This window comes from Dendrobates tinctorius, unplaced genomic scaffold (genome assembly GCF_039654945.1).
Source record: "Dendrobates tinctorius isolate UK_male_01 unplaced genomic scaffold, ASM3965494v1 ptg000086l, whole genome shotgun sequence".
NCBI classification, from domain to species: Eukaryota; Metazoa; Chordata; class Amphibia; order Anura; family Dendrobatidae; genus Dendrobates; species Dendrobates tinctorius.
Genome location: NW_027361754.1, coordinates 66,179,077 through 66,323,255, shown reverse-complemented (window position 1 = coordinate 66,323,255; position 144,179 = coordinate 66,179,077). Strand labels below are relative to the sequence as shown.

The following is a 144,179-nucleotide window of genomic DNA, read 5'->3' as shown; positions in this document are numbered from 1 at the left end:
GGGAGTTAATGTCGCCCTAGTTTTATGCAATCCGCTCTCCAGGTTACCAGCGTATGAAGACGGGTGCAACCAGTACTGGCAGGGATGGAAGCAGAAATCTGGTTGCAATGGTAAGTATTCTTGCATACGGCCATCACAGATGGTGCTGACCCCTGCCTGCGAAAAGACGTCTCCCAAATAAAACGCAAAATCTGGAAAGCACCACTCCAGCGTGTTTTTCTTCTTTTGCAGCACTGGAGTGGTGCTACTAATGTAAAGTCCTGTCCCCTAGTCTCAGACCTACCAACCGCCGTCTTCCCCTTCTATCGCCGCCTCTGCGGTCGTCTTCTACAGGTTGTGACCTGCCGGATCAGTCCGTTGTTTTCTAGATGAGACGGTGGTTACTTTTCAATGCAGGTCTATGAGAATCCCGTTCTAGCTCCTATAGGCTTGCACTGAGAGCTTGAGACCGTTACGGCCTACTTCCAATTAAAACCAGGAAAAACCCTGTGTAAAATGCGAATGTCTTTGTGTGCATTTCCCACTTGCGTTTCTTACTACATTCATTTGAATGGATGAAAAATGCTGCAAAAACCTTGAAAGATCGAACATGCTGTAGACTTGGGGGGGGGGGAAACAATTCTTGGTTCAAATCCACAAGGGAATAAACAATTTTCAGAAATCTCATTCACTTACCTGGTACTGTAAAGCTATGTGCACACGCTGCGGATTTTTCTGCGAGGATTTTGCAAAATCCGCAGGTCAAAAGACCTGCGGTTTATCTGTGGATTAGGCAGCGGTTTTGCCCTGCGGTTTATCACCTCTACAATGGAGGAGATGGTAAACCGCAGCGGAATCCGCAGAAAAGAAGTGACCTGTCAATTCTTTCTGCGGATTGGAAATCGCAGCAAAAAACGAGCGGAAAATTCCGCACCGTCTGCACTGCGGTTTCCATTTTCCATAGGATATAATGGTACTGTACAACGTAGCTAATTCTGCTACGGATCCGCAGGGCCAAAACCGCTGCGGATCCGCAGTGTGTGCACTAGGGTGACCGGATCTCATATGGGGGGGAAAAAATGTCAGAATCTTGTTCGTCTGGACCCCACAAAACGATTCCCCTTTCCAGATATTGAGAGAGCCAAAATTTGAGCTCGATCAAATGACGTTAACCCGTGCCGCTCGTCGCTCAAAGTTTGAAAAAATCCAAATTGAGGTATTTTAAGATTTAGGTATTTTGCATAGTCTGTTAGACTATAAAGAATGTGACAACAACATTGCAGAAATAGCCCTGACCAAATTTTCGAACCATTTGTGGTATTTGAATGCAGAGTTGGTGGGATTATCGTTTTTTGATCCCACCATTACAGACAATGAAAAGTTGTTAATGGCTAATAAATTGCTCAGTAGCACAGATGAACCATCAGAGCACGCTAGGGTTGTAAATCCAAAAGTTAGGAAAGAAAAATTAAGAGGTAGGAAGTAACCGACTTTAACGACCTTCTGACAAAAGATGAAGAACAAAAGCAATATGTCCTGCAAGTTGTAAGCAAATGCCGAGCATTATATTCTGACGTTTCAAAAACTACTTTAACAAAAGCTCTAGAATAGATTAGATAACTATGTAAAATTATCAACTCATGTAGATTAGCGTGCTCTGATGGTTCATCTGTGCTACTGAGCAATTTATTAGCCATTAACAACTTTTCATTGTAATGGTGGGATCAAAAAACGATAATCCCACCAACTCTGCATTCAAATACCACAAATGGTTCGAAAATTTGGTCAGGGCTATTTCTGCAATGTTGTTGTCACATTCTTTATAGTCTAACAGACTATGCAAAATACCTAAATCTTAAAATACCTCAGTTTGGATTTTTTCAAATTTTGAGCGACGAGCGGCACGGGTTAACGTCGTTTGATCGAGCTCAAATTTTGGCTCTCTCAATATCTGGAAAGGGGAATCGTTTTGTGGGGTCCAGACGAACAAGATTCTGACATTTTTTTCCCCCCCATATGAGATCCGGTCACCCTAGTGCACATACCCTAAAGCACTCTTTATGTCGCTAAAAAAAAAGTGTGGGCCGGGGGAAGCACTGCATGTGAATGTACCATGAATGTTACTTTCTAAGCACCTTGCTGCTAATAGTAAAATTCCAGTCTTCTCCCTCCCTTATTATACAGACTGCCTGCACAGATTGCTTACCTCCTTTTATACCTGGTGGTTTCGGATAGGGCAACGGGTAGGAGAATGTATCTATATTGTCAATCTATTCTATATAGATCCACAATTCTGAGGTCATGATTCTCTTTTCCTGATAGTCCCCTGCTTTCCCATCATGCAGAATGTTATAATTAAACTCTACATCGTGGCTGGGGGTTTGTGCCGTACCCTCGGCGGTGCCACTTTATAGGGATTTATACAGCTCTTCTTGACCTCATACGGAGCGAGCACCCCCTACTGGTGGAATAGAATCTGATAACCTTGTAGAACCCTGCGGAATTTGATGTTTTTTGTTTGCTTCTCTTATTTCCTAATTGTTACAGCTGCTGTTCCTTTTTATAACATCCCAATATAAATATTGTTTCAGCTTGTATAAATTTATATAACCGCTGTTGCTTTTATTGCAGAGGAAAAGCGCTTTGTCCAGTGGACGTAAGGACCGGGTCTAGTTATTGGAAAACACTAATGAGTTGCGAAAAGGTTTGGTTTGACAATGCTTGGTTCAGTATAACTCCTTACTTTTGCATATAGGACAACAGTTTTTGTTTTTTTCCTCTATGTATCTTGTATTTTACTTTTTGGAACTCCCTCCACTGAACATCCATATTTTAAAGGGTTACACTGTATTAAGATATATAGTGTATAGTGCCCTCTGCTGTCCAAAAGGGAGAAATACACGTCACTGGCTGCTTTTTTTTCTACAGGAGTCCGCCAATAGGTACTGTCACACCTAACAATGTACCAGCAATCCCGACCAGCGATATGACGCGGTCAGAATCGCTGGTATATCGCTAAGTGGTCGCTAGTGAGCTGCCACACAGGCAGATCTCACTAGCGACATCGCTGTGGACGGGGGTCGCTACTTACCTGTCACACCAGGCGATTCTGCGTCCTCCCGCCCGCGTCCACGCGTCGCTCGTCGTCACAGCAGGAAGCTGACGACGAGAAACAGTCCAGCCTGTTCTCGCGCGATCAGCGATAACCAGCGGGGGAGCGGGTTGTATGTAAGTATCAGACATAGCGATATTGCTAGCGATATCTCTTAGGGTACCGTTACACCTAGCGATGCACCAGCGATCCCGACCAGTGATATGACGCGGTCAGGATCGCTGGTGCATCGCTAAGTGGTCGCTAGTGAGCTGCCACACAGGCAGATCTCACCAGTGACATCGCTGGGTTCGGGGGTCGCTACTTACATGTCAGACGAGGCGATCCTGACATCCGCCCGCGTCCACGTGCCACAGGAAGCGCCACAGGAATTGGCCGACAAGGAATGGTCCAGGAGCTTCTAGCGCGATCAGCGATAACCAGCGGGGGAGCCGGTCGGAGGTAAGTATCACATGCAGCGATATCGCTAGCAATATCGCTGCAACGTCACAAAATCGGTGACTTTACAGCGATATTGCTAGCGATATCGCAGTGTGTAACGGGGGCTTTAGTGTGACATGCCCTTTAGACTACAGCATTGCCACAACCTCCAAGTTTCCAGATGTTGTGTAACCCAAGAAATTAATATGGCTGGAATTAATATAATAAAATGGTCAATATCGGCAAACTCTTGATTTGTAAGTTTGTAGTAATGTGCAGTTTTATTCCAGTGTAGATCAGCTGGCCACACTCATTAGATATAGATCTAACAAACTTACCAATTTTTGTCTGGACAATCAAAAGCCCCCGTCTCGCATAGCGAGATCGCTGAAGCATCACCGATTTTGTGACGCAACAGCGATCTCGCTATATGTGACACGCAGCAGCGACCGGCCCCCCCGCTGTATATCGCTGATTGTGCTCGAATGTCCTGGGCCATTTTTTCGACGTCTGCATCCTGCTGGCCAGCATGCATCGTTGTTTGACCCGACAAGCGACCTCGTTGGCGATGCAGAACTCAGAGACGCAGGCTAGAATCGTTCAGAAAAGCTGCTGTGTGACAAGGTCCCAACGACCGCCGAGGATCGCTTATCGCTGCTGCATCGCTGGTGAGATCTGCCTGTTTGGCAGTTTACTAGTGACCATTTAGCAATGCACCACCGATCCCTACCAGGTCGTATCGTTGACGGGATCGCTGGTGCATTGCTAAATGTAACGGGACCCTAAGGTCTATGGGGCCTCGTGTACCTCCCCTGCCTGTGATGGGGGAGGTAATGATCGGGCTGTTGGATTTCATCTGCTCAATCTTCTTGTCAGCAGAGGTGTCTGGGTGCTACTTGTGCCTCTCGTCCTACTGAAAAGGCATGTACACTCAACTGCTCTGAGCATGCATGTGTATAGGGTGAGATGAGGAGAGAACGGTCAGCAGATCACTTCTGCAAAAACCAGAGTATTGTCAGGAAAAACCCTGCATTTTTCCCACCATTCATTTAAATGGATGAAAAACGCTGAAAGAATGGTCATGCTGCATATTTTTTATTTAAAAAAAAAAATAAGTCCAATATGCAAGAAAAAAAAGCAGTGTGTGCATGAGATCTCAGAAATCTCATGCACTTTGCTGGTACTGTAAAACGCTGCAGTTTTTCTGTGGCAAAAATGCAAAGTTTGAACAAGCCGTTATACAAGCCGTAATCTGTCCAAGATGAGTTTATCCAATTATTCAATGCACTGACGAAGGCTGACCCCGAAACGCGCGTCAGGGTGGGCACATCTGCACAATTTCAGGTAATCATGGAGCATTTATTTGTATGGCGATCTGTATATACTCGATTATGATTTGAGTACACAGTGATCATCAGGACTATCAACTTACTGCACTAGCACTTTATATATTCATACCCTGATTTCTCACTTTACTTTTATATTGCCATTTTTTGCATTGCTCCATTTCAGCAGCATCATTAACTTTTACGATTTATAATCCCTGCACTGTATATATTGTTGCACATAGTCACTTTTTGATTCCATAGCACAAAATACATGAAGGAAGAGTCTCCAGCGTAGTAATAGTATTTTTTTTAAAAACCAAAAATTTGATTTATTTTATTAAAATTTTCTTTTATCAGCCATGAGTAAGACCACCTAGGTCAAAACGCGTTGGTTTCAGACCACTAGAGACCCCATCTGCCTGCTTTTTTCATTTTGTCCATTTTTTTCATTGTTTTTAACTATGCATAATAAAATTTTTGTTTTTTTACTACGCTGGAGACTCTTCTTGCATGTATTGCTTCAGTCAACGCCTTGATCCAGGCGGGTCTGTGCGTGACGGAACTGTGGATTACTACTGAGACTGGAGAGCTGGCTTCCTCCCCCCCCCCCCTTCCTACATGTATAGCACAAAATAATTTCCTTGCATGGCCAATTTTCTGCATGGGTCACTTTTTTTTATTTAAATTTTACCTGTTATAATCAATTTTATTATATTGGTGTAATAGTGAGGGGGGCAGTATGATAGGGTTATGTCGGTGTAATAGTGAGGGGGCAGTATGATATGGTTATATCGGTGTAATAGTGAGGGGGGCAGTATGATAGGGTTATATCGGTGTAATAGTGAGGGGGGCAGTATGATAGGGTTATATCGGTGTAATAGTGAGGGGGGCAGTATGATAGGGTTATATCGGTGTAATAGTGAGGGGGGAAGTATGATAGGGTTATATCGGTGTAATAGTGAGGGGGGCAGTATGATAGGGTTATATCGGTGTAATAGTGAGGGGGGCAGTATGATAGGGTTATATCGGTGTAATAGTGAGGGGGGCAGTATGATAGGGTTATATCGGTGTAATAGTGAGGGGGGCAGTATGATAGGGTTATATCGGTGTAATAGTGAGGGGCAGTATTTCAGGATATGTGCTTATTATATGGCACAGTGCTTTTTATGTTTAGAGCTGGCACAGTGGTGAGGTGGCGCAGTAGATATTGGCGCAGTGTAGAAGTGGCGCAGTGATTATTTGGCACAGTGTAGAGGTGGCGCAGTGGTTATCTGGCGCAGTGGTTAGTATCTGGCGCAGTGTAGAGGTGGCGCAGTGGTTAGTATCTGGCGCAGTCTAGAGGTGGCGCATTGGTTATTATCTGGTGCAGTGGTTATTTGACACAGTGTTGAGGTGGCGCAGTGGTTATCTGGCACAGTGTAGAGGTGGCACAGTGATTATCTAGCAGTGTAGAGGTGGCGCATTGGTTATTATCTGGTGCAGTGGTTATTTGACACAGTGTAGAGGTGGCACAGTGGTTATCTGGCGCAGTGTAGAGGTGGCGCAGTGGTTAGTATCCGGCGCAGTGTAGAGGTGGCAGAGTGGTTATTATCTGGTGCAGTGGTTATTTGTCACAGTGTAGAGGTGGCGCAGTGGTTATTATCCGGCACAGTGTAGAGGTGGCGCAGTGATTATCAGGCAGTGTAGAGGTGGCGCAGTGTAGAGGTGGCAGAGTGGTTATGTGGTGCAGTGATTATTATCCGGCACAGTGTAGAGGTGGCGCAGCGGTTATTATCTGGTGCAGTGGTTATCTGGTGCAGTGTAGAGGTGGCGCAGTGGTTATTATCTGGCACAGTGTAGAGGTGGCGCAGTGTAGAGGTGGCAAAGTGGTTAATATCTGGTGCAGTGGTTATTTGACACAGTGCAGAGGTGGCACAGTGGTTATTATCCGGCAGTGTAGAGGTGGCGCAGTGGTTAGCCGGCAGAGTGTAGAGGTGACGCAGTGATTATCTGGCAGTGTAGAGGTGGCGCAGTGGTTATCTAGCGCAGTGTAGTGGTGGCGCAGTGGTTATCTAGCGCAGTGTAGAGGTGGCTCAGTGGTTATCTGGCGCAGTGTAGTGGTGGCGCAGTGGTTATCTGGCGCAGTGTAGTGGTGACGCAGTGTAGAGGTGGCGCAGTGGTGGTTATCTGGCGCAGTGTAGAGGTGGCGCAGTGGTGGTTATCTGGCGCAGTGTAGAGGTGGCGCAGTGGTGGTTATCTGGCGCAGTGTAGAGGTGGCGCAGTGGTGGTTATCTGGCACAGTGTAGAGGTGGCGCAGTGGTGGTTATCTGGCGCAGTGTAGAGGTGGCGCAGTGATGGTTATCTGGCGCAGTGTAGAGGTGGCGCAGTGGTGGTTATCTGGTGCAGTGTAGAGGTGGCACAGTGGTTGATATCTGGCGCAGTGTAGAGATGGCGCAGTGGTTATCATCTGGCGCAGGGTAGAGGTGGCGCAGAGGTTATCTGGCGCAGTGGTGGTTATCTGGCGCAGTGTAGAGGTGGCGCAGTGGTGGTTATCTGGCGCAGTGTAGAGGTGGCGCAGTGGTTATCTGGCGCAGTGGTGGTTATCTGGCGCAGTGTAGAGGTGGCGCAGTGGTGGTTATCTGGCGCAGTGTAGAGGTGGCGCAGTGGTTATCTGGCGCAGTGGTGGTTATCTGGCGCAGTGTAGAGGTGGCGCAGTAGTTATCTGGCGCAGTGTAGAGGTGGCGCAGTGGTTATCTGGCGCAGTATAGAGGTGGCGCAGTGGTTATCTGGCGCAGTGGTTATCTGGCGCAGTGGTTATCTGGCGCAGTGGTTATCTGGCGCAGTGGTTATCTGGCGCAGTGTAGAGGTGGCGCAGTGGTTATCTGGCGCAGTGTAGAGGTGGCGCAGTGGTTATCTGGTGCAGTGATTATTATCTGGTGCAGTGTAGAGGTGGCGCAGTGGTTATCTGGCGCAGTGGTTATTTGGCGCAGTGGTTATTTGACGCAGTGGTTATTTGGCGCAGTGTAGAGGTGGCGCAGTGTAGAGGTGGCGCAGTGGTTATTATCTGGCGCAGTGCAGAGGTGGCGCAGTGGTTATCTGGCGCAGTGTAGAGGTGGCGCAGTGGTTGTCTGGCGCAGTGGTTGTCTGGCGCAGTGGTTGTCTGGCACAGTGCAGAGGTGGCGCAGTGGTTATCTGGCGCAGTGTAGAGGTGGCGCAGTGGTTATCTGGTGCAGTGGTTATCTGGCGCAGTGTAGAGGTGGCGCAGTGGTTATCTGGCGCAGTGTAGAGGTGGCGCAGTGGTTATCTGGCGAAGTGTAGAGGTGGCGCAGTGGTTATTTGGCGCAGTGTAGAGGTGGCGCACTGGTTATTTGGCGCAGTGTAGAGGTAGCGCAGTGGTTATCTGGCGCAGTGTAGAGGTGGCGCAGTGGTTATCTGGCGCAGTGTAGAGGTGACGCAGTCGTTATCTGGCGCAGTGTAGAGGTGGCGCAGTGGTTATTTGGCGCAGTGGTTATTTGGAGCAGTGGTTATTTGGCGCAGTGGTTATTTGGCGCAGTGTAGAGGTGGCGCAGTGGTTATTTGGCGCAGTGTAGAGGTGGTGCAGTGGTTATCTGGCGCAGTGTAGAGGTGGCGCAGTGGTTATCTGGCGCAGTGTAGAGGTGGCGCAGTGTAGAGGTGGCGCAGTGGTTATCTGGCGCAGTGTAGAGGTGGCGCAGTGGTTATCTGGCGCAGTGTAGAGGTGGCGCAGTGTAGAGGTGGCGCAGTGGTTATCTGGCGCAGTGTAGAGGTGGCGCAGTGGATATGTGGCGCAGTGTAGAGGTCTCGCAGTGGTTATCTGGCGCAGTGTAGAGGTGGCGCAGTGGTTATTTGGCGCAGTGGTTATCATCTGGCGCAGTGTAGAGGTGGTGCACTGATTATCTGGCGCAGTGTAGAGGTGGTGCACTGATTATCTGGCGCAGTGTAGAGGTGGCGCAGTGGTTATCTGGCGCAGTGTAGAGGTGGCGCAGTGGTTATCTGGCGCAGTGTAGAGGTGACGCAGTAGTTATTATCTGGCGCAGTGGTTATTTGGCGCAGTGGTTATTTGGCGCAGTGGTTATTTGGCGCAGTGTAGGTGGCGCAGTGGTTATTATCTGGCGCAGTGTAGAGGTGGCGCAGTATAGAGGTGGCACAGTGGTTATCTGGCGCAGTGTAGAGGTGGTGCACTGGTTATCTGGCGCAGTGTAGAGGTGGCGCACTGGTTGTTATCTGGCGCAGTGTAGAGGTGGCGCAGTGGTTATTTGGTGCAGTGGTTATCTGGCGCAGTGTAGAGGTGGCGCAATGGTTATTTGGCGCAGTGTAGAGGTGGCGCACTGGTTATTATCTGGCGCAGTGTAGAGGCGGCGCAGTGGTTATATGGCACAGTGTAGAGGCGGCGCACTGGTTATCTGGCGCAGTGTAAAAGTGGCGCAGTGGTTATCTGGCGCAGTGTAGAGGTGGCACAGTGGTTATCTGGCGCAGTGTAGAGGTGGCGCAGCGGTTATCTGGTGCAGTGTAGAGGTGTCGCAGTGGTTATTATCTGGCGCAGTGTAGAGGTGGCGCAGTGTAGTGGTGGCAGAGTGGTTATCTGGCGCAGTGTAGAGGTGGCGCAGTGGTTATGTGGTGCAGTGTAGAGGTGGCGCAGTGGTTATGTGGTGCAGTGTAGAGGTGGCGCAGTGGTTATCTGGCACAGTGTAGAGGTGGTGCAGTGGTTATTATCTGGCGCAGTGTAGAGGTGGCGCAGTGGTTATTATCTGGCGCAGTGGTTATTATCTGGCGCAGTGTAGAGGTGGTGCAGTGGTTATCTGGCGCAGTGTAGAGGTGGCACAGTGGTTATTTGGAGCAGTGGTTATCTGGCGCAGTGGTTACTTGGCGCAGTGTAGAGGTGGCTCGGTGGTTATTTGGCGCAGTGTAGAGGTGGCGCAGTGGTTATTATCTGGCGCAGTGTAGAGGTGGTGCAGTGGTTATTATCTGGCGCAGTGGTTATTATCTGGCGCAGTGGTTATTATCTGGCGCAGTGGTTATTATCTGGTGCAGTGGTCATTATCTGGCGCAGTGGTTATTATCTGGCGCAGTGTAGAGGTGGCGCAGTGGTTATCTGGCGCAGTGTAGAGGTGGCGCAGTGGTTATTATCTGGCGCAGTGTAGAGGTGGCGCAGTGGTTATTATCTGGCGCAGTGTAGAGGTGGCGCAGTGGTTATTTGGCGCAGTGTAGAGGTGGTGCAGTGGTTATTATCTGGCGCAGTGTAGAGGTGGCGCAGTGGTTATTTGGTGCAGTGGTTATTTGGCGCAGTGTAGAGGTGGCGCAGTGGTTATATGGCGCAGTGTAGAGGTGGCGCAGTGGTTATTTGGTGCAGTGTAGAGGTGGCGCAGTGGTTATCTGGCGCAGTGGTTATCTGGCGCAGTGTAGAGGTGGCGCAGTGTAGAGGTGGCGCAGTGGTTATTAGGTGGCTCAGTGGTTATTTGGCGCAGTGTAGAGGTGGCGCAGTGGTTATGAGGTGGCGCAGTGTAGAGGTGGCGCAGTGGTTATTATCTGGCGCAGTGTAGAGGTGGTGCAGTGGTTATTATCTGGCGCAGTGTAAAGGTGGCGCAGTGGTTATCTGGCGCAGTGTAGAGGTGGCGCAGTGGTTATCTGGCGCAGTGTAGAGGTGGCGCAGTGGTTATCTGGCGCAGTGTAGAGGTGGCGCAGTGGTTATCTGGCGCAGTGTAGAGGTGGCGCAGTGGTTATCTGGCGCAGTGTAGAGGTGGCGCAGTGGTTATCTGGCGCAGTGTAGAGGTGGCGCAGTGGTTATCTGGCGCAGTGTAGAGGTGGCGCAGTGGTTATCTGGTGCAGTGTAGAGGTGGCGCAGTGGTTATTATCTGGCGCAGTGTAGAGGTGGCGCAGTGGTTATCTGGCGCAGTGTAGAGGTGGCGCAGTGGTTATTTGGCGCAGTGTAGAGGTGGCGCAGTGGTTATCTGGCGCAGTGTAGAGGTGGCGCAGTGGTTATCTGGCGCAGTGTAGAGGTGGCGCAGTGGTTATTATCTGGCGCAGTGTAGAGGTGGCACAGTGGTTATCTGGCGCAGTGTAGAGGTGGCGCAGTGGTTATCTGGCGCAGTGTAGAGGTGGCGCAGTGGTTATTATCTGGCGCAGTGTAGAGATGGTGCAGTGGTTATCTGGTGCAGTGTAGAGGTGGCGCAGTGGTTATTATCGGTATGATAGGGTTATTTCGGTGTAATAGTGAGGGGGCAGTATGATAGGGTTATATCGGTGTAATAGTGAGGGGGCAGTATGATAGGGTTATATCGGTGTAATAGTGAGGGGCAGTATTTCAGGATATGTGCTTATTATATGGCACAGTGCTTTTTATGTTTAGAGCTGGCACAGTGGTGAGGTGGCGCAGTAGATATTGGCGCAGTGTAGAAGTGGCGCAGTGATTATTTGGCACAGTGTAGAGGTGGCGCAGTGGTTATTATCCGGCGCAGTGGTTAGTATCTGGCGCAGTGTAGAGGTGGCGCAGTGGTTAGTATCTGGCGCAGTCTAGAGGTGGCGCATTGGTTATTATCTGGTGCAGTGGTTATTTGACACAGTGTAGAGGTGGCGCAGTGGTTATCTGGCACAGTGTAGAGGTGGCACAGTGATTATCTAGCAGTGTAGAGGTGGTGCATTGGTTATCTGGTGCAGTGGTTATTTGACACAGTGTAGAGGTGGCACAGTGGTTATCTGGCGCAGTGTAGAGGTGGCGCAGTGGTTAGTATCCGGCGCAGTGTAGAGGTGGCAGAGTGGTTATTATCTGGTGAAGTGGTTATTTGTCACAGTGTAGAGGTGGCGCAGTGGTTATTATCTGGCACAGTGTAGAGGTGGCGCAGTGATTATCAGGCAGTGTAGAGGTGGCGCAGTGTAGAGGTGGCAGAGTGGTTATGTGGTGCAGTGATTATTATCCGGAACAGTGTAGAGGTGGCGCAGCGGTTATTATCTGGCACAGTGTAGAGGTGGCGCAGTGTAGAGGTGGCAAAGTGGTTAATATCTGGTGCAGTGGTTATTTGACACAGTGCAGAGGTGGCACAGTGGTTATTATCCGGCAGTGTAGAGGTGGCGCAGTGGTTAGCCGGCAGAGTGTAGAGGTGACGCAGTGATTATCTGGCAGTGTAGAGGTGGCGCAGTGGTTATCTAGCGCAGTGTAGTGGTGGCGCAGTGGTTATCTGGCGCAGTGTAGTGGTGGCTCAGTGGTTACCTGGCGCAGTGTAGTGGTGGCGCAGTGGTTATCTGGCGCAGTGTAGAGGTGACGCAGTGGTGGTTATCTGGTGCAGTGTAGAGGTGGCGCAGTGGTGGTTATCTGGCGCAGTGTAGAAGTGGCGCAGTGGTGGTTATCTGGCGCAGTGTAGAGGTGGTGCAGTGGTGGTTATCTGGCGCAGTGTAGAGGTGGCGCAGTGGTGGTTATCTGGCGCAGTGTAGAGGTGGAGCAGTGGTGGTTATCTGGCGCAGTGTAGAGGTGGCGCAGTGGTGGTTATCTGGCGCAGTGTAGAGGTGGCGCAGTGGTGGTTATCTGGCGCAGTGTAGAGGTGGCGCAGTGGTGGTTATCTGGCGCAGTGTAGAGGTGGCGCAGTGGTGGTTATCTGGCGCAGTGTAGAGGTGGCGCAGTGGTGGTTATCTGGCGCAGTGTAGAGGTGGCGCAGTGGTGGTTATCTGGCGCAGTGTAGAGGTGGCGCAGTGGTTGATATCTGGCGCAGTGTAGAGGTGGCGCAGTAGTTATCATCTGGCGCAGTGGTTATCTGGCGCAGTAGTTATCTGGCGCAGTGTAGAGGTGGCGCAGTGGTTATATGGCGCAGTGGTTATTTGGCGCAGTGTAGAGGTGGCGCAGTGGTTATTATCTGGCGCAGTGGTTATCTGGCGCAGTATAGAGGTGGCGCAGTGGCTATGATCTGGCGCAGTATAGAGGTGGCGCAGTGGCTATTATCTGGCGCAGTGTAGAGGTGGCGCAGTGGTTATTATCTGGCGCAGTGGTTATTAGGTGGCTCAGTGGTTATTATCTGGCGCAGTGTAGAGGTGGCACAGTGGTTATCTGGCGCAGTGTAGAGGTGGCGCAGTGTAGAGGTGGCGCAGTGGTTATCTGGCGCAGTGTAGAGGTGGCGCAGTGGTTATTATCTGGCGCAGTGTAGAGGTGGCGCAGTGTACAGGTGGCGCAGTGGTTATCTGGCGCAGTGGTTATTTGGCGCAGTGTAGAGGTGGCGCAGTGGTTATTATCTGGCGCAGTGTAGAGGTGGCGCAGTGGTTATCTGGCGCAGTGTAGAGGTGGCGCAGTGGTTATCTGGCGCAGTGTAGAGGTGGCACAGTGGTTATCTGGCGCAGTGGGTATCTGGCGCAGTGTAGACGTGGCGCAGTGGTTATTTGGCGCAGTGTAGAGGTGGCGCAGTGGTTATCTGGCGCAGTGTAGAGGTGGCACAGTGGTTATTATCTGGCGCAGTGTAGAGGTGGCGCAGTGATTATCTGGCGCAGTGTAGAGGTGGCGCAGTGGTTATTTGGCGCAGTGTAGAGGTGGCGCAGTGGTTATCTGGCGCAGTGGTTATCTGGCGCAGTGGTTATCTGGCGCAGTGGTTATCTGGCGCAGTGGTTATTAGGTGGCGCAGTGGTTATTAGGTGGCGCAGTGGTTATTAGGTGGCGCAGTGGTTATTAGGTGGCGCAGTGGTTATTAGGTGGCGCAGTGGTTATTAGGTGGCGCAGTGGTTATTAGGTGGCGCAGTGGTTATTAGGTGGCGCAGTGGTTATTATCTGGTGCAGTGGTTATTATCTGGCGCAGAGTAGAGGTGGTGCAGTGGTAATTATCTGGCGCAGTATAGAGGTGGCGCAGTGTAGAGGTGGCGCAGTGGTTATTATCTGGCGCAGTGTAGAGGTGGCGCAGTGATTATTATCTGGCGCAGTGTAGAGGTGGTGCAGTGGTTATCTGGCGCAGTGTAGAGGTGGCGCAGTGGTTATCTGGCGCAGTGTAGAGGTGGCGTAGTGGTTATTATCTGGCGCAGTGTAGAGGTGGCGCAGTGGTTATCTGGCGCAGTGTAGAGGTGGCGCAGTGGTTATGTGGCGCAGTGGTTATGTGGCGCAGTGGGTATCTGGCGCAGTGGGTATCTGGCGCAGTGGGTATCTGGCGCAGTGTAGAGGTGGCGCAGTGTAGAGGTGGCGCAGTGGTTATCTGGCGCAGTGTAGAGGTGGCGCAGTGGTTATCTGGCGCAGTGTAGAGGTGACGCAGTCGTTATTATCTGGCGCAGTGGTTATTTGGCGCTGTGGTTATTTGGCGCAGTGGTTATTTGGCGCAGTGTAGGTGGCGCAGTGGTTATTTGGCGCAGTGTAGAGGTGGCGCAGTGTAGAGGTGGCGCACTGGTTATCTGGCGCAGTGTAGAGGTGGCGCAGTGGTTATTTGGCGCAGTGTAGAGGTGGCGCAGTGGTTATTTGGCGCAGTGTAGAGGTGGCGCAGTGTAGAGGTGGCGCACTGGTTATCTGGCGCAGTGTAGAGGTGGTGCACTGGTTATCTGGCACAGTGTAGAGGTGGCGCAGTGGTTATTTGGCGCAGTGGTTATCTGGCGCAGTGGTTATTTGGTGCAGTGGTTATTATCTGGTGCAGTGTAGAAGTGGCGCACTGGTTATTATCTGGTGCAGTGTAGAGGTGGCGCAGTGGTTATTTGGCGCAGTGTAGTGGTGGCGCAGTGGTTATCTGGCGCAGTGGAGAGGTGGCGCACTGGTTATTATCTGGCGCAGTGTAGAGGCAGCGCAGTGGTTATCTGGCACAGTGTAGAGGTGGCGCACTGGTTATCTGGCGCAGTGTAGAGGTGGCGCAGTGGTTATCTGGCGCAGTGTAGAGGTGGCACAGTGGTTATCTGGTGCAGTGTAGAGGTGGCACAGTGGTTACTTGGTGCAGTGTAGAGGTGGCGCAGTGGTTATCTGGCGCAGTGTAGAGGTGGCGCAGTGGTTATTTGGCGCAGTGTAGTGGTGGCACAGTGGTTATGTGGCGCAGTGTAGAGGTGGCGCAGTGGTTATGTGGTGCAGTGTAGAGGTGGCGCAGTGGTTATGTGGTGCAGTGTAGAGGTGGCGCAGTGGTTATCTGGCACAGTGTAGAGGTGGTGCAGTGGTTATTATCTGGTGCAGTGTAGAGGTGGCGCAGTGGTTATTATCTGGCGCAGTGGTTATTATCTGGTGCAGTGTAGAGGTGGCGCAGTGGTTATTATCTGGCGCAGTGGTTATCTGGCGCAGTGGTTATCTGGCGCAGTGGTTATCTGGCGCAGTGGTTATCTGGCGCAGTGGTTATCTGGCGCAGTGGTTATCTGGCGCAGTGGTTATCTGGCGCAGTGGTTATCTGGCGCAGTGGTTATCTGGCGCAGTGGTTATCTGGCGGCGCAGTGGTTATCTGGCGGCGCAGTGGTTATCTGGCGGCGCAGTGGTTATCTGGCGGCGCAGTGGTTATCTGGCGGCGCAGTGGTTATCTGGCGGCGCAGTGGTTAGTATCTGGCGCAGTGGTTAGTATCTGGCGCAGTGGTTAGTATCTGGCGCAGTGTAGAGGTGGCGCAGTGGTTATTATCTGGCGCAGTGTAGAGGTGGCGCAGTGGTTATTATCTGGCGCAGTGTAGAGGTGGCGCACTGGTTATTATCTGGCGCAGTGTAGAGGTGGCGCAGTGGTTATTATCTGGCGCAGTGTAGAGGTGGCGCAGTGGTTATTTGGCGCAGTGTAGAGGTGGCGCAGTGGTTATCTGGCGCAGTGTAGAGGTGGCGCAGTGGTTATCTGGCGCAGTGTAGAGGTGGCGCAGTGGTTATCTGGCGCAGTGGTTATCTGGCGCAGTGTAGAGGTGGCGCAGTGGTTATTATCTGGCGCAGTGTAGAGGTGGTGCAGTGGTTATCTGGCGCAGTGGTTATTTGGCGCAGTGTAGAGGTGGCGCAGTGGTTATTTGGCGCAGTGGTTATTTGGTGCAGTGTAGAGGTGGCGCAGTGTAGAGGTGGCGCAGTGGTTATTTTCTGGCGCAGTGGTTATCTGGCGCAGTGTAGATGTGGCGCAGTGGTTATTTGGTGCAGTGTAGAGGTGGCGCAGTGGTTATTATCTGGCGCAGTGGTTATTAGGTGGCTCAGTGGTTATTATCTGGCACAGTGTAGAGGTGGCGCAGTGGTTATTATCTGGCGCAGTGTAGAGGTGGCGCAGTGTACAGGTGGCGCAGTGGTTATCTGGCGCAGTGTAGAGGTGGCGCAGTGGTTATTATCTGGCGCAGTGTAGAGGTGGCGCAGTGGTTATTATCTGGCGCAGTGTAGAGGTGGCGCAGTGGTTATCTGGCGCAGTGTAGAGGTGGCGCAGTGGTTATCTGGCGCAGTGTAGAGGTGGTGCAGTGGTTATTATCTGGCGCAGTGTAGAGGTGGCGCAGTGGGTATCTGGCGCAGTGGGTATCTGGCGCAGTGTAGAGGTGGCGCAGTGTAGAGGTGGCGCAGTGGTTATTATCTGGCGCAGTGTAGAGGTGGCGCAGTGGTTATTATCTGGTGCAGTGTAGAGGTGGCGCAGTGGTTATTATGTGGCGCAGTGTAGAGGTGGCGCAGTGGTTATGTGGCGCAGTGTAGAGGTGGCGCAGTGGTTATTATCTGGCGCAGTGTAGAGGTGGCGCAGTGGGTATCTGGCGCAGTGTAGAGGTGGCGCAGTGTAGAGGTGGCGCAGTGGTTATGTGGCGCAGTGTAGAGGTGGCGCAGTGGTTATTATCTGGCGCAGTGTAGAGGTGGCGCAGTGGTTATTAGGTGGCGCAGTGGTTATTAGGTGGCGCAGTGGTTATTAGGTGGCGCAGTGGTTATTATCTGGCGCAGTGGTTATTTGGCACAGTGTAGAGGTGGCGCAGTGTAGAGGTGGCGCAGTGGTTATCTGGCGCAGTGTAGAGGTGGCGCAGTGGTTATTATCTGGCGCAGTGTAGAGGTGGCGCAGTGGTTATCTGGTGCAGTGGTTATTAGGTGGCGCAGTGGTTATCTGGCGCAGTGGTTATTTGGCGCAGTGTAGAGGTGGCGCAGTGGTTATTTGGCGCAGTGTAGAGGTGGCGCAGTTGTTATTATCTGGCGCAGTGTAGAGGTGGCGCAGTGTAGAGGTGGCGCAGTGGTTATAATCTGGCGCAGTGTAGAGGTGGTGCAGTGGTTGTCATCTGGCGCAGTGTAGAGGTGGCGCAGTGTAGAGGTGGCGCAGTGGTTATTTGGCGCAGTGTAGAGGTGGCGCAGTGGTTATTATCTAGCGCAGTGTAGAGGTGGCGCAGTGGTTATTATCTGGCGCAGTGTAGAGGTTGGGCAGTGGTTATCTGGCGCAGTGTAGAGGTGGCGCAGTGGTTATTATCTGGCGCAGTGTAGAGGTGGCGCAGTGGTTATTGTCTGGCGCAGTGTAGAGGTGGCGCAGTGGTTATTATCTGGCGCAGTGTAGAGGTGGCGCAGTGGTTATCTGGCGCAGTGTAGAGGTGGCGCAGTGTAGAGGTGGCGCAGTGGTTATTATCTGGCGCAGTGTAGAGGTGGCGCAGTGGTTATTTGGCGCAGTGTAGAGGTGGCGCAGTGGTTATTATCTGGCGCAGTGTAGAGGTGGCGCAGTGGTTATCTGGCGCAGTGTAGAGGTGGCGCAGTGGTTATTATGTGGCGCAGTGTAGAGGTGGTGCAGTGGTTATCTGGCGCAGTGTAGAGGTGGCGCAGTGGTTATTATCTGGCGCAGTGTAGAGGTGGCGCAGTGGTTATCTGGCGCAGTGGTTATGTGGCGCAGTGTAGAGGTGGCGCAGTGGTTATTATCTGGCGCAGTGTAGAGGTGGCGCAGTGGTTATTATCTGGCGCAGTGGTTATCTGGCGCAGTGTAGAGGTGGCGCAGTGGTTATTATCTGGCGCAGTGTAGAGGTGGCGCAGTGGTTATTAGGTGGCGCAGTGGTTATTATCTGGTGCAGTGGTTATCTGGCGCAGTGTAGATGTGGCGCAGTGGTTATTTTGCGCATTGTAGAGGTGGCGCAGTGTAGAGGTGGCGCAGTGGTTATCTGGCGCAGTGGTTATTATCTGGCGCAGTGTAGAGGTGGCGCAGTGGTTATCTGGTGCAGTGGTTATTATTGGGTGCAGTGGTTATTAGGTGGCGCAGTGGTTATTATCTGGCGCAGTGTAGAGGGGGCGCAGTGGTTATTATCTGGCGCAGTGTAGAGGTGGCGCAGTGGTTATGTGGTGCAGTGTAGAGGTGGCGCAGTGGTTATGTGGTGCAGTGTAGAGGTGGCGCAGTGGTTATGTGGTGCAGTGTAGAGGTGGCGCAGTGGTTATCTGGCACAGTGTAGAGGTGGTGCAGTGGTTATTATCTGGCGCAGTGTAGAGGTGGCGCAGTGGTTATTATCTGGCGCAGTGGTTATCTGGCGCAGTGTAGAGGTGGCGCAGTGGTTATCTGGCGCAGTGTAGAGGTGGCGCAGTGGTTATCTGGCGCAGTGGTTATCTGGCGCAGTGGTTATCTGGCGCAGTGTAGAGGTGGCGCAGTGGTTATTAGGTGGCGCAGTGGTTATTAGGTGGCGCAGTGGTTAGTATCTGGCGCAGTGGTCATTATCTGGCGCAGTGGTCATTATCTGGCGCAGTGGTTATTATCTGGCGCAGTGTAGAGGTGGCGCAGTGGTTATTATCTGGCGCAGTGTAGAGGTGGCGCAGTGGTTATTATCTGGCGCAGTGTAGAGGTGGCGCAGTGGTTATCTGGCGCAGTGTAGAGGTGGCGCAGTGGTTATCTGGCGCAGTGTAGAGGTAGCGCAGTGGTTATCTGGCGCAGTGTAGAGGTGGCGCAGTGTAGAGGTGGCGCAGTGGTTATCTGGCGCAGTGTAGAGGTGGCGCAGTGGTTATTATCTGGCACAGTGTAGAGGTGGCACAGTGGTTATTATCTGGCGCAGTGTAGAGGTGGCGCAGTGGTTATTATCTGGCGCAGTGTAGAGGTGGCGCAGTGGTTATTATCTGGCGCAGTGTAGAGGTTGCGCAGTGGTTATTTGGCGCAGTGTAGAGGTGGCGCAGTGGTTATCTGGCGCAGTGTAGAGGTGGCGCAGTGGTTATTATCTGGCGCAGTGTAGAGGTTGCGCAGTGGTTATTTGGCGCAGTGTAGAGGTGGCGCAGTGGTTATCTGGCGCAGTGTAGAGGTGGCGCAGTGGTTATTATCTGTCGCAGTGTAGAGGTGGCGCAGTGGTTATTATCTGGCGCAGTGTAGAGGTGGCGCAGTGGTTATTAGGTGGCGCAGTGGTTATTTGGCGCAGTGTAGAAGGTGGCGCAGTGGTTATTTGGCGCAGTGTAGAGGTGGCGCAGTGGTTATTATCTGGCGCAGTGTAGAGGTGGCGCAGTGTAGAGGTGGCGCAGTGGTTATAATCTGGCGCAGTGTAGAGGTGGCGCAGTGGTTGTCATCTGGCGCAGTGTAGAGGTGGCGCAGTGTAAAGGTGGCGCAGTGGTTATTATCTGGCGCAGTGTAGAGGTGGCGCAGTGGTTATTATCTAGCGCAGTGTAGAGGTGGCGCAGTGGTCATTATCTGGCGCAGTGTAGAGGTGGCGCAGTGTAAAGGTGGCGCAGTGGTTATTATCTGGCGCAGTGTAGAGGTTGGGCAGTGGTTATTATCTGGCGCAGTGTAGAGGTGGCGCAGTGGTCATTATCTGGCGCAGTGTAGAGGTGGCGCAGTGGTTATTGTCTGGCGCAGTGTAGAGGTGGCGCAGTGGTTATTGTCTGGCGCAGTGTAGAGGTGGCGCAGTGGTTATTTGGCGCAGTGTAGAGGTGGCGCAGTGTAGAGGTGGCGCAGTGGTTATTATCTGGCGCAGTGTAGAGGTGGCGCAGTGGTTATTTGGCGCAGTGTAGAGGTGGCGCAGTGGTTATTATCTGGCGCAGTGTAGAGGTGGCGCAGTGGTTATCTGGCGCAGTGGTTATCTGGCGCAGTGGTTATCTGGCGCAGTGGTTATCTGGCGCAGTGTAGAGGTGGCGCAGTGGTTATCTGGCGCAGTGGTTATGTGGCGCAGTGTAGAGGTGGCGCAGTGGTTATTTGGCGCAGTGTAGAGGTGGCGCAGTGGTTATTATCTGGCGCAGTGTAGAGGTGGCGCAGTGGTTATCTGGCGCAGTGTAGAGGTGGCACAGTGGTTATTATCTGGCGAAGTGTAGAGGTGGCGCAGTGTAGAGGTGGCGCAGTGGTTATTTGGCGCAGTGTAGAGGTGGTGCAGTGGTTATTAGGTGGCGCAGTGGTTATTATCTGGCGCAGTGGTTATCTGGCGCAGTGTAGAGGTGGCGCAGTGGTTATTTTGCGCATTGTAGAGGTGGCGCAGTGGTTATCTGGCGCAGTGTAGAGGTGGCGCAGTGGTTATCTGGCGCAGTGGTTATTATCTGGCGCAGTGTAGAGGTGGCGCAGTGGTTATCTGGTGCAGTGGTTATTATTGGGTGCAGTGGTTATTAGGTGGCGCAGTGGTTATTATCTGGCGCAGTGTAGAGGTGGCGCAGTGGTTATCTGGCGCAGTGTAGAGGTGGTGCAGTGGTTATTATCTGGCGCAGTGTAGAGGTGGCGCAGTGGTTATTATCTGGCGCAGTGTAGAGGTGGCGCAGTGGTTATTATCTGGCGCAGTGTAGAGGTGGCGCAGTGTAGAGGTGGCGCAGTGGTTATTATCTGGCGTAGTGTAGAGGTGGTGCAGTGGTTGTCATCTGGCGCAGTGTAGAGGTGGCGCAGTGTAGAGGTGGCGCAGTGGTTATCTGGCGCAGTGTAGAGGTGGCGCAGTGGTTATTATCTAGCGCAGTGTAGAGGTGGCGCAGTGGTTATTATCTGGCGCAGTGTAGAGGTTGCGCAGTGGTTATTATCTGGCGCAGTGTAGAGGTGGCGCAGTGGTTATTATCTGGCGCAGTGTAGAGGTGGCGCAGTGGTTATCTGGCGCAGTGTAGAGGTGGCGCAGTGGTTATTATCTGGCGCAGTGTAGAGGTGGCGCAGTGGTTATTATCTGGCGCAGTGTAGAGGTGGCGCAGTGGTTATCTGGCGCAGTGGTTATTATCTGGCGCAGTGTAGAGGTGGCGCAGTTGTTATTATCTGGCGCAGTGTAGAGGTGGCGCAGTATAGAGGTGGCGCAGTGGTTATTATCTGGCGCAGTGTAGAGGTGGCGCAGTGGTTATTATCTGGCGCAGTGTAGAGGTGGCGCAGTCGTTATTATCTGGCGCAGTGTAGAGGTGGCGCAGTGGTTATCTGGCGCAGTGTAGAGGTGGCGCAGTGGTTATGTGGCGCAGTGTAGAGGTGGCGCAGTGGTTATGTGGCGCAGTGTAGAGGTGGCGCAGTGGTTATTATCTGGCACAGTGTAGAGGTGGCGCAGTGGTTATTATCTGGCGCAGTGTAGAGGTGGCGCAGTGGTTATCTGGCGCAGTGTAGAGGTGGCGCAGTGGTTATTATGTGGCGCAGTGTAGAGGTGGCGCAGTGGTTATTTGGCGCAGTGTAGAGGTGGCGCAGTGGTTATTATCTGGCGCAGTGTAGAGGTGGCGCAGTGGTTATCTGGCGCAGTGTAGAGGTGGCGCAGTGGTTATTATCTGGCGCAGTGTAGAGGTGGCGCAGTGGTTATTATCTGGCGCAGTGTAGAGGTGGCGCAGTGGTTATGTGGCGCAGTGTAGAGGTGGCGCAGTGGTTATTTGGCGCAGTGTAGAGGTGGCGCAGTGATTATTATCTGGCGCAGTGTAGAGGTGGCGCAGTGGTTATTATCTGGCGCAGTGTAGAGGTGGCGCAGTGGTTATGTGGCGCAGTGTAGAGGTGGCGCAGTGGTTATCTGGCGCAGTGTAGAGGTGGCGCAGTGGTTATTATCTGGCGCAGTGGTTATGTGGCGCAGTGTAGAGGTGGCGCAGTGTAGAGGTGGTGCAGTGGTTATTATGTGGCGCAGTGTAGAGGTGGCGCAGTGGTTATCTGGCGCAGTGTAGAGGTGGCGCAGTGGTTATCTGGCGCAGTGTAGAGGTGGCGCAGTGGTTATTATCTGGTGCAGTGTAGAGGTGGCGCAGTGGTTATTATGTGGCGCAGTGTAGAGGTGGCGCAGTGGTTATTATCTGGCGCAGTGTAGAGGTGGCGCAGTGGTTATTATCTGGCGCAGTGTAGAGGTGGCGCAGTGGTTATTATCTGGCGCAGTGTAGAGGTGGCGCAGTGGTTATTTGGCGCAGTGTAGAGGTGGCGCAGTGGTTATCTGGCGCAGTGTAGAGGTGGCGCAGTGTAGAGGTGGCGCAGTGGTTATTATGTGGCGCAGTGTAGATGTGGCGCAGTGGTTATTATGTGGCGCAGTGTAGAGGTGGCGCAGTGGTTATTATCTGGCGCAGTGTAGAGGTGGCGCAGTGTAGAGGTGGCGGAGTGGTTATCTGGCGCAGTGTAGAGGTGGCGCAGTGGTTATTATGTGGCGCAGTGTAGAGGTGGCGCAGTGGTTATTATCTGGCGCAGTGTAGAGGTGGCGCAGTGTAGAGGTGGCGGAGTGGTTATTATCTGGCGCAGTGTAGAGGTGGCGCAGTGGTTATTATGTGGCGCAGTGTAGAGGTGGCACAGTGGTTATTATCTGGCGCAGTGTAGAGGTGGCGCAGTGTAGAGGTGGCGCAGTGGTTATTATGTGGCGCAGTGTAGAGGTGGCGCAGTGGTTATTATGTGGCGCAGTGTAGAGGTGGCGCAGTGGTTATTATCTGGCGCAGTGTAGAGGTGGCGCAGAGTAGAGGTGGCGCAGTGGTTATTATGTGGCGCAGTGTAGAGGTGGCGCAGTGGTTATTATGTGGCGCAGTGTAGAGGTGGCGCAGTGGTTATTATCTGGCGCAGTGTAGAGGTGGCGCAGTGTAGAGGTGGCGGAGTGGTTATTATCTGGCGCAGTGTAGAGGTGGCGCAGTGGTTATTATGTGGCGCAGTGTAGAGGTGGCGCAGTGGTTATTATCTGGCGCAGTGTAGAGGTGGCACAGTGGTTATTATGTGGTGCAGTGTAGAGGTGGCGCAGTGGTTATTATCTGGCGCAGTGTAGAGGTGGCGCAGTGTAGAGGTGGCGCAGTGGTTATTATCTGGCGCAGTGTAGAGGTGGCACAGTGGTTATCTGGCGCAGTGGGTATCTGGCGCAGTGTAGACGTGGCGCAGTGGTTATTATCTGGCGCAGTGTAGAGGTGGCGCAGTGGTTATCTGGCGCAGTGTAGAGGTGGCACAGTGGTTATTATCTGGCACAGTGTAGAGGTGGCGCAGTGATTATCTGGCGCAGTGTAGAGGTGGCGCAGTGGTTATTTGGCGCAGTGGTTATCTGGCGCAGTGGTTATTAGGTGGCGCAGTGGTTATTAGGTGGCGCAGTGGTTATTAGGTGGCGCAGTGGTTATTATCTGGCGCAGTGGTTATTATCTGGCGCAGTGTAGAGGTGGCGCAGTGGTAATTATCTGGCGCAGTATAGAGGTGGCGCAGTGTAGAGGTGGCGCAGTGGTTATTATCTGGCGCAGTGTTGAGGTGGCGCAGTGATTATTATCTGGCGCAGTGTAGAGGTGGTGCAGTGGTTATCTGGCGCAGTGTAGAGGTGGCGCAGTGGTTATCTGGCGCAGTGTAGAGGTGGCGTAGTGGTTATTATCTGGCGCAGTGTAGAGGTGGCGCAGTGGTTATCTGGCGCAGTGTAGAGGTGGCGCAGTGGTTATGTGGCGCAGTGGGTATCTGGCGCAGTGTAGAGGTGGCGCAGTGTAGAGGTGGCGCAGTGGTTATCTGGCGCAGTGTAGAGGTGGCGCAGTGGTTATCTGGCGCAGTGTAGAGGTGACACAGTCGTTATTATCTGGCGCAGTGGTTATTTGGCGCAGTGGTTATTTGGCGCAGTGGTTATTTGGCGCAGTGTAGGTGGCGCAGTGGTTATTTGGCGCAGTGTAGAGGTGGCGCAGTATAGAGGTGGCGCACTGGTTGTTATCTGGCGCAGTGTAGAGGTGGCGCACTGGTTATCTGGCGCAGTGTAGAGGTGGCGCAGTGGTTATTTGGCGCAGTGTAGAGGTGGTGCACTGGTTATCTGGCACAGTGTAGAGGTGGCGCAGTGGTTATTTGGCGCAGTGGTTATCTGGCGCAGTGTAGAGGTGGCGCAGTGGTGGTTATCTGGCGCAGTGTAGAGGTGGCGAAATGGTTATTATCCGGCGCAGTGTAGAGGTGGCGCAGTGGTTATCTGCGCAGTGTAGAGGTGGCGCAGTGGTTATTATCTGGCGCAGTGGTTATTTGGTGCAGTGGTTATTATCTGGTGCAGTGTAGAAGTGGCGCAGTGGTTATTTGGCGCAGTGGTTATCTGGCGCAGTGTAGAGGTGGCGCACTGGTTATTATCTGGCGCAGTGTAGAGGTGGTGCAGTGTAGTGGTGGCACAGTGGTTATCTGGCGCAGTGTAGAGGTGGCGCAGTGGTTATTTGGCGCAGTGTAGAGGTGGTGCACTGGTTATCTGGCGCAGTGTAGAGGAGGCGCAGTGGTTATTTGGCGCAGTGGTTATCTGGCGCAGTGTAGAGGTGGCGCAATGGTTATTATCTGGCGCAGTGTAGAGGTGGCGCAGTGGTTATCTGCGCAGTGTAGAGGTGGCGCAGTGGTTATCTGGCGCAGTGGTTATTTGGTGCAGTGGTTATTATCTGGTGCAGTGTAGAAGTGGCGCACTGGTTATTATCTGGTGCAGTGTAGAGGTGGCGCAGTGGTTATTTGGCGCAGTGTAGTGGTGGCGCAGTGGTTATCTGGCGCAGTGGAGAGGTGGCGCACTGGTTATTATCTGGCGCAGTGTAGAGGCGGCGCAGTGGTTATCTGGCACAGTGTAGAGGTGGCGCACTGGTTATCTGGCGCAGTGTAGAGGTGGCGCAGTGGTTATCTGGCGCAGTGTAGAGGTGGCACAGTGGTTATCTGGTGCAGTGTAGAGGTGGCACAGTGGTTACTTGGTGCAGTGTAGAGGTGGCGCAGTGGTTATCTGGCGCAGTGTAGAGGTGGCGCAGTGGTTATTTGGCGCAGTGTAGTGGTGGCACAGTGGTTATGTGGCGCAGTGTAGAGGTGGCGCAGTGGTTATGTGGTGCAGTGTAGAGGTGGCGCAGTGGTTATGTGGTGCAGTGTAGAGGTGGCGCAGTGGTTATCTGGCACAGTGTAGAGGTGGTGCAGTGGTTATTATCTGGCGCAGTGTAGAGGTGGCGCAGTGGTTATTATCTGGCGCAGTGGTTATTATCTGGCGCAGTGGTTATTATCTGGCGCAGTGGTTATTATCTGGCGCAGTGGTTATCTGGCGCAGTGGTTATCTGGCGCAGTGGTTATCTGGCGCAGTGGTTATCTGGCGCAGTGGTTATCTGGCGCAGTGGTTATCTGGCGCAGTGGTTATCTGGCGCAGTGGTTAGTATCTGGCGGCGCAGTGGTTAGTATCTGGCGGCGCAGTGGTTAGTATCTGGCGGCGCAGTGGTTAGTATCTGGCGGCGCAGTGGTTAGTATCTGGCGGCGCAGTGGTTAGTATCTGGCGGCGCAGTGGTTAGTATCTGGCGGCGCAGTGGTTAGTATCTGGCGGCGCAGTGGTTAGTATCTGGCGGCGCAGTGGTTAGTATCTGGCGGCGCAGTGGTTAGTATCTGGCGGCGCAGTGGTTAGTATCTGGCGCAGTGGTTAGTATCTGGCGCAGTGGTTAGTATCTGGCGCAGTGTAGAGGTGGCGCAGTGGTTATTATCTGCGCAGTGTAGAGGTGGCGCAGTGGTTATTATCTGGCGCAGTGTAGAGGTGGCGCAGTGGTTATTATCTGGCGCAGTGTAGAGGTGGCGCAGTGGTTATTTGGCGCAGTGTAGAGGTAGCGCAGTGGTTATCTGGCGCAGTGTAGAGGTGGCGCAGTGGTTATCTGGCGCAGTGTAGAGGTTGCGCAGTGGTTATTTGGCGCAGTGTAGAGGTGGCGCAGTGGTTATTATCTGGCGCAGTGTAGAGGTGGCGCAGTGGTTATCTGGCGCAGTGTAGAGGTGGCGCAGTGGTTATCTGGCGCAGTGTAGAGGTGGCGCAGTGGTTATTATCTGGCGCAGTGTAGAGGTGGTGCAGTGGTTATCTGGCGCAGTGGTTATTTGGCGCAGTGTAGAGGTGGCGCAGTGGTTATGTGGCGCAGTGTAGAGGTGGCGCAGTGGTTATTTGGCGCAGTGGTTATTTGGCGCAGTGTAGAGGTGGCGCAGTGTAGAGGTGGCGCAGTGGTTATTTTCTGGTGCAGTGGTTATCTGGCGCAGTGGTTATTTGGCGCAGTGTAGAGGTGGCGCAGTGGTTATTATCTGGCGCAGTGGTTATTAGGTGGCTCAGTGGTTATTATCTGGCACAGTGTAGAGGTGGCGCAGTGGTTATTATCTGGCGCAGTGTAGAGGTGGCGCAGTGTAGAGGTGGCGCAGTGGTTATTATCTGGCGCAGTGTAGAGGTGGCGCAGTGTACAGGTGGCGCAGTGGTTATCTGGCGCAGTGTAGAGGTGGCGCAGTGGTTATTATCTGGCGCAGTGTAGAGGTGGCGCAGTGGTTATTATCTGGCGCAGTGTAGAGGTGGCGCAGTGGTTATTATCTGGCGCAGTGTAGAGGTGGCGCAGTGGTTATCTGGCGCAGTGTAGAGGTGGCGCAGTGGTTATTATCTGGCGCAGTGTAGAGGTGGCGCAGTGGGTATCTGGCGCAGTGTAGAGGTGGCGCAGTGTAGAGGTGGCGCAGTGGTTATTATCTGGCGCAGTGTAGAGGTGGCGCAGTGGTTATTATCTGGCGCAGTGTAGAGGTGGCGCAGTGGTTATGTGGCGCAGTGTAGAGGTGGCGCAGTGGTTATGTGGCGCAGTGTAGAGGTGGCGCAGTGGTTATTATCTGGCGCAGTGTAGAGGTGGCGCAGTGGTTATTAGGTGGCGCAGTGGTTATTAGGTGGCGCAGTGGTTATTTGGCACAGTGTAGAAGTGGCGCAGTGTAGAGGTGGCGCAGTGGTTATCTGGCGCAGTGTAGAGGTGGCGCAGTGGATATTATCTGGCGCAGTGTAGAGGTGGCGCAGTGGTTATCTGGTGCAGTGGTTATTAGGTGGCGCAGTGGTTATCTGGCGCAGTGGTTATTTGGCGCAGTGTAGAGGTGGCGCAGTGGTTATTTGGCGCAGTGTAGAGGTGGCGCAGTTGTTATTATCTGGCGCAGTGTAGAGGTGGCGCAGTGTAGAGGTGGCGCAGTGGTTATAATCTGGCGCAGTGTAGAGGTGGCGCAGTGGTTGTCATCTGGCGCAGTGTAGAGGTGGCGCAGTGTAGAGGTGGCGCAGTGGTTATTTGGCGCAGGGTAGAGGTGGCGCAGTGGTAATTATCTAGCGCAGTGTAGAGGTGGCGCAGTGGTTATTATCTGGCGCAGTGTAGAGGTTGGGCAGTGGTTATCTGGCGCAGTGTAGAGGTGGCGCAGTGGTTATTATCTGGCGCAGTGTAGAGGTGGCGCAGTGTAGAGGTGGCGCAGTGGTTATTATCTGGCGCAGTGTAGAGGTGGCGCAGTGGTTATCTGGCGCAGTGTAGAGGTGGCGCAGTGTAGAGGTGGCGCAGTGGTTATTATCTGGCGCAGTGTAGAGGTGGCGCAGTGGTTATTTGGCGCAGTGTAGAGGTGGCGCAGTGGTTATTATCTGGCGCAGTGTAGAGGTGGCGCAGTGGTTATCTGGCGCAGTGTAGAGGTGGCGCAGTGGTTATTATGTGGCGCAGTGTAGAGGTGGCGCAGTGGTTATCTGGCGCAGTGTAGAGGTGGCGCAGTGGTTATTATCTGGCGCAGTGTAGAGGTGGCGCAGTGGTTATCTGGCGCAGTGGTTATGTGGAGCAGTGTAGAGGTGGCGCAGTGGTTATTATCTGGCGCAGTGTAGAGGTGGCGCAGTGGTTATTATCTGGCGCAGTGTAGAGGTGGCGCAGTGGTTATCTGGCGCAGTGTAGAGGTGGCGCAGTGGTTATTATCTGGCGCAGTGGTTATTAGGTGGCGCAGTGGTTATTAGGTGGCGCAGTGGTTATTATCTGGCGCAGTGGTTATCTGGCGCAGTGTAGAGGTGGCGCAGTGGTTATCTGGCGCAGTGTAGAGGTGGCGCAGTGGTTATTTTGCGCATTGTAGAGGTGGCGCAGTGGTTATCTGGCGCAGTGTAGAGGTGGCGCAGTGGTTATCTGGCGCAGTGGTTATTATCTGGCGCAGTGTAGAGGTGGCGCAGTGGTTATCTGGTGCAGTGGTTATTATTGGGTGCAGTGGTTATTAGGTGGCGCAGTGGTTATTATCTGGTGCAGTGTAGAGGTGGCGCAGTGGTTATTATCTGGCGCAGTGTAGAGGTGGCGCAGTGGTTATGTGGTGCAGTGTAGAGGTGGCGCAGTGGTTATGTGGTGCAGTGTAGAGGTGGCGCAGTGGTTATGTGGTGCAGTGTAGAGGTGGCGCAGTGGTTATCTGGCACAGTGTAGAGGTGGTGCAGTGGTTATTATCTGGCGCAGTGTAGAGGTGGCGCAGTGGTTATTATCTGGCGCAGTGGTTATCTGGCGCAGTGTAGAGGTGGCGCAGTGGTTATCTGGCGCAGTGTAGAGGTGGCGCAGTGGTTATCTGGCGCAGTGGTTATTTGGCGCAGTGGTTATTTGGCGCAGTGGTTATTTGGCGCAGTGGTTATTTGGCGCAGTGGTTATCTGGCGCAGTGTTTATCTGGCGCAGTGGTTATCTGGCGCAGTGTAGAGGTGGCGCAGTGGTTATTAGGTGGCGCAGTGGTTATTAGGTGGCGCAGTGGTTATTAGGTGGCGCAGTGGTCATTATCTGGCGCAGTGGTCATTATCTGGCGCAGTGGTCATTATCTGGCGCAGTGGTCATTATCTGGCGCAGTGGTTATTATCTGGCGCAGTGTAGAGGTGGCGCAGTGGTTATTATCTGGCGCAGTGTAGAGGTGGCGCAGTGGTTATTATCTGGCGCAGTGTAGAGGTGGCGCAGTGGTTATTATCTGGCGCAGTGTAGAGGTGGCGCAGTGGTTATTTGGCGCAGTGTAGAGGTAGCGCAGTGGTGAGGTGGCGCAGTGTAGAGGTGGCGCAGTGGTTATCTGGCGCAGTGTAGAGGTGGCGCAGTGGTTATTATCTGGCACAGTGTAGAGGTGGCACAGTGGTTATTATCTGGCGCAGTGTAGAGGTGGCGCAGTGGTTATTATCTGGCGCAGTGTAGAGGTGGCGCAGTGGTTATTATCTGGCGCAGTGTAGAGGTTGCGCAGTGGTTATTTGGCGCAGTGTAGAGGTGGCGCAGTGGTTATCTGGCGCAGTGTAGAGGTGGCGCAGTGGTTATTATCTGGCGCAGTGTAGAGGTTGCGCAGTGGTTATTTGGCGCAGTGTAGAGGTGGCGCAGTGGTTATCTGGCGCAGTGTAGAGGTGGCGCAGTGTAGAGGTGGCGCAGTGGTTATTATCTGGCGCAGTGTAGAGGTGGCGCAGGGGTTATTAGGTGGCGCAGTGGTTATTTGGCGCAGTGTAGAAGGTGGCGCAGTGGTTATTTGGCGCAGTGTAGAGGTGGCGCAGTGGTTATTATCTGGCGCAGTGTAGAGGTGGCGCAGTGTAGAGGTGGCGCAGTGGTTATAATCTGGCGCAGTGTAGAGGTGGCGCAGTGGTTGTCATCTGGCGCAGTGTAGAGGTGGCGCAGTGTAAAGGTGGCGCAGTGGTTATTATCTGGCGCAGTGTAGAGGTGGCGCAGTGGTTATTATCTAGCGCAGTGTAGAGGTGGCGCAGTGGTCATTATCTGGCGCAGTGTAGAGGTGGCGCAGTGTAAAGGTGGCGCAGTGGTTATTATCTGGCGCAGTGTAGAGGTTGGGCAGTGGTTATTATCTGGCGCAGTGTAGAGGTGGCGCAGTGGTCATTATCTGGCGCAGTGTAGAGGTGGCGCAGTGGTTATTGTCTGGCGCAGTGTAGAGGTGGCGCAGTGGTTATTGTCTGGCGCAGTGTAGAGGTGGCGCAGTGGTTATTGTCTGGCGCAGTGTAGAGGTGGCGCAGTGGTTATTTGGCGCAGTGTAGAGGTGGCGCAGTGGTTATTATCTGGCGCAGTGTAGAGGTGGCGCAGTGGTTATTTGGCGCAGTGTAGAGGTGGTGCAGTGGTTATTATCTGGCGCAGTGTAGAGGTGGCGCAGTGGTTATCTGGCGCAGTGTAGATGTGGCGCAGTGGTTATCTGGCGCAGTGTAGAGGTGGCGCAGTGGTTATTATCTGGCGCAGTGTAGAGGTGGCGCAGTGGTTATCTGGCGCAGTGGTTATGTGGCGCAGTGTAGAGGTGGCGCAGTGGTTATTATCTGGCGCAGTGTAGAGGTGGCGCAGTGGTTATTATCTGGCGCAGTGTAGAGGTGGCGCAGTGGTTATCTGGCGCAGTGTAGAGGTGGCGCAGTGGTTATTATCTGGCGCAGTGTAGAGGTGGCGCAGTGTAGAGGTGGCGCAGTGTAGAGGTGGCGCAGTGGTTATTTGGCGCAGTGTAGAGGTGGCGCAGTGGTTATTAGGTGGCGCAGTGGTTATTATCTGGCGCAGTGGTTATCTGGCGCAGTGTAGAGGTGGCGCAGTGGTTATTTTGCGCATTGTAGAGGTGGCGCAGTGGTTATCTGGCGCAGTGTAGAGGTGGCGCAGTGGTTATCTGGCGCAGTGGTTATTATCTGGCGCAGTGTAGAGGTGGCGCAGTGGTTATCTGGTGCAGTGGTTATTATTGGGTGCAGTGGTTATTAGGTGGCGCAGTGGTTATTATCTGGCGCAGTGTAGAGGTGGCGCAGTGGTTATCTGGCGCAGTGTAGAGGTGGTGCAGTGGTTATTATCTGGCGCAGTGTAGAGGTGGCGCAGTGGTTATTATCTGGCGCAGTGTAGAGGTGGCGCAGTGGTTATTATCTGGCGCAGTGTAGAGGTGGCGCAGTGTAGAGGTGGCGCAGTGGTTATTATCTGGCGCAGTGTAGAGGTGGCGCAGTGGTTGTCATCTGGCGCAGTGTAGAGGTGGCGCAGTGTAGAGGTGGCGCAGTGGTTATCTGGCGCAGTGTAGAGGTGGCGCAGTGGTTATTATCTAGCGCAGTGTAGAGGTGGCGCAGTGGTTATTATCTGGCGCAGTGTAGAGGTTGGGCAGTGGTTATTTGGCGCAGTGTAGAGGTGGCGCAGTGGTTATTATCTGCCGCAGTGTAGAGGTGGCGCAGTGGTTATTATCTGGCGCAGTGTAGAGGTGGCGCAGTGGTTATTATCTGGCGCAGTGTAGAGGTGGCGCAGTGGTTATTATCTGGCGCAGTGTAGAGGTGGCGCAGTGGTTATCTGGCGCAGTGGTTATTATCTGGCGCAGTGTAGAGGTGGCGCAGTTGTTATTATCTGGCGCAGTGTAGAGGTGGCGCAGTGGTTATCTGGCGCAGTGTAGAGGTTGGGCAGTGGTTATTTGGCGCAGTGTAGAGGTGGCGCAGTGGTTATTATCTGGCGCAGTGTAGAGGTGGCGCAGTGGTTATCTGGCGCAGTGTAGAGGTGGCGCAGTGGTTATCTGGCGCAGTGGTTATCTGGCGCGGTGTAGAGGTGGCGCAGTGGTTATTATCTGGCGCAGTGTAGAGGTGGTGCAGTGGTTATTATCTGGCGCAGTGTAGAGGTGGCGCAGTATAGAGGTGGCGCAGTGGTTATTTGGCGCAGTGTAGAGGTGGCGCAGTGATTATTATCTGGCGCAGTGTAGAGGTGGCGCAGTGGTTATTATCTGGCGCAGTGTAGAGGTGGCGCAGTGGTTATGTGGCGCAGTGGTTATCTGGCGCAGTGTAGAGGTGGCGCAGTGGTTATTATCTGGCGCAGTGGTTATGTGGCGCAGTGGTTATGTGGCGCAGTGTAGAGGTGGCGCAGTGGTTATTATGTGGCGCAGTGTAGAGGTGGCGCAGTGGTTATCTGGCGCAGTGTAGAGGTGGCGCAGTGGTTATCTGGCGCAGTGTAGAGGTGGCGCAGTGGTTATTATGTGCAGTGTAGAGGTGGCGCAGTGGTTATTATGTGGCGCAGTGTAGAGGTGGCGCAGTGGTTATTATCTGGCGCAGTGTAGAGGTGGCGCAGTGGTTATTATCTGGCGCAGTGTAGAGGTGGCGCAGTGGTTATTATCTGGCGCAGTGTAGAGGTGGCGCAGTGGTTATTTGGCGCAGTGTAGAGGTGGCGCAGTGGTTATTATCTGGCGCAGTGTAGAGGTGGCGCAGTGTAGAGGTGGCGCAGTGGTTATTATGTGGCGCAGTGTAGATGTGGCGCAGTGGTTATTATGTGGCGCAGTGTAGAGGTGGCGCAGTGGTTATTATCTGGCGCAGTGTAGAGGTGGCGCAGTGTAGAGGTGGCGGAGTGGTTATCTGGCGCAGTGTAGAGGTGGCGCAGTGGTTATTATGTGGCGCAGTGTAGAGGTGGCGCAGTGGTTATTATCTGGCGCAGTGTAGAGGTGGCGCAGTGTAGAGGTGGCGGAGTGGTTATTATCTGGCGCAGTGTAGAGGTGGCGCAGTGGTTATTATGTGGCGCAGTGTAGAGGTGGCGCAGTGGTTATTATCTGGCGCAGTGTAGAGGTGGCGCAGTGTAGAGGTGGCGCAGTGGTTATTATGTGGCGCAGTGTAGAGGTGGCGCAGTGGTTATTATCTGGCGCAGTGTAGAGGTGGCGCAGTGTAGAGGTGGCGGAGTGGTTATCTGGCGCAGTGTAGAGGTGGCGCAGTGGTTATTATGTGGCGCAGTGTAGAGGTGGCGCAGTGGTTATTATCTGGCGCAGTGTAGAGGTGGCGCAGTGTAGAGGTGGCGGAGTGGTTATTATCTGGCGCAGTGTAGAGGTGGCGCAGTGGTTATTATGTGGCGCAGTGTAGAGGTGGCGCAGTGGTTATTATCTGGCGCAGTGTAGAGGTGGCGCAGTGTAGAGGTGGCGCAGTGGTTATTATGTGGCGCTGTGTAGAGGTGGCGCAGTGGTTATTAGGTGGCGCAGTGGTTATCTGGCGCAGTGTAGAGGTGGCGCAGTGTAGAGGTGGCGCAGTGGTTATGTGGCGCAGTGTAGAGGTGGCGCAGTGGTTATTATGTGGCGCAGTGTAGAGGTGGCGCAGTGGTTATTATCTGGCGCAGTGTAGAGGTGGCGCAGTGTAGAGGTGGCGGAGTGGTTATTATCTGGCGCAGTGTAGAGGTGGCGCAGTGGTTATTATGTGGCGCAGTGTAGAGGTGGCGCAGTGGTTATTATCTGGCGCAGTGTAGAGGTGGCGCAGTGTAGAGGTGGCGCAGTGGTTATTATGTGGCGCAGTGTAGAGGTGGCGCAGTGGTTATTATGTGGCGCAGTGTAGAGGTGGCGCAGTGGTTATTATGTGGCGCAGTGTAGAGGTGGCGCAGTGTAGAGGTGGCGCAGTGGTTATTATGTGGCGCAGTGTAGAGGTGGCGCAGTGGTTATTATCTGGCGCAGTGTAGAGGTGGCGCAGTGTAGAGGTGGCGCAGTGGTTATTATGTGGCGCAGTGTAGAGGTGGCGCAGTGTAGAGGTGGCGCAGTGGTTATTATGTGGCGCAGTGTAGAGGTGGCGCAGTGTAGAGGTGGCGCAGTGGTTATTATCTGGCGCAGTGTAGAGGTGGCGCAGTGGTTATTATGTGGCGCAGTGTAGAGGTGGCGCAGTGTAGAGGTGGCGCAGTGGTTATTATGTGGCGCAGTGTAGAGGTGGCGCAGTGTAGAGGTGGCGCAGTGGTTATTATCTGGCGCAGTGTAGAGGTGGCGCAGTGTAGAGGTGGCGGAGTGGTTATTATCTGGCGCAGTGTACGCACATCCCGCGCTCCTTCTCCTCTCTCTGGACCAGTCCCCGCCCCCTTTCTTCTCGCCCAATCAGTGTCCGCGTTACAGTGGGGAGCGGTCACATGACCCGTGCCGGCTGCATTTTCTCATGTGAGGCTCCGGTGGTGGCGGCGGCGGCCGGTGACGGGACACGATGGCTGCGGACGAGCTGGCCTCCAGGCTGAACCGGCGCCTGAGGATGGAGGACCCGGCGGAGGCGGAGCAGCCGCACATGAGGGTCTTCAACCCCTACACCGAGTTCAAGGAGTTCAGCAGAAAGCAGATCAAGGACATGGAGGGGATGTTCCGGCGGTGAGTGCCCGGGGTCCTGTGCTCCTCTCCCCGGGGACCCCTGTGCTGCGCACCCCACCACCTGCCCGGCGCACATGTAGCAGAGCGGAACCTGTGGCTGCAGCACTTCTGCATCGTGATCGCTAGATGCCCCAACACGCAGACCAGTGCAAAAGATAACGTGCAGCCCCATGCAAAAGAACATACAGTCTCATGTAAAATAATTCATAGAAAATAACATACGCAAAATAGCCTGTAGTCCAATGGGAAATTGCACAGTGCACATCAGGAGTTGCAGCGCTCGCTGACACGCTCGGCTCTGCTACATCGGTCTGTGCAATGATCAAAATGTGACATTGGTAAAAAAAAAAAAAAACAGCAGCCAATCACGGAGCAGCTCTCACCTTCTAAATGGGGCTGGAAAAATGAATCTGATCTCTTTATTGGTTGCTACGGGTAACGGTGACATTTTCTCCCAGGCTGCTCCGTGACGTGTCCGACCATAAGTGCCCCCCCCTTACACACCCCCCTCCCAATCTGGCAGCCATGTTTATATCTCTATGATTTGAACAATTGCACAACAGTAGGATTGGTCCCTGCAATTACAAGACTACAACTCCCAGCATCCCTGGTGTTAGTTATTGAGCAGCTGGAGATCTACAGGTCTCAGACTTACTGATATCTGTATTGCTGTGTATTAAGATAGAAAACTCCTGTGAGCAGGACGCCATGTCCACCCCTAATAGGATATTACTCCCGCGCAGCTTTACTCCTCTCAGCTAATGGGTTAATGGCATTATAGCCTCTGGGAGGGGGCCGGGAAGGGCTTTCATTCAGTAGATGTGCAGGGGGCACTGGTCACAATGTAGAAGAGGAAAGGGTTACCCAGAATGTGGCTTACAGAGGGGGAGAGGGGGGTAGTGGTCCCTCTATAATGTCATCTGCCATTATGGTGCAGCACTTCTCCCTCCAGCAATGTGCTGGGAGCAGAGGGGGCTCCTGGCAGCAACAGGTAGTGAGGCTGCCGCACATCACCGCTGTGTGCTGGGGGTCTTATGTATAGGAGGGCAGGGGTCTGCAGCATGGCAGTACAGTCATCTGTCCATCTCTCTATATATCCATCTACCTCTTTCTATCCTTCCCTCTGTTTATACAGTATAGCACCATTAATTCCCCAGCGCTTTACACACATTATCATCACTGTCCCCTTTGGGGTTCACAATCTAAATTCAGAATCGGTATATCTCTCGAGTGTGGGAGGAAACCCACACAAACACGGAAAGAACATACAAACTCCTTCCAAATGCTGGCCTTGAAACCAGAACCCCGGCGCTGCAAAGCAACAGTGCTAACCACTGAGCCACCATGCTGCTCTCTCCCTCCCTCCCTCTCTCTATCCCTCCCTCTCTCTATCCCTCCCTCCCTCTCTCTATCCCTCCCTCCCTCCCTCTATCCATCCCTCCCTCTCTCTATCCCTCCCTCCCTCTCTCTATCCCTCCCTCCCTCTCTCTATCCCTCCCTCCCTCTCTCTATCCCTCCCTCTCTCTATCCCTCCCTCCCTCTCTCTATCCCTCCCTCTCTCTATCCCTCCCTCCCTCTCTCTATCCCTCCCTCCCTCTATCCATCCCTCCCTCTCTCTATCCATCCCTCCCTCTTTCTATCCATCCCTCTCTATCCATCCCTCCCTCTCTCTATCCATCCCTCCCTCTCTCTATCCATCCCTCTCTCTATCCATCCCTCCCTCTCTCTATCCCTCCCTCCCTCTCTCTATCCCTCCCTCCCTCTATCCATCCCTCCCTCTATCCATCCATCCCTCCCTCCCTCTATCCATCCCTCCCTCTATCCATCCCTCCCTCCCTCTATCCCTCCCTCCCTCTATCCATCCCTCCCTCTCTCTATCCCTCCCTCTCTCTATCCCTCCCTCTCTCTATCCCTCCCTCCCTCTCTCTATCCCTCCCTCCCTCTCTCTATCCATCCCTCCCTCTCTCTATCCATCCCTCCCTCTTTCTATCCATCCCTCTCTCTATCCATCCCTCCCTCTCTCTATCCCTCCCTCCCTCTATCCCTCCCTCTCTCTATCCCTCCCTCTCTCTATCCCTCCCTCTCTCTATCCCTCCCTCTCTCCATCCCTCCCCCTCTATCCCTCCCTCCCTCTATCCCTCCCTCCCTCTATCCATCCCTCCCTCCCTCTATCCATCCCTCCCTCCCTCTATCCATCCCTCCCTCCCTCTATCCATCCCTCCCTCCCTCTATCCATCCCTCCCTCCCTCTATCCATCCCTCCCTCCCTCTATCCATCCCTCCCTCTATCCCTCCCTCTCTCTATCCCTCCCTCTCTCTATCCCTCCCTCTCTCTATCCCTCCCTCTCTATCCCTCCCTCTCTCTATCCCTCCCTCTCTCTATCCCTCCCTCTCTCTATCCCTCCCTCTCTCTATCCCTCCCTCTCTCTATCCCTCCCTCTCTCTATCCCTCCCTCTCTCTATCCCTCCCTCTCTCTATCCCTCCCTCTCTCTATCCCTCCCTCTCTCTATCCCTCCCTCCCTCTATCCCTCCCTCCCTCTATCCCTCCCTCCCTCTATCCATCCCTCCCTCCCTCTATCCATCCCTCCCTCCCTCTATCCATCCCTCCCTCCCTCTATCCATCCCTCCATCCCTCCCTCTATCCATCCCTCTCTCTATCCCTCCCTCTCTCTATCCCTCCCTCTCTCTATCCCTCCCTCTCTCTATCCCTCCCTCTCTCTATCCCTCCCTCTCTCTATCCCTCCCTCTCTCTATCCCTCCCTCTCTCTATCCCTCCCTCTCTCTATCCCTCCCTCTCTCTATCCCTCCCTCTCTCTATCCCTCCCTCTCTCTATCCCTCCCTCTCTCTATCCCTCCCTCTCTCTATCCCTCCCTCTCTCTATCCCTCCCTCTCTCTATCCCTCCCTCTCTCTATCCCTCCCTCTCTCTATCCCTCCCTCCCTCTATCCCTCCCTCCCTCTATCCATCCCTCCCTCCCTCTATCCATCCCTCCCTCCCTCTATCCATCCCTCCCTCCCTCTATCCATCCCTCCCTCCCTCTATCCATCCCTCCCTCCCTCTCTCTATCCCTCCCTCTCTCTATCCCTCCCTCTCTCTATCCCTCCCTCTCTCTATCCCTCCCTCTCTCTATCCCTCCCTCTATCCCTCCCTCCCTCTATCCCTCCCTCTCTCTATCCCTCCCTCTCTCTATCCCTCCCTCTCTCTATCCCTCCCTCTCTCTATCCCTCCCTCCCTCTCTCTCCTTCCCTCTCTTCTTCTATCCATCCCTCTCTCTATCCATCCCTCCCTCTATCCATCCATCCCTCCCTCTATCCATCCCTCCCTCCCTCTATCCATCCCTCCCTCCCTCTATCCATCCCTCCCTCCCTCTCTCTATCCCTCCCTCTCTCTATCCCTCCCTCTCTCTATCCCTCCCTCTCTCTATCCCTCCCTCTCTCTATCCCTCCCTCCCTCTCTCTCCTTCCCTCTCTTCTTCTATCCATCCCTCTCTCTATCCATCCCTCCCTCTATCCATCCATCCCTCCCTCTATCCATCCCTCCCTCCCTCTATCCATCCCTCCCTCCCTCTATCCATCCCTCCCTCCCTCCCTCTATCCATCCCTCCCTCCCTCTATCCATCCCTCCCTCCCTCTATCCATCCCTCCCTCCCTCTATCCATCCCTCCCTCCCTCTATCCATCCCTCCCTCCCTCTATCCATCCCTCCCTCCCTCTATCCATCCCTCCCTCCCTCTATCCATCCCTCCCTCCCTCTATCCATCCCTCCCTCCCTCTCTCTATCCATCCCTCTCTCTATCCCTCCCTCTCTCTATCCCTCCCTCTCTCTATCCCTCCCTCTCTCTATCCCTCCCTCTCTCTATCCCTCCCTCTCTCTATCCCTCCCTCTCTCTATCCCTCCCTCTCTCTATCCCTCCCTCTCTCTATCCCTCCCTCTCTCTATCCCTCCCTCTCTCTATCCCTCCCTCTCTCTATCCCTCCCTCTCTCTATCCCTCCCTCTCTCTATCCCTCCCTCTCTCTATCCCTCCTTCTCCATATCCATCCCTCTCTCTATCCCTCCCTCCTTCTCCATATCCATCCCTCTCTCCATCCATCCCTCTCTCCATCCATCCCTCTCTCCATCCCTATCCCTCTCTCCATCCCTATCCCTCCCTTTATCCATCCATCCCTCCCTCTTTCTGTCCCTCCTTATCCCTCCCTATCCCTCCATTTATCTATCCATCCATCCATCCATCCCACCCTCTATGAATCCCTTTTGCATCCCTCTATTCCTCTCCTTGTTAGTGATGGCAGGGCTCTGGACCAGTGCCATCTATGTGATATATTTTCCATGGACTTGTAAATAAGATCTGTAGAAGCTTCTCCTACTGACAAACCCGCAGAGATGAGCAGCGCTACGTGGTCGTCACTTATCTTTTTCCGCAGTAGAAATCTGTTGATTTTACCGGAAACTCCTCCTGTGCCAATAAAAAAACTGACACAGTAGGATCCCGTTCTTAAAATAAAAAAAAACTGTAGTGTGTATTATATGTTCCAGCTGCTGCAGAACATTATTTTTATTCATTTTAATATTATAACATACGTACCGGCTGCTGCAGAACCTCATTACACACAGTTCGGATGCTGTAGAGCAGCATAACACATGCACCTGTTGCTGCCAATCCTCAGTATACTTACCATCTGTGTTAAAGGTCCACATAATGTGCACCTCTGCTGCTGCAGAACCTCTAGGATGTTTCCAGTCAAGCAAAGATGGACAGGTACCTTTTTACTTAAATAAAGAGGTTCTGCAGCAGCTATTGTAGGTTCCTATTATAAGGAATAATCCTCCCACAATAACGCGCTGGTGTCAGCTGGAGCAATTTTCATGAAGATCATGGGTCTTGATCAGCGCAGTTGGAAATAGAATAGCTTGGATCAGCCGAGCGTTGGGGGATGTGATGGGGGGAGGGGTGTAAAATAGCAGAAAAATCCCCGTTCATTAATTTTCTATTCCCTTAATGCAGTGCAGAGGATTGACTCTTCCCGGGAGATCGTCTCCTGGCTCCCGCGGCTCCGTGCGAGCCCCTCCATGTACCTAATACACGAGTGATGTGCGCACCACTTACTATGATCACACATCACTGATGGTTACAGGTGACGTGGAGGTATACGCGTGTCCCACCCTGGATGCCCCTACAGCCGTGAATCCATCCCTCTGTCTATGCATTATGTGCTGGATTCAGGGGTCGGCCACCATTTACCACCCTCCCCATTAGGCAGTGTTGTGACATACATGATGTTAAGTGCACTCCAATGAGTGTGGATTTCACTTTTCACGATTCATAAAATTCCCAGTCACTCATTGTCTGCAGTGTTAAAATGTGGGGTAAGCTATACAACAGGTCAGAGTCTATAGTGTATGAATCCAGGATTAATGTAGATGTCTGACCCTAAAACTTTCTTTTTTTTCCGATTAAATTTAACAGGTGTCATCTATTGTACTGTATGTATTTATGGAGTAATGTAACATTCTGCCACTAGAGGGAGCGTGTGAGCTTACTGAATTCAGCTTGTCCACAGTGTGCTCACAAGCTCCCTCTAGTGGAGGCTGCGGAAGACAGATTATCGATTTCTATTCTCTGTATTATGAGGCTAATACTACTAAGTTATATTAAAGTATTAACGCAGGATCTTGGTTCTATCTCGATGATAAATGGTGGAGACTAGTTAAAGGTTTTTGTTTCAGCTTATCAAGTGATGGTATGTCACTAGGATGTTTCATCAATTTGATTATTGGAGACCTGATCTCAGGGAATGAAGGAGCCACACTGCTGGTTTACCTCAATAGTTGAACCCAAAGAGATCTTGATTTGGGGCAAATCTTATTGAGACATTTTTGCAATGTAAAAGACTAGCCTTGGTGACCCGGTTGCCCCCTAGTAGTAAAAACGGCATGGCCATGGTTTCCCGAATGCAGGCAGTGGAGTTTTTGTAGCTCCTTCCTTAGATCACAGAAATGAAGCTTCAATGAGGTTGTTTCTCGTACCAGATACGACGCAGGGAAGGACGGCTTCATAGATCTCATGGAGCTGAAGCTGATGATGGAAAAACTCGGAGCGCCGCAAACCCATCTGGGCCTTAAGGACATGATCAAGGAAGTGGATGAAGATTTTGATGGAAAACTGAGCTTCAGGGAGGTGAGTCACAGCCTGCGGAGGCAGCGTCACCGCCGATGCTGCTGAAATCAATCACATTCATAAACCCCTCGTGAGTCATGGTAATGTTCAGTCTTGGGGATTTACTAAACGCGGCTGCTGGGGACATCTCTCCCAGCACCTGAGCTTACTCTGGAAATCCAGGCCTGGATCTCATGAAATATGCAGGAGGCTTCTCCATTCATTCATGCTCGTCACGAGTAAGGTGACTGAGGACAGTAAAAAGCAGGGATTGTCTGCAGCAAGTCAGACTACTCATGGATGGACAAAAGCAGTGGTTGCAAAAACTGTCAGGAAATCACATTGTATGATTTTTAGATATTTCATGCAATAAATGCAATTTAATTAAGTATTTGATACAATAGAAAAACAGAACTTAATATCCTCAATACAGATAGTCTCCAGATCTTTCAGGTTTCTGGGCAGTCACTGGGCAACATTGTTTCAGCTCCCTCCAAGTATTTTCTATTGGGTTCATGTCTGGAGACAGGCTAGGCCTCTCCAGGACCTTGAAATGCTTCTCACAGAGCCACTCCTTAGTTGCCCTGACTGTGTGTTTTGGGTCATTGTCATGACATGTCTTTAACGCTCTTAAAAATGGAAGGAAGTTGTTGGCCAAAATTTCTCGATACACATGACCTCCCATGCCTCCTCTGGATCATCTAGATGGTCATTGGAGAACTTCAAACGGGCCTGGACATATGCTGGTGTGAGTACGGGGAACCTTACATACCCTGCAGGATTTTAATCCATGATGGCGTAGTGTGTTACTGATAGTAATGTTTGAGACTGTGGTCCCAGCTCTCTTCTGGTCATTGACCAGGTCCTTCTGTGAAAGTTCTGGGCTGATTTCTGACCTTTCTCAGAATTGCCCTTACCCCACAAGGTGAGATCTTGCATGGAGCCCCAGACTAAGGAAGATTGACCGTCATCTGGGGTTTCTTCCATTTTCTAATAATTGCACCAACAGTTGTTGCCTTTTCACCAAGCTGCTTGCCTATTGTCCTGTAGCCCATCCGAACCTTGTGCAGGTCTACAGTTTTGGCCCTGGTGTCCTTAGACGGCTGTTTGGTCTTGGCTATGGTGGACAGGTTGGAGTGTGATTGATTGTGTGTGGACAGGTTTCTTTTATACAGGTAATGAGTGCAGAGTAGGAGGCTTCTTAAAGGAATACTAACAGGTCTGTGAGAGCCAGAATTCTTGTTGATTGGTGATCAAATACTTAATTAAATTGCATTTTATTGCATAAAATATCTAAAAATCATATAATGTGATATTCTGGTTTTTATTTTTAGATTTTGTCTCTCACAGGTGAAGTAATAATAATAATAATAATTTTTATTTATATAGCGCCAACATATTCCGCAGCACTTTACAATTAAGCGGGGACATGTACAGACAATAAATTCAATACAAGTTAAGACAATTCAAACAGTGACATTAGGAGTGAGGTCCCTGCTCGCAAGCTTACAATCTACAAGGAAATGGGGGAGTGTACCTAAGATAAAAATTACAGATCTCTCCATTGTTTATAGGTGGGAAAACTTGCAAAATCAGCAATGTAACTAATACTTATTTTCCCCATTGTATTTAACACCTTCACCCCCGAAGGTGGTTTGCACGTTCATGACTGAGCCAATTTTTACAATTCTGACCACTGTCCCTTTATGAGGTAATAACTCTGAAACGTTTCCATGGATCCCGGTGATTCTGACATTTTCTCATGACATATTGTACTTCATGTTCATTCAAATAAACAAGGGCTTCACAGAAGTTTATAACGTACAGTGGTACAATTAAAAAATCATTTTTCCAAAAAAAGGTTTTTTCACCCCCAATTTTTATTTTCCCAAGGGTAACAGGACCCTAAAAGTTATTGTGCAATTTGTCCTGAGTACGCTGATACCCCACGTGGGGGTAAACGACTATTTGGGCGCATGGCAGAGCTCGGAAGGGAAGCAGCGCCATTTGACTTTTTTGGCTGGAATTGAGATCGGACACCATGTCGCGATTGGAAAACCCCTGATGTACCTAAACAGTGGAAACCCCCCACAAATGACTCCATTTTGGAAACTAGACCCCCCAAGGAACTTATCTAGATGTGTGGTGAGCACTTTGAACCCCCCAGTGCTTCACAGAAGTTTATAACGCTCGGGCGTGAAAATAAAAAATTTGTATTTTTTCCACAAACATGATCAATTAGTCCCCAATTTTTTTTATTTTCCCAAGGGTAACAGGAGAAATTGAACCCCAAAAGTTGTTGTCCAATTTGTCCTGAGTACGCTGACGCCCCATATGTGGGAGAAAACTACTGTATGGACACACGTCGGGGCTCGGAAGGAAAGTAGTTACGTTTTGGAATGCAGACTTTGAGGGAATGTTCTGCGGGTGTCATGTTGCCTTTGGAGAGCCCCTAATGTACCTAAACAGTGGAAACCCCCCACAAATGACCCCATTTTGGAAACGAGACCCCCTAAGGAACTTATCTAGATGTGTGGTGAGCACTTTGAACCCCCATGGGCTTCACAGAAGTTTATAATGCCCAGGCATGAAAATAAAAAAATCGTATTTTTTCCACAAACATGATCAATTAGTCTCCAATTTTTTTATTTTCCCAAGGGTAACAGGAGAAATTGGACCCCAAAAGTTGTTGTCCAATTTGTCATTAGTACGCTGACACCCCATATGTGGGAGAAAACTACTGTATGGACACACGTCGGGGCTCGGAAGGGAAGCAGTGACGTTTTGGAATGCAGACTTTGATGGAATGGTCTGCGGGTGTCATGTGCGTTTGGAGAGCCCCTGATGTACCTAAACTATTGAAACTCCCCACAAGTGACCCCATTTTGGACACTAGACCCCCCACGGAACTTATCTAGATGTGTGGTGAGCACTTTGAACCCCCAAGTGCTTCACAGAAGTTTATAACGCTCGGACGTGAAAATAAAAAAATCATATTTTTCCACAAAAATGATATTTTTGCCCCCAATTTTTTATTTTCCTAAGGGTAACAGGAGAAATTGGACCCCAAAAATTGTTTTGCAGTTTGTCCTGAGTAGGCTGATACCCTACATGTGGGGGTAAAACACTGTTTGGGCGCATGTCAGAGCTTGGAAGGGAAGGAGCACCATTTGACTTTTTCAACTCAGAATTGGCTGGAATTGAAATCAGACGCCATGTTGCATTTGGAGAGCCCCTGATGTGCCCAAACAGTGGAAACCCCCAATTCTAACTCCAACCCTAACCCCAACACACCCCTAACCCTAATCTCAGCCCTAACCCTAACCGTAATGGAAAAATGGAAATAAATACTTTTTTTTATTTTATTATTTTTCCCTAACTAAGGGGTGATAACGGGGGGTTTGATTTACTATTTATGGCGGTTTTTATGTTTGGCAGTTGTCACACGCTAAAAGACGCTTTTTATTGTAAAAATAGTTTTTGCATCACCACATAGAGAGCTATAATTTTTTCCGTATTTTGACCCACCGAGTCATGTGAGGTCTTATTTTTTGCGGGACGAGTTGACGTTTTTATTGGTACCATTTTCGGGCATGTGACATTTTTTGATCGCTTTTTATTCCGATTTTTGGGACGCAGAATGAACAAAAACCAGAGTTTCATGAATTTCTTTTGGGGGGGTGCGTTTACACCGTTCCGCGTGCGGTAAAATTGATAAAGCGGTTTTATTCTTCGGGTCGGTACGGTTACAGCGATACCGCATTTAGGTCGTTTTTTTATGTTTTGTCGGTTTTATGCAATGAAAACTATTTTATATAAAAAATAATTATTTTTGCATCGCTTTATTCTGCGAGCTATAACTTTTTTATTTTTTCGCTGATGATGCTGTGTGCCGGCTCGTTTTTTGCAGGACAAGATGACGTTTTCAGCGGTACCATGGATATTTATATGCGTCTTTTTGATCGCGCGTTATTACACTTTTTGTTTGGCGGTATGATAATAAATCATTATTTTTTGCTTCGTTTTTTTATTTTTATTTTTTAAGGGGTTCGCTAAAGGGGTTAATTAATGGGACAGTTTTATAGGGCGGGTCGTTAAGGACGCGGCGATACCCAATATGTGTACTTTTATTTATTTATTTTTTTTTTTTCAAAAAATGGATTTGGGGGAATATTTTTTTTTTTTTTTGTAATTTGGCCATTTTTTTTAAATTATTTTAACTTTTTTTACTTTATTAAATAGTCCCAGGTGGGACATCACTGTTCTGTGACAGATCGCTGATCTGTCACATCACAGATCACTGTGACAGATCAGCGATCTGTCACAGGCAGTGCACAAGGCTTCCTCATGCCTGCGCTTTGCAGGCACTGAGGAAGCCAGCTTCCTGCAGGCCCCCGAAGGCCCCCGTCGCCATCTTGGATTCGGGGGCCTGCAGGAAAGGAGCCCCCGGCAGCAGCGCTGCACATTGCGCTGCCGTGGGGGGCTCAGGGAAGCACGGAGGGAGCCCCCTCCCTGCCGATGCTTCCCTTTAACCCCCGGTACACTGCGATCATGTTTGATCGCGGTCTGCAAGGGGTTAACGTGTCGGGGGCGGTCCGTGACCGCCCCTGACACATTGTGCCGGGTGTCAGCCGTGATAATCAGCTGACACCCGGCCGCGATCAGCGGCGCTCACCACGTGAGGGCCCGGGTCCCATGGACGGGATAGTACGTCTGATGTCAGGAAGGGGTTAAGGCTATGTGCCCACGTTGCGTGTTAAAACGCATACTGAAAACCGGGCTCCTTCCGAGAAATCGCGCTTTTTTTTCAGCGCGATTTCACCGCGATTCTGCCGCGATTTTCTCAAGCACTTTCCAAGCGATTTGAAGCATCGCTTGGAAAGTGATTGACAGGTTGGTCACACTCGTCAAACATAGTGTTTGACAAGTGTGAGCAGCTTTTTACTATTGAGGCCGCCTATGCGGCCTCAATAGTAAAAGATAAAATGTTAAAAAAAAAAAATCGGGGTATATTTACCTTCCGACGTCCCGCGCTGCCATCCCGGGCCTCAGCGTTCCCAGTAATGCCTTGCGAGACCTGTGATGACGTTGGTCTTGCGTGACTATAGCGAGACTACGTCATCACAGGACCTTGCCGCAAGGCATTACTGGGAACGCTGAGGCCGGGATGGCAGCGCGTGACGCCGGAAGGTAAATATACCCCGATTTTTTTATAGGGTATGGTACCTAGGGCCTGGAGGACAGTCTCCTCTCCTCCACACCGTGGGTACCAACCGCACATGAGACGCTTAACTTCCCGCATGGTGGGCATAGCCACATATGGGAAGTAAGCAATTCTCATGCATTCCTATGGGTGCGGAATCGCGGCAATTCTTTGTGATTCCGCACAAAAGAATGACCATGCTGCGATTTTTTCCACGATGCGATTCCGCCGCGGAAAAAAGCGCAGCATTAGCACAGCATGTGCGGAATGCCATAGGAATGCATGGGGTGCGTTCTGTTCACGATTTTTAAACGTTTTCGCGCCGGAAATCGCGACAAAAACGCTTAAAAATCGCTACGTGGGCACACAGCCTAAAGGGGTTTTCCCACGAACAAAAGTTAATTTTAAAAATTGTCTGTGTCTGACCGTGTACGGAGCATACCACATCTCCTGGGCAGGGGAGGAAGCAAAAGACAATACTAAGATTACAGCAGGGGATCACAGAGGATTAATTTTGTGAGGTAAAATATTTTACTGACTGTCTTTAAACAATATTTTACCTCACAAAATGAATCCTCTGCGATCTCCTGCTGTAATGTCAGTATTGTCTTTTGCGTCCTCCTTCCCAGGAGCTGTGGTATGCTCTGTACACGGTCAGACACAGACAATGAGAAGACATCAGATGGGGGCGAGAGATGGCTCAAATGGGACAGCACATGAGAGTAGAACACAGCACAGGAAGGAGAGAGACAGCAGACAAGGGGGATAGCACATGGGGTAGATAGGTCAAAGAAGAGAGCACAGACGGGAGAAGTCAGCACATCGGGAAAGAGAGAGTGGATAGGTGGGTGAGTACATGGGGAGGGGGGGGGGGGAGAGATTCTCAACACAGCAAAGCCTGCCCCCATCGTGACATTGCCACCCTCCCAATGCGATAGCATCAGGCCTCAATCAAGTTTGAGCACCCCTGGTCAAAATTACCAGAGTGCAGAGCTCTGCCGCGTTCCCAGACAGTGACTGGAGTAGCTCTCCATATGACCACAATAAGCCATACTCTCCATAGGGGTGGCCTTTATGGAATAGTGGGCAGAAAAAAGCCTTTACTTACACACAAAAATTGTAAGACTCATTTTGAGTTTGTCAAAAGACATGCGGGAGACTCCCCAAATTTATGGAGGAAGGTGCTGTGGTCACGAGACCAAAATTGAACTTTTTGACCCACCATGTTTGGCACCAAACCAACACAACTCATCACTCCAAGAACACCATCCCCACAGTGAAACATGGTGGCAGCAGCATGCTGTGGGAATTTTTTTCGGCATTAGGGACCGGGAAAATGGTCCACGTCAAAGGGGACGATGGATGGTGTGCACTACAGAGATATTCTTGAGCATAACCTGTTTCTGTCAGTGATTTGAGACTGGAACGGAGGTTCACCTTCCAACAAGACCATGACCCAAATCATACTGCTAAAGTAGCACTCTAGAGCCTTAAGTGGAAATGTGTAAATGTTTTTAAGTGGCCTAATTAAAGCCCAGACTTTAATCCAATTGAGAATCTGTGGTCAGACGTGAAGATCGCTGTTCACCAGAGGAAACCATCTAACTTGAAGGAGCTGGAGCAATTTTACCTTGAAGAATGGAGACTTATTTAAAGGGACTTGCAACTGTAATTACACTGCAGTTTTCAGTTATTGTGTCCTATTTTGTTGTTTTCTTTACAAAAAAATTAAAACCAAATGTTCACAGTTGTAGGCATGTTCTTTACATGGACTGATGCATACCCTCAAAAAAAAAAAAAGTGAAATTCCAGGTTTTGAGGTAACAAAACACAAAAAATGCTAAGGGGAATTACTGTGTATGTGTGTGTGAATACTTTGGCAAGCCACTGTATATATGTATATGTGGTGCGTGTATGTAAAATTTCACGTGTGTTTATTCTGCTTTTTTCCAGGTAGAGATAATAAGAATGAATTAATAACTTACTAATAACTTAATTAATAAACAACACAAACTGTTCATATTAGGGAGACATATGCAGATTATTCACTCCCAGGTATATAGGATCAATATGGATAAATGTAAGGGAGGTTTATTTTCTTGTTTATCCTAATTTTTCTCATAGTTTTGCCTTCTTACTTTTTAGGTTTATTACATTTTTTAAAATTTCTTCTTTCTTTAAAGTTCCTTTTAATTTTCCGCAAAGCTGCAGCGGGTGAGCTAGAAGAGGACAGCGGGTTGCACGCTCTTGCAAGACTCTCAGAAATCGATGTTTCTATTGAAGGTGTGAAAGGAGCCAAGAGCTTCTTTGAAGCAAAGGTAAGCGGGTTAATAAGATGCCTTCTATTCTAAGGGAGCCTGTCACCAGATATCTGCAGCCACACCTCCGAGCAGTGTACAATAGGGGTGGAGAACGTGCTTCTAATGATGGGTCACTTAGTGAGCTTCTTGCTGTAGTTTTGCTAAACTACTGCTTTATCTGCTAGTCCTCTCACTGATGAGCATGTGCTATGTAGTTCTCGGTATACGAGTCCCGATTATCCTTGTCCCCATAGAAAGTGTCAGCTTTCGACTTATGCTAGAAAGATTATTACTGAATTACTCATTGCTGAGAAGACTAGCAGAGCTTCAGCAGATATCTGTAGTTTTGAAAAAAATCACTTAACAAAAAGCCCTGAGTTGATTCTGTCAAATCATATTTCAGCTTATATTCCTTCTCGCACAATTTGATTACAATGTGTCCCAAAAAATGTAAAACTTATAAGCACAGCACACAGAACTGTAATTTAGAAAAACAAAATGCACATCTCCGATCCACGACATCGTGACTTCCGCCTTACTCCAGTGGTCGTTTATAGGTCCCCATACACAATAGATGAAAGCCGAGAATGTTTATATATCCGAGCACCTATAGACGAGAGGCACTCAGGACTATTATACCAAAAAAAAGAAACAACTGGATAGAGGTGCAAAGTGATTATATCCGTTACTAAATAATAATTATACAACCATTAGATAAAACTAGCATTTAGGGAGGGAAGTTGGGCAAGGGAAGTCATCTCGCCACCATTTAATACACCTGTAGCGGCAGCAAGCTGAACATTGGAAAAGGAATCCTCCAGTGATGAGACTGGGGGTGTAAAATGTCACATTTATTGGACTGATTAAAATACATTAGTAAGGGCAAAACCACATAGAATTTCCTGAGCCTTTGCGTTTCTCCATTTAGCCTTACTCAACTCTACGCACCGAAACGCGTAGGTTCAGCAATTTCTATGTGGTTTTGCCTTTACTACAGTATTTTAATCAATCCAATAAATGTGAAATTTTATGCCTCCCGTCTCATCACTGGAGGATTCCTTTTTCAAAATTACATAACATTGGGAGAATGATAAAAAAAAAGTCAATAACACTTCTGAAAATGGGCATTTTTCAATTTTTCTTTTTTTTTTTTAAGATGGCTTTTTTTTTTGAGGATGAATTGTAAAAAAAAAAAAAATGGGTACAGATTACAAGTGAGATAAAATGTTAAAAGAATAACAAAACCCTTATGTCGCTGCTGTTCAGGAAATTGTTTTTCCAGTGTTCATTGTGACCTGACAGTACGAGTCTCCAGGTCAGTACAATTACGGCAATACCAAACTTATTACAAAAAAAAAAAAATACGTTCGTGGTTCTAAAAACTTCAAAGTGTATTGAAGTAAATATTGATATTGACATTTTCCTAATAAAAAAAAAATCCCATAGAATGACAAAGATGGCAGCCTTGGTAACTTGGTAATTAACTCCCCTGCAATTGCGTCACGCGGGGTCTGATGGTGTACACAAGCGCAGTGGCAAGCAGGCCATTTACCGTAAATGTGTCAGTGAGTGACTGTGGTACTTAAAGGGAACTTGTCCGCAGGATTGTGCACAGTAACCTACAGACAGTGTCAGGTCGGCGCCGTTGTACTGATGAACATGATACCTGGTGATGAAGGCTGGAGCATGAGAATCTCATTAATAAAGATTAAGCAACCACAAGATGGATTTCGTCACCAGATATCATTAATCAGTATAACAGCACCGACCTGACACTGTCTGTAGGTTACTGAGCACAATCCTGCTGACGTGATCCCTTAAAATGGCATAAACAGTGTCACTCACCGATCCTTTCTAATGCCGAGAAGATCTTTGTGGAAACGTAAAAGAGATGAAAACGTGTATTCGCAGCGCCCACCACGTGTGCCAATAATGTCTTACATTTGAAAGTGTTCCTGAGCATAGACTATGATTGGGGCAGAGGTCGATCCTGAAAATCTCCGCCCTTGGGATCCCTGGCTCTCATCAGGTGATCCCCTATTTTACGGATAGAGTATAACTTTCAGTTGTGGGAATACCACTTTAGTCAGCCACCGGGGTCACTCCTTTAAAATTACTCAAAATTGAAGCGAGAGATACACTTTGGATTTTTTCAGTGCACGTTAAATATAAAGCTCTACAGTAAAGGGAACCTATAGGTAATATGCTGTAAGGCAGATTATTCTTTAGTTTGTAGGGAAGAAACTCAGTATAACTTGTACTTTATTCATTAACCCATTCACTACCGATGGCTTATACACGTCATTGGCCGTGTCCCTGCCTTTGATGCAGGCTTACACACTGAGCCCGCATCTTTCCCCATGCTCGATGGCTGATTTAATCTGCTATCAAGTGCCTCTAATAGCAGCGGGTGGATCAGATATCCACCCAGGGTTGTTATCCAGTTAAATGCCTCTGTCAGTCACAGACAGCGGCATTTAATACGAGCAGACAGGTCATTGATCTCGCCCATCGGCGCTCCAATCACGTGCTCGCGGGGTGTCCATTGGTTGTCACGTTAGCCAGGGGTCTCCTGAAGACCTCCATTCCTGTCCTCAAGATCCTCCTGTGAAGCACAGACAATCACAGCTTCAAGTCTTCTAAGGGAAACTATTACATACAGTAAATAGTAAGAAAAAAAAAAGTTTAAAATTTTTTTTTTAAAAAAACAAACGTTCAAATTACGCATGTCCGATCTATATATAAAAAATTAATCCGATCGGTAAACGGCATAATTAAATAAAAAATCAGAAAACAACAAATTTTGTTTTTTTTGTTACTGCAACATTGCAATAAGAGGCAAATCAAAACATTGTATCTACCCCAAAATGGTATCAGTAAAAAAAAAAAAAAAGTCGGCCCAGGATACAAAAATATAAGCCATCACTCAGCCTTAGAAAAATGAGAATGTTACGGGTCTCAGAAAATGGCGACAAAAGCAAATTTATTTTTTTTTTTTTTATCTGTGCACTCATACGGACCTGTGGCATCATATTTCCAGGTCAGTTTTACAATATATTGAACATGGTAAAGAAAAAGCACCAAAAAATATTGTGGAACTGCACTTTTTTTTTTTTTGCAATTTCACTGCACTTGGCATTCTTTTTCCTTGTTTTCTGGTACACTATTGTGGCTGAAAGAATGGTGTTCAAAAGTGCAAATAAGTCCTCATACGGCTCCTATGGCTGGAAAAAAAAAAAGTTATGGCTCTTGGAAGAAGGGGAGGAACAAACTAAAAATTGAAAATCATCCAGGGGTGAAGGGGTTAAAAAAAAAGGAGGGCAATGAAATGGGTGGTCCTAATCAGCGATTGACAGTTTCCTCTGTAGGCAGAGTTATACAGGAAAGGCTTTCCATTCTGGCTAGGACCACCCACTTGACTCCTAAACTCAGAATGAGCAGAGATATATAAGGTTTATTAGGAACATTTAGGGCCAGATTTACCAAGGTGTTTTCGCTATTTTTCTGGCGCAAGACACCTTGACATGCCAGTACTGACCACCAAGTGAATAAAAATGTAATAGACAGTAGCTTAAATTTCAACAGGATGTACTCCACCTAATTTAGACTTGTGCACTATAAACCTGGGGTGTGGACAATTATATTTGGTGCTGACTTCTATCATGTAAATCTGCTCGCCTGTGAAACATACTGTGTCTACAACTGTGGATTTTATTTTACGTCTAAGGTGCAGGCTATTAATCATGGCAGCCGATTCGAGCAAGAGATTAAAGCCGAACAAGAGGAGAAGAGAAGACAAGCGGAGGAGAAGGAACAGAGGAAGGCTGCATTCAAAGAGCTACAGTCCACCTTCAAGCCATAAACCAGAGCAGAGTATTTTCATAGCATGCAGAGAGAAATCTATCTATATACCTATATATCGCAGGGTGCGCAGAGTCTTGTTCTTCCGCTGTTGCTGGACACAAGTGATTCACCAATACCCAAAGATCCCAGACCTGACATTCCTGCCGTCAAAATATATTTGCAAAAAAAGATTTATCTAATTTATTGCTTAAGGTTGGATGGACCAATGAAGTGAATCATTTTACTAGTGATTTTCATTTTTATGTTGCAGACGCAGTATTTTTTTACATCACTCAGTTTTTTTTGTGAAAATCTGTAAATAGAGATAATCATAGCTATTATTCTATGGATTTTGGGTCTTTAATCGGTCAGAAAAGCTTGAGCGCTTTGAGTTTGTACCAAGCGCCACAATAAAACATCCTAATTTTTCGGCAAATTGAAAGAACGTGCACATTTTGCTGCAGATCAGCCATAGATTTCACCACCTAGACATTGAGGCACGTGAAATCTGTGTGCTGTAGACTAAGGCTAGTTTCACATAAGCGCTTACGGCCGCAGCATCGGGCTGCGCACGGCCGCCGCTAAGCTCCGCCTACGGGCGCAAGACGCGTCCTGCGTCCCCTATCTTTAGCACTGGGGATGCAGGCTGAGCGCAGGTATGCGTTTGGCGGCGCATGCGTCCTTTTGTAAAATACTGACCAAATACTGATCGTGTGAACGTGGCCTCAAGAGTAATCATCCAACATTAACGAAAACTAGACTAGTCTACACTTTGAAAACAAGAGATTACTACCACCACTTACCAGACTCCTCCTGCCTGAAAAGAGTTCAAGGTTATTCTTTGTATAATCAAAGGTTGTGATTTTCTGATACACTTTTCAAGTTGACGCACAGAGTATAAAGCAGTGGATATAGAAAGTATCAAAAAAAAGTGACAGTGCTTTGTTAGCCAGAAATGCACTGGAGTAGCATTTCTGACACTGTGCATGCCACTGAAAAGAGACACTGAATTCATTAAGCGGTGTGTGCTTCTTAATGAATTCGGTGCCTTTTACTCCAACAAGATTGGTGTTGGGCTAGTGTGTGCTACATCAATCTTGATGAATCGGGCCCCCAATTTTTATTTAGTTTTTTAGGGGTTTTGCGATGGGGTAGAGTTTCCACTCAGTGTGAACATACTCTTATTGAGGGGGGCAGTGCTTACCCAAATTATACACTATTGAGCTGAGTTCACATTTCCGTTTGTTTTTTCCTTTTCTAAGAACACTGAACAGGCAAACTGAACTCATATGTAAAACTGAACCTCTGCAATGCTGATAAACAAAAGTAGAGGGACCCCATTGAATAATACAGGGTCTATAAGTTGTGCAACAGATGTGTCTTGCACATGAATGTTCTGTTTAGAGAACAACATAAAGGTGAATGTGAACTTACTACTGATAAATCCTCCCGATATGTTCTAATTCTTAGTGGAAACTTACCATAGACAGTCTTAACATGTCAGATTTAGCATAGTGGTTCATGCCTTTTGATAAATCGGGCGCACCTTTAGACTGTATAAAGCTTGCACCACTTATTCGTTGGCTTCCTTTGTGCAAGAAATGTACGCCAAAATTTCGGTGCATGGTGCCACATGTTGGGGCATCCCCCTTTCACCGTATCACACGGCACAAAGAGTGTCCAAATCATAACCAATCTGGTGCAAGTTATTAAAGACTGATTATTCTTCCTGCACGCCAGTGCATTTAGCTTCCACCATGGTATAGCCATGTCCCATATCGTTCAGTAGAGCCGAGCTACAATACCAAACGGTGCGACCTTCCTGGTATTAAGCAGCCACGGGCTATACAACTCTAATGACACCTGTGTTCAGTGTGCAGAACGTGCCACCATAAGAAATAGACCGCCATGTTCAATAGGAATGCACACAATGCAACCGCCACAGATAAGAAATTTGTTAGCATGTTTTTTTTATTTATATTTTTTTAAGTGCCTTCCATGCATATCAGATCCGTCAGCAACAATCCCATGACACTTTTTTTGTAATGATACAGCACCCCAGTTTTACAAGAGTTTGTGCTGCGTCGTATTCAGCAAATGTATTAAACCGTGCAATAACAAAAAAAGTATAAACATTAAAACACACTGTAAAACAGCAGTACGGGGAGAAGGTAGTGTTGCACAAAAAGAAAAAAAAAAAAGAGCCAAATCCATTGTCATCACATATATACAATATAGATATGTACACATAGATCATCCTCTTAATGAACAATATCAAAATAGTCTATTCCTATTGAAATCTCCTTCCCAGAACCTTGCTTCGCTCCTCGGACAGGACAATTAGATTATTATTATTTACATGGACAGAACGAACAATGACACCGACTCACTAGGGCCACAAATGCACAGAGACACTTGTGCTGGAACAGATCTCGTTTCTTATACAATGCCAGAGGAAGGGGCTGACGGCTGCAGCAGAAACAAAGATGGCAGCTTAAAACGCGCTCAGAAATGCAAAGCGACATTTGTTTTAACATCCGCTTCGAAGGTGAAGACACTTATAGCCGGGATGGAACAAGGTAGGTACTACCTGTAGATATATATTATGTGGGTAAGGGATGCTCTTATGTCATCGTTGGGTCTGGTCTGCATAGGAGGGCGTGTCGAAGGCATAGGATAATGATGTCCGATAGTGATGAGTGAACATGCTTGGGTACGGCATTATCCAACCATGCTCAGGAGTGTCTTTGGCGTGCTCGAATACTATGTTCGAGTCCCGACGGCTGCATGTCTCATGGCTGTTCGACAGCATTTGTTGCAGCTGTCGAGCAGCCACAAGACATGTAGCCGCGGGGATGCGAATGTATTATTCGAGCACGCTGAAGACACTCGGCTAGCACTCAAGCATACTCGCTCATCACTAATGTCCTATCCTTAGGGCACCAGCACAAGACAGTATAAATTGGACTATAATTAAGAGACTGGCTGGTGGCTCTCCTGAACCAACGGACAGCTTCATGTTTTTCCATGAACCTGTCGAGAGAGCCGCCAGCCAACCCGTTCATTGCGCTACGATTTCAGTCCAATTTATGCGGCCGTCTGACCGTGCCCTTAGAGTAAGTCATTGATATCAGATTGGTGGGGTCCAGCATCCAGCACCCCCCCTGATCAGCTGCTATTTGCTCCGGTGGCAGATGTATGTAAACAGTGAACGAAGCTGAACAGCGCAGCTCCCTTCAATGTGCTGCGGCCGCTGCCAGGTACTGCAGAGCAGCTGATCAGCGAGGCTGCAGGGTGTCGGCTCACCACTGGTCCAATATTGATCGGTTATCAATATCATATGTCTGGACAACCTCATTATTTGACAACCTTGCAGTGTACTATTTCTGACTTTAGCAGGTACAGCGCATGACACCCAGCAGTCATGTTCTGGCAACATTTACTTCTGGTTTCTATTGGGATGTAAGTGTTGCATAAGGCTGCAGTCATCAGAGTTAAGGGGAACGGTAGCAAGTCATATCCATAGCTAGTATAGTAGCAAGAGATGACTTTCTAGCCCTAGCAGTAGGAAAGCAGAGGCTGCTGCAATAGGCTGTTAAAATTGCAAAAAAATGGACATCAAAAATAAGGCTGTTCCTCTATTAAACATGACACATTTTCTATTAGAATCTGTCTGATAAATGCTTCCAATGATATGCAGAACATTAACAAAAATATGTAACAATGTGATAATGAATGACAACTGGTGCCATGACCGTATACAGTTTTAAGAGTACAGGTAATCACATCCCTTAAAAAAAAAAAGTGCTAAATGCTAAAGAAAGTACTTCCCGATTCTATGAAGACACATGATGCATCTTAGGCAATCACTAACTAGAAAAAAAAGTCATGTGACAAATTCTATGGCGCTGCAGTCCCATTATTCTTTTCAGAGTAGCTGAGTGCATCATGGGATACATGCGCCAAATCACAAAAGTTCCATTTAAAGAAGATTTCTTGCCAGACCTTAAAGAGATACTCCTTAATCAGAGGGGTAACTCAAAAATGTCCTGGGTCCCAAGGAGAAATCTGGAACAATCCTTATCCAGAAAAAAAAAAATATTGCAAAAGACAGCTTCACTCCTGTCAATGGGTTGTGTCTGGTATTACAGCTCAGGCCTATAAACAGGGCAGAGCCGATGGAGCTGAGCGAGGCAATTTCTGGCTAACTTTTTTTTCCAAAACCTTTTTAGATTTGATGGCAGGACATGGGGGGGGGGGGGGGGGGGGGGCGGCGCACTACTTAAACCTACTGAATACGGATTAAAGGAGCACACAAATACACACATATCTTGGCTTGGAGATGGGGGAGGGAAGCCAACTCTTCCAAAGTGAAAACCCCATTGATTAATGAGCACAAAGTCCGCTCGCTGACGATGAAGGAAGAAGGAGGCACTGATCTAGGATTACATGTGCATCTCCCTCTGGGGGCTGTACAGACCCCGATTACCATTATAGGTAGTCACTGCAGTAATAGGCTTATATTTTACGATAGACCCACTGTATATTAGTTAGGGTGGGTATATGGGCTGAATATTTTTTTTTTTTGCATCTCATCCTTGGCTAACCCTTTAATTTTAAGAAAGAACTAGTAATTGGATTACAACCCCCTCTGATTGGCGTCTTACATACGGCACTCATTCACAGAGCAGAGAGGGTTAACCCAAACTACTACCACGAGTCCTAAATAACAGAATAAATTGGTGGCCTTAGGGCTGTCCGCCCTAGGCATCTGGCCCCATTCTGTAGCGTTAAAAAATGACCTACTGTATCAAACATCCTTTTATGTTAAATTTATTTAGATAAAAAAAGGATTTTTTTTTTTTTTTTTTAATATTTTCATCACTATCTGTATTATAAAAAAACCCCAAACACATAAGTCTTGCAAATTTCACTTTGGGCACTAGGCCTAATATTAGACACCAATTTCTGCTGTTTTCCCATGGACCCTAGCCCACTTATTTGAATACAAGTATTTTCTGGGCATGCTCTGATCCAGGTCATGGTTATTGTTATGGCTGTTTTCTTCCACAGACAGCACCACTTCTGTGCACAGGTCATGTGTGGTATATTACAACTTAGTTCCTGTCATGCCAGTGCAGTAGAGCTGTAATACCAGATACCACCTGGGGGGACTGGTGTGGTGCTGTCGGTGGGAGAAAGCAGCCATGTTTTCAAATCTAACTGCTTTAAATAAATATGCTGATCTTATAATGTTATATTACTAAAATTTGGGGATCCCTCCTTGCGCAGAGGGTGACAAAACCGCCCCGTTTATGGAGAGGGTAACCGCTCCCCTTAAATGACTGATGTAAAGCAATAAGTGACACTACTCCCATCATCTATTGTCAGGGAATTAAGACTCCATATATCTGTGACCGGCCAGGGCCTCACACCACAACTCCCAGCATGTTCTGAGAAACCAGTTGAAGATTACGGCTGGCAGGCCATGATTACCGGGCTGCCTGCTTACTATTTTTTTTTCGCCCAACCTACTGTATGTTATTTTTAAAAATTTTTACTTTTAATTTTTTACAGTTTCATAAAATGACATGTTCTGTACCTACAACTATTTTGAAAATAACAGGAGCAGCTGGTGTCACCTATAGCACCATAGAAACACATCTCCTGTGCCATAATGGACACTAGGCCTCACTGATCCAAACTGCTAGGCCATGTTACCATTAGCAACCAATCAGAGCGCAGTTTTCATTTCATTTACTGCTCTGGGAAAACGGAAGTTGACCTGTGATTGGTTGCTATGGGTTTTACCAGGCCAGACATGGAGACAGTTTTGATCAGTCTCTGTTATTGTCCTGTGCACCAGCCGCCCCCCCAAAAAATATTCATAAAGTGAATTTATACGCCCAAAAACAGTTTATGTAAAAGTCTCGATTAGACCACTAGGGAAATATGCTCAACAAATGTAAACATAATGATAATGTAATGGTGATATTGCACAAAAAATGAACATAATGACAATAAAGAAGTAATGAGGGACCAGAGGAGACTATAGGTACAAGCAACACAGAGCAGCCAACTCACAGACATTGGGGAACTACAGATCCAAGCAGTAGAAGCAGCTCTTGTGACTAGTTGATGCTGGGATGTGATTTCTTGTCCGGAATTAGAAAAACATGTCCGACTTCTTCTACAAACCACAAGAGCCTGTGTGTCTTCTATTACAGCTCCGCTGCCCTGAAGTAAATGGGGTAAGCTGCAATACCACACAACCTGTGCACCGATGTGGCACTGTTTCTTTTAAATAAAGCAGCCACGTTCTAATCTTTTACAACCTCTGTAATAAAATGGATTATTAAGGCTATGTGCACATTGAGGTTTTTTTTGAGTAGAAATAAACAACATGTTTTTAGTAAGCAGAAACCACTTCCTATTGAAGGAATTTCTCTTTTGTTGAAATTTAGACTTTTTTTCCCCATAAAATTATTCTGAATTTCTCACAAGAATGAATTGGAAGAGTTTCTAAGCGTTTTTTGGAGGATTGTGAGGAGGAGCCACCTGTTGAGAAAACTCAACGTGAATATAGCTTAATGGGTATTTATGCCAAATTTGGACGTTATCTCCTACCTATAGAAATCATACTGCTGAGACCATCGCAGATCCCTTGAATGGGGCTCTGAAAAGTCAAGTCTCAATGGTGCAGCGGTCGAGCACAGTGTTTGGCCATCTCCGACAATTCCATAGAGAATTAATGGAGTGGAGATGCAGGCTCAACTTCTGCTTCATTCATTTGGGGCTCTTCAGAGCCCCACATTGGGGATCGTGGGGGTCCCAGCAATCAGAAAGATGTCATCTATCCTGTGCATAGACGATCTCTTCCACATTTGTCATAAAGGGTATTCTAGGAAATTCTTTTTATCACCACCTATCCCCTAGAAAAGTGAAATGCTGGATTGGTAGACGCCCGACCACCAACCGATTACCGAGCTTTACTTGTCTGTTTCCACAGTTCTATAGACTTTGGATACAGCGTCAGGATATATGGTCGACAGCCGCAGCATCCACACTCATCTTGCGGAAATTAGTAGGGGTTCCATGTAAACAGGCGATACATCCTTCTTATCAAAATTCTTTAACAAGTGTTTATTTGCCCCCAAAGGAACCTATCAGATTACTTCTTTTCTGACAGCTGGAATCTCATTGGTTGCTACTATCCCCGACACCGATTTATACCAGTCCTTATGAATACGCACAAGTATGGTTACATTTTGTTTCAGGCAAATTTAAAATTTCTTGATTATGGCTACCATAGATTTATGTCATGGTATTTCTGCTAAGCTCACCAATGACAGGTGACTTAGTCGCCACCATGACTGCTATTCTGGTGGTCGCCAAATTATAGCTACTTCCACTGATGGGGAACTAGCAGGTCCAGCATGCCCTCCCTGACAATTTAGGGTAAATCAGCAGAGTGCACACTCTCATGGTTGAGGGCAAATACTAACAGATCAAAGACGGCACACAAGCTGGGACATGTAGTCCTGCTACAACTGCATCTGATTGTCACCTGTAAAAGGACAGCACACTTCTGTAAGTGACACACAACTACCGAGACTGGACCCATTTAACAATGGGGGTTGGAGCGTCGCCAACTCATCTGTCACAGCGTGAGCTATGTACAGTAAGGAGGGTTCAAACTGAGATTTTTGCAATAGTCAGAACATACTAGCAGATATATTCTGCAGAATTGGTGAATACTATTAAAAATTGATTGTAAAAGTTCAGTCTGGGATTACCAGGCTGCAAGGGGATCCTGACAGATAAGCAGAAGAGTGGTTCGGGAAACCAATAACAAAGTAGCAACCTGATGACTTTGGCACATACAACATAACATGGCAGTAACTTTTATCACAGATTTTCTGATTCAATTGAACGGCATGTTCATCTTAACGGAGGGGGTAACGGCTTAAAAGGCAATGCCTGTGCTGCTGAGAAATAGTTGGATCTGGTAGAATCAAACTTGGCCGACACAATGTCTTGATTCTTTAGTGCATTTTTCGGTGAGTTAACGACACCAAAAAACAGCAGTTCTAGGCGTGTTTTTTCATTTATTTCTCTATATTTGAATTGTGAAAAGGGCGATAATTCAGACTAGGTGGGTTTCTTTTGTTACTTTTTTTAATGACGATTTACATTTTACCTTTAATATCCCAAGGGGACCTGAATTTGCCATTGCTTGATTGATGGCTTGTACAATATACTGCAATACTTCATTATTGCAATAAGCACCGGACTGCACACTCGCTGGGATTCTGCCACTTAAATGCCACTGCTGTAAGAGGCAAGTGGAAGCTGTATGACACAGCCTCCACCCACCCTATATGATGCAGGCTCAGCTCCTGAGCCCACGCTCAAAACACCCACACCAGACAGGTGTTGTACATGTACAGAGGATGTCGGGCAGGGTTTGAAATCTGCAACACGTCAATTTCTGTAAGGTTGAGAATGTAGTCAATGTATGGTATTTATAAAATGTCACACATCGTAATCTACAGCATACTTTACATGTGCAAATTTTCACAGAAAATCTGCTGAGAATGGCAGTCAACATTTCATCATGAGCAATGGTGGATCTGGGCATACACTTGTACTGTAATGAAAGGACTGGATCCGCTCATTGCCTAGCCCCTTCTGACATCCTTCTTACTCCCCATTGTTCGCGTGCCGTGTGTCACATACAGATGTATTAGTCGCCCTTTCACAAATAAGGCAATACACGTCCCAACAAGAACAAATCTGTCGATCGATTACTACTGAAGATGCACACCACCCCATCATCAGACTGCAGTCGCTGTGTTACATGGCAGTGTAAAGATTAAAATTTCTTTGAGAAACATTAAAATAAAAGAACAGACAAATAAAAAGAAATAACAGAAGAGCAAAAGTAAACTGTATCTAACTCATAAATAAATCAGATTAAAATAAAATAATTAAAAAAAAAAAAAAGGACTGAAGAGGTCCCAGATACGCCACCTGTCCAGGTAAGGAAAATGAAATGCGCATTGATAAGTGAGAGTGCTTGGAGAGATTCTGTCAAGATTTCAGTGTTATGCTTGTGGTCGAAAATCACAAGACGATAGTGAGCGGCTGCAGCTTATCAGGGAGAGAAAAATGCAATCTACAGCTGCACTCTTCGACTTTGCTGTGAAACTACAACTCCAAGCATGCCCTGGCTGGAGATGCCATGGACTGTAGTTTAAGAACAGCGCTAAGAAACTGATTGCAGGGCGCAGATTTACAAGCTGAACCTCTATGCACCGATATCATTATCCTGCTATGAACAGTTTTGATTGTCATCGTCGTTAGCAGATGTGTGTCTTTTTCGCTTCAGGCTTGGCCGTCTTTACCTTATTTTTTTTCATATCACATTCATGGTCACTTAAAACCGACAACACGGGGGGAAGCGAGGGTAACAAGACAACAGCGCTATTGTATCAGTAAAAGTGCTATACAATAGAGTCCCAGTCAAAATCATCTTGAATGTCGTCTGCAGGAAGGGGGCGACGTATGTGAAAATTTGTGGACGGCATCATGTGAGGCTGGTTCATTACTCCGTGGTGCCCTGACAATGAAATACACAAAAAAGAAAATCCCATATTAATAATTATTCATTTATTGGCAGCAAGAGCCAGTAAACCCTTAACTAACCCATTATGGACAGTGGTATTAATTCCTTCCTCCCCAAAGATCAGCAAAGAGGGGCTGTATTGCAGATTTTATCCTTGTAACTGTATGAAGCCACTTCTCTGGGCACTGTGAAGTCATGGACAAAAGTTTGAAGACGAACGCAAATTTTGGTTTCCACAAAGTTTGCTGCTTCCATAGTTTTTAGATGTTTCAGATTATTGCAGAATTCTGGAAAAATAAGGGTCAACTGTGTAAATATTATAGGAAATCTATCACCCAATTTTGCTATCCCATCCGAGAGCAGCAAGACGTAGAGGCAGAGACCCTGATTCCAGCTATGTGTCACTTACTGGGTTGTTTGCTGTCATTTCAATGCAATCCCTGCTTTCTCTGCTGCAGATCTACCAGTTCGCCGAATGCTGAGCTGTGTATAACCCCGCCCACACCACCGATTGGTTGCTTACTGGGTACACTGGTAAAAAAAAAAGCTGCCAATTAGTGGTGGAGGCGTGGTTGGACTACCTGGCAACAGCTTTACTAGTCTTCGGTGATAAAACGGATTTTATCAGCAGGAGCTTATCAAAACTACAGCAGCCCAATAAGCGATACTTCACTGGAATCAGGGTCTCCTAGCCTACATTATGCTGCTCTCAGATTACCTAGTAAAAACCTGCTGACATATTCCCTTTATGTGTTTGCATAAACTTTGTCAATAAAAGTGTAAAAGCTTATGAAATAAAGATAATTGTACTTCAGTAACCATAGAAACATCCGACTAAAAGATCTATCAACAATGAAGCAAAAATATTTGTGAAAACCAAACTTTGACAGTCTCAAAACTTTTCACCGCTATGATATAAAGCCAATTATCGGGACCTTGTGTCGCGTTCTAGGTGAAGTGGGCAATTTTTGTCTATATACTGTATGAACGATTTATCTGAAAACTTTATAAATCTAATTTATCTAAGGGGGATCAATGGCTGCAAGTGCAAATACACAATCATTGATATTTACTTGAGCAATAAAAAAGTCTAGTAATATAAAAAAAAGCATCAAAACTGCACAGCCTAGATAAATGGAGCTGCTTATTTCATTCACACATAGAAGTAAATGTTTTGGGAGATTCTGATTGCTCATGAGAGATCATGGGGCCACGACAATTCTCAAATCTATTGATTAAAGATAATACCAATTAGGCCTTAAAAGGACTCTGTCCCCTTGATTTTTTTACTATGTAACCTGAGAAGACCATGATGTAGTGGTAAGGGGCCAAATTCCAGCAATATATCACTTACTGGGCTATGTTTAGCAGTTTTAATACAATCAATGTTTTATCAGCAGGAGATTTTCACTACAGGACAACTGTCCCCATATCGCCAAGTCCAGATGTGCTCTTAGCACTGATTAGCAACTCTCTTTTACTATACAATGTAGACAGAAAGTTGCAGTGTGAGCAGTGTTACATACAGCTCAACCTCTGAGCTCTGCTAAATCTGCAAAAGTTAAACCTATGGTTCTATCATAAGAGCTGCGCACGCAGTAAACTGACACATCGCTGGAATCAGGGTCTCAGCCCCTGCATAATGCTGTTTGATTAAATAGAAAAATCCTACCGACAGATTCTCTTTAAGTGGCTGCTACCTGGAGGTAAAACAGATTCTAATCAAGTGTCCAGAAAAGTGAGATGATAAAGGCTTCAGTATCCCATTACCTGCCGCCTCTCAGAGCTACCTACAGATCATTCACATACCTGACAGGCCAGTTCCTGTAGTGCTCATAGGTGGTAAATGGGTGTAACCTGGGGGTCCCATCATTGACGTAGGAACATTTTGCCTGGAGTCTAGATATACATTTCCTGAGAAACAGGGAAACAAAAATAATGATATATTATGCATGTAATTTTATATACATACACACACACATACATATATATACACACACGCATACATACATACAGCTTTGGCAAAAATTAAGAGACCACTGCAAAATTTTCAGTTTGTCTGATTTTTCTCTTTATAGGTATATTTTTGAGTAAAATGTAAATTGCTCTTTTATTCTATAAACTACTGACATGTCTCCAAATTTCCAAGCACTAAATTGTGTATTTATTTTCAGAAAATGAGAAATGGTCAAAATAAAAAAATGCAGTGTTTGCAAAGCCCAAATAATGCCAAGAAAACAAGTTCATAATCATTCAGAAACAACAGTACTAAAGTGTTAACTCAGGAAGAGTTCAGAAATCAATATTTTGTGGAATAACCATGATTTTTAATCACAGCTTTCATGCGTCTTGGCATGCTTTCCACCAGTCTTTCACACTGCTTTTGGGTGACCTTATGCCACTCTTGTTACAACAATGTAAGCAGTTCTTCTTTGTTTGATGGCTTGTGACTATCCATCATCCTCTTGATTACTTTCCAGAGGTTTTCAATGGGGTTCAGGTTTGGATATTAGGCTGACCATGACAGGGATTTGATGTGGTGGTCCTTCATCCACACATTGATTGACCTAGCTGTGTGGCATGGCGCATTGTCCTGCTGGAAAACCAGTCCTCAGAGTTGGGGGAACAGTGCCTGAGCAGAAGGAATCAACTGTTTTTCCAGGACAACCTTGTATGCGGCTTGATTCATACGTCCTTCACAAAAGATTAACCTGCCCAATTCCAGCCTTTGCGAAGCATCCCCAGATCATCACTGATCCTCCACCAAATTTCAGAGTAGGTGCAAGACACTGTGGCTTGTGCGCCTCTCCTGGTCTCTGTCTAACCATTAGACGACCAGGTGTTGGGCAAAGCTGAAAATTAGACTCATTAGAGAAGTTTACCTCTATGGTCCAATCCTTCCAAGACTTTACACGTGCTGCGCCAATTCTTTGGAATGCACTTCCCAGGTCAATACGATTAGTCCCCAATCCCCACAATTTTAAGCGTGCCCTGAAAACGCATTTATTCAGACTGGCCTACCGCCTCAACACATTAACCTAATCTATCTCTGTGTGGCACAGCCAAAAGTTTTTACCATAACCAGGTTCCCTGCATCATGCTCCCACATGCTTTATGCATCCATTAGCCCTCTGTGTCTGTACTGTTACACACTTAACATTATGGCTGGTCCATACAATCAGGGCAATTGTTACCACCCACCTTTCGTGTCTCCCCTTTTTCCTCATAGATTGTAAGCTTGCGAGCAGGGCCGTCATTCCTCTTGGTATCTGTTATGATCTATGTGATTATTGTTATGCTGTAATGTCTATCATCTGTACAAGTCCCCTCTGAAATGTAAAGTGCTGCGGAATATGTTGGCGCTATAGAAATAAAATTTATTATTATTAATCCTTATGGTCTTTGGCAAACTTCAGCCTGGCTCTCCTTTGCTTCTCATTGATGAAAGGCTTTTTTTCTAGCTTTACATGACTTGAGCCCTGCCTCTAGGAGCCTGTTACGAACTGTTCTTGCTGTGCATTTCACCCCAGCTGCCATTTGCCATTCCTTTTGTAGGTCACTTGATGTCATCCTGCAGTTGCTGAGTGACATTCGAATAAGATGATGGTCATCCCGGTCAGTCGGGAGTCGTTTTCACCCTCTGCCAGTCAGTAGCTTTGTTGTTCCCAATATCTGTGCTTGACCTTGTTGTAATGAACTGATGCCTTAGAAATTTTAAGGATGGAGGCAACATGACGCTCACTGTATCCCTCTGCTAGTAAAGCCAGAATTGAGCCCTTCTTTTCCTAACTCAAGACTTTTCTTTTCAACTCCTTTGGCATGGTTAAAAAAGTTATTTTTTCATTCTTATTACTTTTGGAATATTACTAGCACTTGTTTTGCCATCCAGCTTGTCCTATTGCCAGAGGATTGTGAACACCACAGCAGGGTTTTTAATACTTACCTTCGTTAAATAAGATTTGGTTCAGGTGATCACCTAATCAGAAGCACATTAAGTAGAATGAGGTGTACTATGGTTGGAATTCAACTGACATTGGAATGGCTGTCTCTTAATTTTTACCAGAGTTCTATAGGTGCGTGTACGTGCATGTACGTATGTGTACAGACACATATTATATATATATATATATATATATATATATATATATATATATATATATATATACACACATACACACACACACATACATACATACACACAAACAGTACAGACCAAAAGTTTGGACACCTTCTCATTCAAAGAGATTTCTTTATTTTCATGACTATGAAAATTGTAGATTCGCTCTGAAGGCATCAAAACTATGAATTAACACATGTGGAATTATATAATTAACAAAAAAGTGGGAAACAATTGAAAATATATCTTGTATTCCAGGTTCTTCAAAGTAGCCACCTTTTGCTTTGATTACTGTTTTGCACACTCTTGGCATTCTCTTGATGAACTTCAAGAGGTAGTCACCGGAAATGGTCTTCCAACCGTCTTGAAGGAGTTCCCAGAGATGCTTAGCACTTGTTGGCCCTTTTGCCTTCACTCTGCGGTCCAGCTTACCCCAAACCATCTCAATTGGGTTCAGGTCTGGTGACTGTGGAGGCCAAGTCATCTGGCGTAGCACCCCATCACTCTCCTTCTTGGTCAAATAGCCCTTACACACTTACACAGCCTGGAGGTGTGTTTGGGGTCATTGTCCTGTTGAAAGATAAATGATGGTCCAACTAAACGCAAACCGGATGGAATAGCATGCCGCTGCAAGATGCTGTGGTAGCTATGCTGGTTCAGTATGCCTTCAATTCTGTATAAATCCCCAACAGTGTCACCAGAAAAGCACCCCCACACCATCACACCTCCTCCTCCATGCTTCACAGTGGAAACAGGCATGTAGAGTCCATCCGTTCACCTTTTCTGCATCCCACAAAGACACGGTGGTTGGAACCAAAGATCTCAAATTTGGACTCATCAGACCAAAGCACAGATTTCACTGGTCTAACGTCCATTCCTTTTGTTCTTTAGCCCAAACAAGTCTCTTTTGCTTGTTGCCTGTCCTTAGCAGTGGTTTCCTAGCAGCTATTTTACCATGAAGGCCTGCTGCACAAAGTCTCCTCTTAACAGTTGTTGTAGAGATGTGTCTGCTGCTAGAACTCTGTGTGGCACTGACCTGGTCTCTAATCTGAGCTGCTGTTAACCTGCGATTTCTGAGTCTGGTGACTCGGATGAACTTATCCTCCGCAGCAGAGGTGACTCTTGGTCTTCCTTTCCTGGGGCGGTCCTCATGTGAGCCAGTTTCTTTGTAGCGCTTGATGTTTTTGCCACTGCACTTGGGGACACTTTCAAAGTTTTCCCAATTTTTCGGACTAACTGACCTTCATTTCTTAAAGTAATGATGGCCACTTGTTTTTCTTTACTTAGAATTTGTATTATGGCAAGAAAAAAGCAGCTAACAGTCTATTCAGTAGGACTATCAGATGTATATCCACCAGACTTCTGCACAACACAACTGATGGTCCCAACCCCAATTATAAGGCAAGAAATCCCACTTATTAAACCTGACAGGGCACACCTGTGAAGTGAAAACCATTTCCGGTGACTACCTCTTGAAGCTCATCAAGACAATGCCAAGAGTGTGCAAAGCAGTAATCCAAGCAAAAGGTGGCTACTTTGAAGAACCTAGAATATAAGACATATTTTCAATTGTTTCACACTTTTTGTTAATTATATAATTATACATGTGTTAATTCATAGTTTTGATATATACACACACATACAAATATGATCAATACAATTATATACATACACACGCATACAAATATGCTCAATACAATTTTTTTTTTCAGAACTTTGTGACGCATACTGCCTTAGCCTTCATTTTTTTTCCTTTTTTTTTTTTTTCACTCCTTATTGACCGGGCCAAATTTTTTAAATCAGACCAGTATTACTTGAAGTGGTAATAACTCTGGAACACTTCAACAAAGGGCCCTATATATTGGAAAACCTCCAAAAGTGATAACATTTTAAAAACTGCACCCCCCGACACATTGAAAACTTCTGTCAGGTAGTTTATTAACCCTTCGGGTGATTTTCAGGAACGAATGCAAAGTGATATAATAAACGAAAAAGTGTATTTTTTACAACCTAAATGTTGCGAACGTCTGAATAGGGTACTAACAGCCGGCAGACTCTGAGGTGGCTATTTGGCCATGAATTACTATGGCAAACAGGACCACCCAATCATTATCTCAGGGTGCGATCTGGTTAAAGAGGAAGCCCCCTCACTCAACCATTTATATGATGAAGTCACTATTGACAGCAGCATCTAAGGGGATAAACAGATATGGACTGTGACTGATGCAGCAAGTTGTCAGCTATAGTGTACAGCCAACAGCTGCTGGATTGTCACCTGTATGGGGATGATATTCTCATATCTCAGGTCAGTAAAAAGACGTATTGGCAGTCATTACGGGGTTATTTTTTTTTTTTATCACCCATTGATGTAGGAAAAGTAAATAAATAAATGCCACTTTTCATCTATTTTTTTTTTTTTTTAATCAGGTGCACAGAAAATTTAGACTGGGAAAATTAGAACGGGCAATGTGTACTTTCAACCTTTACAATTTCATATACCCCACATACAGTGCGCGAACTAAGTATTTGACACACTGCCGATTTAGGGAATGGAGATCTGTGTAATTTTTATCGTAGGTACACTTCACCTTTGAGACAGAATCTGGAAAAAAAAAAGAAATCCAGAAAATCACATTGTTTGATTTTTACATAACTAATTTGCATTTTATTGCATGAAATAAGTATTTGATACAATAGAAAACAGAACTTAGTATTTGGTAGAGAAACCTTGGTTTGCAATTACAGAGGTCAGACGTTTCCTGTAGTTCTTGACCAAGTTTGCACACACTGCAGCAGAGATTTTGGTCCGCTCCTCCATACAGATCTTCTTCAGATCTTTCAGGTGTCGGGGCTATCACTGGGAAACATTGAGTTTCTGCTCCCTCCAAAGATTTTCTATGGGGTTCAGGTCTGGAAACTTGCTAGGACACTTCAGGACCTTGAAATGCTTCTTACAGAGCCACTCCTTAGTAGCCCTGGCTGTGTGTTTCAGTTCATTGTCATGCTGGAAGACCTAGCCACGACCCATCTTCAGTGCTTTTTACTGAGGGAAGGAGGTTGTTGTCCAAAATATCGCAATACATAGCCCCATCCATCCTCCCTTCAATACAGTGGTCGTCCGGTCCCCTTTGCAGAAGGGCACCCCCAAAGTATGTTTCCCCCACCATGCTTCACTGTTGGGATGGTGTTCTTGGGATGTACTCATCCTTTTTCTTCCTCTAAACACAGCGAGTGAAGTTGATACCAAGAAATTCTATTTTGGTCTCATCTGACCACATGACCTTCTCCCATGCCTCCTCTGGATCATCCAAATGATCATTGGCGAACTTCAAAAGGGCCTGGACATGTGCTGGCGTGAGCAGGGGGACCATGTGTGCTCTGACGGATTTGAATCCATGACAGTGTAGTGTGTTACTGATAGTAATGTTTGACACTGTGGTCCCAGCTCTTTTCAGATCATTGACTGCCCATTGACTTCCGTGTAGTTCTGGGCTGATTCCTGACTTTTTTTTTTTACCTTTTTCAGAATCATCATTACCCCACGAGGTGAGATCTTGCATGGAGCCCTAGACCGAGGAAGATTGACAGTCATCTTGTGTTTCTTCCATTTTCTAATAATTGTGCCAATAGTTGTTGCCTTCTCACTAAGCTGCTTGCCTATTGTCCTGTAGCCCATCTCAGCCTTGTGTAGGTCAACAATTTTGTCCCTGGTGTCCTTAGAAAGCTCTTTGGTCTTGGCCATGGTGGAGAGGTTGTAGTGTGATTTCTTGTGTGGACAGGTGTCTTTTATACAGGTAACGAGTTCAAAGAGATGCAAATAATACAGATAATGAGTTCAGAGTAGGAGGCTTCTTAAAGAAAAAAAAATAACAGGTCCATGAGAGACAGATTTCTTGCTGGTTGGTAGGTGATCAAACACTTATATTATGCAATAAAATGCAATTTAATTATGTAAAAATCATACTATGTGATTTTCTGTTTTTGATTTTTAAATTCAGTCTCTCACAGTTGAAGTGTACTGACAATACAAATGACAGAACTCTCCATTGTAGGTGAGAAAACTTGCAAAATCGAAAGTGTATCAAATACTTATTTTCCCCACTGTATACTTTATAAAGACCTAATTCTAAGCTCCCGACAGTTAACCACTACAGGTCCGGCATTTCTTAGCCGGGGCTACATCAGATTACTCTCATGGCTGTGAAGTTCACTATGACCTATCCATTTACATACAGATCCCATTCGCATGTTATCGGGTCTTTTAGGACTAAATGGCAGAGTACACAGTTATTTCAATATTCTGGAACCCCCTGAAGGAACAGGGATGAGTACGGCGCCTCAGAAACACAAAGTGCCAGATATATTTTTCCCATTTGGTTCTGGGGTCTCCTCTCACCTGTCCCGAGGTGCTGTGTGGGTTTGGTATTATGCATGTTACCATGACACACAGGTGACTGGACGTTGCTCTGTGGATGGATAAACCCGGTGTGATTGAAGAATTCACTTAGCGATGAGCACAAGTCGGCAAGCTGGACCTGATCCAGTGACCAGTTCTTGAGATCTGCTTGCCGCATACTTTCCATTAAACCTGAGTACAAGGGAGAGAATTTATTTTTGAGTTATAAACATAGAAAATGATTAAAAAAAATACCCTCGTCCCAAAGAATGTGCAGCTTCTGAATATCCTCCATATAATAGGGAATATTGATTTTTCACTCCTAAATTCTGCTTACTGGTGAGAAATCCCAGTAGCTGTTTCTTACACCAGACAAGTGTAATTTGTATTTCATTGGCACTGTCCTAAAGAAGGGCTCAATATGGAGTGGGCTCAATATGGAGTGGGCTCTCCGGAACAGACTTTACTCCATATACTGAACTTACTTACAGAACAATACAGTAAGTAGGTAAAGGCTCCATAACGCTGAATGTAAAGGGACTTTATAAGAAAGACATATTAACCCTATCCACAGGATATGTGATGAATATCTGATCTCTAGATTGGCGTCCGACCCCACCACCACCCCGTTTTCCTCGAAGAGGCCATTGTGTGTTTGTGTAAAAAAGTTCAGAAAACCCCCGTTAGTGGCCACAATCTTCTGTGGTTTACATTTTTCACTGCTCCAGCCTAGGATCCTTTCCCACTCACGCTGGCAGAGCAGCAGCGCTGGAACATAGTTTCTCTCCTCTTGTGACTCTATACATGATTTGCAGGCACATGACTTCACAGTTACGTGCCATTTTATACGGCAAGGATGAACAAACACTTGTGGAAACCAAAGCAGGATAAACATGGAAGTTGTAAATTCACAATCCTAGGTCGGTCATGGGTGTCCATAAATCAGCAGCAGACTCCGGGAGAGATGTATATGTAATCTACAGAGGTCGGAGGAGCCCCTTGTATCTGTGTGTTTTATGGACACTTCACAGGAGCTGAACTTTTAAGTCTGCCAAATCTCAAATGAAAGACGCAAACTCTGCGGTTAAATCCCTGGAACGCTGCTCCGGTTCCAAAGATGCCTTGCCGTAAATTGCACACTGGTATGGATTACAAATGGACAACAGATGCATAGTGAAGAGCAATGGGACAAGTGGCCATTTTGCAAATTGAACTAAAAAGTTCCAAAAATGCAGTTTGAGTTTATGTCTCCAGCGTCCCCCCCAATGGGGTAGCCAAGGAAAGATATTGCCAAAAACTCATTTTCTGTGAGGCGATGTCAATTGAAAATTCCACTTCGCTTAGACTGACGCTCCAGTCGTCAGGGTACATGCCCATTACTTGGTACATGCCCAGGGTACATGGCACTTACTTTACAACATAACCCATTCACATGCATGGAAAAAGGAGCTAAAATCTGCACTAAAAATCCATGAACAAACATGTGTGAATAAAGGGTCTGCTTTTTAACCCCAAAAAATGCCCCGGCCTTGCAGCTTGTCAAGGATTCCCCTATTAACACGATCATTACGACCTTAATACTAACATTAGTAGAATTTTATTTTTACTAGGACTGTCCCCGTGATAGCAGAGGATTACAGAGAACCAGGTTGTCATGTTTTGTTACTGTCCAGCTAAGGCAAAGTGGCACTGGGTCCCCCACGTGTCCATTTAACAATGGGGCACTGCTGTGATACTTCATTTCAATGTCTCCCTGTGTGGCGTAAAGTCAATCCTAAAAATTGCAAGAAACCTGACATGGTCAGAATTTGTGCAATCTTTGCCTCTGACTTTTCCATGATGAAGCGGGACACTGTGCAAGTCACCATTTTCCCCTCTACATTTAGCCAATTACCATGTCACTCTGGAGCCCCCCCCAAAAAAAAATCAAAGCTATGCACATCCCTTACATTATATACCAACCTTGGAACTGGGAGAGATCCACCTCCGACCAGTTGGCACTGCTGGCAATACGGCAGCTTTCTTTGAGCAAGTCTAAAGTTGAGTACCAGTCTGAGGGGTAAAAAAAAAAAAAAAAATATTATATATATATACTGCTCTATAACTGGTCAAATTTACCAATCAGGTGATTGGTTAGTTAGTGCCCTCACTGTAATCCAGCCGTTTGTTTCAGAAAGGGACCACTATGCACATTAAATTTAAAAGTAATAAATCTTATACTACAACCCCCAGCATTTTCTAAGCCTGTGGCCGGTACCAGTACTAAGCTGGCGACTGCCCATGAACATACAATCCGTAGTGTCATGTGTTCATCTCAGCCAAGAAGAGCGGCTCAGGTAAGGAAGAGCATTTAATCCTGCTGAGCAGAAGCCCAGATCAGACACAGCATGCTCCTCCATCTCATAATCTCAATTAAATCGGGGCTATGAATAGAATCCGAAAACCCAAGACAATATCCCAATATTATTCCTGTCCACGCACCAGGGAGTGAGAACTAAACACTTTCGCTTCTTCACGAGCACAGAAATACACCATGGAACCTCATACTGTAGCGAGCTTATAGATAAGACCATGCCATCTACTGATTGCAAAAGGCAGCTCTAGTTAGTGTGCGGACCCTCACACAAAGATGCCATCAAGTTTAAAGAAAATGTTGACATTTGCATTTTTTAATCCCTCCAACACATGTAAAATATATATTAAAATGCAGATTTTCAATCCATTTGGATTGAAAAATATGCTACCATTCTGTGCACACAGCTCCCACATAGATCTGTGTGTCTCCTTGGATACATACTACAGACAAACCGTTGGAAGGCCGATTATGTTAGTCTCTTCCATGCGCCCCCATCTACAGACAGTAAAAAATTAATATAGGGCTGCATGGTCAGACTAGTTTGTAACTGTATGGACACACAGGTCTGCATTGGAGATGCATACACAAAATATTCTATTTTTTTTTCAATATAGATTATTAGCAAAGTTATTTTCTGATGCATTGAGACTTTAAGAGATATTGCAAAGGTGGATAGTGCCTAAATAATGACCCTCTATTGAAGTGTATGGGTAGCTGCGGTAGCCGGCACGGCCAGGTGGCCGGAGGAGCGCTACTGATACGTGTAATGCGAGACACGAGGACTTGTTCTTACCTGAATTACAAGGCAGCGATTGCTGTGTTAGAGAGGTCTGATGTGCGAGGGGTTGGTGCTGATGATTTGGGTGATGCTGTAAATGCTGGTGCTGTGCAGGATGCTGTGCTTGAAGCGGCGAATGCTGTGCAGGGTGCGGAGCGCGTTGCTGAGGGTGCTGCGGTTGGTGACAGTGAGATGTGTGCTGGTTGGGGTGCTGATGGTGGACTACAGTGTGATGTATGTGTGGTGAATGCGGGGACTGCTGGGAGTGGATAGGAGTGTGGGACATGTGCACTTGTCCCATAGAGTCACTCACGGACGTGCCAAGACTACTGGCGTGGCTATTTGTCAGGTTATTTTGGCTACTGTGCTGCTGAGAGCTCATTGTGCTACTAGGGGAGTGCTGATATGAGCAGGGTGAATGTGTCTGCTGCGAGGACTCGGACTGGAGATTCATCAGGCCTGCTGAAAGAACAGAAGAGGGGAGCACGGTTACTGTAGAAGATGTCATCACTGGCACTAAGACAGTCAGCCTTTATTTGCAGGACTGGAATGTTTTCCTGCTTCTTATGGCAGCGCGTGCTCCTGCGGAGTCACTGTGGATGCCACCATGCTCCCTAAGGGCGTAAGACCGGCTGCATATATATCGCCATTTTCAAAACATTAGTAGCACGCTGAGATCTGAAAATCTGCAGCAAGTTATTTAGTCACACGTGGTTGGGGGGCTCTAAGACCCTCCTTGCAGGTATGGCATCAGCCTTTCCTGCAGATTTGGGGCGAGGAACAAGCATTGCAAGACTCCATCACCTGAAATGACCCTAATAACTGGTGAGGCGTCCTGACATGAGGATTACAAAATACTCGCGTTCCCCATTAAATATTTTTGTTAAACTATTTTCTGCTTCTCCTCGGTTATCCCTCCTAGAAATGTATTTATTTATAATGGGGGAAAAAAAAAAAGTGACAACTAGGCGTCAGTCGGGTGGATTCACAACTGACTTATTTTAAGGGGATGACAACTCCACCTCAAAATCCATGTTTTACAGGCAGATCTGCTGCAGGCAATGAAAAGATGCTAAGCCACAAGTAAGACAAGTGCATTTTGGAGAGGATGTGTAGAACAACATTGTGTGGGAGTCCACCCTAGTCATTCAGCCTGGAGCATGGACTGAGGGTGCCATCCATGAGTGCCCAGATCTTTTCCACTTCACCTACCTTGGCTTATGGACTGAGCAAAGACATTCTTGTACAGGCTTCGAAATGAATCGCTGAGATCTTCAAAGTTATATTCAGAGAAAAGTTTTTCTCGCTCTGGCGTGTTGTACTGCGACTGCTGCGTTAATGTGGGAGCGGTTTGCTCAGGATGGCTCGTGACCTAGGATTCAATAAGAAAGGAGAAAAAACAAAAACACAATTTAATAGGGCAGAAAGTCAATGTGCACATTCTGATATACAGGAAAATGCAGCATATTATTCCAGTAGTAGTGGACCAGCAGGACCTGTACATTGGTGAGGGACATCTCATTAGTTGTCATGTTAATATATTGTAATAGAATGTATGCTTTTACGGATTTTAGATGCCATAACAGTCAGGACCACTGTAACCTAAACAGATTTTACGTATGGTATTTATGCTTGAGAAGATGCAAATTATGAATCAAACCATATTTCTGCTAAAATGTACATTTTCCATGAACTTCGCTCCTGAACTTTTTTGAAAAATGAACAGAATCTTACACGGGCCTACCAACTTTTTTTTTTATTGGTGCATGAGCAGAATTATTTTTTTCTTTACTGCTCTGGCTAGTTTAGTATTAGGAATCGCACATATAAGGCAAGCCATAGCACGCCGCAAGATGTACCGGATTCCACGAGCCCCCATTCCTCCTAAGTGCACGATCCATGTGAGGAGTGTGCATTCAGCAGTGGTCAATTATGGCTTGCAAAAGAATTCACCCCCTTGGCATTTTTTTTTGTGTTTTGCTACCTCACAACCTGGAATTTCACAGGTTTTTTGAGGGCTGTATCAGTTCATGTAAAGACCATGCCTACAACTGGGAACGTTTTGTTTTCTTTTTATTGTGAAGCAAACAACAAATAGGACAAAATAACTGTAAACTTCTGTATGCATAACTATTCACCCCCATAAAGTCAATACTTTGTAGAACTTCCTTTCCACATCTTGCAACTGGGATTTTTGCCCATTCCTCAAGGCAAATCTTCTCCAGCTTCTTCACGTTAGATGGTTTCCTCTGAAAAACAGCAATCTTCAAGTCTGACCACAGTTTCTCAATTGGACTATGCTCTGGGCTTTGACTAGGTCACTCAAAAACATGTTTCACTGTGGGAATGGTGTTCTTGGGGTGATGAGCTGTGTTGGTTTGGCCCCAGACATAGCATTTATCTTGGATGTCCAAAAAGTAAAATTTTGGTCTCATCTGACCACAGTACCTGTCTTCATACATTTGGGGAGTCTCCCACTTGTCTTTTGGCAAACTCAAAACGAGCCTCACAATTTTTGTGTGTAAGTAAATAGGGATTTTTGAGTACTCACTGTAAAATACTTTTCTCTAAGCCAATCATTGGGGGACACAGAGACAGTGGGTGTTATGCTGCTGGCCACTAGGTGGACACTAAGTAAACAAGAAGAAAAGTTAGCTCCTCCCCTGCAGTATACACCCTCTTGCTGGCTGAGATTTCTCCAGTTCGGTGAAAAAAGTAGTAGGAGCATAAACAGTCAACAATAACCATAACTAAGTCAAAGCCTAAGAATGCTACAGTGAGCCAATAGGCTAAACAGGGTGGGTGCTGTGTCCCCCAATGATTGGCTCGGAGAAAAGGATTTTACGGTGAGTACACAAAAATCCATATTTCTCCTACGCCTCATTCGGGGACACAGAGACAGTGGGAAGTCCTAAAGCAGTTCCTGGGTGGGGAGCATACATCTGCTAATACCCCATGTACCACTGAGTAAACAGTGAGGTACTGCCAATTGCAGGCTGCATCCGCAGAGACTAGAGAATGAATTAGGCAATGTTTGTTAAGGTATGCAGGCTGGATCAAGTCGCAGCCTTGCGGACAGGCCTGAGAATGAAATTGGTAATAGTCTGTAAAAAGTATGCAGACTGGACAAGTTGCAGCTTTGCAGACCTGTTCTGTCGAGGCCTGGTGCCGAATGGCCGAAGAGGCGTCCACTGACCAGATAGAGTGCGCCTTAATCCCCAGTGGGACAGGCACATTCCTGATACAGAAGAACTACTGAATCGCCAGGGGAATCAACCTGGCTAGCGTTGCTTTGACACGGCTAGACCCTTCCTATGCTCCTCTGGAAGCATGAGCAGGGCATCTGACTTGTAGAAGGGAGCCGTCCACGAGATGTACCGTCACAGCGCTCTAACCACATCCAGGGAGTTGAGGGCCTTCTCAATGCGATGGACTGGCGCCGGACAAAAAGGCAAAACAATTTCCTCGTTGAGATGGAAAGAGGAGACAAAATTGGGCAGGAAGGACGGGGACGTCCTGAGAACTACCTTTCCCTGATGAAAAATCCAGGAATAGCGAACGGCAGGACAGAGCTGCCAATTCCAAAACTTGTCTGATTGACGTAATCGCCACTAGAAAAACCACCTTCCAAGAGAGGACGGACAGGGACATGTCCTGCGGCGGTTCGAAAGGCGCCTCCTGTAAGGCCCCGAGAACCAGGTTAAGTTCCCAAGATTCCAATGGCCTTCTATAAGGAAGCACCACATGGAAAACTCTCTGAATGAACGTCTTGACCTGAAGTTTGGAGGCAATTCTGCGTCTGAAAAGCGCTGACAAGGGCGAAATATGGCCCTTGAGCAAGCTAAGCACAAGGCCTGATTTTAAACCAGATTGTAGGAATTCCAATATGGCAGGAATGGAAAAACACCAGAGGTGATCGACCATGATCTTTGCACCACGAAAAGAAGGTTGTCCAGGTGCGGGGATAGAGGTACATGGACACAGGCTTCCTAGCACTAATCATGGTGGGAATCACGTCGTGAGAGAACCCAGCCTGTGCTAAAATCCAGGATTCAACAGCCACGCCGTCCAAGACAGGGCCCCGGAGTTCTGGTGGTAAATTGGGCCCTGCGAGTGTAGATCCACGCAACCTGGAAGTTGCTAGGGGACGTCGGCAACAAGTTGTATTAGTTCTGCATACCATGCTCGGCGCGGCCAATCTGGCGCGACAAGGAACACTGGTACTGCCTCTGCTCTGATCTTAATGATCCTCGGAAGGGAAGAGGAGGGAGGTTGTACGGGAGACGGAACCGGTGCCATGGCAGAACTAGGGCGTCCACTGCGATGTCGCATGGATCACGCGATCGGGAAATGAACCGAGGAACCTTCTTGTTTAGTCTTGAGGCCATGAGATCCACATCCGGAGTCCCCCAACAATGACAAATCTCTTGAAAGACTTCCGGATGAAGAGACCATTTCCCCGAGGCAATGCCTTGGCAACTGAGAAAATCTGCCGGCCAATTTTCTACGCTCGGCCCAATGGAAGACGTAACTCGCTTTGTGCACGGCCATCCTGCTCCGGGTACCTCCCTGGCGGCTGATATACGCTACAGCCGTGGCGTTGTCGGATTGGAACTTGATGAGACCTGCGAGGAGACGGTGGAAACTTCGTAGAGCTAAACTGATTGCTTGCATCTCCAAAATGTTGATGGGGAGGCTGACTCTCGGGTTTACCAATGACCCTGTTCCGTGTGGCGACGAAAGACCGCTCCCCAGCTGAGACATGCGTCGGTGGTTACTACCAACCATCTTACTGGGAGAAAAGACCTCCCTTGATTCAAAGAGGACCTCAGTGTCCACCACCTGAGGCATTGCCTGACCCGTAGGGGCAGAGGGATCCAATGGTCCAGGGAGAATGGGTTCTTATCCTAAGCTAACAGCAACGCGTGTTGTAAGGGACAGAAGTAGAACTGTGCAAATGGAACTGCTTCCATCGCTGACACCAACTTTCCTAGACCTCTCATGCCGAAACGAATAGAGTGAGAAAACAGTCGCGCTGCCTGTTGTAAGGCTTGGGTCTCTCCTGTAGGGAAAATGACCAACCCGCGGGAAGTGTCCAAGATCATCCCTAAAAGGAAAATCTGCTGAGCCGGTTTTGGGAAAGACTTTTCAAAGTTTATCTTCCACCCAAGGCGAGAAAGTGTATTTACTGTTATCCATGGATTCCTCGCAGGCTGGAAGCGACGGACCCTTGATGAGCAGGTCGTCCGGATATGGTAACACCACCACTCCCAGAGAGTGGAGAATGACCTTGACAGCTGCCATGACCTTGGTAGAGACCCTGGGGGCGGTGGCGAGTCTGAAGGGCAAGGCAACAAACTGGAAGTGTTCCTTGTGAATTGCAAAATGCAGAAACTGCTGGAGGGACGGGCAGATCGGAATGTGAAGGTAAGCGTCCTTGATGTCGATGGATGCAAGGAACTCTCCTTTTTCCATGGAAGCAACAACTGATCGGAGAAATTCCATTCAGAATCACCGTACCCTGACAAACTGATTTAACAGTTTGAGATCCAGAATGGGTCGCATCGTCCTGTCCTTCTTTGGAACCATAAAAAGGTTTGAATAAAATCCTCTGAACCTTTCGTGATGAGGGACCAGAATGATGACTCCGACCCTTAACAGAGCCTGAACAGCCCGAAGGAAGGCTCTTGTCTTTTTCTTGGGGGGAGAGGAAAGGAAAAACCGAGTTGGAGAGGGAGAAGAAAATTCTATCTTGTATCCGAAGGACACCAGCTCCCTAAAACAATTTTCATTGGGTAGATCTATGAGATCTGGCTCCCCTGGATCCAGAAGCCCTAGGCCTGGGTTCCCAAGAACGGTTAGGTCTGTATGAGATCTGGGAGCCTGTGTGTTCGCGCGGAGACCGACCTGATCCGAAAGAGAAGGTAGAGGAGAACCAACCGGAATTGTTGCGAGAAGATCGAAAATGTATCGGCTGTTGGTTGCGAAACGGCTGAACAGCCCTTTGTTGAGGAAGGAATTTACTTTTTCCCCTCCGGTAGTATCAGAAATGAGCTGGTCCAGTCTCTCTCCAAAAAGACGACCCGCTTGAAAAGGGGGGAGAAGTCAACAATCCTTTAGATGTGGCATGCGCCCACCAGCCGCAGAGCCCTGGGGCTCTTCTAATGGAGATTGCATGAGCGGCAGCTTGAGCCGCGCAATTGGCGGCATCAAAAGAAGTAATCAGGACTTCTGTCCAAGCGGCCATGCCTTAGTGACCTAAACTGCCACGAAGGATGGAAACAACCGTCGCTCCTGAAGCTTCCAAAAAATTGAAAGGGGCAGGGTAGCCATTTTGATGATCGGAGGGGTTTCTGACTGAGGAACCCTCAGAAACAGATAGGAGCAAGACGCGGTACAGGAGGGCGTACCAGAGGGAACTGTAATCGACAGTTCATTAGGTCTGGATCAAAAGGATAAACTTTTGCCCAGTGAACCACTTATGTGGCTGATCCCTATCTTACTGGACGACCTGGTAAATAACCAGCGCACACGCTTGCTCCTTAAATGAGATAGGGAGTGCTGGAGCGGGAATATTTTCCTCATCTAACTTTAGAATCCTGTTGACTGATTCTATAAGAGAATCAGGCAACTTTTGATGAGATGGGGGATTCTGAGGGCTTTGGAGCGCAGGTCGGGGCGCAGTTCGGGCACAGGCCGGGTCGCGGTCCGTGCATAACGGATTAGTTTGTGCACTGGGTAAGGCCGACCTGCAAGTGGTACCCACGGTAGTAAAAACGCAGTGTGCTTCTTAGCAGCCCGTTTAGCCTCCTTAGAGTGAGGCATAGCGCTCCAGAAAGGGTCTGACTGCAGCTGCAGGGAATGTGCCGGGAAGGGGTTAAGCTTTAATCTGAGGGCAGATGCAGCTTACCCACGGTCCTGTGTTATGTCCCCCGGGAGGAAAAAACAGTGGTCCTGTGGCGTCACCCAGTATTTGGCTGCTCCTGAAAGGGTTAACTGCAGCAGAGGTAACAAACATGGCCCCCGAGATTAGAATTGCGCATCTAGTTGAGTATGAGAGGCGCCAAGAGGGGGCGGTGACGTTAGCGCGGGCGGCGCTATTCAAATTGCGGCCTAGCAGGCCGGAAAAGCCAGGGACTACATTTTTTGGCCTACCCACGGTAGGCGACGGGGGCGGCGCTATTTAAATTGCGGCCTAGCAGGCCGAAAAAGCCGGGGGCTAAATTTCTGGCCTCCCCGCGGTAAGCGCCGGGCGGGATGGAGCCGTGACCGGGCGCCAGTGTACTGCCACTGACGCCAAGTCAGCGCTCCTCCCGGGGACAAGGACCCGACCCCATACCTCCACTCCTGTGCTCAGTCAGGTCGTCACTGTCCGGTCTCATCCTTCAGGCGATGTAGCAGAGCTGGAGGAGGTTTTACAGGGGGGTATTGCTCAATCGATCCTCCCTCTGGGAAGGGGGACGGAGCGCTCTGGGGCTGATTCAGGGCATCTGAAAAAGCGCTGTTGAGGTCTTTCTCCATGCACTCCTGTTGCGCTTGCCCTTGTATCCGTGGAACCATCGTCAGAGGAATACAGCCCCATTCGTCGCAGGAAAGTGTATGTGAAGGGTTACTCCACGTGCTTGCCTGTTGTTGGTTCCGGGGAGAGCAGGCCGTAGAAAGGAACCGTCGCCCCCTTCCGTTAATTAAAAATTTACAGAAAATTCAAAAAATAAAATAAAAACGGTGGGGTCTGAAACCAGACCCAAGTGCCTCCTATAGACACTAAGTAAGAACTGTAGAAATCTCAGCCAGCGAGAGGGTGTATACTGCAGGGGAGGAGCTAACTGTTTTTCTGGTTTACCTAGTGTCCTCCTAGTGGCAGCAGCATAACACCACTGTCTCTGTGTCCCCCAATGAGGCGTAGACGAAAACCTTTTTTTCTGCTCACTCTTCCATAAAGGCCACCTCTACGAAGTGTACAGGGAACTCTGCAGATCCTTCAGGGTTACCTTTGGTCTCTGTGCTGCCTCTCTGATTAATGCTCTCCTTGCTCGGGCTGAGAGTTTTGGTGGGCAGCCTCTCTTGTCAAGTTTGTTGTGGTACCATTTTCTTTCCATTTGATAACGGATTTGATGGTGCTCCATGGAATCATCCAAGATTGATATATTTTGTTATAACCCAACCCTGACTTGTACATCCCCACAACTTTGTCCCTGACTTGTTTGGAGATCTCCTTAGTCTTTGTGGTGACGTTTGGAGATCTCCTTGGTCTTCATGGTGTTTGGTTAGTGGTGCCTCTTGTTAATAGTGTTGCAGCCTCTGTGGCCTTTCAGAAAAGGAAAAGTGTACATACTGACAGATGTGGAACACTTAGAATGCACATAGGACGACGTTCTGTCACTAAGAATGGGACTTATGAAGGGAATTGCTTGCACCAGAATTTTTTAGGGGCTTCATTGCAAAAGGAGTGATAACATATGCACATGACAATTTTTAGTCATTTGATCCCATAAATTTAATTTATGCCTATATTTTTCGCACTTTACCAACTTAGACTATTTAGTGCTGATTTATCACATATCCTTAGCATTGCACAGGTGATTTCAACACCTGCTCAATCATTAGTTCCATCACCTGTGCAATACTAAGGAAATCCTGAAAACATGACCTGTTGGTGGGTCTTGAGGACTGGAGTTGAGAAACACTGCTATAGAGGGACCAGTGCTCACAGCCAGCACCATGCAGCTTGATCAGCATTCACCGGAGGACTAGAGATTTGGCAGGTCCACCATTGGCGATACCTACACAGATGAGAGCAGGTTCTGCCCTGGTTGCCGGTGGGTCAGTGCCGGTCTGGGGAGGCATTTATATACGCTGTGCACACACATACTTACCGGTGTATAGCTGTGCACGCTGCCAACACTGTTCAAGTTTAAGGATGCCACACTCTGATCAGAAAGGCTGTTGTTAAGGCTACTTCTAGGACTGTCGTTGCCATCCTGACTTGTGTTGTATAAAGTTACCTAAATGGGGAAAGGAAAAAAAAATTAGACACAATCTCCACAGTTGTTTGATCCTAATAGTTCATCAAGATGTCAACAGCTTCATTAACTGTTTTTGTGGGTGACGATAAATCAGGCAGCCATCACAGCGACAGCGCTTGTTCTGCCCTCTTAACAGGGCAAAGAATGTTTTATTATTGATGGGTTAATTATAGCACCATCTAGTGGTGGTTGAATATATAGCAGTGTCTTCAATCGCATTATAAAGCCTGTGACTTTAACAGAAGCAATGCACTATGAGATTAAAGCAGTGCTTTGTGGGAAGGAAACAAGGTATTCTGGGATGAAGAAGGGCCATTTTGCCTCTGTGGATCTCATAGGATGCACATGTTATTTTGTCCTCCTGTGTAACCTTAGTTTTTCCTGCAACTTCTCTACTTGAGTCACTACCCGGCTAAAGCATATCTGGAAAGCTTAATCTTTCTTGCAATGCAGTGATTCAGAGAGGTGTTATTTACTGTCTAGCAGCCAAGAGATGTCATTAACCCTTTAGTTGCCAGTTCTCAGTAAATGTAATCATAAACTAATGTATTCCTATGTAATGTTTGCATCTCAATGTACACTTCTGTGATTGTGTTAGCTATGATCATCTGCCCAAGTTAGACTACAGAGAACAGTCTGCTTATTTTGGAAGACAGAGCTGTGGTTTATACTGTATGCTGGATTGCACATCGTGCCAGCGTGCCTGAAGGCAGAATAGTAAAACAGATCGCCATACGCCTGCGACAGTGAATTCAAGCTGTAAGGGACCGCTATCACCCAGATTGCTCTGCACACGGGTACTACAGCAGCCGCCATACAGGTGCAGGAGACAAGCCCAGGGCTCAGTAAAGGACCGCCGGTCGCACGTGGTGATTGCATAGACTGTACGGGACCGCTAACACCCACTGATCTGCATATGGGTATGACAGCAGCCGCAGAAAACCATTGCAGCCCGCCAAGAAGTGCTACATCTTTCCCTCCACGCGGAAGCCCGCCATACACAGACTGTTTCCCTCCATTATACTCAGCAGTACTCAAGCAAACGCACAATGTCTCGGAAAAGCACATCCTCACTCAAAACGAGGTCACAAGCAAGCTCCAGCAGATCGTCATTAGCAGAGCTAGCTGCTGTCGCTCGCGCTGAGGCAGCCAAAGCAAGATCTTCCTTCGCCGAACGAGAGATGCATCTAAAGCTGAGACAGGCAGATCAAGAAGCAGAAACCGCCCGTTTGCCGGCAGAGAGAGAGGCAGAAGCTGCACGCCTGCAAGCCGAAACTGCACGTCTGCAGGCAGAGAGAGAGGCGGAAGCTGCACGCCTGCAAGCCGAAGCCGTACGTTTGCAGGCAGAGAGAAGCGGAAACTGCACGCCTGCAAGCCGAACGTTTGCAGGCAGACAGAGAAGCGGAAACTGCACGTTTGCAAGCAGAGCTAGAAAGACATGCGGTAGACAAAGACAGCAGCCGCAATAGCTAAAGCAGAGTATTTGGAAGCTATGAAAGATCCTGATTATGAAAGACGCAGCAAAATTCTCGGACCAGATCTAGAGCAGCAAGAGCCAGCGCAACGTGTCGCAGAGTACGTCCGTCAACATTCCAGCGTAGATGACAGCCCTGTCGCATCATATCGATCAGCCCGTGCCGATTACCAGCGATCCAAACCTGAGCTTCACTACCATAGGTGAGGAGACGTCCAGCACAGAGGTCGACTACAGCTAACGTTCCACTGAAAAGAAGGTACAGCTCCCATCCCGCCTTAAAGAGACACCTTCACAAACAAGGTACCGCACAGGCTATCCGGAGTCACAAGCGTCTTACAGGTATGGTGATGCACCACACACTAGACATGACTATTACACACCGGCTCGTGCCAGCACTGACGGAGCCATCAAAGACCTTGCAAAGTTCCTTGCCCGCCATGAACTGGTTACAAAGTTCACTTACAAACCCGAGAACTATCGGTCATGGCAAGCCTCGTTCCGGAACGCCATTCATGGTCTGGACCTTTCTTGAGGTGAGGAGTTAGATCTCCTGGTGAAGTGGCTCGGAAGTGAGTCAGTCGTGCATGCCAAGAGACTGAGAGACATTAATGTAAAACATCCTCGCACAGCCCTACATAAAGTGTGGGAAAGACTTGATGAATGCTATGGGTCAGTATAAGTCATAGAGAATGCTTTATATGAAAGAATTGAGGATTTTCCTAAGATAGGACCTAAAGGTTATCTAAAGCTTAGAGAACTGAGAGATTTGTTGAATGAGTTGCAGGTTGCTCAGCAGGAAGGAAACTTGCCCGGATTGGCATTCTTAGATACCGCTAGGGGTGTCAATCTGGTAGTACAGAAACTTCCTTACAACCAACAAGAAAAGTGGATTACATGTGGTTCAGAGTATAAACACAATCATAATGTATATCATTTCCTACTTTCAATGTATTTGTTGATTTTGTCACCAAACAATATAGGATTAGAAATGACCCTAGTTTTGATTTTACTCTGTCGTGTTCCATTGCCCCTGGTGTCAAATCTGGTAAGACACCCGTGGCAGTCCACAAAACTAACATTGATTCCACAGGCCCTCCTCACAAGGTGCTGGATTGCACATTGTGTCAGCGTGCCTGAAGGCAGAATAGCGCTCACTCAGCTGTCCCCAAGCTTTCTAAATAGTAACTCCGAGCCAGGATATGGGAAGCTCACTCGGCTATGGACAATTTTTGCAGTTGCAGAGGGAAAAAAAAACAAACTCTAAATTATCCTGCAGATTTAGTTACTACACTGAGATGTACATGTGCAGAGCTTCTGGCTGCGCTCCTTTAGCATTTTCCAATGGCCACCTAGAAGCAGCCTTCCCAGCCTCCACAAGCAAGCTCTGTACTCCTGGGGTCACTCTGCTCTGATGAGCAGAGTGATCTATACGAGTCATCCTCAGCAATTTTTATAACCATTTTATCTTACAAAATTTTATATAACTCATTATTTACGTCCTGTTCAGGGTCTTCAATACATGATTTAGATGAGGTGATCTGTAAAACTCGACCAGGACAGATAATGGGCGTTGTACTGGAAAGCTCAGGAACATGCTGATCTTTCTCCCTCAAAAAAGAAAATATATATGTGCTATAAATATGTACATACCGAACATTGTACTAGCCAAAGTGGTGACTGGAAGAGCATAAAGACTCGTTTTCTATAGCTGGATCATGCGTAAAGAGTTCCCCACGTAGGAGACCCTCCGCAGGTTAGACCCTCCGCAGGTGAGACCCTTCGCAGATAAGACCCCCCTTCCGAGGAGGCCTCCCAGAAGAGACCCCCTGCAGAGGAGACCTCCCAGAGCTACTGAGCTGTTCAGGACTAATTGACCACATTACAGAGTAGATGGCGATATTCAACCAGTGTTTCTCCAGCCCTACAACTCCCAGCATGAGACACCTTTCTCACGCTCTCTTTAAATACCTGTTCTCTCATTACACATCCTTGAAGTTAAAAGTTACATTCTGGCTAATTTTAATATTTAAACAGATTGTCTGATTAACACCAATGATCAGCTATCCACTTGCTGATTCATGGGGGTCAGTCCACAGACTCGCAATGAACAGAACATGGGGGAAACGTTAATCACGATTGAATTAAGCGGCAGTGTGCAATGTGTGACCAGCGCTCCATGCTTTCCTTACGGGGCTGCCGAGTGCTGCACTTGGCTTTTTACAGCAGCCCCATAGGGAGTAAATGAAGTGGTGGTCGGGCAGTGACTTGTCAGTCAGTGCAGGTCCCAGAGATGGATGACCCACCGATCAGATAGTTATCACCTATTGTTGATCAGTGCAGGTCCCAGAGATGGATCACCCACCGATCAGATAGTTATCACCTATTGTCGATCAGTGCAGATCCCAGAGATGGATCACCCACCGATCAGCAAGTTATTACCTATTTTCGATCAGTGCAGGTCCCAGAGATGGATCACCCACCGATCAGCAAGTTATCACCTATTGTCGATCAGTGCAGGTCCCAGAGATGGATCACCCACCGATCAGCAAGTTATTACCTATTGTCGATCAGTGCAGGTCCCAGAGATGGATCACCCACCGATCAGATAGTTATCACCTATTGTCGATCAGTGCAGGTCCCAGAGATGGGTCACCCACCGATCAGCAAGTTATCACCTATTGTCGATCAGTGCAGGTCCCAGAGATGGATCACCCACCGATCAGCAAGTTATTACCTATTGTCGATCAGTGCAGGTCCCAGAGATGGATCACCCACCGATCAGCAAGTTATCACCTATTGTCGATCAGTGCAGGTCCCAGAGATGGGTCACCCAACGATCAGCAAGTTATCACCTATTGTCGATCAGTGCAGGTCCCAGAGATGGGTCACCCACCGATCAGCAAGTTATCACTAATCTTGTGGATAGGTAATAAAAGGGTTGTCTGGATAGCTGACTCCATAAAAGGGAAGAGCGGGATTTGGAATGAGCGCTTAAAAAAAGAAAAAACACCAATTCCACAGTTTAGCTTCACGAACTGATTAAAATGCTGTTTTCCGTTAATGTACAGTATTTGGTTTTGCGAAGTTTATTTTTTATTTCTACAAGTGAAGACAGACTCTGCTCAGTATATTCTATCGACTCTCATACTGGGGGTCCCCTCCACACTTCTCTTAGCGACAAATACGACACTTACTTTATTAGTCACAGTGTTGATAGCCATGTTTGGAGAGGCACTTCCAGAGATTATACAATCCATTCCCAAAGAATCGGAATCTATACTGTATGGTGTAGAGGCCTGGAAGAGAGAAATCAGGACAAAATGCTTTTATGGCTTGTATTCATTACAAAGGGACAGTGATATTCCCGTAAACTGGTTTCCAAAAATCCAGAAATGGTCACGCCAATCTTAATATTGCAGTGATTTCTGGCCCCTACTGCTCCCGAGAATGTAGGGACTGCAATGACAGACTATGGCCCCTTCACCCGACCCGGACTGTGCAGGGGAACTGAAGCATGACACTTCCCTGCACAGCTGACTGGCCAGGAGCGATGATGTGAAGGAAAAAAGGTGGACACACAGTTACGACCGCACTGCAGCCTCTCTATCATAAGGCTGTTATTTCTATTACTACAACCACTACATTTTTCCTAATTTACCATATATAATAATGTGGACACCATTGTGCAGCTGCTCCACACAGTACAAACCCACACAGACACAATACATACCCGCTCTCCAGATCGCGGCCTCTTCTTTGGCCGAGCCGGTAGCGCATCCTCCTTTGGATTTGTGTCTATTGCCCAATAGGAACCCTAAAAACAACAAAAAGTTTAAATCTAAGGAGCGTAATGCGATTCCTGGCACCGTACACCACCGGCTTCTGACCATTACCTTTCCAGGGTCATCCTTGGATCGAGGCACTTTCAGAAAGCACTTATTCAATGACAGGTTGTGTCGTATAGAATTCTGCAGACAAAAAGAAGAGGCATAAGAAGAATCACCTGTGATCCTAACATTTTGTTTCCTTAGACCCCAGTCAGAGGCCTCTTATACAGCCAAAACAGATCTCTTGTTTTGCACTGATGAGGGTTGACACCCTGAAACACCATGTCTGCAAATAGAGATTCTGGTTTCGCTTTTATCCTAAGTCAAGTGGCAATTCTCGTTAAAGGGTCGATATTGACCTTTAGGATTGCTATTTTCAATAAGTGGCACTAGAGTTCTTGTCCTCTTCCGCTCTAAAGAGGCAATTTGCATATTTAATTTCTCAGAGGAGCATTGCATGGTCTATACGTCTCATTACATGTATGCCACTGTACCCAAGAAGAGAGGTTACCCCTTTGAAAGTAGAAAGAAAGAAATGGAGGCAGGTATAAAACTGCATGATATGACTTCAATGAATAGATTTGTTGTCTATTACAATAGTTTGTACAGGAGTTGTAGGAACTTATTTTTCTAATTGAAAACCTACTGCAAAGTTGTTTCATACACCATCTTTCATGTGTTGGGCAAATGAAAAAATGGATTGGGAAGGTGAAAAAAATCATTTAAAAGAGGATATTCCATGAACTGTTTTTATCACCTAACCACAGTATAGTGGGCAAGTGCATGATAAGTGGGGGTCCGACTGTTGGGACTTGCACCGATTCAGTGCACCAATATGGCTTCTATTATTTTATTATTATTTTGCATTGCTTATATAGCGCCATCATATTCCACAATGCTTCCATATTACTACCCCCATTGGGGCTCACAATCCATATTCCTTATCAGTATGTCTTTGGAATGTGGGAGGAAACCGGAGAACCCAGAGGAAATCCACGCAAACACGAAGAGAACATACAAACTCCTTGAGAACATTCTCCTCGGTTGGATTTGAACCCAGGACCCCAGCGCTGCAAATTTGAAATCTGAAAGTACCAAGCAAAAAATAAAGGAAAATCATCTTCCTCTAAGACACACGTCAAACTTTGGCCCATGACGCCAGGCATTTGAAAGGAATGATGTTGGTCCATTATACTGTATGGAGAGCCATGTGAGGCCTGTTATACTGTATGGAGGGCCATTATACTGTAGGGAGGGCCATGTAGGGCCTATCATACTGTAGGGAGGGCCATGTGGGGCCTATCATACTGTAGGGAGGGCCATGTGGGGCCTATCATACTGTAGGGAGGGCCATGTGGGGCCTATCATACTGTAGGGAGGGCCATGTGGGGCCTATCATACTGTAGGGAGGGCCATGTGGGGCCTATCATACTGTAGGGAGGGCCATGTGGGGCCTATCATACTGTAGGGAGGGCCATGTGGGGCCCATCACACTGTAGGGAGGGCCATGTGGGGCCTATCATACTGTAGGGAGGGCCATGTGGGGCCTATTATACTGTATGGAGGGACATGTAGGGCCATTATACTGTATGGAGGGCCACGTGGGGCCATTATACTGTCTGGAGGGCCACGTGAGGCCCATTATACTGCATGAAGGGCTAAGTGGGGAGGCGATTATACTATATGAAGGGCTATGTGGGGCTATTATACTGTATGGAAGGCAAGACCTTTGCAGGATGTTAAACATTAACTTTTTACCTCCTACTGGCCATTTAGATATACAGGCAGGCAATGTGGTCTTGGTGTGGAGGTGTAATTTACAAACCTCCCTATATTCCCGACTTCTAATAACCAGAAACTGTATTAGCCCAGAAATGCATTAGTAGTCAGGGCTTAGCTTTTAGTAAAGTGATTGACACATAGGGTAGCATTTAATAGGACAAGGCAATAGCGGCATGATCTGAGAAGAAGCCACCCTGGTGACATGTGCACTTATGTTATAGCTCTAAAACAGTCTAGTTTTTTTGCTCCTTTGACTGGAGCCATGAAGGCTTTTTTCCTTTATGTAGGTAAAAACTGCAATATCCATAAAAACACAAAAAAGATAAACTATGCAAATATACATCTGAGAATTGCCCAAACACCTGATCTGGTCAGAAAACCTACAACCAAGCCCAGCACAACTGCTGCACCCAGTAAACTAAGTGACACATCGCTGGTATCAGGGTCTCTGCCCCTACTTTATAATGTAATAATGATTACATACCAAAACCTGCTAATGTATTCTCTTCTCTAAGTATGCTCGCTTAATACAGAGTCTTAATGGTAATGCTCCATTTGGGGGGGGGGGGGGGGGGAAGGTAAAGTAGCCCTCTTCTTGACGGAAAAATATCTATCGCAGTGCCAACTTTACAGAGAGACGCAGCTGACATGAAGATTGCAAGTAAATTTCCCTGGAAGCAGTCAGCAAGATGACTGCTGTGAAACTTTAGATTTAGATCAGAAAAGTTTTTCTTCCAGAAACAGGTCCTGTCCTATGTATGGGATATTCTGCTGGTAACAGAGATCAGTCAGTACAAAAGAACCCTGGCATGTAGTGGGTATCAGCAAGAAGAGACCCACTGAAGATGGTCCTATGATTCCCAAACAACGCCAGGTAATGTACTGAAGAGGATATTCCATCTGGATCATCCCCAGTTTGTGTTCATCATTACACCATAAACACATAAAAGGACTCCGCACAACCCACTATTACACGGTATCCCATACACCTATATGGCCACCACAAGCCACTTTGCAAAAGGTCTAGAATAAAAATTTGCTGAACAAAAAAACTGGAGGTGGCAACCCACTCTCTTTTTCAGCAAATTGCATCATCTGTCTGTAATGGGTCTAGCCCATTTCTGCTCTACTGAAGAGCTTGATGGAGGCGAGTTTCATTGCTCCTTACATTTGGTGTTGGTGCTGTGTGGCGGCCATTGTTGCTATGGTTTTGTGCCGGTGGTGTGGCGCGGTCTTGAGTCATAGGGACTCTGTCATGCAGCATGGGTGCTTTGAGACACCGGGCCGTCTGCCCTGCTGCTGCGGCGGTGGTCGGCGCACGACTCGGCACCGTTAGGGCGATAGGGACCCACTACCACACTAGGAGGTTTGCCGTGACGTGGCAGTGGGCTTCATATAGTCTGATCACAATGTTAAACTAAGAACATCATGTTCAGTTATATATATATTTTTGCCTAGCGGCATTAGATCAATGTATGATTTTTGGAGATGCTGACCATTCTCTTTTTCAGCATCTTGAATATAAATGTTCTTCGTTTAAAGAGAATCTGTCACAAGGTCATAAATGAACCCCCCATTCCACAAATGTCCCAGTTTAAAAAATAAAAAAATCCGCCATATAGGCCTTTTCATAAAGTGCTAACTTTTATGGTCTCTACTAAAGGGCCACTGCTTACAGGATCCTCTAGTGCATTTCTTTAGGCTGTTCTGCATAATTATCTGGTGAGCCACGCCCCCTTGAAAACACAAAAAAAAGCACCATCACAAAAACAACACTGCATAAAAAAGTCCATATCTCTGAAACCACAAGGCAGATTTAAAAAAAAAAAAAAAAAATTATTATATATATATACACACATACATACATACATATATATATATACATATATATATATATATATATATATATATATATATATATATATACACATATATATATATATATATACATACATATATATATATATATATACATATATATATATATATATATATATACACACACACACACACACACACACTATATACACATACACTAGCGTTCAAAAGTTTAGGGTCACTTAAAATTTCCTTATTTTTTAAAGAAAAGCACAGTTTTTTCCAATGAAGGTAACATTAAATGATTCAGAAATACACTCTATACATTGTTAATGTGGTAAATGACTTTTAGCTGCAAACGTCTGGTTTGGAATGCAATATCTTCATAGGTGTATAGAGGCACATTTCCAACAACCATCACTCCAGTGTTCTTATGGTACTTTGTGTTTGATAACTGTGTATGAAGGCTAATGGATGGTTAGAATGCCCTTGAAAACCCTTGTGCAAGTATGTTAGCACAGCTGAAAACAGTTTGGCTGATTAGAGAAGCTATAAACCTAACCTTCCTTTGATCTAGTTGAGAATCTGAAGTGTTACATTTGTTGGTTCCACTAAACGTTCAAATGGCCAGGAGAAAAATTACTTTCATGTGAAACGCGACAGTCTATTCTTGTTCTTAGAAATGAAGGCTATTCCATGCGAAAAATTGCCAAGAAACTGAAGATTTCCTACAACGGTGTGTACTACTCCCATCAGAGGAGAGCACAAACAGGCTCTAACCAGAGTAGAAAGAGAAGTGGGAGGCCCCACTGTACAACTGAGCAACAAGACAAGTACATTACAGTCTGTAGTTTGATAAAGCGATGCCTCACAGGTCCTCAACTGGAAGCTTCATTAAATAGTACACGAAAAACGCCAGTGTCAACTTCTACAGTGAAGAGGCGACTCCGGGATGCTGGCCTTCAGGGCAGAGTGGCAAAGAAAAAGCCATATCTGAGACTGGCTAATAAAAGGAAAAGATTAATATGGGCAAAAGAACACAGACATTGGACAGATGAAGATTGGAAAAAAGTGTTATGGACAGACGAATCCAAGTTTGAGGTGTTTGGATCACACAGAAGAACATTTGTGAGATGCAGAACAACTGAAAAGATGCTGGAAGGGTGCCTGACGCCATCTGTCAAGCATGGTGGAGGTAATGTGGTGGTCTGGCGTTGCTTTGGTGCTGGTGAAGTGGGAGATTTGTACAAGGCAAAAAGGGATAAGGAAATATATCACTGAATTTTGCAATGCCATGCCATACCCTGTGGACAGCGCTTGATTGGAGCCAATTTAATCCTACAACAGGACAATGACCCAAAGCGCACCTCCAAATTATGCAAGAACTATTTAGGGAAGAAGCAGGCAGCTGGTATTCTATCTGTAATGGAGTCGCCAGCGCAGTCACCAAATCTCAACCCCATTGAGCTGTTGTGGGAGCAGCTTGACCGTATGGTAAGCAGAAAGTGCCCATCAAGCCAAACCAACTTGTGGGAGGGGCTTCTGGAAGCATGGGGTGAAATTTCTCCAGATTACCTCAGCAAATTAACTGCTAGAATGCCAAAAGTCTGCAATGCTGTAATTGCTGCAAAGGGAGCACTCTATGACGAAAGCAGAGTTTGATGGAGAAAATTTTTATTTCAAATAAAAATCTTTTTTTCGAACCTTGTCAATGTCTGGACTAGCTTATAAAGTCATTTGGCAACTCAAATGATTAATCAAAGTATGAATTTTCATGGAAGACACAAAATTGTCTGGGTGACCCCAAACTTTTGAACAGTAGTGTGTGTATATAAATATATCTACAAAGGAACTATCAACTAATCCAAATAGGGAAAATAAAGACCCCGTTAAAGACACGAGCTGACAATGTGATGTATCAGACCCCTCCAGCGCCCCTTAGAGGAAATTAATTGTGATCATTGACATCTATAACTTACACCCCCCTCCAGGGTCTTGTTATATTACTAATGGATTTTGTCATTTTAACAAATGAATCAATAAAGTATATTATTTTGCTTTATTTATTTTTTAGGACTTTCCCCCCGTTATTTGTTTTTGAGACTGGTCCAGGTGACTTTGTATTTCCTCGTTGGCCGCTGGCTCCTAATTAGCTCATGAGATCTATTTTAGCCCCGTCAGTGGCACGTTCTTCTGCGGACGGGGTGCCGACATTCTCACTTGAGCCGGTTCTGGCAAACACGTGGCTGCTGCTGAGTCACGGCACAGAAAATCATTGCAGATCTGCCTCCTCCGCTTCAAGTCCCCCCCGTCAAAAGGCGATATCTGCCACGATACCCTGGCAACAGAGGAAAAGCGAAGAGCTCTGTTTGCCAAGTCACGCATAAGTGATAATTGCATTCATCAGTGCCAGGGACTAACTATATTGAGATTCATGACGAACGTAAGCAATAATTGCAACCGGAGGAGACGGCCGAGAATGAATGGACAGAGGTGAACTCAAAAGACAAGAGTTTAAGGTCAAATGTCACTGCTGCCACGCTCAGAGGATTACGGCCGCGCCAAGGGCGACCGCATGGACCACATTTAATTGCACTTCAGCTGCCATGTTACGTGCACACGTCTATAAAACGAGGCTGCGCTCCCATTATAAAAATCCACTTGCCGGAGCGCAGCTGTCGTGACTCGATGGTTATTAAAAGATGTGTCTCTTCAAGCAGACAGGTGCTCCCCGCGACGGCCATGTGTTTTATCTCACATCCCCAGTCTGCGTCTGCATTGTCCCCGGGTGCAGAGGATACACTGAATGCCGCCATATTAAACCGCAAGGATGAAAATACTGTAACCTAACACTTCGTAATGGGTGACGGTGAAGATGCTGTCTGTAGACGTCACATCTCGAGTATCAGTCTGTGAGAAACACTGCAAGACTGGACAAAGCACCAGATGAGGCCAGAGAGGAAACTACGTAAAAAAAAAAAAAAGACACGGTAAAAGGCTAAACAAGTAATAACTCACCCGTTGGATCAAGCTCAAGCTTGAAAACAAATCACCATTTTGGAATTATCCACGGTTTGTGGCTTATCTTCTGTGAGAACGAAAGACTAGGCATATCAAAGTCCAACATGCCTCATCTTTCTTTTTCTCAACACTTGTCGTGTTGGCGAGAGTCAGTACACCCCCATAGAATTTCACTATTTATCTGGTTTAGCCAAAATTCATCTAATGTGAATGGGTGCCTTTTAAAATATGGTCATCCAAAGCCCCCCCTGTAGTGCATAGGGGATTGTTGCACATTACAGAGATTTTCAAAACTTTGGACCACCACTAGCCCAAGTAGGGCTGAAAACCACCCAAGCATGGCCGAAAACCACCCAAGCATGGCCGAAAACCACCCAAGCATGGCCGAAAACCACCCAAGCATGGCCAACTTAAACATCCATTCTCTGGAGGCAGCCATTGAAGACATATTTCGCCATCTTCCTCTTTACACACTCCATGAAGACACGTGGCAGGACGGACAGGTCTTGAGTGTATCAAGACCAATGGGAAAATGAGGCATTACTCAAGAAGTAGTGCAAACTAGGCCTCTTGTAGACTAGGTCTCTTCTGCCCTAGCTCCTCTTTTGCCAAGCAAGCTATGATCTATACCTTACCCCTCGCCCCTCTTGTCTATGCGGATTTCATCAGCTCACGAGACTGATGAATTGGAATAAGCAACGATTAAATTGGCAATATGCCAAAATAGCACGATAATCACATCAATACACCAGATGCAAAAATCTCCAAGAGCCTAAAAATTGGTTCTCAGAGACGCGTTTCGGGTCAGTGTCTATCCATCACATCTGACCCACGGCCGTACCCGTCAGCAGTTCCATAAATGCCTCCTACAGCAGTTCACGTTTTATACGCCTGAGTAATATCTTAGTCTGAAATTCCTTCTAGAACAGAAACTGTTCCGCACAATCATTTTACTTCTTCGCTTCCACCGTAACGGTCATGATACAGCAGAAGCAGCAGACATCAGACCTTACTGCAACATCAAAGACTGTAAAATCCCAGGAATTCTTCTCATGTCTGTTGTGAAGATCGACAGAAGCGCCTTCAAAAATGCAAAAAAATCCTTAAATGAACGATGAAAGAAAATGGAACAGAAAATGTACAGAATCAAGCAAAAATGAGAAACAAAACAGAATTTGGGCCAATGATTTATATTCCACATTTTATTTTCTTGTTCTACAATAGTAAAACTGACTTGTGGAAGACGTTCCAGAGACAAAATACTGCAGGCCATCTATAGCCCAGTAATTTTAATAAAATATTTAGATAAAATGGACCATTTCATCAATTAAAAGGGTTATTAAAAAATCTAACTAATAAAAATAAAGTCCCAAAATGCAATTAAATGCTCAGTCATGCTCCTTCCCCCTCTGGTAGCTGCAAGTATGGTGCAGTGGGAGAAGGCACTTGACTGAGCAGTGTCTTTTGGGACATTTTTTATGAACTAGATTCTGGCAGGGAGAAATAAAGTGTCTAGCAAGCTTCCAGTCAGGGTCTTTTTCCTTCTGAGAGTCGTACATTTTCATGCAAGCAAGTTCCCAATCACTCTCCTTCTCCCTCTGACAACAGTAAATATAGACTGCAGTACATTTCCAGTCTTTTGGTTGCTTTATATGGTTAGACATATTGCACCTTGGAGTCGGGAGCACTGAAAAGGAATAGTATTTGCTTGCTCACCAGTAAATCCTCTTGCTGTGCAACTGCACTGGCTCTGGTCTTTCCCCTAAAAGCAGGGCATTTTGTATAGGCTGCGGCTGAGAATAAAGGGGCGCTACTTAAGAATAGAACTAATCATTCGGAGAGAAATTTAGCTTGCATGTTCACCAGCAGATGGCGCTATAAATGGAAATGGATCACTTTTTAGTACCTGCACCTACAATACTGGTAGGACAACCCCTTTAACGTTACTTTACTGTTGGCGGTTACAAGTGCTTTGAAACATTATTTGTTTGCTCGAAGACTGAACCAATCCAGGGGACATCTGAAAACGGAGTAACCGCAGAATTTAATGGGGTGCCACTAGAAAGCGTATCTGGCCACATGGCAATTGCTCTGCACAGGAGGCCATGATGCTTCCCATACAGGAGGGGGTTTCTTCCTTAACAGCAGTTGTGATCAGGAACCCCCAGTGTGAAGCGGAGGGTTGAGACCCCAGTAGGTTTTTCATGCTGAGTCAGACCCAGGAGGCCTTCGTTTGGGGGAGATTAGATTTCTCGCACATTCCTTCTGGTGGGTCACATCGGCAGGCAGCCCCTCGGAGCTGCACATCTGGAAACTTTCTCTCTCTGGAGGAAATCTCCCGGTGTCAGGACGTCTGCTGGGAACTACACAGCAATCTAGGAGCCGCCAGCTGCTGGATTTTCATAGCATTTAGGGTGGGGGAGGGGGGGGGGGGGGTCTTTTTTTTACTTTACACCAGTCTTAGGACTCATTCACAACCTCTGTTCCTCCAGCTCAGTATTAGGACTTGTTCACACTTGGCGATTTTGCTCCATTTTTCCATCCAAGTAATTTTTGCTATTGTTTTCTGCCTGTATCCTTTGTTTTTCACCTAGAGAAAAAAACGCATCAACAAAGTCAGGTGTGTACATACGCTTATGGTCGGAACTCCTTTGCCAAAGTAAAGCACCTCCTTGTGGAAATTCTTAATTTTTGTCCTATTTTGTCTATCAAACTTCTGAAGTTTTATTGGCCCTTCTTTACACAATTTCCTTCACGGTCCCAATAAATCCCAGCCTGTAATTAAATGTATACAGATCTCTGCGCCTGCGCCGAAAGTCTATAAAATCATATTACTGTAAGGGATAGAAAAATATATCCCTGTCATGCAGCTTACTTCTCTGTATACTACTACTCCCATCATCTACATGTAATAATGCTTTTTAGAATGTATGGATGTAGAGGAGGCTGCTCGGCTCAGGGCCAGAGCGGAGGCCTAAAAGGGCATGTATTAAGATTAAAAAAGTTACCCTCTACCCCCCATAGAATAGGGGACAATTCCGGATTGCTGGGGGCTCCAATTGCTGGTACCCCCACCGCTCCGGAGAGCAGGCCTGCCCAAATGGAACGAAGGCCGAGCGTGCACAGCTCCGCTCCATTATTTCTCACTGGTTCCACCGGACATAACGGAGAGCTGAGCTCGTCTGGTCTTGATTAATGGGGTGGAAGAGTACATGGGCGGCTTCTGCTCTATGCTGAAGAATCCTGTTCTCAGGGATTGATGGGGGTCCCCATGGTCAGACCTCCAGGAATCGGAACGTTCTCATCCATAACTTCCAAACTCAGAGCAACCCCTTTAACTATTAGTGACTGGGATCGCAGCAGATCCATCATCCTGAGATAACACTATGGGATCCCATCAACGCAAAACAAAAAAAAGAAGGGCTTTAACCCATTCAAAGCTCTTCTATAATTCACTGCCCCTTCATCCCAGTATTGATGGCACCTAGAGAAGTAAACAGAAGCGTCTGCCCCCATTGCAAAATCTGTAACAAAGCCCCCACCGACCATGCGCTGTTTATAACAAGGCTATTATTACATGGCAGATAGGCTTCCAAATCCCCCACCTTCCCCCTCTTTAGGCACCACGGACGCTATGATTGCCCCTTATGCAGCCCTATAGCTTCGCTCTTGTTGGAATTTCCCAACGTTTTAACAGACCTCATTTAATAATTTAAACTTGGACATGAATTTTCGATTGGTCGGGGTCCAAGAACCCCAGAGAGATAGTGGGGCAGAGACCCGGACGGCGGGGCGCCGAGATCCCGACGGCGGGGCGCAGAGCTCCACTTCGTTCATTGTCAAAAAGCCAAGCTCTGTTCTCTGCAATCTATGGCAGATCACCGTTTCTTTCCAGGAGAAGTACAGAGCCCCACTCTCAGGGTCCACAGCTATAGGAAACTTAGGGTCTTTCCTGTAGATAGGTAATGAAGCTAACACTACATGACTCCCTATGATGGGGTCAGCCTATTTGTAGAGTCATTATGTGAAGTTATTTTTATAGAGGCGGCAGGTTGGGTCTTGTCAGTACAGGTATGCACCGTTGCCAGTCACAGGCACTGCTAATAGTCAGGTGTTAATGGGATCCTGAATAAATTGTATGGAGAAAAGGGCACAAAAACAGTCACCATCGTTTTTGGGCAAGTAGGTGACTTTGCATTAAGAGGGCATGTGGGAGGTGGGCAGTGTTTCCCAAACTCCGTCCTCACGGCCCCAGCACGTCATGTTGTCAGGACCTCCTTAGCATCGCACAGGTGAGAACCTGCGGCAGATTCCCATTCCCTGTTCCCTACTAAGGAAATCCTGAAATGATGACGTGCTGGGGCGGTGAGGATGGAGGCTGGGGGACATTGATGTAGCGTGAGCCATGTGACCCTTGTGTACTGAGAGTGAAGGTGACCCGTGCAGTTATTCTGGGTGTGCACAGACACCTTACTGACATGTACTCTCTCCGCAGGACTTTTCAGAGGTAGCACCAGTGTCGTTAAAGGGGTTGTCCCATCGTTAAATGTCATTTCTCTGCTAAATAATGAAAAACCTAACAAGTTTTGATTTGGAATCACTGATGGGAACATCATCAGGAAATGTGATGTTTCTATGATAAAGGGGAATCTGTCCGGTGATTGTTTTCGGAGCTTACTAATAGTATTCTAGGACGGCCCTTTCAGGGTATGTAATGATTATTGCTATACCTTGCCCCTTTGTCTTGCTGTAAGCGCCGGACAATTCAAAGTTGGGCGTATGTAAATCAAAATTATGTATGGACCCCTACCCCCGACAGCCATCCCTCCTACCCCCTCTGTGCTGGCGTCATTGACCGTACATCTACAACATCTGGGTGTCCGCCTCCGGTACTCATATGTCAGAATGCACGTTCGCTCTGCTGCCACCATTATAGTTTAAGGTCCCGTCAGCGAATGCAGCCAAATCCCGTTTTTTGGGGGGTGAGGGGGTTGTTCAGACATAAGCCCAGACGGGACTAATGAATGGGTGCCTCAATGCAGTATGAAGGCACCCTAACACTCTATATACAGTAAGTAACTGGATCCAGCATTCACAATAGATGAAGTCATAGCTCACCTCTTCCTCCTGTACAATGACTAACAACATCTCTATATACAGTAGATAGCCTATTATGAATGGTGGATCCTGTGTTATGTCACAGCTCACCTCCTTTGCAATGACAGTTAACACCTGTATAAATATTAAATAACACAGGATCCAACATAGGTGAAGTCTCAGCTCACCACCTCCTCCTCCTGTGCAATGACAGATAACAGCTTTATATACAGTAGATAACACAGGAGCCACCATAAGTGAGGTCACAGCTCACCACCTACTCCTCCTGTGCAATGATGGATAACACCTTTATATACAGTAGATAACACAGGAGCCACCATAAATGAGGTCACAGCTCACCACCTCCTCCTCCTGTGCAATGATAGATAACACCTTAATATCCAGTAGATAACACAGAAGCCACCATAAGTGATGTCACAGCTCATCGCCTTCCCCCGTCATCACAATGACCCTACTGAATACAACTTAGTAGCCTCTGGTTCAGTCTACCGTGGTTAAAGTGGCAAACAGGAAGGGGGAGTCTAATATTAGGTCTGGCGGCCAGTGTGAACACTGCAAGATTAGCAATTTTTTCTTCAGACAGAATAATGAAATAATGATATAGTAGTATAAAAAATGAAAAAAGCAAAAATGTTAATTTCAGAATTATTAAATCCATTTTTTATGTTTTCTTCTCCATAGACTTGAATTGGAACTCATTTTTCTGAACTCAAAACACCCAAGAATGGCTTTATACAAGAGAAGGATGTGATGCCAAACAAGCAGGTAGCGACAAAAAGTTTAAAAAAAAAACACAATTATGAATTTCATGTTTTGTTTTTTTTGCTTCAAAAATGTGTTGTCAGCATTGATCTTTAGGCGACTAGTGCTCCTGTACAAGAGGATCCAGGGTGATGGGACGGAGCTGCGGAGCCTGTGAGACCACCTGCCTGTGAGGCATTAGAGGGAAGGCCTACCTTCTTAGGTAACTACCCATTGCCCACCTTCCACCATTACACAATCGCTCCCTCTAGTGGCGACTGTAGGCAGCCAAAATTTTACATAGGGCAAGAAGCCTCTGAATTATATGGTAACTACAAAACTATTGTCCTGAGAGGTCCGACATGAGCGGCAAATGCAGAAAGTCTTACAAGACAATCGCTTACCTTCCAGCCACTTCCAGCCTCTTTGTAATATGGGAAGTTATCACAGATCCACTGGTAAATCTCACTGAGAGTCATTTTCTTTTTTGGTGAGCTATTGATAGCAAAAGTAATGAGGCTGGCATAACTATAGGGGGGCTTCCCGTCCTTGTGCTGCTGTACTTCCTCCTGGTCCAGTGTTGTGTTGGGGTCGATGAGGGTGCTCTTCTTGGAGATCCCGGATCCATGGGTGTTCTGGTTGGAGTCGGCATTCTGAATGGCAGCTCTCACTGTCAGCTGGGGAAGCCAGTCCATAGAGGTGAGGCTGCTCTCAAGTTCTGAAGTCATTTTGGGGGTTTCAGTTTATAATTCCTTTTACGTTTTTTTTTATCCTGTGCTTCCAGGTGGAAAAGAATTGGGAGAAATGTCCAGGTAGTGTAACTTAAGACTTCCAAATGTAAGGATGACCGATGCTTAATCTGAAACAAAGAAAAACAGAAAAATGAACTTACGAAATCTAAAGCACCTTCATAATTTTCATTCAAAACTCAAGGTTAGGGATTACATTAGTCATTTTTTTCCCCTAAGTAGTGCTCTGCCTTTTTGAAAGAACAGTCTTCCTATCAGGGGTTTAGCAGCAGGTGTTTAATTTCTCTGCAGCGCCTCCACAGGAGAAAAGGGGAATTGCACAGTCACACATTATTTAGCCATTCTAAAAAATAACATTTTGCAGCAATTTCAAGGCGATTTGACGACAAAGAGGGAAAGTACCCAGATAGCTTCTTCAGGTTGTATTAACCTTTTCACGTTTGAGACCTTTCTGCATTTACGATTAGCTGAAAAGTCTCGGGCTCCCATTTTAACATACAAAAAAGAAAAGAAAATATTGATCCTACGTTTTGCACACCTGAAGTGTCCTACAAATCAGACGCAATAGCAGAAATGGATCAAAGCTGTTCAAATTGAGGTCTGGCCTAGGGGCCCCGGTCATTGTTTAGGGCTGTAGCTTGGGGACTCGCCCCACAATTGCTTAGGGCTGCAGCCTGGGCCCACACCCACTGACATTGTTTAGGAAGGGGGCCTAGCCCCCTTCCCCCGTCAACATTGTTTAGGGATGCGGCCATTCTGAAATGTGCAGGTCAATTTACTGCTTATTAGAATATGCAACCCTTCTTGAGATATTAACACTTATTTACAGCTCGCTACCTAGGAGAGCGACCGCCGCTGTTGTTTAGCTTGTAAGCTGGAAGGGCTTCAAGAGGTATCAACAGCAATCAAAAACAGCTTCAAAACAGTGCTTACAAGCGCAATAGAAAACAGCGTGCATTTACGGCACATGCTCTACTGTCTAGAAGCGGTGGTCGGTCTCCAAGGCAACAAGCAGTAAACATACGTGCTACTATCTTGAGATCAGCTAGAAGTTTCAACAAACGGCAAATTGCAAAATTGCTTGTATTTATAAGCACCATCAGACAGTCCCAAGTATGAAGGTGGGAAAAATCTTTTAAGGACCATTATCAGTAGCACATCCCAGGCAGGAGGGGATGTGCCACAATGCAAAAACATAAAAATTTGATTAAAACTTGTTTGATCAGCTGCTATCTGGGCCGGTTTCCACGTGGAAAAGACGTCCCTACAAAAGTTAATTTGATGGTGATCACAGCCCATATGAACGGGTGTTTTTAAAACAAATCTGATTGGTGGATTTCTGACCACTGATTATGAGAACCGGGGGATTTGCATAAAAGTGCATAGACGTACGCCACAAAAATTAAAGAGGGTTGTCGAGGTTGGGAAAGACTTCAGAGCTCTCTTTTAAAAACAACATCTCTTAAACCAGTCAAATAAAGGTCGGGGGCGAGTCCTGGGGAGGAGAGAGTCGAGACCGGAGCTCTTTGTTACACTGTATTACACTGTATAATTACGTATTTATGTTACACTGACCTGTGTTGCACATTTGTGCTATTGTTGTATTATAATATTCTCAATAAAAACAAATAATAAAAAAAAAAAAAAAAAAAAAAAAAAAAAAAAAAAGTCTCACCTGGTCAGATCATACAGAGCTGAGATGCAGAACCAGACGCAAACTGTGGAGATGTGTGGCACTGATTTTTGGGAAGAAAGCAGTTACATTTAAAAAAAAAAAAAAAACGACTATTCAAGGGCTCTCCCGTAAAAACTGGCCTAAATCCAGAGCTAGTACTTCAACCGTATTATGTATTTAAAATATTTCAGTGATCTCCAGATCATGTTTTTGAGCTAATTCCTAGCTGCAGGGGGATAGAACGAGGGCGGGATTCCAAAAAAGGAGAAGCAAATTGATATTTATCAGCTCACAGTAATTACACTGAAATATTTTGCAGACCTCTCCTGGGGGGACCCGAGAGCCGAGCGAGGAATAATATCATGTACTTGCCCACAGGTATATTCAGTGGTTTCCCACAGAACAAGCCTCCCACATGACCATAATACTCATCTACATTATTAACTACAATTCCTCATTAAAATTGCATTTTGTAATGTAAAGTGGCCCAGAAGCTGCTCGCTTGCCGAATATTCTTATTAATGCTCCAACGGGACATGATGCTGATGTCTCCGGGAGACGTATAGTATGGGAAGCTATAAAGTTTAGTGCAAAGGAGAAAAGAAGCCGCTGGACGAAAACAGCAGAGAAAGGAGATTCGGGTTTTTCTCCCCCCCCAAAAAGAGCTGCGCCCCGTCACATCACCAGAACCTAATTTTCATAGAGGGGGTCGACTATAGACAACCACATGGAGGACCCACATATAGAGAGCATTACAGTAAGTAAAGTCCATGTGTAATGCTTCATTTCCCCCCCCAAGGTGGCGCAGCAGGGAGAATAAGCACTTACAGATGTGCCCCCCACATACTGCATCTGATCACTTGGGGTCACCCCGTGATCAGCTTATTAGGAGAGGACTCTTCTACTAAATAGCGACTGTCCCAAAGCAGAAAACCTCTTTTAGACTGCCTTGAAACAAACCAGGCCACTACTAACAGTATAAACTTCGTATGTGTTCACCATGAGATTTTTTTTATCCGAGTTATCGAAGCAGAAACTCTCCAACTCACCTATCAAAGCTTGTGGGTTTTGGAGAGTTTCTGAACCGAAAACTCGGCAAAGAAAAAAGTGTGAACACACCGTTACACTAAAAGGGTTTCCCATCTCCAAAATCCTATCCAAATATGCAGTAGGAATAATAAAAATATTAGCAAATATTTCAGATTAAAAATATAGTATAGTTTTTCTGATTCGCTATGTCTCTTTCCTCATGGGAACGCATTGCAGGTCCTTAGGTATCCATGGTTACAACCACCAATATAGAGGCAGTAAGTTAGGTTAGTTAGCTAGTTGCATTGTAACCATGGATACCTAAGATCCTGCAATGCCTGCACATGAGGAAAGAGACATAGCTAATCAGAAAAACTATACTACATTTCTAATTGGCGGTATTTGCTAATATTGTTACTCCTACTACGTATTGGGATAGGATCTTGGAGCTGGAAATACCTTTTTAAGTAATAAATGTATCAGTGGCTCTTGCTGGATGATAAATTTGCAGTATCTTTTGATAGGTGGTGTAACGTTACCCCAAAGTATTTGTTGCCCCTTTTTTTAAGCAACTTTTGAACACAATGTTGCATTTTAACCCCTTCATGACTCAGGCTATTTTGACCTTAATGACCTGGCCATTTCTTGCAATTCTGACCAGTGTCCCTTTATGAGGTAATAACTCAGGAACGCTTCAACGCATCCTAGCGATTCTGAGTTTGTTTTTTCGTGACATATTGGGCTTCATGTTAGTGATAAATTTAGGTCGATAAATTTTGCGTTTATTTGTGAAAAAAATGGAAATTTGGCGAAAATTTCGCAATTTTCAAATTTTGAATTTTTATTCTGTTAAACCAGAGAAGTATGTGACACAAAATAGTTATTAAATAACATTTCCCACATGTCTACTTTACATCAGCACAATTTTGGAAACAAAATTTTTTTTTGTTGGGAAGTTATAAGGGTTAAAAGTTGACCAGCGATTTCTCATTTTTACAACAAAATTTACAAAACCATTTTTTTTTTTTTTTTTTTAGGGACCACCTCACATTTGAAGTCACTTTGAGGGGTCTATATGGCAGAAAATACCTAATAGTGACACCATCCTAAAAACTGCACCCCTCAAGCTACTCAAAACTACATTCAAGAAGATTATTAACCCTTCAGGTGCTTCACAGGAACTAAAGCAACGTGGAAGGAAAAAATGGACATTTTAATTTTTCCAACAAAAATTTTATTTTAGCATCAATTTTTTCATTTTCACGTGGGTAACAAAATAAAATGGATCCTAAAATTTGTTGGGCAATTTCTCCTGAGTACAACGATACCTCATATGTGGTCATAAACCACTGTTTGTGCGCACGGCAGGGCTCGGAAGAGAAGGAGCGCCATTTGACTTTTTGAATGGAAAATATGCTGGAATATTTAGCAGTTGCCATGTCGTTTTTTGGAGAGCCCCTGAGTGCCTAAACATTGGAGCTCCCCCACAAGTGACCCCATTTTGGAAACTAGACCCTCCAAGGAACTTATCTAGATGCATAATGAGCAATTTCAACCCCCAAGTGCTTCACAAATTGATCCGTAAAAGAAAAAAAAGTACTTTTTTTCCACAAAAATTTTCTTTTAGCCTCAGTTTTTTCATTTTCACATGAGCAACAGGATAAACTGGATCCTAAAATTTGTTGGGCAATTTCTCCTGAGTACACCAATACCTCATATGTGGTCATAAACCACTGTTTGGGCGCACGGCAGGGCCCGGAAGGGAAGGAGCGCTATTTGACTTTTTGAATGGAGAATTAACTCCAATCGTTAGCGGACACCATGTCGTGTTTGGAGAGCCCCTGTGTGCCTAAACTTTGGAGCTCCCCCACAAATGACCCCTCTTCTCCTTGCACACTGCCCCTATTGGTCAAACAATCAGTAGATTTGGTTTCCAGTACCATCTCTATGCTGATGACAGTGACACCCAATTATGCGCTTCTTCTCCTGACATCACGTCAGCCTTTCTAGAAAACACCGGCGATTGTCTAAATGCTGTGTCTAAGGCCTCTTTCACACATCAGTTTTTTGCCTTCAGGCGCGATCCGGCTTTTTTTGGAAAAAACGGATCCGGCAAAATGCAATGCCGGATCCGTTTTTTCCCCATTGACTTGCATTAGCGCCGGATCGCGCCGGATGGCATTGCGTTTCATCCGTTTTTTGCCGGATCCGGCAACTTGTCTCATTCCGGCGTCTTGAAAAAACGTCTACTGTAACGTTTTTTGTCTCCGGCGAAAAAGCCGGAAGCGCCGGATCCGGCGCTTCCAGCTTTTTGCTACAATGAAAGTCTATGGGCGCCGGAATGCGCCGGATCCAGAAAAAGACGGATCCAGCAACCGGATCCGGTTTTTTTAAGTCTGCGCATGCTCAGATCCAATTGGCCAGCCGCCAGGAACAGAGACGGATCCAGCAAAAAAACGGATCCGTTTCTACAGTTCTCCAAAATTTATGCCGGATCCGTTTTTTCTAAAAAAAGCCGGATCCTGCCTGACGGCAAAAAACTGATGTGTGAAAGTAGCCTAATATCATGTCCTCACTATATCTGAAACTGAACGTGTCAAAGACTGAACTCCTGGGGTTTCCTCCCTCTACTAATGTACCTATACCCGACATTGCCATTTCTGTGTGTGGTTCCACTATTACTCCCCAGCAACAGGCCCGCTGTCTTGGGGTCATACTTGATTCCGAGCTTTCCTTTGCCCCCCACATTCGATCACTGGCTTGCTCTTGTCATCTGCACCTCAAAAACATTTCTAGAATTCGACCTTTTCTTACTTTTGACTCTGCAAAAGCTCTTACTGTTTCTCTTATTCATTCTCGTCTCGACTATTGTAACTCTCTTCTAATCGGTCTCCCTCTTACCAAACTCTCCCCTCTCCAATCTGTCTTGAATGCTGCAGCCAGGATCATATTCCTCACCAATCGTTACACCGATGCCTCTACCTTGTGCCAGTCATTACACTGGCTACCCATCCACTCCAGAATTCAGTATAAACTTATTACCCTCACCCACAAAGCCCTCCATGACTCAGCACCACCCTACATCGCCTCCCTTGTTTCAGTATACCACCCTACCCGCGCCCTCCGTTCTGCTGATGACCTGAGGTTAGCATCCTCAATAGTCAGAACCTGCCACTCCCGTCTCCAAGACTTTACACGTGCCGCGCCAATTCTTTGGAATGCACTTCCCAGGTCAATACGATTAGTCCCCAATCCCCACAATTTTAAGCGTGCCCTGAAAACGCATTTATTCAGACTGGCCTATCGCCTCAACACATTAACCTAATCTATCTCTGTGTGGCACAGCCAAAAGTTTTACCATAACCAGATTTCCCGCATCATGTTCCCACATGCATCCATTAGCCCTCTGTGTCTGTACTGTTACACACTTAACATTATGGCTGGTCCATACAATCAGGGCAACTGTTACCACCCACCTTTCATGTCTACCTCTTTCCTCATAGACTGTAAGCTTGCGAGCAGGGCCCTCTTTCCTCTTGGTATTTGTTATAATCTGTGTGATTATTGCTATGCTGTAATGTCTATTGTCTGTACAAATCCCCTCTGAAATGTAAAGTGCTGCGGAATATGTCGGCGCTATAAAAATAAAATTTATTATTATTATTATTATTATTATTTTGGAAACTAGACCCCCTAAGGAGCTTATCTAGATGTGTGGTGAGCACTCTGAACCCCCTAGTGCTTCACAGAATTTTATAACGCAGAACCGTGAAAATAAAATAAAAAATTTTTTCCCTCAAAAAATGATTTTTAGCCCACTATTTTTTTATTTTTACAAGGGTAACAGGATAAATTGGACCCCAAAAGTTGTTGTCCAGTTTGTCCTGAGTACGCTGGTACCCCATATGTTGGGGGGGCGACCACTGTTTGGGCACACGTTGGGGCTCGGAAGGGAAGTAGTGAGGTTTTCAAATGTTGACTTGATGGAATGGTCTGCAAGCGTCATGTTACGTTTGCAGAGCCCCTGATGTACCTAAACAGTGGAAACCCCCCACAAGTGACCCCATTTTGGAAACTAGACCACCCAAGGAACTAATCTAGATGTGTGGTGAGCACGCTGAACCCCCAAGTGCTTCACAGAAGTTTATAACGTAGAGTCGTGAAAATAAAAAATAATTTTTTCTCCACAAAAATTATTTTTTTAGCTACCAATTTTTAATTTTCCCAAGGGTAACAGGAGAAATTAGACCCCCAAAGTTGTTGTGCAATTTTTCCTGAGTACACCGATACCCCGTATGTGGGGGTAAACCACTGTTTGGGCACACGTCGGGGCTCGGAATGGAGGCAGCACTGTTCCGACTTTTTGAATGCAAAATTGGCTGGAATAAATGGTGGCGCCATGTCGTGTTTGGAGACGCCATGATGTGCCTAAACAGTGGAAACCCCTCAATTCTAACTCCAATCCTAACCCCAACACACCCCTAACCCTAATCGCAACTCTAATCATAACCCTAACCACAACCCTAACCCCAACACACCCCTAACCCTAATCCCAACCTTAATCATAACCACAACACACCCCTAACCCTAATCCCAACTCTAACCCTAATCACAAACCTAACCCTAATCCCAACCCCAACCCACCCCTAACCCTAATCTTAACCCTAACCCTTGCCCTAACCCTAGCCCTATTTCTAACCCTAATTGAAAAATAAAAATATTTTATTATTTGTCCCTATGGGGGGTGATAAGGGGGGCGGTGATTTACTTTTTTTTTCATCTTGATCACTGTGAGAGTTTATAACAGTGATCAAAATAAAAAAAAATGAATCTGCAACCGGGCGCACTGCGCATGCGCTCGCCATTTTCCAAGATGGCGGCGCCCATGGACCGGGACGGGGACAGCGGGACGGCCATGGGGGGGGGAGCGGAGGGAAGGGGGGCAGAAAGTGACAGCGGCGGCCGATCGCCGGGGGGGGGGGGGGGGGTGGTTATCTTAGTGTCTCCAGCCATGTCCGATGCTATTTCAGCATCGGCCATGGCTGGATTGTAATAGTTCATCAAATTTCATTGATGAAATATTACTATCGCTCTGATTGGCTGTTTCACTTTCAATAGCCAGTCAGAGCGATCGTAGCCATGGGGGGGGGGCTAAGCCACCCCCCGTGGTGAAGCACAAAGGGTCCTGTCACTGCGGGTCGGGTGACCTTTCCGTTACCCCGGTCACCCCGCAGGGGGGCTTTGAAGTCATGACACAGCATATGCATCATGGGTCGGATTGGCACCGACTTTCATGACGCATACGCTGTGTCACAGGTCAGGAAGGGGTTAAAGGGGCTGTTAACCATTTCCCTTTATTAATATCCCCATATTTTTGGTGCAGATGGCGCCTATTTTACGGGGTTCCACAAATAATCTAACGTGCCAGTGACATCCTTTATAAAAAGGTAGCGCTGAATTTTAACCAGTCTAATATTTCGGCAGCGCATGCTGGGAGGCAAGAGCGTTACAAGATCTGGAGAGCCAAAGGTCACAAAGCGCCAGACTGCCAATAATGAGATATGGCGGGGTACACTGTGGAAATGAAGGAAGAGACCTCACCTCGTGTGTGATGGCACAAATGTGTAGCGCCGTTCATGTAAACCCATCTGGACAGGAAGTCAGCCAGCTGAAAAAACAAACGGGGAACACATCAGTGTGGGCAGAGGTTACCTGACAAGGTGACGTCACAGGCAAGCATCACCCCTTGTCAACATTTCATCTAAAGAGAACACCGAGATCGCCTCCGCCATTACATCCACCATAGAGAGAGGGAAACCACAAGTGGTATGTCCAACGTTGGGCGGCTTTAGTCTGCTAGGTTTCCCAGCGCTGGTGAATGACAGTGGAAGGTTGCATTCAATGATGTAGGGAAGGGTGACTAATACTGTACTTCAGCAATGCATGTAGCTTTTCATGCTTTCTGTTTCATGAAAGTTTTTGCCACTCTATAACATTTTTAATTCCTTGTCATTTGCAAGATCTGTTTCCCAGGCAGAGGCGCAAAGAGAGAGAGAGAGGCGCAAAGAGAGAGGCAGAGGCGCAAAGAGAGAGGCAGAGGCGCAGAGAGAGGCAGAGGCGCAAAGAGAGAGGCAGAGGCAGAAAGAGAGGCAGAGGCGCAAAGAGAGAGGCAGAGGCAGAAAGAGAGGCAGAAAGAGAGGCAGAGGCCCAAAAAGATAGAGGCAGAGGCAGAGGCCCAAAGAGAGAGCGAGAGGCAGAGGCCCAAAGAGAGAGCGAGAGGCAGAGGCCCAAAGAGAGAGCGAGAGGCAGAGGCCCAAAGAGAGAGCGAGAGGCAGAGGCCCAAAGAGAGAGCGAGAGGCAGAGGCCCAAAGAGAGAGCGAGAGGCAGAGGCCCAAAGAGAGAGCGAGAGGCAGAGGCCCAAAGAGAGAGCGAGAGGCAGAGGCCCAAAGAGAGAGCGAGAGGCAGAGGCCCAAAGAGAGAGCGAGAGGCAGAGGCCCAAAGAGAGAGCGAGAGGCAGAGGCCCAAAGAGAGAGCGAGAGGCAGAGGCCCAAAGAGAGAGCGAGAGGCAGAGGCCCAAAGAGAGAGCGAGAGGCAGAGGCCCAAAGAGAGAGCGAGAGGCAGAGGCCCAAAGAGAGAGCGAGAGGCAGAGGCCCAAAGAGAGAGCGAGAGGCAGAGGCCCAAAGAGAGAGCGAGAGGCAGAGGCCCAAAGAGAGAGCGAGAGGCAGAGGCCCAAAGAGAGAGCGAGAGGCAGAGGCCCAAAGAGAGAGCGAGAGGCAGAGGCCCAAAGAGAGAGCGAGAGGCAGAGGCCCAAAGAGAGAGCGAGAGGCAGAGGCCCAAAGAGAGAGCGAGAGGCAGAGGCCCAAAGAGAGAGCGAGAGGCAGAGGCCCAAAGAGAGAGCGAGAGGCAGAGGCCCAAAGAGAGAGCGAGAGGCAGAGGCCCAAAGAGAGAGCGAGAGGCAGAGGCCCAAAGAGAGAGCGAGAGGCAGAGGCCCAAAGAGAGAGCGAGAGGCAGAGGCCCAAAGAGAGAGCGAGAGGCAGAGGCCCAAAGAGAGAGCGAGAGGCAGAGGCCCAAAGAGAGAGCGAGAGGCAGAGGCCCAAAGAGAGAGCGAGAGGCAGAGGCCCAAAGAGAGAGCGAGAGGCAGAGGCCCAAAGAGAGAGCGAGAGGCAGAGGCCCAAAGAGAGAGAGAGAGAAAGAGGCAGAGGTGCAAAGAGAGAAAGAGGCAGAGGTGCAAAGAGAGAGAGAGAGAGAAAGAAAGGCAGAGGTGCAAAGAGAGAGAGAAAGAAAGAAAGAAAGAAAAAAAGAAAGAAAGAAAGAAAGAAAGAAAAAAAGAAAGAAAGAAAAAAAGAAAGAAAGAAAGAAAGAAAAAAAGAAAGAAAAAAAGAAAGAAAAGAAAGAAAAAAAGAAAGAAAGAAAGAAAGAAAGAAAAAAAGAAAGAAAGAAAAAAAGAAAGAAAGAAAGAAAGAAAAAAGAAAGAAAGAAAAAAAGAAAGAAAGAAAGAAAGAAAGAAAGAAAGAAAAGAAGCAGAGGTGCAAAGAGAGAGAGAGAGAAAGAGGCAGAGGTGCAAAGAGAGAGAGAGAGAAAGAGGCAGAGGTGCAGAGAGAGAGATAGGCAGAGGTGCAAAGAGTGAGAAAGAAAGAGGCAGAGGCGCAAAGAGAGGCAGAGGCACAAAGAGGAAGAAAGAGGCAGAGGCGCAAAGAGAGGCAGAGGCACAAAGAGGAAGAGGCAGAGGCGCAAAGAGAGAGGCAGAGGCACAAAGGAAGAAAGAGAGGCGGAGGAGCAAAGAGAAAGAAAGACAGGTGCAAAGAGAGAAAGAAAGAGGCAGAGGTGCAAAGAGAGAAAGAAAGAGGCAGAGGTGCCAAGAGAGAAAGAAAGAGGCAGAGGTGCAAAGAGGGAGAGAGAGGCAGAGGTGCAAAGAGGGAGAGAGAGGCACAGGCGCAAAGAGACGGAGAGAAAGAAGAGGCAGAGGTGCAAAGAGGGAGAGAGAGGTACAGGCGCAAAGTGAGAGGCAGTGGGGCAAAGAGAGAGGCAGAGGCGCAAAGAGAGAGAGAGTAAGAGGCAGAGGTGGTAAGAGGCAGAGGTGCAAAGAGGCAGAGGTGAAAAGAGAGAGAGAGTAAGAGGCAGAGGTGCAAAGAGAAAGAGGCACATATATGCATATGATGTTTAAAAGGTCCATCCTTGGAGTATGGCCGCAGCTAGTCTCCTTCTCCCCAATATATACACTTGGCCAAGCAGAGCATGCACGTGTATCAGGTAGTCTGTCAGTCACATAACATTCATTTGTAGGGAAAAGAGCTTGCTGTACCACTGACGGCCACAACATGATGTAGCGAGCCGCCGCACCTTTTATCAGCTGATCAGTAATGGTGAAGGAAGTCCGATTCCAACCAACCTGATACTGATGACTTATCCCAGTGACAGGTCATCAATAGTAAAAGTCCTGGAAATCCCTTTTATCCAAAAGAAATTCACATGGAGGAGAACGATCCTTTTTCAAAACTTTTTCTTAGTTTTTATGGCAAGAATAGCAAATGAAGTCCCAACAAGCCCCAATGTAAGTTGATGTACCATAGGTCACATTTCCAATCCAAAGCCCAGGATCTTCTACCATACACTAATATAAACCGGGCCTAAAGACGTGCAGGTCCAAGCTTTCTGCTCAGGTCACAATGGTGACTCTTTACCCGACAGATTTTGCCCAGTTTTGTATTGCATCCCATTGGCTTCTCAGTCTCCGTTTCCCGTGATCAGAATCAATCTCATTATTACTAGAAGAAATAAATGTACAATTCTGACTGAACCGAAAATTCTCATAAAACTCGATTACACAATGGACGTGCGAAACTTATCATCCAGAGGGGGTTTCCAGAAGAATTTACAGCTCTGCGCACTCCCACAGCCATCACTTCTTATGTACACTCATGGAGGATGAAGCATTCTGCGGCTTTTCTTTAATACCTGGGTATTTTCTTATTCCTGTCACCCAGACAGCGAATAGACACGGCTTACACTAAATTTGCCCGTATGAAGCTTTCTGTGGAATTTGGAGACGTTCCTGGGCTGAGTATCTGATTAACCTGCAGAACAAAGGCCGCGATCAGACACTAAAAGTGTCATTATTATCAAGAGATAGGGGCTTAATGCACCTTCAGTTTGGGATGACTGACTCTCTTTAGGGTCCTGCAATTTGACACGGAACTTGTACAGCGGGACACTGCCCCTATGGCTCAGTACTAGTGAATGTAGATAGTCCGTGTAATGACGTAAAGAATAACCTTATGGCCCCCATAACCGGCATCTAACGAAATACAACAAGTTTTTACCTTACAGAGTCAATATGAAAATCAGGGACTTACAATAGGTATACCGTGGCTCCGTATACTTTAAGGGGTCTGTAACGCAGATTTGTACAACCAATTCAGCGCTGTGAAAAACGCTGCTCAAATAGATAAGAGCAAAGTACGCTAAATCTGTAGGACCATCCCATGTGCCTTGGATTGTGGCGACCATGCCCTCTAGCATAAGTATAATAGGGCACAGGAGAGGCCACCGCCAGTACCGTATAATGGGGCACAGGAGAGGCCACCGCCAGTACCGTATAATGGGGCACAGGAGAGGCCACCGCCAGTACCGTATAATGGGGCACAGGAGAGGCCACCGCCAGTACCGTATAATGGGGCACAGGAGAGGCCACCGCCAGTACCGTATAATGGGGCACAGGAGAGGCCACCGCCAGTACCGTATAATGGGGCACAGGAGAGGCCACCGCCAGTACCGTATAATGGGGCACAGGAGAGGCCACCGCCAGTACCGTATAATGGGGCACAGGAGAGGCCACCCCCAGTACCGTATAATGGGGCACAGGAGAGGCCACCGCCAGTACCGTATAATGGGGCACAGGAGAGGCCACCGCCAGTACCGTATAATGGGGCACAGGAGAGGCAACCCCCAGTACCGTATAATGGGGCACAGGAGAGGCCACCGCCAGTACCGTATAATGGGGCACAGGAGAGACCACCGCCAGTATCGTATAATGGGGCACAGGAGAGACCACCGCCAGTATCGTATAATGGGGCACAGGAGAGACCACCGCCAGTATCGCATAATGGGGCACAGGAGAGGTCACCGCCAGTACTATATAATGGGGCACAGGAGAGGCCACCGCCAGTATCGCATAATGGGGAACAGGAGAGGTCACCGCCAGTACTATATAATGGGGCACAGGAGAGACCACCGCCAGTACCGTATAATGGGGCACAGGAGAGGCCACCGCCAGTACCGTATAATGGGGCACAGGAGAGGCCACCGCCAGTACCGTATAATGGGGCACAGGAGAGGCCACCGCCAGTACCGTATAATGGGGCACAGGAGAGGCCACCGCCAGTACCGTATAATGGGGCACAGGAGAGGCCACCGCCAGTACCGTATAATGGGGCACAGGAGAGGCCACCGCCAGTACCGTATAATGGGGCACAGGAGAGGCCACCGCCAGTACCGTATAATGGGGCACAGGAGAGGCCACCGCCAGTACCGTATAATGGGGCACAGGAGAGGCCACCGCCAGTACCGTATAATGGGGCACAGGAGAGGCCACCGCCAGTACCGTATAATGGGGCACAGGAGAGGCCACCGCCAGTACCGTATAATGGGGCACAGGAGAGGCCACCGCCAGTACCGTATAATGGGGCACAGGAGAGGCCACCGCCAGTACCGTATAATGGGGCACAGGACAGGCCACCGCCAGTACCGTATAATGGGGCACAGGACAGGCCACCGCCAGTACCGTATAATGGGGCACAGGACAGGCCACCGCCAGTACCGTATAATGGGGCACAGGACAGGCCACCGCCAGTACCGTATAATGGGGCACAGGACAGGCCACCGCCAGTACCGTATAATGGGGCACAGGACAGGCCACCGCCAGTACCGTATAATGGGGCACAGGACAGGCCACCGCCAGTACCGTATAATGGGGCACAGGACAGGCCACCGCCAGTACCGTATAATGGGGCACAGGACAGGCCACCGCCAGTACCGTATAATGGGGCACAGGACAGGCCACCGCCAGTACCGTATAATGGGGCACAGGACAGGCCACCGCCAGTACCGTATAATGGGGCACAGGACAGGCCACCGCCAGTACCGTATAATGGGGCACAGGACAGGTCACCGCCAGTACCGTATTATGGGGCACAGGACAGGTCACCGCCAGTACCGTATAATGGGGCGCAGGACAGGTCACCGCAAGTACTGTATAATGGGGCGCAGGACAGGTCACCGCCAGTACCGTATAATGGGGCGCAGAACAGGTCACTGCCAGTACCGTATAATGGGGAGTACGAGAAGCCACTGCCAGTACCGCATAATGGGGCTCAGGAAAGGCCTCAAAAAGTACCGTATAATGGGGTGCAGGAGAAGTCACTGCCAGTACCACATAACGGGGCACAGGAAAGGTCACTGCCAGTATCATATAATGGGGTGTAGGAGAGGCCACCCCCAGTACCGTATAATGGGGCGTAGGAGAGGCCACCCCCAGTACCGTATAATGGGGCGTAGGAGAGGCCACAGCCAGTACCGTATAATGGGGTGCAGGAATGGTCACTGCCAGTATCATATAATGGGGCGCCAGAAATGTCACTGCCAGTATCATAATGGGGCGCCGGAAAAGTCACTGCCAGTATTATAATGGGCACAGGAGAGTCCACCCCCAGTACCGTATGATGGGGCGAAGGAGAGGCCACCGCCAGTACGTATATTGGGGCGCAGGAGAGGCCACCACCAGAACCGTATAACGGGGCAAAAGAGATGTCACCGCCAGCACCGTATAATGGGGCAAAGGAGAGGTCACTGCCAATAACGTGTAATGGGGCACAGGAGAGGCCATGCCCAGTACCGTATAATGGGGCACAGGAGGGGTCACTGCCAGTACCGTATAATGGGGCGTAGGAGAGGCCACTGCCAGCACCGCATAATGGGGCGCAGGAGAGGCCACTGCCAGTACCGCATAATGGGGCGCAGGAGAGGCCACTGCCAGTACCGCATAATGTGGCGCAGGAGAGGCCACTGCCAGTACCGCATAATGGGGCGCAGGAGAGGCCACTGCCAGTACCGCATAATGGGGCGCAGGAGAGGCCACTGCCAGTACCGCATAATGGGGCAGAGGAAAGGTCGCTGCCAGTATCATATAATAGGGCGTAGGAGAGGCCACCCCCAGTACTGTATAATGGGGCACAGGAGAGGCCACAGCCAGTACCGTACAACAGGGGAAAGGAGATGTCACCACCAGTACCGTATAATGGGGCGCCGGATAGGTCACTGCCAGTACCATATAATGGGGCACAGGAGAGGTCACTGCCAGTACCATATAATGGGGCACAGGAGAGGTCACTGCCAGTACCATATAATGGGGCGCAGGAGAGGTCACTGCCAGTATCATATAATGGGGCGTAGGAGAGGCCACTGCCAGGACCGTATAATGGGGCGCAGGAAAGGCCACAAAAAGTACCGTATAATAGGGCGCAGGAGAGGTCACTGCCAGTACCGTATAATGGGGCGCAGGAAAGGCCACAAAAAGTACCGTATAATAGGGCGCAGGAGAGGTCACTGCCAGTACCGTATAATGGGGCGCAGGAGAGGTCACTGCCAGTATCATATAATGGAGCGTAGGAGAGGCCACCCCCAGTACTATATAATGGGGCGCAGGAGAGGCCACAGCCAGTACCGTATAACGGGGAAAGGAGATGTCACCACCAGTATAATGGGGCACAGGAGAGGTCACTGCCAGTACCGTATAATGGGGCGCAGGAGAGGTCACTGCCAGCGTCATATAATGGGGCATAGGAGAGGCCACCCCCAGTACTATATAATGGGGCGCAGGAGAGGCCACAGCCAGTACCGTATAACAGGGCAAAGGAGATGTCACCACCAGTACCGTAAAATGGGGCGCAGGAGATGCCACTGCCAGTACCGTATAATGGGGCGCAGGAGAGGCCACTGCCAGTACCGTATAATGGGGCGCAGGAGAGGCCACTGCCAGTACCGTATAATGGGGCGCAGGAGGGGTCACTGCCAGTACCGTATAATGGGACACAGGAAAGGTCACTGCCAGTATCATATAATGGGGCGCAGGAGAGGACACCCCCAGTACCGTATAATGGGGTACAGGAGAGGTCACTGCCAGTACCGTATAATGGGGCACAGGAGAGGTCACTGCCAGTACCATATAAAGGGGCACAGGAGAGGTCAATGCCAGTACCGTATAACGGGGCACAGGAGAGGTCACTGCCAGTACCGTATAACGGGGCACAGGAGAGGTCACTGCCAGTACCGTATAACGGGGCACAGGAGTGGTCACTGCCAGTACCGTATAATGGGGCACAGGAGAGGTCACTGCCAGTACCGTATAATGGGGCACAGGACAGGTCACTGTCAGCAACGTATAATTGGGCGCAGGAGAGACCACCCCCAGTACCGTATAATGGGGCACAGGAGAGGTCACTGCCAGTACCGCATAATGGGGCACAGGAGAGGTCACTGCCAGTACCGTATAATGGGGCACAGGAGAGACCACCGCCAGTACCGTATAATGGGGCACAGGACAGGTCACTGCCAGTAACGTATAATTGGGCGCAGGAGAGGTCACTGCCAGTACCGTATAATGGGGCACAGGAGAGGTCACTGCCAGTACTGTATAACAGGGGAAAGGAGATGTCACCGCCAGTACCGTATAATGGGGCACAGGAGAGGTTACTGCCAGTACCGTATAATGGGGCACAGAAGAGGTCAATGCCAGTACCGTATAATGGGGCACAGGACACGTCACTGCCAGTAACGTATAATGGGGCACAGGACACGCCACTGCCAGTAACGTATAATGGGGCACAGGAGAGGCCACCCCCAGTACAGTATAATGGGGCGCAGAAGAGGCCACCGCCAGTACCATATAATGGGGCACAGGAGAGGCCACCCCCAGGGGTCTGGTAGCAGCCTTCTCCCCCTACATCATGAGCCATGTTTGCACAGGTGAGCAGAGTTTGCATGTGATTGATAGAGCCAAGAGGAATCGCTGCAGGCCAAACATTCATTCGGGTGACAATTATTGAAGACCACCCAATTGCTATGTCCAATGTCCACCGGCAGGCAGAAGTTCTCCTCTGTGCCCATATAACTTATGGTAAACTTCCCATCGTCCTTGCCAGAAAGCAGCGCCAGACCTAATCTTTCTTACATCCTCATTCAATATGCAGCAGAATACAAATCTATTGCTTCCTGGTATCAGCTCCTTCAGGCCTGAGTGGCAGTCATGTTAGTCAACTAGGATTTATACAAAGGGGCTCAATGGGCAAATCGGTGTGCTGTTCTCAACAGCATTCGCCAGGCATAAAGGAGTGCAAGCTGATCACCACTAATCAATGGGCTGAAACTGGACCATTGGTGACAGAACTTCTACGAAAATCCCTGTTGCCAATCCCTACTGTAACTCACCCTGAAACATTTCCATAACTATAGGTTACATGTACGAGCAGCCGACGGTGGTAAGGACCACCACCACTTAGTGTAGACCCACATCCAGTATTGCGGTCCGGGCAGTTTGCGGGGGGTTATTGTAAACCTGCACATCTCGGCATGGTCATACCTGGACCTTTAAAAAGAATAAAACCTGGCATGGGGATTCCTAGAAAATATTGACTTTCCCCATGACTCATCCTCATCTCCATGCTGCAATGATGATAGTGAGTCACTGGGGGTTTTCACAGAAGCAGCAGAGGTGTCAGGCCGAACATCATTATAATAATAACAACAAACAACAGTATCACCCAGAATTCAGGTAACTGAGGCAATAGACAGCTATGCAGCCAGTTTTACTGGAGGCTAACTTTTTACTTTTTGTCAGATACCTGTACTGTCACACAAAATTTTGGAGTGGGTGACTGTTTTCTCGGCATTCTGACAGCACTTCAGGACCTGGAACATCCTTTACCCCACATCCCAGCATGCATTGCTCCTGCCTGTAATAGTTGTATGCACTTTCACAGACAGGAGAGTTGACAGAGTGAAAGACCGGAGCCCACTTCGTGGAATTTGTCCTTGTGCTAGAGACCGGTTACACGTGGTAATAATCAGCAGAAGGGAGAAACATTCTGGAGTGTAATTTGGAGTGATTTTTCAGAGGCAAGACAACATATTAAATAAAGTGATTTTACAGATGATTTATCACATTATCCTTCAAGGTGTCCAAGTGGGAATGTTTCTCCATGTCCATGTAGAAAGGGCTAAGACAATGCAAGGAGACTTATAGGCCATGCAAATATCCTCTTCAGAGAGGAAGCCAACTAGACTGCTAGTGCTAACTGTTGGGGAAAAAAACAATTGCATGGCCTATAAGTCTCATTACATTGGCATGTCACTCACCACAAGGAGAGATGTCACCCTTTAGAGCTCCTGTTAGAGGCCTCTCACCCCGCCAAATCAGATCTCCTGCTTTACACTGAAGAGGGGGCAAACACCATGAAACACGGGTCTGCAAACAGAGTGCTTGGTTTGGCTTGAAAAATATTCAGGATTGAGAGTCCTCAGTAGTTGATACCTTTTAATGGCTAACTGAAAAGATGGTAATACATTGCAAGCTTTCGAGACTACTCAGGTCTCTTCATCAGGCTAGACTAATACAATGGTTTGGCTTGTTATCCCAAGTCATGTGGCAAGGCTTGTTACATAATGACTTTAGGGATTGCTACCCCAAAAGATGGCACCACAGTTCCTTCACTACAGTGCTCTTCGTCTCTGAAGAGGATATTTGCATATTATATATTAGGATGCGGAGAAGTACAGCGATCATTTAAAGAGGTCATATCAAGTATATAAGTTATCACCCGTTGACAGAACAAGGATTGCTGCGAATCCGACTTCAGGGACCCTTGATGATCACATCTCTGCTCCCTTCATTCTCGTTTTTTTTTTTTTTTTTTTTTTTTGGGGGGGGGGGGGGGGGGGAGAGAGGCACTGGAGAAAAAGAATAGAACAGAGGTGCCTATGTTCGGGATTCTTGGTGCCAGATGTTCTGACCTCCAGCAGACAAATTATCGATATGTGATATACTTTGTAAAAAAGACACATTTTTGGTACATAATCACCCACATTGTGCATTCATCTGTACCCGACGTGGCCACAATCAGTAATTTCAGCAACTCGTCAGCCCTCCATCTCGGTGACCTGTGCCCTTCATGGTTCACCATGCACAGTGCCACATGACAGTAGTATTGCCGCAAAAGGGGCTGAGGTGTATGATAAAGGGCAAAGTTAGGCCATTGATAATGTATTTACAGAAATCCTCTGTAAATGCCTGGTGTTATATGGATCTAACTGTCCCAAAAAATATCGGTGCCTCATTGCAGAAGAGCAGCAGTCGATCAGGGGCAATGACAGGCTGTGTTTTTGGCATTGGCATGGATTCGCATTTGGGCAAAAGATCTGTGACATATGGGATTCCCTGTTCAGTCTGTATGGAGGAGGGGATGAAACACTGGGCTAGAACCTTGCCGAAAGCAGAAGGGAAGCCCTGCGTCCACGCGCTGGTTCTGCAATCATCGCCTACCCTTGTGTCGCAACACTTCTGCATCACAAGACAATAATAAGGATGCAAGTAGCAGAGGAGCGGCAGCCAAATCATGGCGCTGACCTGCAATAAACCATTTCCTTACAACTTCTCAGAAATCCTTGAAGTTCACCTCCGCGCTGGAGCTCATAAACCGACAGCGCAGGACTCACACACAGCAGATCGCAGGCTATTTCCTGGCATCCTTACTACTACATACATTTACGCACAAGTCTATAGAACAGCAAAAATCGGTGTTTGGAGACTTCTTGGTCTTTTTCCTCCAACACAGCATGCTCCAAGAGTGAGATATATTTTTCCGCATGTTATCGATCGGCTGGCAAATTACTGAGTCATTTAATTTCCAGAAAAAAAGATTCCTAAACTTGAACAACCCCTCCCAACATGGCGATTTCCACACAAATGGCCCGTAGACTGTAACAGGTACGAGTTCTATGCATGAAAGACACGGATACTCAGCGTATGAGACACACGGATGTCTGAAGGCCTACATTGATGGCAAATCTTTGGGATAGACTATCAATATCTGACTGGCCGGCATCTGTTTACATCGTTGTTTACCCAGGCACAGCGCCGTTTATACCATTGTGGCTGTACCTGGTACTGCAGCCAACTCTGGTCAGTATAGTTTTCTTCTGCTGTAAGGAATAGATCACTGAGGCAATTGGCATTATACTTGTTTTTTCTAACATGGACGGAGGTCACCATATGCCTATACAGTGCCATCTATAAAAGTGAAAATCCATCCATCGGATCCACAGACTATGCAAAACATGTCAAAGAAGAACTATCAGTGCATCTATGGAAGGAGTGGGGTCCAAGCTAAAAAAAAAAAAAAAAAAAGCAGCATTTGATAGAATTTGGGCAGATTAGAAGTTTATGGAGTATCCAGCTGCAGCCCAGGAGCGCAGCATATAGCACATACCGGCAGAGGTTCAGCCCAGGTTACTGGTGTGTATGAGGAAAGAGGATACGGGCAGGATGTTTGCTTTTTACCTGCTCTCGGCACCCGCAGCTCGAGTCCTTCACTCGACAAATACAAGCCGACACCGCCGAGCTGATGTCAGGCAGTGGGAGCCATCCTCATATCACCGGACACAGCCAGACATCAATGTTTTAACGCCTTCATATTCACTTTAGTGTCTACCTGAATGGGTTCTCTAGCCAAGCTGAATGACGGCTGACAGGTGAACAAAACAAAAATCACACGGAGGTGCTGAACCAGGAAAAAAGGATCCCGCACAATCCAATAATCTGCACAGGAAAGTTATTCCCCAAGTTTGGCTGGAGCCACACTAGCGATTTTAAAATCGGTCTGATTTTGTTCCTGCAAAGTCAGACGAGCGTAATGCAAGTGTCATGCGTTTTTCATGTGAGTACAATCCGATTTTTCACACCTAGCACCCAAACACAGTGCGATTGCTATCCAACTGCAATGCGATGAGCTTTTACATACAGCAGTTCTCTATGTCATTTACACATCATATGCAAAGGAAATAATCTACAAACCACACACATGTATATACATATATATATAAATATATACACACACACATATATACACACAATTCTATATATATATATATATATATATATATATATATATATATATATATATATATATATATATATATACACCCAGTACAGACCAAAAGTTTGGACACACCTTCTCATTCAAAGAGTTTTCTTGATTTTCATGACTATGAAAATTGTAGATTCACTCTGAAGGCATCAAATCTATGAATTAACACATGTGGAATTATATAATTAACAAAAAAGTGTGAGACAACTGAAAATATGTCATATATTCTAGGTTCTTCAAAGTAGCCACCTTTTGCTTTGATTACTGCTTTGCACACTCTTGGCATTCTCTTGATGAGCTTCAAGAGGTAATCACTAGAAATGGTCTTCCAACCGTCTTGAAGGAGTTCCCAGAGATGCTTAGCACTTGTTGGCCCTGTTGCCTCACTCTGCGGTCCAGCTCACCCCAAACCATCTCGATTGGATTCAGGTCTGGTGACTGTGGAGGCCAGGTCATCTGGCGTAGCACCCCATCACTCTCCTTCTTGGTCAAATAGCCCTTACACAGCCTGGAGGTGTGTTTGGGGTGATTGTCCTGTTGAAAAATAAATGATGGTCCAACTAAACGCAAACCAGATGGAATGGCATGCCGATGCAAGATGCTGTGGTAGCCATGCTGGTTCAGTATGCCTTCAATTTTGAATAAATCCCCAACAGTGTCACCAGCAAAGCACCATCACACCTCCTCCTCCATGCTTCACGGTGGGAACCAGGCATGTAGAGTCCATCCGTTCACCTTTTCTGCGTCGCACAAAGACACTGTGGTTGGAACCAAAGATCTCAAATTTGGACTCCTCAGACCAAAGCACGGATTTCCACTGGTCTAATGTCCATTCCTTGTGTTCTTTAGCCCAAACAAGTCTCTTCTGCTTGTTGTCTGTCCTTAGCAGTGGTTTCCTAGCAGCTATTTTACCATGAAGGCCTGCTGCACAAAGTCTCCTCTTAACACTTGTTGTAGAGATGTGTCTGCTGCTAGAACTCTGTGTGGCATTGACTCTAATCTGAGCTGTTGTTAACCTACGATTTCTGGTGACACGGATGAACTTATCCTCCGCAGCAGAGGTGACTCTTGGTCTTCCTTTCCTGGGGCGGTCCTCATGTGAGCCAGTTTCTTTGTAGCGCTTGATGGTTTTTGCCACTGTACTTGGGGACACTTTCAAAGTTTTCCCAAGTTTTCGGACTGACTGACCTTCATTTCTTAAAGTAATGATGGCCACTCGTTTTTCTTTACTTAGCTGCTTTTTTCTTGCCATAATACAAATTCTAACAGTCTATTCAGTAGGACTATCAGCTGTGTATCCACCAGACTTCTGCACAACACAACTGATGGTCCCAACCCCATTTATAAGGCAAGAAATCCTGCTTATTAAACCTGACAGGGCACACCTGTGAAGTGAAAACCATTTCCGGTGACTACCTCTTGAAGCTCATCAAGAGAATGCCAAGAGTGTGCAAAGCAGTAATCAAAGCAAAAGGTGGCTACTTTGAAGAACCTAGAATATAAGACATATTTTCAGTTGTTTCAGGCTGTGTGCACACGCTGCGGATTTTGCTGCGGTTCCGCAGTGGTTTTGGCCGCTGCGGACCCGCAGCAGTTTTTGCTGCGGTGTACAGTACCATGATTCCCTATGGGAATCAAAAACCGCAGTGCAGACGGTGCGGAATTTTCCGCGCGGATTATCTGCGGTTTTCAATCCGCAGAAAGAATTGACATGTCAATTCTTTCTGCGGATTCTCCTGCGGTTTGCCATCTCCTCCATTGAGGAGATGAAAAACCGCAGGGCAAAACCGCAGAGCAATCCGCAGGTAAAACCGCAGGTCTTTTGACCTGCGGTTTCACCTGCGGATTTTACAAAATCCGCGCGGATGAATCCGCACATAATCCGCAGCGTGTGCACACAGCCTCACACTTTGTTGTTAATTATATAATTCCACATGTGTTAATTCATAGATTTGATGCCTTCAGAGTGAATCTACAATTTTCATAGTCATGAAAATAAAGAAAACTCTTTGAATGAGGTGTGTCTGTAATATATATATATATATATATATATATATATATATATATATATATATATATATATATATACACACACACTGTATATTAGATAGATGAAAATCCAGCAATTCATCTGCCGCATACAGTAAAATGACAGCGTGACAGGTTAAAATAGAATCTGCAGCGTCCAGAGGTCACAGCATAGTGGATGGGATTTAAGAAATCCCATGCCCACTATGCGTGCACCAACGTCCGGGGATCACCCGCGGTGACGGACATGCGGCACGTTTTTCCAGACCGCAGAATGTCAATTTATCTTGCAGAGACGATCAGTCTCCGCAAGATAAATCTCACCCATATAATGTATTCGAAGTGGTGATTCCGCGTAGTTCAGTGAACAAATGTGGAACCACCTGCGTTCAAAAGCCGGCAGCGCTTTGGACCCAGCAAACATGTGCTGCATCCAAAGCACTGCCAATTACTGACCGAGGGAACATACCTTGATAGATGCCTTTCTCGGGGAAGCTGAGAGCTGGTGTTTTTAGCCTGGGGGACCAGTATCCATGGCCCCTTCCTAGGCTATTAATATCAGTCTGCAGCTGTCTGCATAGCCTTTCATGGTTATTAATTATAAGGGGACCCCACGCAATTTTTTGAGGATGTCCCCCATTTTAATAGCCATTAAAGGCTAAGTATACAGCTGTGAGATGATATTAATGGCCTGAGAAGTTCCATGGGTATTATCCCCTTCCCAGGCTATAAACATCGGCCACCAGCCGTCTGCTTTCCCTCTGCTGGTTAAGAAAATTATGCCGGAGCCCACGCCATTTTTTTTTTTTTTCAGGAAAAAAAATCTTAATTAAATACATGTACAGTAAGCTGTACCAGCATTGTACTAAATATACAAGTCAGTGACATCTGTATATTCTATGTGTATATACTCTATGTAGTCCATCTATTATATCCTGTCAGGTCCAGCTTGCCAAAGGCGATCGGTGTGTAAAAATCAAACAGCACTTGCATGGTCCGAGTGCTGTGTGATTTTTTTCTCGCACTCATGGACTTCTATTGCGGGATGCGATTCGATTTTCGATTACAATCGCAGCATGCTGCGATTTTTTTTCCAGTACGATTGTGATCCGATCCCAGCGGGAAAAAGAAAAAAAAAGGAAATGAACACAAGGATAGAACAACATTGGCCCGAATGCAATCAGATTTTTAATTGGATTGCATTCGTCTGATTTCATCGCAAGTGGGAATGAGCCCTTACACAACTTATCAGAGACAATGTTTCTGATGCTAAAGCTGATCAGTCAATGAATCTCACAATATAAACCCAATGAATTAGTTGTACATTAAATAGTTAGAACTGATGAGGCTGGTGTAGTTACTGTAAATATCCACGCCAGAACTTTTTTTTTTTTAATGATTTCTTGCCTGTTAATAAAGTGAGCATGTTGTAACCTTATTTAATTATCAGGATTATACAGCCATTCCTGACATGGATTTTTAAAAGTAAGTACACCAACCTCTACAGATCTAAGGTCTATTTAAAAGGAACCTGTGAGCATACAAAAGAAGGCTTGGCAATCTGCATGTAAACACCATTTTAAACATTGTCGGCAAGCTTATAGGAAGTACTACCACAGGGAGGAAATCGTTATATTCTCCCTGCAGCCGCCTGCTTGCCCTCAATCATCAGGGATCAGGGCAGGACTAGCCTGTAAGAGTAATGAAACCATGATTATTTATACATGTCTCAGACAACATCTTTAATTAATACTGAACACTCAGACAACCTAACATGTAGTGAATGACCGTTTTATTGCCGAGAGTCCAAGCAGGCACCCTTCCCTGTATTGTTGGGAGGGGTGGACACTCTACAAAAAAAAAAAATCTGACACCGAATAGTACTGTTACCTTTCTGCAGACTTTTGTGAGGTGGGAAGAGGCACCTGCCATTATTACTAATGTGCAGTGGAAGCAGCCAGATACATCTCATCCGCGCTCGTCTGAAGGACACATCTGTCATGTAAGGACGCAGCCTCCATAATCCCAAGCAGACATTATATAATGCGCACGCTCTCTGCATAGCAGATAGGTAGGTCAACATTTGGGGAAGGAGACCGGTTTTGTTTTTTTGATCATCAGGAGAAAATTACGGTAATTCATAGAGGATCTGCCACCCGGTCAAAAGTGGTCAGATTTTGTTCGTATCCAATTTCTGTTGATCACCAGATTATTCCTTTTTTTTTTTTAACGTGGAGGTGGTAAAATTGTGCCCAAATTACAGCCATATGGCTCTACTGACATCCCTGAGAACAAGTTCCGCCATTGCCAAGCCTTTCTGAGACACTGTGCATGCTCCCGAGTATTTGGCTTCATCAGTGCCCGTTGTTACGTGGCGCAGGCGCGGAAATTAGCCAGCACGGGTACATGTGCAGTCAGGCATGGTCCACACGGTGGGTGGGAATAGGGTGCAACAAGCTTAACTTCTGCCAAGACTCACGTACTTCAGATGGGCAAGCCACATTAGGGTCCACAATTAGGACACAGCTGGGGTTAAAGGGATATTCCCAGCACACAAATTACTATTCGCATAATGAATAGGTGCCAATTGTTCGATCAGTGCTGGTCTGGCCATAACAGGGGTCCAGTGTCCCCCTCAGCCACAAGTCCATGACCACTGGAGATGAAAGCAGTGATGCTGGTCACGCTGCACTGTTACGCTTGCGATTTTTCTGCATCATGACATTTACAGCAAAATCTGCCTGTGTGCTCGTCAGGAACTGTTCACTTCATAGCAAGCGGTGTCATAGATTCACACTTATCTGCGGAGCTACAGGCGACATCCCGCCACGTTCTCACCAGCATTTATGGCTGCCTTGTGTGTGTTTGCAAATGCTCGGGAGGACGCCAGAAACTGCAATGTCATGATATAATAATCTTTATTTATATAGCGCCAACATTTTCCGCAGTGCTTTACAGTTTTACAGTTACAAAACACAAGTCATAAGTAACAACGTTAACAATACAATAATTAAAGCAAAATAAGACGACCCTGCTCGTTAGCGCTTACAATCTACAATGAGGTGGGGGAGATACAAAGTACAGGTGTGTATTTACAATGGTGTATTTACAATGATGGTCCAGCCATCTTGAGGGAGTGAGGGATGGATGGAGATAGTGAATGGGCTACACACGCACACTTACACATGGAATGACTGATTAGTGAACGTGATAGGCCGCTCTGAACAAGTGTGTTTTGAGGGAGCGACTGAAACTATGCAAATTGTGGGTAGTCCTAATTTCTTGGGGTAGAGCATTCCAGAGGATTGGCGCAGCGCGGGCAAAGTCTTGGAGTCAGGAGTGGGAGGTACTGATTTGTGCAGAGGTTAGTCGAAAGTCATTTGCAGAGCGCAGCGGTCAGTTAGGCAGATAGACAGAAATGCGGGAGATGTAGGGGGGTGACGCACTGTGGAGAGCTTTGTGGGTGAGAACAAGTACTTTGAATTGGATCCTATAATGAATGGGCAGCCAGGGTAATGACTGATGAAGAGCGGACAAGTCCGAGTACCAATTAGCCAGATGGATGATCCTGGCCGCTGCATTAAGTATGGACTGGAGAGGGGATAGTCGAGTAACGGGGAGGCCAATTAATAGAGCATTGCAGTAGTCCAGGTGGGAGTGGATCAATGCTACAGTGAGGGTTTTTGTTGTTTCCATGGTGAGAAAAGGGCAGATTCTAGAGATGTTCTTTAGGTGTAAGCGGCAAGAGCGGGTAAGAGATTGTATATGGGATATGAAGGAGAGATTGGTGTCAAACATAACCAAACATATAAAAAGCGGGCTGAAAAAAAGCCCTAGCCAGCCACAAACCACAGCCGAAGCAGGGAACCTCGCATGTGGCGCCAACACGTTCAGCGGCCAAGTGCACAGATAAGGCTACCTGTGCATGTGCATTAGAGGTGCCACTGCAGATTCTGTCCGAAAATGCCCTCTCCCTCAAAACAAAAAGAAAAAAAAAAGAATAAAGAGCTGCCACCACTGCCAATATGAGCAGCAACGTCAGGGAAAGCACAGAGGACAGGGCCAGGACACAGAAGCCCAGCTGAGCTTTGAGGATATTCTTCAAGGTACACTAAAAAACATCAAATGGGAAAACACCCAAAAAACATAGGATTCGGCAGAAGATTTCTAAATGCGAGCCTGGAGCCAACAGCTTCTATATCACCCATTCCAATGGAGATTGACTGAACTTGTAGGATCAAACCAAAAAAAATATGAAAACTAACAACTGATCTTGGTGTAGGAGCTATAAACAGTGGCCCATATCCCACATACACAAACTATGATATCTACATAGAAGAAAAAAAATCCAGAAAATCACGTGCATTATCGCTCCATAGCTACAATTTTGCATTGTACACATATTTTCAACGTTACGTTGCAGGCGGCAGAAGAGAATTCCAACATGAATTACTGATGAGATGGCGTTTGTGGGAATAACCTTATCTGATGATTGCGGGCTCCACACCACGGCTTATGGGAAGCATCTACTGCACATCAGATAGCAAGACACTGAGATCACCACAGGGCACCTGCTCTAATAGACCAGTCCTCCGACAGGTGACCCCAGCACTGTACACGCCTCACAGCCGAGCACCGTATACAAGGAGCTTAGTCCCCATACTCAATAGATTGCTGGCCGGCAGCAACCATCTCACCCGATTCCCCATACACAGGAACACAAGTTCCAGCGTGCTCTATGAGCCCGCCCCTCCATGCCAGGCTCCCCCGAGCCCCCACCCACATCAGGCTCCCCCGAGCCCCCACACCAGGCTCCTCCGAGCCCCCTGTCCTCCTTGCTGAATTATTCTCTAACCCGGTATCAGTTGGCAGTGAATCAGGAGGCTCCGACACACATATGACTGTCGCCCGATCACACTGATTTGGACAATCTTAGTCACCAGGCGCCACATACAACACTTGTGTGGCCCTCAACTATCTGGTCACAGAAAAGCTTGAGCCTGACAGTGCCTGAGGGTTACTCATGCATTTTCCACTTTAGAGAGTGGAGGACCGTATGGTAGCACCACAGGGATGGGTAACAGTGCAGTTGTGGCCATGCCATCATGTAGGTAAGGAGAGGATGACGTAAAGAAGTGGCCGTGCACGGTGCTGCCATATTCATTGTAGCTTATGGCAGAGGGGAAACCCTCCACTGTGTCAGGGTCTCACAAACTACAATGGAAAAAGCTGAACCCTTGGTCTCTTCATTTCTGGATGGTAAGTGGAAAAAGAGGGCCTCTATCCTCCTCATAGGTGGGAATCCTAAAAATGGAATCCACACCCATTAGATTATTTATGTTGTTCTATTGCAGCCCATAGGGTTGGTTCAATCTGGCAATCTGGCCTTCGGACCAAAAAAGATTGTATGTCCCTTTACACATGGACTTCTGCAACATGTACATCCAAAAGTCACAAGGGTGGAGATCCAATTGTCAGAGCACACAGTCATGTTCAAACCAGGTGGGTCAGCTACCCCAAGGAACCGAGGGGATAGGGAATCCTATTAATGGCTTTGTAATTTCTCCCAATGACTGTAATGGAGAAGTTCCTGACAGCTACACCCCAAGAACACAACCCTGTCCAACAAGTCCTTTTAAGACACAGTAGGAATGTCGTAGAAGGAGTCCCTCCACCTACTTCTGAACCCCTGATTCTGGCCCACCTGTCCTTATATTGAATATTTAGACCAATTATTTCACTAGGTGTCAAGTAATATTACATTTTTTTCTGCAGCGGGCGCTAAAGTGGCAATATCTGGCCAGACGTTGTGTTCATGAGACAAACCCCAGTAAGGTTATATGCACACAGACCATCCAGCGAAAATATTCTACAACTGCAAATTCTGCACAACGACATCGAAATTTGTTGTCTTTTTTTTCTTTGCAAAACTGTGCCAACTTGCATTGGATAAAATCCATGACGATTGTGCTATAAATACAAAGAAAATATGTGCAAAACTAAAAATCTGCATACTTGCATCATGTGCAAATAACCTAGGGCTCAGTTCACATCCATATTCTTCGTCATGTGACCATCGGACAGGAAGTCAAGTGATCGCCAAACAGGGGAGTCAAGTGATGGCCGCTAAGCTTCAAAATGAATTAAAAAAAAAAAAAAAGTTAGTGAAAAGAACTATGGGGCTGTAGTTAGTACATGAATGTGGGGTCGACTATGGGATCAATTAAGGTCCTGTCGCCCTAGCTGCCCAGTATAGGATTGTAACACTCTTGTGACAGCTGGATCCTAAATACGCCCCGGCTCACACGTGAGTGCAACTAACAAACTGGCAGAGGAACAGTGGCTTCACTCATAATGAGCAAACATGGCCTCCAAGGTCAAAGTGGCGCCGAGCGTCAGCAGCCCGCACTAAAAACAGCTTGTGAAACGAGGCTGTAACTAGACCAACCCGGCCGACTCACCTTCCCACAGCCACACTTACCGAGCACCGGCCAGCAAACGCAGCCCCTATGCATGTGGGACCGGGGGGTGCACAAAACCTTGGGGACCCGCGAACACACCGGACACAGCAGCTTTATTACGTTCAGCTGTTAAGATTTTTATTTTTTTGCTTTCTCTATGATTAGTCTGAAAAGTAACACATTTAGTAGTAAACAACCAGCACAATGGACAAAGGCTTCCAGACTATCAGCCATAACAATAAATTTTTTAATTTTTCGTTTATGAAAAATAAAGGAACTTTCTAATAGGCCTTTACTAAAAAAAAATTAAAAATAATGTCCTCTCGTTTTGTGTTTACAGCTCCTACGCAGACCTATACATTTCTATGGTAACAGACTACGACCAAATTATGTGTAGTCTGATCTTGCCCTTTACATTACTTTTCATCTGCCCCAATATGTGTAGCGAACCTAAAAAATGAAGTCTGAAGTGCGATTGATTGCTTTCTTTTAGACAATTTTCAGAAAATGTGTCCCAATTAAAGGATTTGTCATAATGGAAATTATTAAATTTGGATGAGTGAGTGGGGGAGGGGGGTAACCTTCCTGCCCTTGGGGGCGGGGGGTAACCTTTCTGCTGTCACGGTCCTGTTAGGCTCGGTGTGCAGCCACCGCTGAGCAAGGACTCACCCACACTGCAGAGAGGCACGAGGTCAGACACGACCGGATAGTTCAGGCAAACAGGACCTGGAGAAGCTAAAGTCAGCGAGCAGTGAAGGACCTACGGTCATGTGACCGCAAGGGGGCGGGGCTTAGCGTCCTGCTGTCAGAGATAGGCAGAACACTAATACAGGAATTCTCAAAGTCAGACAAACCGGGTTATACACAGAGATAACAGTAAAGTACCAGGGATGAGACAGAACGGAGAGTTGGGGCCAAGCAGTGGTCAAAGCCAAACAGACATAGAAGGTAACAAGCAGAATCCAACAAGCAGTATCCAGAGAACAGGCTGAGTCGTACACAGTATCAGGCAAACAAGAACACAGCACAAACACACTCAGGGGTCAACACACTCTGCCAAGGGCGAAAGTATAACTGACGGGGATAGGAGCTTCCTGAGGCCATAAGAAGCCTCCCCAGAACCAGGGAGAGGGCACAATCATAAGCCCCAGGTGTGCAGGTAAGCCTGCACTGGGATCACAACCTTTAACCCCAGAAATGCCAGTCATCAGCACTGGTTCCAGACATTAACCCCACATGTGCGAGTCAAACCCGCACTGAGATCATGACACCTGCCCAGCGCTGTGGTCTATGGGGGGTGGGAACACACCAGAGAACACTTCTACAGAAATGCATGGAAACAGCCACACTGTCGACAGCGGAGCCAGGGGACTAATGAGGGTTACGTTCTTCAGATAGGTGCAAGTCCCAGGTGTCACAAAAACAAGTCACCTTAAAGGGCTTTTCAGGACTCAGCTATCTTCATTGGTGGGGGAGGGTCGATACGAGGTGTCCCCCACTTATCAGCTGTTATCAGCTCCAGATGAAGAGTGATGTACACTGTGCATAGGCAGAAAGCTGCCAATCAGTGCTGGGGGCAGGGTACTCAGAGCTCAAATATGGAGGACTACATGGCAGCAAGGTTATCAGTCCCTTAGTGATAATCTCCTGAGGATAAAACTTGGATTTTATCAAAACTACAGCAAGCCGCCCAGTAAGTGACACATCGCTGGAATCAGGGTCTCTGCCCCTACATCATAATGCTCTCAGATTACGTGGCAAAAACCTGGTGACAGATTCCTTTTAAAACGGAATCTACCACCTCCATAAATGGCCTCCCGCCACAACACATCATGTGAGGTGACATCTCAATATTCATCATCTCGGCAAGAACAGTTTTCAATATCGTCAAACAGAAAAGGCCAGCGTCGGCCTTGTATCAGAAGGGATTTTTGTCACCTTCTGATAATGTGTGGCTGACACTTACTGGTAGGCGGCCGCCTGTATGTGATGGAGCATTTCACACCTCTTACTATGATTCACGCATCATTCGGATGGAGCCGACCTGCGATAAGTGATGTAGTGACAGCACAGCGAGAGGCTTAGTCAGCTCCATCCTCACCACGAGGAAGCCTTCTGTGCAGATCTGGACTCAGACCGTCAGATCGCACCCAGACCCGAAAGCCCCAGAGAGCATGTGATCAGGGGCGACAAGGGAAAGTTACTTGCACTTTCCCCAACTTAACCTTTTAATAGCTGGCTTTATCTGTCACTATAAAGCACTAGGACGAAGACTAAGGGTGGCCGTACACACAAGATACTCTAGCTGTCAGCCGGATGCTCGCTCGATCTCACCATACATATGCACGCTCAGTTCAGGGGAGCGTGGTTTTTTTCATAAGGAAAATGCACTAATTCAAGCAACGTAGATGTGATTTATTCTTCATGAAGATGTTCACTATCCCTTTAGACTTATGGGAAAAAAGCATGGAAAATTGCAGTTTTTGCAGCATCAAAACAAATACGTAATAAATGGAGCAGACTCAATTGCATATTTTTGGTGCGGACCACTGCGGAAAAAACATCTCTGCAACATTTCCACTGGTGGGAACTTGGCCTCCATGCGATAAATATGATCGTCCCCTTGCAGGCTACCTTAGGGGATGCCAGAGCGGCAGAAACATTCCACCCACACAAGGAAGGGTTAACCTGTATACTGGCAAGTGCTTGACGCGGCAGGAATCCCATCACACTTATGGCAATCATCTCTCTAAAAGCACTCTGCCCGCAAAAGATCAAAAGGCGGCAAAAGCCATTAGCATAGCAGCAGGCACAAAGCAGGGAGATAGTGCCAGTCTCGCCTCTGGCTGGTTCCTGGATGCCAACTTCTGCTGCTCTTCTTATGGCGCTGATCTGCAGGAGTAAGTGGGCATGCACGAGCTAGAAGTGCAGGGGTCCTGGGAGGGCACTTGACTGTAAATTGTAAAAGAAGTGGCTAAATTACAAAGCTGATCGCACCCCATTGGGTTATATGAGGATTCATTTGCACTGAGCAAAATGGAGACGACGTCCCCATGACTGTAAATGGTAATGTGCCGTCCGGCTACAAGAAACAACGCTACATCTAAGACAAGGTTGCTGTAAAAGGCTGCCCCCTATAATAAAGGGGTGAATCCCTGCTGCGGTGACCCTCAACGTCAGCTCCAATAAAGGGGGAACGCTGGCATGAGGGGCCAAACTCTCCAAAGTGCCACCGCTGGGAATATGAAGCAATTATGACCTAGACACTTTGGTGACTTCAGTCAAAGCTGCCAGAAACGACAAAAATTCATCAGGGAACGAGGGCTCACAATTAAACTGAAAGTTTGTGTCTAGGGTAACCAAAATATAAGAGACGACCTCTGAAAGACAATCTGTCACTTGCCATGTAAGTGCCGCTGCTCTCCTGAATCCATGGATGCTCTTCTTTTGTTCCTGAACCTCTCCGTTCCTGAGATATGGCCCCTACTGCCCTGTGTATAAATCTAACCTTGTTAGCCAAACAGGCATGACCCCCATAAACAAAATCTACTGATCACGCCCACTTGGCTAACAAGACTAGATTTATATGACGGGAAGAGAAGGCCAGATCTCGGGAACAGAGAGGCACAGGAGCATCGCCGGATTCAGGAGAACGGCGGCATTTACACCTAATTACATATTGATGGCGAGAGACAAGTCATCTTTCAGAGGTTTTAAAGCCACTGGCGCTCAATATGTTCACCTTCATCCGTCTGTGTCAGATGGGGTTATTACTTAGGACTGGGTGCTGGTATACTCACATACATTGCAGGGTTATCAGGAAAATGTGACTGCTCATCCACAAAATTTCAGCAACAAGCCTGCCATGAACGCCCCCTGATAATCGCTTATGGTCGGAGCTTGTGGCGCTCTTCGGGGAGCTGTGCCTTGCTGGCTTTCAGCTTCCGGATGAATAATACAATTGGAAAGACATGATTAAGCCATGTTAGCAAGTCCCTAAGGAAGTTTTACCGGCCCCCCCCAATAAACAGTATATACCTGCAAATATGGGGCGAATCTGTACGTAGATAGCATTACAAGGCTACCTGGCCGCCATACTACAAGTGTGGCTACTGGAAGAAAACTCATTTCTTGTCTCCCGAGAGCTACCAGCTTTCAGTCATTGCTCACTAACAAGAATGAGGTCACTGAGAACCCGTCAGATAGCTCGTTCTGATGAAGGGATGGCAAATCTGTGCCAATTCACGACCACCTCAAAGTTGAGCTGAACTTTGTGGTCAGAAATTAGCTGAGAGGAGCTCGGAAAAGACAGATAAAAGAGTTATTAGCTCACTGACGGTTTCACCGTTAAATCATTCTGCAGCCTGTAAAAGCTAAACTGCAAAATTTAGTTTTGCCGTCAATTGCAAAAAAAAAAAAAATGAATCTGAGCACAAACCGCTTGCATTTAAGGAAAATAAAATATGTACCTAAAGGGGAACATATTGTTTAGTATTACTGAGCTAGCATTAGTATTAACAGGAGGGGGGATAGATGAGGGTGTTGTCTAACCCCTCAGAACCAGAGATCACATGCTGATGGTCTACACAAAAGATAGGCATGAGGGGTTAACCCAAGAATCATTCTCATACCAAATGTTCTACAATGATACAGACATATCTGCTGCTGGGATAGACACTTAACAGAATCAGTCTCCTTCCCCCCCTGGCAGCTGACAATATAATCCTATTAATTGTCATGCAGAAGGCGCCTATAGTGTCATGTGCTGTAGACTCTGGGGAATGCGAGTAGTGCAAATTTGATTATTTTTAGCTAGGGAGCGCATAGGCTGAAGAAAACCCCTATAATGCATCATCTGACAGCAGCGTGTTTAGTGCACCCAAAAGTCCATGAAGTATGTGGCATTTTAACTAAAAACCTAAAGGCTGATTTGCTATGCTACAGATGCCAGAACACTGGCTTCATTTGTGCAAAAAAAAAGTTTTCATTTCTTACGTTTTTGACACATTTTCAACACGCTCAATGAGTGGGGGTGAACAAAAAAAGGGGGCTGGCGAAATTGTGCCACAACTTCGCATAACTTAACCAACTAACAGATGGTGTAAAGTTAAACCAGACCAAAGCTGCGCAAGATTCTTCATCCAGCATGAGCCACTGAGATAAATCTGGAACATTTTGAGCCTATCTAAAAGTTAGACCGGACTAGTAAATCAGCCTCGCTGGGTGCACTGAACCAGCCTATGTATAGAAATCTTAAAAGGGGATGTCGAGGGCTTTGATATTCGCAGCCTTAAGTAGAGGAGGTACAAAGCTGGGAAACCACAGCTCTGTACATGGTTAATGACCAAACTCTGGAGAACAGTTCAGCTTCCACTGAAGTGAACGGGAGGTAAGAAGTGGTACCGAAGTGCAGCCACTACTCCCGAGGACGGAGATGTGGTGCCGCGACTCCATACACTGTTTACACCCAGCCACTGCAAGACCTGATAGCAAGTTATAGAAGGGGGTGCTGGGTGTCGGACCCCCACTAATTTGATATCAATATACTAAACTAAATCCTGGGCAACCCCTTTAAAGCCATTGTCTCATTAAAGCAACTTCTTTTCATAGGTCTTATTAGAGCATGTGGGTGTCTTGTAATAGACCAAGACCGGTTTTAATACTCTGGCTGTAAGAAAAATTAATTTACCGGTAGACAGATTTTGAAAACGTTGAGGAACTGCTATGGAAATGTACAGTTGTGGCCAAAAGTATTGACACCCCTGCAATTTTGTCAGATAATACTCAGTTTCTTCCTGAAAATGATTGCAAACACAAATTCTTTGGTATTATCTTCATTTAAATTGTCTTAAATGAAAAAACACAAAAGAGAATGAAGCAAAAAGCAAAACATTGATCATTTCACACAAAACTCCAAAAATGGGCCAGACAAAAGTATTGGCACCCTCAGCCTAATACTTGGTTGCACAACCTTTAGCCAAAATAACTGCAACCAACCGCTTCCGGTAACCATCAATGAGTTTCTTACAATGCTCTGCTGGAATTTTAGACCATTCTTCTTTGGCAAACTGCTCCAGGTCCCTGATATTTGAAGGGTGCCTTCTCCAAACTGCCATTTTTAGATCTCTCCACATGTGTTCTATGGGATTCAGGTCTGGACTCATTGCTGGCCACCTTAGAAGTCTCCAGTGCTTTCTCTCAAACCATTTTCTAGTGCTTTTTGAAGTGTGTTTTGGGTCGAAATCCTGCTGGAAGAAACATGACCTCTGAGGGAGACCCAGCTTTCTAACACTGGGCTCTACAGTATGCTGCAAAATTTGTTGGTAGTCTTCAGACTTCATAATGCCATGCACACGGTCAAGCAGTCCAGTGCCAGAGGCAGCAAAGCAACCCCAAAACATCAGGGAACCTCCGCCATGTTTGACTGTAGGGACCGTGTTCTTTTCTTTGAATGCCTCTTTTTTTCTCCTGTAAACTCTATGTTGATGCCTTTGCCCAAAAAGCTCTACTTTTGTCTCATCTGACCAGAGAACATTCTTCCAAAACGTTTTAGGCTTTTTCAGGTAAGTTTTGGCAAACTCCAGCGTGGCTTTTTTATGTCTCGGGGTAAGAAGTGGAGTCTTCCTGGGTCTCCTACCATACAGTCCCTTTTCATTCAGATGCCGACGGATAGTACGGGTTGACACTGTTGTACCCTCGGACTGCAGGGCAGCTTGAACTTGTTTGGATGTTAGTCGAGGTTCTTTATCCAACATCCGCACAATCTTGCGTTGAAATCTCTTGACAATTTTTCTTTTCCGTCCACATCTAGGGAGGTTAGCCACAGTGCCATGGGCTTTAAACTTCTTGATGACACTGCGCACGGTAGACACAGGAACATTCAGGTCTTTGGAGATGGACTTGTAACCTTGAGATTACTCATGCTTCCTCACAATTGGGTTTCTCAAGTCCTCAGACAGTTCTTTGGTCTTCTTTCTTTTCTCCATGCTCAATGTGGTACACACAAGGACACAGGACAGAGGTGGAGTCAACTTTAATCCATGTCAACTGGCTGCAAGTGTGATTTAGTTATTGCCAACACCTGTTAGGTGCCACAGGTAAGTTACAGGTGCTGTTAATTACACAAATTAGAGAAGCATCACATGATTTTTCGAACAGTGCCAATACTTTTGTCCACCCTCTTTTTTATGTTTGGTGTGGAATTATATCCAATTTGGCTTTAGGACAATTCTTTTTGTGTTTTTTCATTTAAGACAAATTAAATGAAGATAATAATAACAAAGAATTTGTGTTTGCAATCATTTTCAGGAAGAAACTGAGTATTATCTGACAGAATTGCAGGGGTGTCAATACTTTTGGTCACATCTGTATTAGAAAATTGCAAACTGGATCTCCACTCAAAACCTCTCTCTTTAGGTCATAAAAGATCCGCTGCAAACAGTAGCACCACCTATGGTGGAGACTACATGAAGATAAACTACATAAACTTGCCACCTGCTGGTGAGAGGTTTCTCCCTGTTCAGTACTTACAAGCAGGAGACAGGCTAAAGAAGCATCTCATAGGATACAATGGAGATTCTGCACACAGCACTCCCAATGACTGCTATATAATTGCTTTCTTATATATTATCAGCTGCATAGCAAACATACAAAGGAACAAAGAGGGACAAGCTGGGTAGGAAGAGTTTGGTCTTCAAGCTGCCAGGTGGGATTTGATAGGCGATTGCCATACTGTAAGATAAAGAAAGTCAGAGACTAAACTCCAGTCTACACAGGAGAGCATGTATTGTTTTGGTAGTCAGACTGGAGACCACATGACAGCTGCCTGCATGAGAACCCCTTGCAGACTCCTCCAGCCCCCTTCAGACTCCTGTAGCAGTGGCTTATCGCCCCACTGAACAAAAATAATTTCCCACTGAAATTCTACAGGCCGTAATTTGGGGAAGAGTCGAGAAGTCACCATAAGTATTAGTTCAATCGGGTTTAATTGACTTGTATCTAATGTGTACAGGGTCACATGTCAAGGGTCACATGTTCTGCCAATAGTAAAGACTCGTGTACCAGAAAAAAAAAAAAAACATACAGATGTGACAGTCACAAGCCTTGAAAACTTGAGGATAATAAAAATAAATAATGAAATTAACATGCTGCTGTCTGGAGAGACATGTCATATGTCCATCTCCGTGGGCATGGGATTTGTTACAATTCCATCCACTATGCTATAATATCTGAACGCTGCAGGTTGGACGCTGCACAAGTACGCAGCGTCCAACCCGCAATGTTAACTGATCGTTGTCACATGCCCTTACAGTCTAGAATTCTTCAGCCTTCAGAGCAGAAATCTCCAAGCATTACTTGTGGATTCAGTGATGCACAGTGCTCGCTCAACTAATTTGTGGCACTGTATAGTGAAAGGATGTAGGACAACCGAAATGTCCTACTGCAGCCAAGCTGTAAGGTGTGCGTATAATGAAATATGGACTGACTTGTTTCCAACATAACCACCAGAATAGTGAGTGCAGCTCTGGAGTATAATACAGGAGGTAACTCAAATCAAATCAAATTTATTATCGCCAAGTACATATTACATATATACAAGGAATTCTTTGTGGCAAAGAGGCAACATAATATATAACAACAGATACAACAAGTAACATCTAACAAGACAGATACAGTATATAGTCTACACATGACGATATACTCAGGATCAGTAATGTAATATATGGACACAGTGATTGCACCAGCAGAATAGTGAGTGCAGCTCTGGAGTATAATACAGGATGCTACTCAGGATCAGTACAGGGTCAGTAATTATGCAAATTGTCTCTTCAGAGAGGAAGAGGACTAGAACTCTATTGCCACCTATTGGAGGTAGCAATCCTAAAAGTCAATGTTGACCCTTTAACGAGCCTAGTTACATGACTTAGGATAAAAGCCAAGCCAGAATCTCAATTTGCAGAAATGATACTTCTTGGATAAGGGTCAGTAATGTAATGTATGTGCACAGTGACTGCACCAGCAGAACAGTGAGCACAGCTCTGGAGTATAATACAGGGTGTAACTCAGGATCCGTAATGTAAGGCTAAGTGCACACGTACTTTTTTGCCCTGCGGATTTTTCCGCGCAGAATTGAAGAAATCCGCAGGTCAAATGATATGCATTTTTCCTGCGGATTTCTTCCTGTATTCTTGCGGTTTTCCCCTGCGGATTTCCCCCTGTGGATTTGGAGAATGGAGCAGGTGGAAAACCGTACAAAAGAAGTGACATGCTGCATATTTTGAACCACAAGAAAACCGCACGGAAAAATCAGCAGCGTCTGCACAGCGGTTTTTTTTTTCTATTGATTAACATGCTACTGTACATCACAATGCGGATATGCAACGTTTCTGCGCAGTAAAATCCGCTGCGGATCCGCTGGATATCTGCATCGTGTGCACATGGCCTTAATGTACGTACAGTGCCTACAAGTAGTATTCAACACCCTGCAGATTTAGCAGGTTTGATAAGATGCAAAAAAGTTAGAGCCTTCAAACTTCACACAAGAGCAGGATTTATTAACAGATGCATAAATCTTACAAACCAAAAAGTTATGTTGCTCAGTTAAATTTTAATAAATTTTAAACATACAAGTGTGGGTCAATTATTATTCAACCCCTAGGTTTAATATTTTGTGGAATAACCCTTGTTTGCAATTACAGCTAATAATCGTCTTTTATAAGACCTGATCAGGCCGGCACAGGTCTCTGGAGTTATCTTGGCCCACTCCTCCATGCAGATTTTCTCCAAGTTATCTAGGTTCTTTGGGTGTCTCATGTGGACTTTAATCTTGAGCTCCTTCCACAAGTTTTCAATTGGGTTAAGGTCAGGAGACTGACTAGGCCACTCCAACACCTTGATTTTTTGCCTCATGAACCAGGCCTTGGTTTTCTTGGCTGTGTGCTTTGGGTCGTTGTCTTGTTGGAAGATGAAATGACGACCCATCTTAAGATCCTTGATGGAGGAGCGGAGGTTCTTGGCCAAAATCTCCAGGTAGGCCGTGCTATCCATCTTCCCATGGATGCGGACCAGATGGCCAGGCCCCTTGGCTGAGAAACAGCCCCACAGCATGATGCTGCCACCACCATGCTTGACTGTAGGGATGGTATTCTTGGGGTCGTATGCAGTGCCATCCAGTCTCCAAACGTCACGTGTGTGGTTGGCACCAAAGATCTCGATCTTGGTCTCATCAGACCAGAGAACCTTGAACCAGTCTGTCTCAGAGTCCTCCAAGTGATCATGAGCAAACTGTAGACGAGCCTTGACATGACGCTTTGAAAGTAAAGGTACCTTACGGGCTCGTCTGGAACGGAGACCATTGCGGTGGAGTACGTTACTTAGGGTATTGACTGAAACCAATGTCCCCACTGCCATGAGATCTTCCCGGAGCTCCTTCCTTGTTGTCCTTGGGTTAGCCTTGACTCTTCGGACAAGCCTGGCCTCGGCACGGGAGGAAACTTTCAAAGGCTGTCCAGGCCGTGGAAGGCTAACAGTAGTTCCATAAGCCTTCCACTTCCGGATGATGCTCCCAACAGTGGAGACAGGTAGGCCCAACTCCTTGGAAATGGTTTTGTACCCCTTGCCAGCCTTGTGACCCTCCACGATCTTGTCTCTGATGGCCTTGGAATGCTCCTTTGTCTTTCCCATGTTGACCATGTATGAGTGCTGTTCACAAGTTTGGGGAGGGTCTTAAATAGTCAGAAAAGGCTGGAAAAAGATAATTAATCCAAACATGTGAAGCTCATTGTTCTTTGTGCCTGAAATACTTCTTAATACTTTAGGGGAACCAAACATAACTCTGGTGGTTTGAGGGGTTGAATAATAAATGACCCTCTGAATAAGCTTTTCACAAATTAAAAAAAAATTAAACAAAGAAATAACATTCTTTTTTGCTGCAGTGCATTTCACACTTCCAGGCTGATCTACAGTCCAAATGTCACAATGCCAAGTTAATTCCAAATGTGTAAACCTGCTAAATCTGCAGGGGGTTGAATACTACTTGTAGGCACTGTACATAGTGACTGCACCAGCAGAATAGTAAGTGCAACTCGTGGGGTATAACAAAGGATGTATCTCAGGAACAGTACAGGATCAGTAATGTATGTACACAGTGACTGCACCAGCAGAATAGTGAGTGCAGCTGTGGGGTATAATACAGGATGTAACTTAGGATCAGTACAGGGTAAGTAAGGTAATGTATGTACACAGTGACTGCACCAGCAGAATAGCGAGTGCAGCTCTGGGGTATAATACAGGATGTAACTCAGGATCAGTAATGTAATGTATGTACACAGTGATTGCACCAGCAGAATAGCGAGTGCAGCTCTGGGGTATAATACAGGATGTAACTCAGGATCAGTAATGTAATGTATGTACACAGTGACTGCACCAGCAGAATAGTAAGTGCAACTCGTGGGGTATAACACAGGATGCATCTCAGGAACAGTACAGGATCAGTAATGTATGTACACAGTGACTGCACCAGCAGAATAGTGAGTGCAGCTGTGGGGTATAATACAGGATGTAACTTAGGATCAGTACAGGGTAAGTAATGTAATGTATGTACACAGTGACTGCACCAGCAGAATAGCGAGTGCAGCTCTGGGGTATAATACAGGATGTAACTCAGGATCAGTAATGTAATGTATGTACACAGTGATTGCACCAGCAGAATAGCGAGTGCAGCTCTGGGGTATAATACAGGATGTAACTCAGGATCAGTAATGTAATGTATGTACACAGTGACTGCACCAGCAGAATAGTAAGTGCAACTCGTGGGGTATAACACAGGATGTATCTCAGGAACAGTACAGGATCAGTAATGTATGTACACAGTGACTGCACCAGTAGAATAGTGAGTACAGCTCTGGCGTATAATACAGGATGTAACTTAGGATCAGTACAGGGTAAGTAATGTATGTACACAGAGACTGCACCAGCAAAATAGTGAGTGCAGCTCTGGAGTATAAGGCTGTGTGCACACGCTGCGGAAAAGGTGCGGATTCATCCGCGCGGATTTTGTACAATCCGCAGGTGAAACCGCAGGTCAAAAGACCTGCGGTTTTACCTGCGGATTGCTCTGCGGTTTTGCCCTGCGGTTTTTCATCTCCTCAATGGAGGAGATGGCAAACCGCAGGAGAATCCGCAGAAAGAATTGACATGTCAATTCTTTCTGCGGATTGAAAACCGCAGATAATCCGCGCGGAAAATTCCGCACCGTCTGCACTGCGGTTTTTGATTCCCATAGGGAATCATTGTACTGTACACCGCAGCAGAAACTGCTGCGGGTCCGCAGCGGCCAAAACCGCTGCGGAACCGCAGCAAAATCCGCAGCGTGTGCACACAGCCTAATACAGGATGTAACTCAGGATCAGTAATGTAATGTATGTACACAGTGACTGCACCAGCAGAATAGTGAGTGCAGCTCTGGGGTATAATACAGGATGTAACTCAGGATAAGTAATGTCTGTACACAGTGACTGCACCAGCAGAATAGTGAGTGCAGCTCTGGGGTATAATACAGGATGTAACTCAGGATAAGTAATGTAATGTCTGTACACAGTGACTGCACCAGCAGAATAGTGAGTGCAGCTCTGGAGTATAATACAGGATCAGTACAGGATAAGTAATGTAATGTATGTACACAGTGACTGCACCAGCAAAATAGTGAGTGCAGCTCTGGAGAATAATCCAGGATAAATTATAAAAAGTAAATATAAATTACTTAAGTTTCCATGGAGATTACTCTATACACCAGCCATAGTACAGTGAAGCAACACTTAGTGAAAAACCTAAGTTCCAGCGCTCATCATCATTCTGCACAGGCCCGTCCTAGCCAGACCATATGCGCTAATGAAGGGGGACAGTCCTGGATATTGGGGCAGATGCCTTTGACCCACACACTTTCCTATCACATGGCAGAATCTCTGGAGTCACTGCCACCATGGCTCTGCAGACACATTCAGCGGCTCAGCAGTCAGACCCTGTGACCGGACGGCGACTTGTAATGAGCACCCATATTGCAGCACAATGAGGGTGACCATACGTGCCCCACCGACATGGAGACCGCATGTGACCCCCCCCCCGGAAATGTCGGTCACCAAAAGCTGTGACAGATGTCATGTCGGCCACTTCTAAGACATCGATAAGAAGCTAAAACACGAGCAGCCGTCAGATTAACGGAAATGGCGGACGCCGGCGATTCGCATCCTTCCAAAGACGCATCTTGTGACTTGTGCCATGCAATATATAGTCAGGAAGTGAAGGGGTTAATAGCTGGCCAGCACGGGCCACTGGGGGCCCCAGGAGACCTGACTTGTGCCCCCGGCTGGAGGCAGCGGGCCGTGTCCAGGGGCGGCCTGTCATCTGCAGGGCGACACAGGGGCCCCCGAGGGCCACCAGGCCTCCACCACCAGCAGCCAGGGCCCCCGCTGTACGAGCGAGTCCTCGGCCCCAGCGAGGCGCTATTTCCCCCTCACACCAGTCATCACTACGGCCCCCTACGCTGCTGCCTCCGAGGCTTCCTGCTGACACCCGGCCCCGGAATCACGGCCCCCGGGGCTCCAGCACCTCAGCCTCTGGCCCAAGGCCCCGGTTCTGTGGTCACATAAGCGGCGTCTGACCTGATCTGCAGCTCCGTGCGGTCCCGACGTGTCGGCCAGGAGAGGAACAAATGCAAGGGAGCGGAGAAACTACAACTCCCGGCATGCCTTGCGAGAATGTGGCGGCCTGGAAGAGGGGGAAAAAATTCAAAAGCTGATATCTTTATCAACATGAACAAAACAGACTATCTTATCTTCAGGCATTCGTCTCAATTGTCACCAATCTTTGCCAGAACCCTGACTGACATTTCTCCAGGGAATAATAAGGCAGAGATTTTTTTTTAGCTTAAAAATGCTCCAAAATACTGATGATAAGTTTTTATGTAAGATAAAAATCACAGACGTCTGAATGAGTCCTAAATGGAGAAAAACAGCGCAAACAAGGCAAAAAAAGGCACAAATGCAATAGTAATTTAGCTTTGTTATTTAACCCATCTTACTATATTTTTAGAAAATTCTTTCAGAAATCAACAGTGCACGTGGAAATAAAAATCTTTGTAATACATCTTATCAGAGAAATCTGCTTCTTGCTCCTCCACAACTGCTCTCTCATTTTTAAAATTCTCAAACCTGTCTTCAGTGAATACAGACTTTCCCTTTACTGAGATAGGAGATGAGGGTCTATGGCAGGGGTGGGGAATGTTTTTTGTGCCAAGGGCCATTTGGGTATTTATACCATCCTTCGGGGGCCGTACAAACTCCGCCCACAAAGTACATCCTGACTCTGGCACTGGTGTCAGGGCGTAATCTTTCATTGCATGCCCTTCAATGTTCAGCAGTGAACACTGTGTGTGTGTGCTAGCAAAGCAAGAAGAAATTAATGAGCCGGTGGCAATCAAAATACAGCTCCCTGCCTAAGAATGCGATCCCTGAGAATATACCTGGGGGCCTGATAAAAGGTCATCGAGGGCCGCAAATGCCCCTTGGGCCTGAGGTTCCTCACCCCTAGTCTATGGAGAGGGGAAGGGGAGGAGCTAGAGGCAGTGCCCACCTCTCCTATCTACATAGATTATGAGCACCATGACAGATAACATGATCAGGAATAAAAATTCTCCATTAAATGTTACCTGCTTA

At 47.1% G+C, this 144,179-nt stretch overlaps 2 protein-coding genes across 6 annotated transcripts; one reads left to right on the top strand and one right to left on the bottom strand.

Annotated features, from left to right (window-relative positions):
- Positions 1 to 33,503: 33,503 nt before the first annotated feature.
- LOC141097974 (EF-hand domain-containing protein D2-like) lies at positions 33,504 to 51,588 on the top strand. Its single transcript, XM_073585538.1, has 4 exons — positions 33,504 to 33,747; positions 39,775 to 39,922; positions 47,288 to 47,422; positions 51,132 to 51,588. The coding sequence occupies exons 1-4, from the start codon at positions 33,590 to 33,592 to the stop codon at positions 51,264 to 51,266; spliced, it is 576 nt and encodes a 191-aa protein (XP_073441639.1). The 5' UTR covers positions 33,504 to 33,589; the 3' UTR covers positions 51,267 to 51,588.
- Positions 51,589 to 53,200: 1,612 nt separating this feature from the next.
- On the bottom strand, positions 53,201 to 143,277 carry FOXJ3 (forkhead box J3). 5 transcript variants are annotated; one of them, XM_073585533.1, is made up of 14 exons: positions 143,127 to 143,268; positions 108,387 to 108,453; positions 99,737 to 100,191; positions 86,919 to 86,993; positions 86,756 to 86,839; positions 86,220 to 86,321; positions 81,399 to 81,527; positions 73,735 to 73,894; positions 72,538 to 72,984; positions 71,351 to 71,440; positions 69,389 to 69,580; positions 62,685 to 62,789; positions 60,956 to 61,162; positions 53,201 to 60,869 (listed from the first exon to the last, which is right to left on the bottom strand). In XM_073585533.1, the coding sequence occupies exons 3-13, from the start codon at positions 100,058 to 100,060 to the stop codon at positions 60,996 to 60,998; spliced, it is 1,875 nt and encodes a 624-aa protein (XP_073441634.1). In that variant the 5' UTR covers positions 100,061 to 100,191; positions 108,387 to 108,453; positions 143,127 to 143,268; the 3' UTR covers positions 53,201 to 60,869; positions 60,956 to 60,995. The 5 variants fall into 5 exon arrangements, with proteins under 5 accessions (XP_073441634.1, XP_073441636.1, XP_073441635.1 ...); XM_073585535.1 differs by having other exon boundaries at positions 72,538 to 72,981; XM_073585534.1 differs by lacking the exon at positions 108,387 to 108,453 and having other exon boundaries at positions 143,127 to 143,277.
- Between the last annotated feature and the right edge of the window lie 902 nt (positions 143,278 to 144,179).

Excerpts from the sequence above, each read along its gene's own strand:
- LOC141097974 (XM_073585538.1), top strand. The coding sequence starts at position 33,590 with ATGGCTGCGGACGAGCTGGCCTCCAGGCTGAACCGGCGCCTGAGGATG. Across the intron at positions 33,748-39,774 it reads ATGGAGGGGATGTTCCGGCG|ATACGACGCAGGGAAGGACG; the intron begins GTGAGTGCCCGG and ends TTCTCGTACCAG. Across the intron at positions 39,923-47,287 it reads GAAAACTGAGCTTCAGGGAG|TTCCTTTTAATTTTCCGCAA; the intron begins GTGAGTCACAGC and ends CTTTCTTTAAAG.
- FOXJ3 (XM_073585534.1), bottom strand. The coding sequence starts at position 100,060 with ATGACTTCAGAACTTGAGAGCAGCCTCACCTCTATGGACTGGCTTCCC. Across the intron at positions 62,790-69,388 it reads CACACAGCACCTCGGGACAG|GAAATGTATATCTAGACTCC; the intron begins GTGAGAGGAGAC and ends CCTGTTTCTCAG. Across the intron at positions 61,163-62,684 it reads TACAGGAACTGGCCTGTCAG|AATTCTGCAATAATCTGAAA; the intron begins GTATGTGAATGA and ends TTATTTTTCCAG.